This window comes from Molothrus aeneus, chromosome 5, assembly GCF_037042795.1.
Source record: "Molothrus aeneus isolate 106 chromosome 5, BPBGC_Maene_1.0, whole genome shotgun sequence".
Taxonomy (NCBI): domain Eukaryota; kingdom Metazoa; phylum Chordata; class Aves; order Passeriformes; family Icteridae; genus Molothrus; species Molothrus aeneus.
The window spans coordinates 31,055,641-31,177,536 of record NC_089650.1 but is presented as its reverse complement, the minus strand read 5'-3'; the positions used below and the strand labels follow the sequence as shown (position 1 = coordinate 31,177,536).

General features: G+C 37.7%; 1 protein-coding gene across 1 annotated transcript; it reads right to left on the bottom strand.

Moving 5' to 3' along the window:
* Positions 1-3,326: 3,326 nt before the first annotated feature.
* PPP1R12A (protein phosphatase 1 regulatory subunit 12A) lies at positions 3,327-116,485 on the bottom strand. The gene is made up of 25 exons (XM_066549786.1): positions 116,193-116,485; positions 72,220-72,350; positions 53,750-53,868; positions 47,445-47,604; positions 45,491-45,635; positions 43,223-43,297; positions 42,700-42,788; positions 42,415-42,572; positions 38,212-38,333; positions 35,479-35,694; positions 34,598-34,692; positions 33,481-33,603; positions 31,938-32,099; positions 31,319-31,495; positions 27,610-27,700; positions 26,008-26,205; positions 25,663-25,831; positions 23,557-23,675; positions 22,834-22,899; positions 19,693-19,709; positions 18,414-18,555; positions 17,652-17,756; positions 16,738-16,785; positions 12,264-12,314; positions 3,327-5,752 (listed from the first exon to the last, which is right to left on the bottom strand). Exons 1-25 carry the CDS (start codon positions 116,427-116,429, stop codon positions 5,666-5,668), a joined length of 3,102 nt encoding a protein of 1,033 aa, XP_066405883.1. The 5' UTR covers positions 116,430-116,485; the 3' UTR covers positions 3,327-5,665.
* Positions 116,486-121,896: the final 5,411 nt, after the last annotated feature.

Sequence of the window (121,896 nt, the reverse complement as noted above, 5' to 3'; positions counted from 1 at the left end):
TGACAAGATGTGTATATTGTGTAGTTTTGTGTAAATGTGTATTTTGTACCAGCTGATGTAAAAACTCACTTTTTTGTCAGACTTGGGGTATAGGCCCAAGTAACCACATAGAGCAGAAGCTTCATTTTAGCTGCAATGTAGCAATTCCCTCAGAGCAGGTCTATCTTTTGTGGAATTAGAGACATCATTAAAATGCGTATCTAAGCAGCCACAAACAAGGGCAAGGACTGTTTTCTGTCTGGGGAGAGATGAAGGCAGGGGGAGGTGCAGCAGCCAGCCCTGCTGGGGTCCCACCCCAGGCAGTGCAGCAGGCACTGCTTTGCTCAAAGAGCAATTCAGCCCAGTGAGTCTCTGCTCCAAGGACTCTGTAGAGCAATGGGGGAGCACAGGAAGATGGTACCAAATAAATAAATAGCTTCTTTCCCACCACCCACCATACTTGATTGTGTTTTTTTTCTTTCTTCTCCAGCAAATAAAGCAAAGGGAAAAGACCACACCAGAAGATGAATCGCACTGTCTTGGCTAACTATTCCTGCTAAGCTTGAATAGGTTTGCAAAACAGACGTGTAGAACCCAAGCAAGAAGGGCGAAATAATTAGAGTTGGAATGTGGGGCTTTTGTCCCTGCTGTAATTGTCCCTGGGCCAGATGAGAAACATTAGACATCCAACAGGTGATGTTTTCAGATGAAAGAACTGAACAGTTCCTCCTTTCTCTAAAGGCTACATACTTTTCCTATCTAATCAGTGATACAAAATGGGGAGGTGCTGACACAAGCAGGAATAGCCGATTACCTCATCACTATGGCAGCAGGTCTCCCTTTAAAGTGAGCAATTAATTGTGAGTTTGGGAGGTTTTGTTTTGCTTTTTAATTCTGTCTTCGGTGCAGGAACCTGCAGTCACCTGTCACGTAAGTTCTAGTCTTATTTTATATCTACATTGAGGCTGAGCAAAATATTATTTGCTACTAGTCTCTAACCAGCTCCACTGCTGCTCCTGCAATCAAAACAAATGTAAAGTAAGTAACTCCAGTTGCCAGCATTTTTTCACTCATGTGGCTTTGATTTAAGAACTTAAGGAAGCTGAATCACCACAGCTAAATGTAACAGTGTGTACATAACCATGAATAGCAAGAGCTTCTTCTGAAAAACTTAAGAGCATTTCTTCTGTTCCCTAGCAGACAGACTGGCTATCCCTATGTGGGAAAAAACTGTAATTTCACAGAGGTGACCAGTAGAACTGCAACAGAACTGTTCAAAAGAACCTTTAAAGCAAGTGGGAAAGCAACCCCCTACAGTGCACTGACATGTTCTTCTGTCTCTTTCAACATACCCTCCCCCAAAAACTGCATAATGGCTGTGGAGTTTGTTTTGTTGGGTTTTTAAAATGTGTATTGTATAGTGAATTTGTGTTATGCTTTGCTTTAACAGTCCTCTGGATTGTAACTGCCAATAAATTTCATCTATAAAACATTATTAATCCCCCAGTTGCACAATTAAAGCGCAGTCATTAACTACTGGCCACACTGTACCATGTCAAGTTAGAGAAACTGAAGCTACTAAAAGGTGAAGAGTGACTTCAAGTGTAACTAAAAATGAGTTGCTTACACTTCCCATGCTGCACAGGCTTGAGGCCTCAACTGCCAAGAGCCCTTGCCCACTCTTCTTTCTAGGGAGGCCCAGCCTGGAGCTTCACAGGATCCACAGCTGCACCACATTTCAGCATGGCAGATTTGGCCGCCTCCATTTACACTTCTGTCACAAGATCACAAGCAACAGGGCAGAGACAAAAGAGTGCATGTTCCTTTCTTGAGGAGCTGGTGTGCTACTGAGATGAGTAATACCTCAAGATGATCATAAAAGAACAGTAAAGTCCCAGCTGCGGGAAGTCAAGACACTTCCAGGATCACCACATCAAGTCAATGTAATGATGATTTCATACTCAATTTAGAAATGAATTAATATCTCCTTTGAACAGTATTATGAGCCAGCAGTGAGCCATAACTCATACTGTTGGCTGCACTGGACATTTCTCTGTTCAGGAGTTTGGATGAGATGGGGCCTGGCCTTGAACTCTTGACTTGGGGCCAATTTTGTTCTGATGTCACCACGCAAACCATTCATTTTCTGACATGGTCCTGCCATTCCTAGTCTGACATCATGGCATACTTTTTCCTCATTCCCTGCCCTTTTTTGGTGTAATTTCCTTTCTACCATAATATTTTGGCATTATATCATCACTCTTGACTATAAACCTCATGGTTATGCCAGCTAACAGGGCTAGAAGCCTTCTCAGATGGAGTCCATTCGTGTCTGATAGAGGTGAAATAATTAAAATTTCTCTCTCAGCACAAATCTCCTAAGGCAGGTATCTTCAGAAACCCAAAAGCATGTCTTTTTCCTTGTCTAAAACATACATAAGTAACTACTCTTCCTAAAATAGAAATGAGAGGACCCTTGTATAGCAACCCAATTGCTCTTATGGCAGCAGATGAACAGTGGCTAGGAATACTGGACAGGTAAGTTTATCACCAGTTCAATGTTCATGTGCGCACAATCCAAGTTTAGCTAGGACAGTATTTCTAAATGAGTGAATCCTGAGATTCACATTTTGTACTTGGTGCTGAGTAAACAAATGCATTGACCTACATGCTGTGAATTGTAACTGTGCTTTTGGGGATCTGGCCAGGAAACAGCAGTAAAACAGTATGAAGTAGGAATTAGGAAGGCTCAGAGGAAATTGTTGACAAGGGAGACAAGGTGGAAAAGAAATGAAATTCCAGCTCCTGAGTTTTTTCTTCTAGATAACTGCTATTGTTTGGAGCCATAAAGGTCAGGCAGTCCTTATGCAGCCATGCTTCCTGCACTCTCCTCCCACTTAAGTGTCCTGCACTCAATTCCTCCTCCTCAGGTTATGGCTCCCTCCACAGCCGGAGCTGGTTCTGGGCAGGTCCTTTGCCTCTTCACTCTCCACACCAGCTACTTCCATGCCTCTGTGTTTGACATTAATTCTGGACACAGAGATCCCTCTCCATACTGTGACAAGTCCCCTGAAAATCTAAGTTGCTGGTCTGAATTACCATTTAAGGCATTAGTCATTTAAGGAAGCTTGTCAGGGTCACCAGCCAGCAATAATATGCTTCTTACATGCAAACAGTCTCCTAAATAAAAAAATAGTCTTCCATGACCCATTTTTCTTTCTGTTGTAGCTGGATTTTCTGGGGATATAATGGATCTTGAACACAATCAGGAACAATAAGACAATGACACAAGTTTAGCAATTGCTTTGTGAGATTAGGGTTACATCACATAAAAAATGGTTCTCAGATTCTGCACACAGACAGGTTTATGTAAAATATATAAACATTTGTCCAAGTTGTTACAGATTGCATAAATATGGCATTTTTACTGTTGCATTTACAGATGTGCATGTACAATGATGTGCAAATAATCACAATCTGATTACAATCTTTGAAAGGTACTTGAACCTTGCATCCAAGTAACGCAATGAATGAAAAATGCCCACCAAAGAATTTAAATAGCAAACTTATAACATGGTTTAAATTCATAACAAATTTCAATGTCTTATCAGTAAAACTTTCACACATTTAAAATATTTTGTATTCAGTTTATTTGTATATGTCAAAATACATTTTTTTTCCAAAATAGTGGGTTTTGCAACTAGTTTCATGCAGATACAAGGTCTGCTCAGTACTACCAATAAAATCAATATAGCACAGTAGCCATTCATTTTTTAGATATAAAGAATAAATAACCTAAATATAAAACACTAAAATATTAGAAACACGTATTTAATCATCCACAGGCACCCAAACTTTACCAAATATAATCCAGAATATGCCTAACTGTCTTGTAACAGAACTCAATATGTTGCAGCCATTCAATTCTTTATGTTAGCATAAGACAATGGAAGTCCCTATGGTTCAGACCCACCTCTCATACAGATCAATTACAATAAGATATCTCAAACTATCTGTGTACCTTTAAAATCAAAAATCCTGAGCTTGGTAGTAAGAGCATAACCTTACATCTTCAAAAAACCAATCAACAGAGAGAGGACATCATGTCTTCCTTACCAAAACATATCCCACCCCTGTAAAGCTAACCCTCCCTCCCCCCCAAGTAGGCAGTAGGACACAACCTTTTTAAATGAAGGGGTACAAATTCACATTTAATATAGTATACAATATAATCCATAATACAATAGCTACTACAAGCTTTACAATGTACAATTTGTTTTAATGGCTGATCTGTTCAGTGGTTTTAGGCAATAAACTATGTGCCAATAGGATGTCATATTTTGAATGGTTTAGTGAAAATATAAAAGCTGTTCCCAACAAAAACGATCTTCACTTAAGTACTTTTTTGTTTTTAAAGGCCACTGAAATGTATAAAATGGTCTGACACGGTGTTATCAAATTGGATGCCTTCTCACATGGCAACAACAGTGCATATAAACATTATTGTGAGTGTAATGGGTTATGCTTTTCAAATGATTTAGTACATTACTTTGGCTAGCACAACAGTTTTGGACAGCACTCAGATAAATACAGGTATGTGAAATGTAGTGAAGCAGTTATATTTATGCATTTTTTTATTATGGTGAACACTATCAAATGAAAAAAAATGGGACAAAAAGATAATAAAGTTTTTATATAGTTTAGACCTTTTGTAAAGATAGGGCTCCATACAATGTACAATGTCTAAATTCTTTATACCATAAAAATTAACGAACTTTGTTAAACACACTATTCTGGATAGCCTAATTTGCATTAACAGACATTTGCAATAGGGAAATATATTCAAGCATGCCACGTGGTGGTCTGAAAAATCAAACCAGTACACATTTATATATACAGCATCACTCAGTACCTGCTCAAATGAATGTGACGATTACAGGATCTAACGTCTTTCACTACAAACTTCTTTTTTTTTCTTTTTTTTTTTAAAGTGACCAATAAAGGCAGAAAACAGGACTCTTAAAATATTTCTAGTTTCAACTGACTTTTAAAGCATTTTGTATAGGAAGTAAATGCATATTGCACAAACAGTGAAAGCAAATGTTCCACCAAACATCTCTGTTCCAGGTGGTTGGACAATACAATTCTAGTTAGCTACACAAATTATGTAATTTAAAAGGGTGTGTGGTCTCTGCAAATGGTAAAGCTGTGAAAACACTGTACAAGAAAATCTGGTACACAAAAAATTAGAAGGGAAAAAAAAATCCAAACTTAAATCTTAAAGAAAAACTGAGTATAGGAAAAAAATGGGAATTGTGGCACAACAAAAATGTTATTGAGTAACTGTCATCTGTGAGAGCTGAAAGCTTTTGTTGATGTAAAGTGTTTATGTACAACTAAGGCTTACTGGTTAAATATCTGAGGCGTATCTGGCCTTGAATACTTTCCTTATTATGCTGTGGCTGTAAACAAGATTTCTCAGTCATTTCATCTTCTCAGCAGCTGCATTTTAACAGAAACAATGATCTTGATACAAAAAAACACACAGGTAAGAGGGTGTTTGGCAGGATATCTGAAAATGACAGTCTCCGAAGGATCTTCCCACACTTCCAGTGACTGCCATACCATGGTCCACTGGAGTTATTAGTGATGTGCAATACCGTTACTTGCTGCTGTAGTAAACCTTTTATTTGGAAAGTTTGCTTATAACTCTGATCAAGGCCCCATTTTCATCTTTTAGCCTCTGGTTGTCTGCCTTCAGGTCTGGTAGCATCTACGAAAAATGAAACAGGGTGGTTATTTGCTGTTACACCCCAAGTAAAAGCAGCAAGACTAGACAAGGACTGTGAGTAAAAGTCTTTATTCAGCTTAATTATCTTGGCAGTTCTCACACTTCATATCAGCAGTTCAGAAAAATATCCCCTTTTAGCATGATACATTTAAGGGTTAGAGATTAGAAGTTTTCATTTGCTTGGACTAAATGCACTAAAACTCAGTGGTGCAGATGACCAGCCTCTGACAAAAGCATTTATAGTAGCATGAGGAAAGTAATGAAATACTTCAAATTCCAGGGGGGAGGAAGGGGGGCAGAGGGAAATTAACTACCAACAATTTAAAGAGGCTTGTCTATACTGCACTTGCAGAGTTTCAAAAAAACATGCTGTGGCTAAGCATCTCTACCACTGTGCCCTTGGATGATTTCATCCTGATCAGATACAGGGTGATTCAGCTTGTTAGCTCATAGCATTAATCCTCCAACCACTTCCAAAGTCATGTTGAAGCACACATCCTGTAATTTGAGATCATGTCCCTGAATAGCATAGTTCACACAAGATCAGATCACTGAAACAGATCACAGCAACACCAGGCTACACACTCAGGCAGACAGGTTAGGGATCGGCAAGTTATGGCTGCCAAAGGAGATAGGTGACACACAAGCACAAAAGCTGCAAGGCAGAAGCCAAATGAGGTGAGAGTTGGACAGGATCAGATAGGAAAGGAGGACAAGTCAGGGCACAGAAGTTGGTACTGGGAGAATTCAGCTTCCAGAGAAACCAGAAATTATCTCAGTAGTTCTCTGTACCTACATTCACACACTGATAACAAACGACCTATCACACTCACAGCTATTTACCCCTATGGATTCTAGCAGGGGTTTCACACAGGAGGTAACACCTATTCCTGCACAGTGGCTACTCAGTAACCTCAAGTGCTAGTGTATGCAGGAAGTTCAGCTACTAACCTACCTAACACCTTTTACCCTCTTCTTCATTATTTTTTTGGCACTATTTATTTTCATTTTATTTAAGCAAAATTATACTTTCAATCCCATTATATTCAGAACATTATAATGGAATAGAAAGAACTAGGACGTTTAAAAATGCAGGGTCTGTTAACTGTGCACTAGAGGTTTCATTTCTACATCTCCTGTCCACACTCTCTTCACTGAACTGCAGACTCTTTCAAAGTGAATCTACTGAGCTTGCAGATCTCCCTGTAGTTTATTTCCCTGCAAATACCAAAGTATGTGAAAGGAAGTTGACAGGAGATCATAAGAAGAAAAAAGGTGGTTTCTACAATTAGAGTAGTCAAAAATCATTCAGGTATCCTTGATTCCAACTCTGTTTTATGGATGAGCCGAGGGAAAGCCACCGAAGTTGAGCTCTATAGAGTCACAGGGAAGCTTTCATTATAGCCAAATGAGAGCTGTGCTCTGAACAAAAAGAGCTGTAAAATGCTGATTACTTTCAAAAACTATGTAAATATGTTTGAAATTGGGCAACATGAGTGATCATTTTGCAATTGTCAAGCATTATTGTTAAAGTCTAAGCTGTAAAAAATAACTACTGTTGTCCAAGATAGGGGTCTTATCAGACAACACGCATGTGTCTGCACACAATGGAACAGCCATTTGTTCAGGCAAACCAACCAAAAGCTTTTCTTCCTCCTTTCCATTCTGCCACAGATTTCATACCAAAGAAACCACAACAACCCTCATCTAGCCATGCACAGGGAATCAAGGGAGTCTGGTTTTGTACTGGTTAAATAGGTACCTTGAGTAGCATTGTGTGTGCATTCCAATGAAACCTCAAAGTAAACCCAGGAATGTCACAGTCCTCTTTCAACTTACTGAGCAGAGAGGGAGGTGCAGCCCAGAATGGTTAATTACATAGAGACAGACCCACAGAGAGGTAGATTTTCTGGTGAACTACTTTTAACAAAATCCACTGTTCAAAATTAGAGCTTTAACATAATCCAGTACCATTATATATCTGCAAATCTCTGTAGGTAGATTTTAATCCTGATTCAATTAATAGGTAGAATAGGTCTTAAGGAAATACTCTCTTTTGTTGTGAGTCTACTAGAGCATAGGGGAAGACTTGTAGGAGACAAAAGGGTTATATGACAAGATAAAATGGTATTGAGTTGCACTAGGAGATGTTTGTATTGCATAGTAGGAAAAATTTCTTCACCAAGATGGCTGTCAAGCAAAACTGCTCAGGGAAGTGGTGGAGTCACTTCCCTGACAGTATTTAAAAGATGTGTAGATGTGGCACATCACTATCCCTGACAGTATTTAAAAGATGTGTAGATGTGGCACGCAGGGCATGGTTTAGAGGTCGTTGGACTGGGGTACTGGTTGGACTTGATGATTTTGGAGGTCTTTTCCAATCTAAATAATTCTACAGTTCTGTCAATAGCAGGAGATTCATCAGGAAGGATAAGAACATGTAACCTAAAACACTTACACTTCTCATCTGTACTAATCCCCACATACTTTAAACAAATCTCTTGGAGCAGTGCATTTCTATGGGTACTCAAACTTGTCGTGAGGTGACACCATACACCTTTAATGTCAAGAGGGAGGAAAAAAGGCCTTTGTAGCAAATTCAATAAAATTACAGTAACACACTGCACTTTGAATTCCAATTTGCTTCTCACTAAAATAGCAAAGTATCTTCCTGTGATAAGATTCAATTAAAAATGCATTGTTTTTCTGTCTGTATCATGACTAGCTAGTAACTTTGCAGTATTATAATTTAGCAAATCATGATTCAATAATCATCTGACATATGTGGAGCCATCTCAGATCTGTAAAGTAATAATCAAGTCTGTGTGTGCTAGAGGATTTACCAGTTTGTACATACAAAACAACTTGGTTAATAACGGTTACAAAAAGCTCATGAACTGCTTAAGTACCTGCTCAGATTACTCAGGCACACTGCTATTGTTAACCTACCACCATACTGTCAAGGCTCCTGATGAGTGTCCACTGCTTCTCTTTTGCTGGTCAGGCTACTCAAGCTCCACAACCACCTGCCATTGAAAACTCCTGCTATGGAGAGGAATACTGAATGGTGTTCTGTGGTTAACACCCCAAATGCCTTACCATGGTTAAAGGAATGCCAGTGCTAGCAAAGAAAAAGACAGTATGGATGTGTAGATGTGGACAGCAGTCATTAGATTAGCTTAGCTGTGTTGAAAAACCACATTGTTTGCTGAGGCTGGTGTAAGATGGACAGCCCTAAAGGGACTGCTCTGCCTCCTCATGCAGCAGTGTGCTCCTGCTGCTTTCTGCACAGTTAATTTAGTGATCCAACAATACTGGGGTGAGATGGATCGAGTACTATTATGAACAAAGGGATTTGTTTTCAGCCAGGTCAGCGAGCTGACTTCACTTCCTCAGCAAGGGTTAACACAAGGGAGCATTGTGGAGTACAGGGCCTGGATGAGGAACACCACATCCTAATGTTAGTCCAATTCCAGAAGGACACCAAGCAAAAGGATAAACCTCTTCATTTCAGGCCTCTTAGTGGGGAAAACCCGAGATCAGATTCTGAGCAGAATGCACACTCATCGCGTTCTTTCCAAGTGGGAAGAGGGGTAGATGAAAGGAAGCAGTTTAGCAGGAGTCACTGTACAGAAGGCTGGTTTGTTTTTTTCAACTACACATCTTAAAAGCTCACTGTAAACTCCAGCCTAGACACTTGTTATATTTAAGAGGAAAAAAGGCTTATAGATTTGGTGTAGAATGAAACCCCATTTTATCTTTATGTAAGTTTTGAACCTTCCATGGGTTTCTGTAACATCCCTGAAATAACACTAAGAACAACAGACTAGCATTGTTTTCCAAGATGAAACTCAAAGCAGTTCATACTCTTATCAGAAGGGATCTGAACCAATCTGACACACTAGGCAGAGTTTGTTTTGTATCTGTGATTTTACAGTTCATGCACTGTAGGACTCTCATCCACACTGGGATGCCTATATGTATAGCAATATAAATCAATGATCTTAACTCTGTGCTAGAACAGCATGTTTTAAATTGTTTATGTAAAAATAAGGATTGGCAAGACCCAAATGGGAAGTTAAAGTGAAAACAGTAATCACCTTGAAATTCCAATACATTTCTGAAAAAACAATACTTTGGTCCCCTCTGAAACACTGAAATACAGAAATGTAAGAAAAATAGTTGCTAATGCAGCCATTCAGGAATGCGCAGTATTGAAACCGGTTCTCAAACACTCTTTTTTTGTTAAGATGAAACTTTTACCAACTCTATGCACTTAAACCAAACTGCAGAAAGAAAGCTCAAATCTGAATTTCAATTTGTTAGAAACTAGAGGCAAATCTGTTTGAGCATTTACACAAACATCAAAACAAGAGACTGACTTTAGTGTATCCTCATGCAAACCCAAATCCTTTCAGTTGTTGCCAAGATTTTAACATGTCAAAGGTCTCCTAGATCCTTGCCAATTTATTTTCAAGGACAAGCTTCAGTGCTAGCAGGGGCAATACCACACCAGTCCATCTGCAATACCTCCAGCTTGTACACTGGGCACCATGCTTTAGCTGTAGCCACACCTCCAGAACCGAGCAACACTGAGTCAGTCTCTGACACACAAGTGTTAATAGTAAAATTCTGCCCAAGCACAAACTGAATGTCAACACCTGCCTGGCTAAACAAAGGAGAAGGAAGAAATTACAAGTCCACAGAGCGCAGTTGCCTACAGGACCCTGACAACTTGGCAAGCACACGGGTCAAGGCCCTATTCTCAGTCACCAGTCGCTCATTTATGTGTTTCAAAGATTGAATCTGCTTTATTTGTTGCAGCTTCTGCAGGAATCAAAGAAATAGGAGTGAAAATGAGAAAAAAAATCCACATGTATATTAGATGAGCAGAACTGAAAGAAAACTTAGAAGAAACAGTCCTGTTTAAAGTAAATAAGCTGCTGTGAAAGGAAAGCATCAAAGAAGTGGCACATTCTTGAAAAGCAATCTAAGTACCAGTAGTGATTAGTCACAGCTTTCCAAAACAGTTCAGGATGCATTAACAATGAGAGCTATTCCTGGAATTCTTCACTTAACATCCTAATTGCACAAACTGAATCTCCTATTCAAAACCCTGTACATAATGACATAATGACGTTTAACAGATACTTTTAAACAACTATGCAACTATGGAAAGAATATTTAATCTTTAATTAAAAACTTTCACTTCTTGCTTATTGAAAGCGAACTTTTGGAAAAAGCAATATATCCGTATTCTCTATTTTTATCAGAAGCCCTGCTTTCCCTAGAAGCTCACATCCTGTCTTCTATTCTTAGGCAGACCATTATTTTCCTCTATCATAGTTTGTTTTTTCTGTATTACACTTCTGAAGACCCTTCAAGGAATCACAGACCTTGTATCCTGCCTTACAGCAAACTATCTTGGTCTGAATCCAAGGGAGCCAGAGGCATCACAGTTGCTGTTCTGCCTGTCAGCTTCAATTACTTCAACAGAACTTGGTGCATGTATTTTAATGAAAAGTATTTGGAAGTTTATGCCATTTCCAAGCACCAGAGGGAGCTCAAAAATGAGCTTAAAAGGAAACTTTTTATTAAGCAGTACAAATTTGACAAATATCAAATGTCAAAATAATGGTATTTTCACATTCCACTTAAATTCTATGAATTTTGTAGGCCATATCCAATGTTTATACGAAAGGACATAATAGAAAATAAGCCCACCCAAATTCTCACCCTTCTTAATGATATCAAAGGGTTTAACATTGATAAAGACTGGCTAAAAAACGCAAACAAACAGAAATGTAATTTATTTTAAAAAGAATATTGCTTCTGAGATTCACTTTATACATAGGTGAAAAAAGCAGAAATCAATATGGTAAGTGTCATTTGTCAACAGCTCAAATCTGTCTACTGCATTTTGTTAAGTAAAACCTGATTCACACTACACAAACAGTTTTTCTATCAACATTGTAAGATGCCATCTAATTAATAAAGAGCATGAGATAAAGACTGAAACAACATTTAATGCTTAAATATCTATACAAGTATATGCTACCACTATTTAATAATCATGGATTTTAATAATAGTAACTATAAATAAAACCAAGGAGTATCACATCAAAATTGTAGACTGCTATTCCATCTTGATTAGCTTAAGATATGTTTCACTCTAACTACCTCTGAATGTTTCTTGTTAGCCATATTATAGAATCCTAGAACTCAGCACCTTCTTCACAATCGTACCCCTACAGCTGCTTATGCCAGCACCACAGCTTTGCTACAAGCTATGTGACAGGAGTGACTCTGACATGCAGCTGTAACTTAGTTATCTTCTAGTGAAATTACAGAAACCAGTAATACTGGTAATTTATTATAATAGTAGTAGTAACAACAACAACAACAGTAATAATAATAAAAAATACCAGTAAGACTACATGTGTTACTGACATAGTAATACACTTTGTAACTAATAGTGTACCAATTTACTTACTTTCAGTTCCTCTTCCATTTCAGATATCCTTCTTTCTAGCGCTCTTCTTTCCTAAATCAGAAGATGTGCGTTAATGCTGAACAATGCAATGTTTTAAAAATTACAGCTTGTAAATACCGTGGTAACAGTGAAATACTTCAAGTTTCAAAGATCATACAACCAAAAGCATAGTGTGGACAGAAAACTTGTGACGGCAGTGATACATAGAAATTTGGTCAATATGGAATTTTAACATCCAAAGAGGAAGAGATAGAGAAATTCATATCAAGTCCTACAAAAATACCCCTTCCTTTTCACTAATTTAGAAAGGTTTTAAGTATACAACTTGTTTGGATTTATTTTTCATGAGCTAGGCTTTTGTAAGACCTTAATATCCAAGAAATGCAGAAAATTATCAGAAACAAGCAAGAATATTAAAAGATACAAGCACAAAAGCATAAGCTTTCACAGGCAAACAAAGGTAGCTGAAACATCTGTCTCAGCTCAGTGGGATCTGTCCACACTTCAAACTGCAACAGTTGATACAACTGACACTATAGGACTTAGCTCAGTACCAAAGAAATCTAGTTACATGAGATCAGCTGCTTCTTGAGAAAATGTTTCTTGAATATTTTCTGCATTTCTCGTATAGTTTAATTTTCCTTTTATTTCCCTTTTTACCTGAGAAGCAGGAGAAATTATCCTTTGTATATGAACTTGATTGCACTGACTATATAACAAGCCAGCTTATGGAAAGTTAGCTTAGGGTTTTCTATACTACACTGCAGTCTGCAGTGCAGATACATTTTTATTTTGTTTAAACCTATTTTTCAACACATCTAACAGATGAGCAGCTAATGCAATAGACTCTGGGATTTATAGCTTGATTGCTTGCTTTCCTGTGTCAGACGATGCAGTGACTCTTTTAAAAGCAGCTGCAGTTATCAGTAATCTACAATCATTTTTTTTCCAGAGGGTGAGAGGCAAAAGCAACAGATTATTGCGAAGTGGACATATGCATCTGCATACAATGGTGTTATGCAAACAGCAAGCAGCATTGACTGAGTGTGTAAAACTTTGGTTAGATCATACCGCCCAGTAGATACTGACTCTTGCCGGACACCTTTCAGATATAAATCATTTGAATTTAGTTTAATCACAGTGCAGTTATACCCCAACATTTTCCCATTATAGCAAACAACTTTAATTTTTATCAAAGTAATAAATATATTACTGCAGTTGTTACTATTAATGTACTTAACTCCTTCAAAATAAGACTTTTTTTATAATGACTGTAATGAGCACAAGTACCAGTGAGTTAACGGGATGCAATTAACTAACAAAAATCCCACACTGTCTTACAATACTTAGAATTTAATCTGTTACCTACCAGTTTTACAAAATAACATATATGATGTGTTCCTATATTAAGCAATATTCAACAATTTTTTCTATTACGAAGACATGAACAATCAAACAAATTTCAAAATTTCAGGTGTCTAGAAATTCTTTTCAAGCATTTGCTTAACTAGCATGTTGAACTTGTCTATTAGCAATAAAAGTCTATTCAGTAAAATCTTTAACTGACTTTTTATATTTCACATTATACAAAAGAAACAAATAGACTGGTATAGGAATAACAGTGTTTGTAGAACTGTTTTGTTCCTATTATTTGAAGCTATGCTCCTCTTTTTCTTGAACTGCTTACTCTTTTAGGAACTGGTTTGAGGGATGCCAATGAAATAATGCACTGCAGTGTCACTGAGAAGATTTGCCAGTATTATTTGATTATTTCCTGCACTCAAAGAAAGCATTTGAAATCTATGAGGACTAAAATTTTATTATATACTTCCTCAACTCTGTAAGGTCTGTCAAGGAACATTTGTAACTCACAAGAAAAAAATCAGACATACACAGACACACACATATGAAAAATTGACCCCTCCAGCACTATACAATTTTTAAGAAGTAAAACCAGATGTATATGCCTACATATAATTGTATAATCAATAATACAAAGAAATACACCTCTCCACAATTCAAATTTCCAGCTGAAGAATTCTAAATTTGGGAAAGAAATTGTTTAAAGGTACCTATATTTTTCTGATTTCTCATCCAGACTGAAACCTCTAAATTTAAATTTTGGTTCTAAGTCTTATTACCATGTCATACAGATTTCTGCAAAGGGCTGTTAGCATATTTGGCAGAGTGACAGGTTGTTAAAGAAACACTCATTTTTGCTCATATATTGCTAGGACCTTGCACATGTGCTCTCATCTCTACCCCCATCCCCATGGAAATAGCCCTTTCTGGTAAACAGTTTTCAAATGAACAATATTCACAATGTATCACCAAGTCACATCATGGAAACCCACTTCTGAAGGGTGAATTTAAATAAAATTAAAAGTCAGTATTTTCTGAATTTTACTACTGTGCAAATCTAGGCTTAATCTATATTCTAATTTTCTTCACTGAAAAGGTAGGTTTCAGCTGGAAAATATCACAGTCCAAAGATGCCTTCAGCTCTTTCTCTGTTGGCCTTTTTTTTCTTACAATTTTTCCTCACTCCTTTACTTTTTCCCTCTCCTCTTCTCTATGTAATTTATATGAAAGTCTTTAGGTTTGTATTTTATTTTAGTGAAGTCATATACTTGGAGAAGTATACTTAGAAAAGCTCTACAATCTCTCTTAATTTTTACATTTTTATTGTTACATTACACATTAAAAAGATGTTTTAAAAATTATTTTTAAATGCTGAATTCAATAAGCTTATTTCTAGAGATCAGCTATTGATGACTAGCAGCTGAGAGTCCTGCTTCAGTCACATTCAAAGTGAAGCTTCAGATTTAAACAAAAACAACAACAACAAAAATCATAAATATATTCCTCATTTAAATTCCTATCTGAAAAGAAGTGGGTAATTATAAACACGATTCAGATGTACAAATTTTGTGTAAACCCTGTTTCAGCCATACAGCAAGCACCTAAGTTACATACATACATCACTAAGTTAATTATTTTATCCACTAGATTTAATAGTAATACATTTAGGAAAAATAACATTTCTGAAAGACATTTTGCTATTGGGCTGAATGCCTTAAAAAAAAAAGTGCAAGACTTTCTAAAAAAGCCAGTTGTCATAACACAATGGCCTGTTTTGGGAGAAAGCCAAGCAGTAATTCAACACTGAAATAACATCTATCTATGCAGCACTCTGTGCATTACCTATGAACCCACACAGTAATGGATGCAACTCCATCTATTAAATTATAAATGTCCACTTGTGTGGCCATGCTAGCAAGCAAGAAACCAGTTAACTGCTACTGAAACCTTTCTACTGATGAAATCACTGTCCACACTAGGATGCCAAAAAAATTAAAGAGAGAAATATGTGCTAAATGGCAGCAATAAAGTGCAGAGACTATTAAGATAAATATAATGAAATTTCAGGAAGTGCCTGAGAGCATTTCTACATCTCCATGTGCTTCTGTAAAGTCTGTTTATATACTGGACAGTTTTGTGTAACTAAAACTTGTTTTGTATAACTAAAACCTAAAATATTGGAAAATCAATACAAAAGGCTAGTGAATATGAAATTTACCAGGGATTAATAAATGTTTACCACATCACTTCTTATTGTCAAAGTCTAGCTTTTTTTTCCAGTTTGTCTCTAATGTGTCATTCCAGGATCAAGGGAGAAGAAAAGAACACATGTTGTTCAGAGTCATGAAGGAAGCCAAGACCACCACAAAACCAATGTAGTTTGCTTTACAGTGCCATGAAACTAAACATTTATAGGGCTGGATTTTAAGTAGCATGAAATTGCAGCCTAAAATTATCATGTGTCCAACTTCTGAAATAATTCCTGTAGTCTATCTCACATGTGAATTCACTGCATGACTTCTTTCCCATTCAGTTTAGGATTGTCTCTGACTCTGATGCCCCTCTTCCTGCACTGCTTACTCATTCTTCCACTTTCTCCCCATATCCCATTATCATATTCCTCTGGAAAAAGCTACAGTGTAAGGAAAGAGGCAGATAAAGATAATTCTATATCATTAGCAGGTTTAAGGTCCCATGTTTCTGAGGCAGAAACAGCTATCTCATTACCAACAATAATTGGTGCCTCTGGAAAGCTCTGAGGAAATTAACTTCTCTGAATCTTGGAAATGTGTTAAAAGATGAGACACAATGAATCTGCTTAACCCTCTGGAATGCCAACATTGTTTTGGATGAGATGGAACAAGTGGGAGATCCCTGGAGGGCAGCAGAGTTTATAAACTGGTTATCATGAACAGGCAAACTAAAGGCAATTTTTAAGAGTAATTCCCACCTCACATTCATTGCCACTTTGAAACCTAAAACCCCAAATCCTCTAAAAAATGCAAATTATAAGAAAGGCTTCTGTTCCTACTAAAATCTATCCAAGCCAGGGGTTGCAAAACAAGCTAAAACAAAGCTTGGAGTATTTAAAAGCTCTTTGGAAGAAACTCACCCTTTTCTCCATTTCCAAGAGTGATCTGTCAGCAAATCTTTCTTGTCTCTGAAACACAAAATTGATGAAGACATTGACATGTGCTTTGACATAACACAGAACTGATGAAAAAAACCAATTAGACATTTTAGTAGTCTGTCTGAAGTATGTAATCAAAACCATTTTAAAGTATGTTCAGGGAAGTAACACTGAAATAAAGAATAAGCTGAATTTATCACGCACTTCTTTCGTGACCATCCCTGTTATTTAATCACTACACAGCCTTTGGCTAACAGGAAAAACACAGTCTTTCTATCTAAAGGAATTACAAAACAGGCATCTTTTAAATGTTCTTCACTAACATTTGCAGGGTATCCATCAAAGACAATTAAGTACAGGTAAATTGTGATAAATGTGATCCGACAACATGAAACATTCTACAGCAAGAGTAGACAAATTTAGACAAATCTAACTCCAGTACATGTGTCTTGTAAAACTGTATGCAGCACTGTTAGCTGACAGCAGTTATTGGTAACAGGAATGCATTATTTGCTCTTCATTTCCAAAATAAAGCTATCTAACCAGCCAGGAAGAACTGCCAGGTTATGCCAGCAGTCCCACTTGTCAGTTTGAATATAAGCTTAACAGTGTAGAAAATCTTTACTCCTACCCTGCAAAAAAGCTGCATGCAGATACATGCTGGCAAGAATCACTACTACTAAAGTAGGCAGGAAGCAGTCTCACATGTTTTTTTCACAGTTGAAGACCAGAATCCTGCACTCCTTTCTGTTTAGAAAGAGAGAAATTCTCCATTCCCATCTTTGGATAAAAAACAAAGCTGATGCCTAGTGAAGAGCAGCCCATAGGCTGGGGTGCTTCTGGTTTATTATCTTTATTATGTTGGTTAAGTACATGCTTTTTTGTTTTCTACAAACCTGAGTGGTCTTCTCCAACTGTAGCTTAAGATCTGTAAGTTCCATGTTGGTGTCATGTAACTGTGCTTTCAGTTTTTCATTTTCAGCTAGAATCTGTTCATAAAGCTAAGAAAAAATATTTGTTAAAAAATCAGATAATAGTGAGATTAGCCAAAAAACTTCAGAAGCATGATTGAAGCACACGTAAAATTAAAAATACATTAACAGTCTAAGAAGTAAAATAATGATGTTTAAAATTAGCAAGCATGGTAAGGAACTGTTACTAAATATTTCTAGAAACAAACAGCTTTGTATAGGAAGCACAAAACTTACCTTACACATAATTAAGCCACCTTTTTTTCTTCAGACTCCACAGATTACCCCACCACAGTAAACTTTTCAACAAACTCCTCCTCTATTTTAAAACAAGATCTAAACATATTTTTACCTCATATGTATGTAAGCTGGCAAACACATAATAAAGCCTTTACATATACATACATCAGTTTTAATGATATCTTCTTACGATAAATACTATCATATTATTTTTTAAAATTTGACTGTATCTCGGCTCCTCTGATTTCTCCCTTGCCTTGAAAAGTACAAAAGCCAGAAGCTGTTTCATAATGTATATTTTTCCCCACTGTAGTGGTTGCCATGCTTCTCCATTCGGCTAAGTTACTTCAGGCAGCATTTCGAATGCAATGTGAGACTACTTTCACACAATTTAAGAAAAGCAGTAATGAAATCCTATTTTTGCACCAAACTTATTGAATCAGATACCTTCTTAAAATCAGGGGTATCATCTTTTTCTACTCTACTGCAGTATGGTTTTCGATCTTCAAGATAACTCTGTGACCCTGATCGCCCCTGCGCTGAATCGTAACGATCACCTGCAGACATGCTGAGCGATCCCGAATCGTATCTGTAAAAGAAAAGTTCTGGTTTTTCTTTGCCTTTGCAGCCAAACTGAGACCCCTGACTGTATCAAATGTTTTAAGTTTGCTGCTACCCAGCTGTAAACAACCAAATGCAATTAGGTATTTTGTTAGACTACCATGTCCTAATTTGATGCAAATTTCATTTTTACATTCTCCAGTACTTCAAGATTCTGGATGAAAATGTTTTCAAATTGCTCAGTCTGCGGAGTAATGCATGCAGAGAAATATTTTAAATGTAATTAAATTATTTAATGCAAGCAAATATTTACATGTCTTAAAATACTTTAACACTGGCTTAGATAGCTTAATTCTTCTTTATTTATAAAGAACATTTCTTTTTAAAAGTATATTAATTTAATATTAATGTTTTGAAAAACACTAGATGAATGGCCTAGATGAATTTTAAGTTTTGTTACAGCAACCAGGATTTCAAAACTATTTGTTGTGAATTCTAGTATTTCAACAGAAACAGCTGATGAAACAAATCTTTAGCAGTCTTTATCCTAATAACTCAATAAAACCCTGTAGTAATAAAGTTAGGAGCAATTTTATACTGTTCACTCTTCACTAATCATGTGTTAGAGCAGTTTTATTTAACAGATTTTCACCGATCAGAACATAATAAAATTCAATAATTAAAGCTAATGGTCCAAAAATAATTTTTTTTTTTTTACATTATCAATATTCCAGCATTTACTTTTTAACAAATCTTAAGGAAATACGTTTTTCAGAGACTGTATTTTTCTTGAGGTTTTGTAGAAAATTTTCAGTAGGATATTCTAAAAGAGAGGCAATAAGAACCTCTTGTCTTCTTTGTAAAAGCTGGGTCCATGCTGAAAAATCTGTAGGGCATAGTACTGTGTCCACTATGTTCTATGAAACACCCAGCCTGCCTTCAGTGCACTATAAATACAGAGTTCAACATATTCCCCTACATGGAGTATTCCACCCACACATGGCAGGACTGTAGCTTCACAATCATACTTCATGCAAAACACAAGTGTCATCACAGCCTTTGAAAGCTCAATCCAACCACTGGATTAAAGCTGAATTTGTACATAAACAACTTGAAATGACATTAAGTGTAACAATTCTAATTAATTTGTTTAAATTGCACATACCTTGAAAGGCTCTCACTCTGAGGTGGGGAGAGGTAAAAAGAGAGAAAAAGAATGGATTGGTGAATAATTTAATTAAAATATATAAAATCTGTGAACAAATACAACTAATCAGTTAAGTCAAATGTGCATGCTATCCACCAGTATGTATTATCTGAACTGTGTCAAGCTTCAATTTTGTTATGTCTGGAAAAGAAAATAAATACATGCTAGAATGCACTTGACAAAATATGATTTACAAGGACGTTAACATAACACTCTAAAAGTCAGGAGTGCCCTAAACAGTGGAGTTATTTCAGCATTTGGTGCATTCTGGGTTTGCTTCCTCGTTATCAAAGGCGTCAGAACAGTGTTCCTCAAAGTCACTGTTCCTTCCTTCTCTTCTTTCACATAGCTACAAAATAATGACTTCAGCTCTAAACAATATATTAAGATACAGGATTGCTGTTTCAACACAGTGTGACTGGAAACAAGTTACTACACCAACAACATAAGGTAGACTTAATAGACTTAATTACAGTAAATTTTGTCCCTGTGGATTCACCTGGAATGAATGAACGAATTAATGAAAGCAATATAAAAAAATAACTCTTTTTAGTTGTCAAGCAAAACTTAATTAAAAGTAATGACTTAAGAGTGAGGGAGTGTCCTCTAAGTATTACATCAGTCATACAAACCTTTTGCCCCTCTGAGTGGTCAATACAAATTCATATTTTTTTCCAATTATTATTCCAATCTTAAGTGAAGACATTTCAGTCAAGAAACTCTACTGACATATCATCACCTGGACATCCTCCAATGTTACTTTCCTAAAAGTGGTTGAAACCTTCCCCACAGGTGGTTTTCTAGGGGGGCTGATGTGGCTTGCTTGGTTTCCTTTTATAGAAGGAAACTATTTTTTCAATGTACATAGGTAAACATTCTCCACAATACACTCAATTTCCCCTTTGACACCTTGAAGTGTATTTACTGCACAGAGGATATCAAAGGTACATGCTATAGCCTAACCACTTCTAATAAAACACTATTTTCTGTCAAGACCATAAATAATGCTGAGAATTAAGAGATTTTGTAGAAAACTGGGCAACCTGTTCTGGTGTTTCACCATAAAATCATTTGTGTTGGAAAACACTTCCAAGATCACTGGGTCCAACCTTTGACTGAACACCACCATGATCATAAAGCTGTCCTGTCCGGTTGTTTCTTGAATGCTCCCAGTGATGGTGACTCCACAGCCTCTCTGGGCAGCCTGTTCCAATGCTTAACTGCCCTTTTCAGCAAGAAAATTCTTCCTCATGTCCAACCTGAACCTCCCTGGCTCAGCTTGAAGCTGTTTCCTTTTGTCCAGTTCCTGTTAGCAGGGAGAAGAGACCAACCCCCACCTGGCTACAGCCTTCTTTCAGGGAGTTGGAGAGAGGTCTCTCCTGAGCCTCCTTTTCTCCAGGCTAAACAACCCCAGCTCCCTCAGCCACTCCTCACAGGACTTGTGCTCCAGACCCTTCCCCAGCCTTGTTGCCCTTCTCTGGGCATTCTCCAGCACCTCAATGTCCTTCTTGCAGTGAAGGGCCCAGAACCAGACACAGGACTCAAGGTGTGGCCTCACCAGTGCCAAGTACAGGGACAATCCCTGCCCTGCTCCTGCTGGCCACACTATTGCTGATCCAGGCCAGGATGCCATTGGCCTTCTCGGCCACCTGGGCACAGCTGGCTCATGTTCAGCCACTGTCACCAGCATTCCCAGCTGCTTTATCCCTTGGGCAGTTCCCAGCCACTCTGTCCCCAGCCTGTAGCACTGCATGGGGTTGTTGGGAGCCAAGTGTAGGACCCAGTACTTGGCCTTATTGAACCTCATCCAGTTGGCCTTGGCCTACTGATCCAGCCTGTCCAGAGCCCTCTGCAGAGCCTTCCTGCCCTACAGCAGACCAATACTCCTGCCGAACTTATGTTACCTGCAAACTGACTGAGGGTGTCCTAGATCCCCTCAGCCAGATCATATGGAAAAGTATTGAACAGGACTGGCCCCAACACTGAACTCTGGAGAATTCCACTCATGATCAGGTGCCAGCTGGACGGAATTCCATTCACCACCACTCTCTTGCCCTAGGCATATAGCAAAAAGTGCACATGTCCAAGAACTCTATACTTCTCCACCATTCCAGCCCAACACACTCACCCTTTCAATAATATTCATGATTTTGGGACTAATTTAGCAGTATTTCACTGTAATGTTATTAATTCTATCAGAAGCACCACACAGAATGCTCTACCAAAATTAATGTCTACAGAAGAGAATATGAAGTAATTACAGACCTTAGGATAATGATAGGGGAGGGGAAGGAAACAGGACTATGTAGTTATGTTAATGTGGCACAGAAATAAAAAAGACAGCAAACCAATATGACATAGAATGAGTCTCTTAACTAAAATATTTAACAGATGTGTAATGGAAGCTTTTACAAAAAAAAGAAAGAAATATCACTTGAGTTTTATTCCCAAGTAATGAACATGATTCTGTAGTGTGCTACTCCAGTGTTTAGGTCAAAAGAAATACATTCTTCTTATAGCTCAGCTTATATAACTAATCCCTTTTAACACCTCTTCATCCCACTGCCAAATACCTTTCTGTTTTCAAGAACTTTTCCCATCAAATCAAGCCTATTATACAGATTTCCACTGCCTTTTTATCAAGACCAATAATACTTGTTTAGGATATTTAGAAAACCATTTTGTTCACTGAAGAAATTACATGCATTGCGCTCTTTAATTTTCTGTGTTTCCTTAAATTAACTTCGCATATTATTTTTTAATTATAATAATGACAGCACTGGGATTAATTTTCAAAGCTTTTAATTCGTGTGTGTAAGTAATTGGCCATAATTTATCTGACAACAACAACGTAGGTGAAATAAAAATTTTGCTGGGTAGAAACTGAATGCTTGCTCCAGTAACCTGCTGCATCATGTCCCTGACCCGTGTGTCAAAAATCAAATCTCCATTTTCTGGATGCTAATTCTACACAATCAGAATGGAAGTCAAAATGGTCACTTATGGCCACTGTTGATATGTAAATTCAAGTGTAACAAAATTTTTACAACAAAATGTATCTCTTAAAAGTTAATGAACAAATTCTCTTTCTTAAATTACCTGAGTTTCTTTCTTATTTGTTCCTTCTTCTGAATCAGATTGGTGATCCTGTTCATTTTCATCACTCTGGTGAAAGAGGTAGGAGAGGAAAAATAATTAAAACTGTTGAAAACTTAGTAAGATTTTAATGCATTCTACACTTTGAATATGAAAATATAAGAGCAGAAGAATACTCCACAGAGAATATACAGGATATATGAAGAAAATTCTCAAACAGGTACATGTTTTCAATACCAGAAGGAGATGAAACAATTTTACATTTGACACACGAAAATCTGTCTTTTACATTACATATGGATCCCATGACAAAGAAAAGGGAAAAGGAATAGTCTGAAACATCAAATATAACCTTTCTAATCTGACAGCAGTTCTTCAAGTAGTTAAATACATAATTACTTGCAATGTGCCAAATCAAGAGTCTGATTTTTACACCTTTGGTACACATGCAACAGAAAAGTTTTGTTCAATAATTTATTTCTTTTCCTTAGATTATGATTAATTCCTATTAAGTTATGGTTACTACAGTGTTCTAGAATTCTGGTTACCAGTATCAACGGAAAAAAACTTAATTTTGATTTTGCTCCTGAAAGCATCAAACCAAAACCGAAGAATATTTAAATTTTTTCTAGAACAGTGAGTTACATATTGAATTACTCTAAACAATTCTCTATTTTAAGAGTACACTATACACATTTCATTTTGTTACACGTGAAGTTTACTTACATCCTGAGTCCAATATGAAACTCCTGTAGATCGTCGTTTTTCTCTTGGTCTCCGTCTTTCCCTTATAGACTTAGGCTGTGACTTATCTTCTTCCTTTTCTTCTTCTTTTTTGCCCCCTTCTGTTAAAAACAACTTTCTCATTCACTGAATTATAACACAACCTAATTTTCTAAAATACTTCTTCTCAGTCTTTAAAATGCCCACAATAAATTCTTTTTACCTGAAAGAAATTCACTGAAGAGCTTCTTACCACACACAGGGTTTGCTGTAACATACACTCCCCAGAACACATAGCTCTAAAATACTGTAAATACTAATTTCACATCAGTCACCTAAACAAAATGTCTTAATGTAACAGTAATACAATACAACTTTCAAAACTGTCATATAATAATTGAAACATCTGTATCAGCAGATGTATAAAAGTACAAAAAAAAGAAGGTAATCCTTTATCATTCTTCCTCAAACAAGCTTTTTTTTCATACATCAAGGATGCAGTATTAAAAAACCCCAGCCTTTACAAATCCTTCTTAGATGCCTCCTTTTCACCACAGTCCCCTCCACTTTTGCTGTAAGGAAGAATAAATTGGGACCTCCTAGATTAGATTATTACTGTATTACAGATATCCTTTCTCTTTAAAACCAACACAATGGCAATTCAAAATAGATGTAACAACTCAGGATTGTGTTTGCTACCCTATGTGTTTACAAGCAACTTGTGGAAAAAAACCCGGTTAAAAAAACCTGCCCAAACCAAAGTTCTTTACTTATTATCATGCAGTTTGTTCAGCCTGATGTTCTTTATTTAAATAAAGTAATCACAGAATTAAGTCCAGATAGAAGAATCACTAATCATTAATAACTATCATCACTAGTCTTCAGAGGTAAATAAACACTTTAGAGTGAAGCAAAAATTAAATAGGAAAGAAGGGAAATATATTTATGGTGAACATACACCTTTCCAAATTTAATAAACTAGGATTTTACCTCTGGGATTTCAAATGATACTGTATTTCTCCTCCAAATGTCATAACTCGAAAAAAAATAGAACCTCTGGTAGCTAATATTTACCAAATGAAAACATTTTCCATAGAATAATCTAGCATGAGTTTCCTAGAGTAAGCATGCATTATAAAAGAATTGTAATCTAAGTTTCAGTTCATTTTAGAACAAAGGGAAGAAAAAATCAGAAAGTATATCCAGCCCCAGTAACTTCCTCAGAAATCACCATCCTAGGGAATATGGCAATACTGCTATATAGTTCATGGAGATTTCATCAGTGGATCATTTTATCTGACCCTCCGTAGAACAAAATTATCAATTTCAGTCAGTAACCCTACCGAAGTTACTGATCAATAACTTGAATTAAAATACATCTCTCAAGTCAACAGTGTCAAGTCCAAGAACAGGAGATCACACCGTTAACAGGCTCCTCATTTGACAGGCAAAGAATCAGGCACAACATCTCTCAAAATTATAGCAGGGGACTCACATTTGAAATGAAGGCAAAATCTCTGTGACATTAGAGAACATTTTGTGATCTCTATATCATGCATCTAATCCTCAGTTTAAGATGACATAAACCAGTTAAAGCATGCAGAAGTATGGTTACATCTGAACCGCAAGGGGAAACATCCCCTTTCCTTTTCCAGCTGCTCGTACAACCCTGAGAGGTCCTTAAAGAAATAAAGCATCATTTCAGTCCTGCAGCGTGGAAGGACTGAAACAAACCTCAAGTTATTTAGCAATTATTTAATCAAGTAAAATTCCTTCTTAATACCTGCAAGTATTTAGACCCTGAAATATAGCATTTTATTACAGGGACTGTGTTAAAGTAGAAATTACAGCATTATGTGGGTATTTATGGGAGTATATTTGAAATTTCTGTGACCCAACAATGGAAAAAATCACATGGCTGCGAAACACCACCAAATACAGAATTTTTTTTTCCTCTTTTAAAGTTTTGAAATTTCTTACAGAAGATTTGAGCAAGGTACATAGTCAATGGTCTTACGTATCTCACCACATTTTGAAATACCTATAGGAATGTAAATTGTCCTTTGTCAACAAAATAACAAAAATCTCCTTCATAAACAGTACTCCTACCTCTCTCACCTTCCTTTGTTCCACTCCGAGAATAGGCAGAAGTTATACCTATAAGGCTGTTTGGTCTGTTTAGCTGACTTGAACTGGATAGAGAGCTAGTGGACGTGGAGAGCGAAGAGGTGGATGATGAGGAGGTTGAAGTTGAAGTTGGTCTATAGCGATGATACGGCTATTCAACAGAAAAATGTCAAAATTAATTTACCAAGATTAATGAATACAAACAACGGAATAGGAAAACATTTAACTATATAAATTATTCTTACAGTACTATCAAAATTAAAATAATATTGTTGGAGTAAAGATTCGTATAATTTCTCTACCTAAAGAGACTCATCATGAAAATACCTCTTCAGCAGTTCGGGAATATCTTTGTCTATAGTCATCATCTTTAGTTTCAGATTCTTTCCTTTCTTCTTGTTTTTCTTTGTCTTGCTTTTCTTTCTCCTCCTTTTCTTTTTCTTCATTTTCCTGTTCTCTGGTTCGTGTGGGACGACTTCTTCCTATAGTTTTTTCAGCTTCTTGAAGATCTGTCAGTGTTACACCCTGTGAAAACAGCAGTCAGGAAACACCATTCAAATATAACATTAACATTAATGTAGATGATCACATTACATAAATATTTTAAAGAAAACATTCAACTTAAGAAAATTAAATCTATCTATTAAGAAATAAATTTTACCTACATATTCTACCTATAAGCTTTCCTCTTGAATCTTGGAACCAAACATCCCTCTGAGATGTGGCAAGTATTTGCTGTAATGCAATCTACCACAGACTCTCCAGCAAGCCAATTTTTAGCTGAACTAGTAGATACAGATGGCATAGAAGATCCTATAGAAATAATTTAAGAATCCAATAGATGCTTTTAATATGATCAAGAGCATAGTAAACATTTCTGAAAGAACCCTAAAAATATAATACTCATATTTTAAGAAAGGTTAATACTTTACAAATTAATTCCTTGCAACTGGATTTTTAGGTCAGCAACACTAAAAAGCCTCTTATTTTTAGGCTATAAACTAGTTTTGAAATAAGCTCAGAAAGCAAACAATTTTATGAAGACAGTTTTTTTCTACTATACTTTTCAGCTGATGTATTTTACTGAGACATTGCTCAAAACACTTTGTAATCTACTCTTCAAAGCCAACTTTCCATCTTATGAGTTACTGAATTGCTTTGAGTGTTGATAAAGTTTAATCCAGTAATTCCTGGTAGCTTCTTCACTGTAAGGATTCAGCAATAGTTAGCAGGGCTCTGAATTAGTACCACGAAGTAAAAATACATCCTATACAATGAAGTTTTATCAAGCAGTACAGATCTCTCATTTGGAAAGCTAACCAGAAGTACATGAGGGGTTTAAAACTGCAAAGATTTGAAAGCAACATCAGTAAGCAACGTAGCTACAGACTCAGCCTAAAAACAGGAAAGGAAAATGGCTACAGCACTTCTTTGTGCTGTTTTATCCAGGGACTATTTGCTGATAATTCTCAGTTTGCCAGCAGACAGTGGTTGGCAGTTGCTCCACTGCCCAAAGAGCATTCAAGTACCATTAGAGATACCCTATTTTGCTCCTGCCATATTGGTCCCTAGTTGCTAGTTGCTGATAGATACGGATAAAAACTGGGAAGAAATTCCAAATATATCAGTACGTAAACTCAGAGAAGTGCTGCAAGGAGATATGCAGTTAGATACTAGATTATTAGCACATAATAAAAACCTCTCTTTTAGTATGTTTCCTTCTCCAGAGAAATTAGATTAAAAGTGGTTTTTTTTATGTCATGAATCTTATTAGCTATCCATGTTGATCAGCTCAATTATATTATCTACAACTCCTGCACAGAAAAAAAAGATTAGAAATGGATGCAAATGCAGTATGCTATGCCTGTTTCTCAAGAATGATGTTATGGGTATGTTTTCAAACATGTAGAAGCTTTAGTAGTACTATACCTGTGTAGATCTTCTAGACTGTCTTGCTTGCCTGGATCTAGCTTTTCTTTGGGACTCGGACTCTTCATCCCGTACTGGAGTGAGGTATGATCTAAAGAGTTAATTACAAACAAAATTGGCACATGATAATTTCTGCACAAATTTATTAAATGGTCAACTCCCCCCCAACAATGCAGACTGAAAACCAAGGCAGTCATAAGAAAATATTTAACTATATAGGATAGATTACATTTTAGACATTTCATTCACATCATACTGATCTACTTATTCATCAAGACAGCAGCTTTAGAACTCAATTAAAATACACAGTTTTCCTACTTCATTTAGATTTCTTTTTACCATTTTCTATAAATTTAACTTCAGCTCATTTAGTGTATCACTGGTCTACTAACACAGGGGTAGAAGACCTCAGAGATTCAGCCAGTTAGACATTTATATATCAAATATGTGTATGTATTACCTTTTAACATAACTTATAAGCTTTCAGAAAAAGCCAAATGTACTGTTAATGCAGAAAATCTAATTATATCATCCATTTCACTAGAAATTAAGAATCCCTGAGAGGTGGTTACCATACTTTCACATTAATCATCCACACTTTGAGTAAGCCAAATCCCTTTGAAAAAAATGAGCTTAAAAATAAATCTTCATGAAACCCACAGAAGTCCTGCAGAATAAGCAAGTAAGTGTAATCAAAGATAAAAGGCTACTAGGGTAGATACAAGGTCTGGATTCTTTTTAAGAAATTCTCTAATCCAGATAACAAGTAAAAATCCAACAGGACATAGATTCATGCACAAATGCATAAATTTGTATGTATGTAAACCCATAATTAAAGAACCTAAAAGATTTTAATGCATTTGTTGATTTTCTATGGCAGAATACTCTGGGAAGCTGCTATAATTTCACACAGCTTTAAATCCTTAAATTGGCTAAAAATTAGAAAAAAGTGAAAAAAAAATTTGAAAAAGCGAAATCAAAAGGTTGCCAAAAGGCTGCTTATAACCTCTCTGAGGCTTCTTTAGATCAGATTCTATAATATTTTCTGATTGTGTCTCTTTATACATAATTAGTTAAGAATAGTTAAGAGTCACTGGATAAAGTTTCAATAATTTTCTAGTGATTATGCCATCAGTTATTAACACTTAAGTAACTTATGTATGGAAAGAGCAGTTTGCTCACCTAATAATATATTTAGTAGCCTTAGCACATACTAAAAAGAGTTCTGAAACAATCATAAGATTTAAAAAACTTCATTTACACAGACCTATGTATTGCAACCTATGCTCTACCCCATTAAAATACGTAAAACTTACTGCTATACTTAAAAATGTTGAAACAAATCCCATCTTATGGTGCATCTTAAAAAACTTACACTATGTAAATTTGATTTTCTTACTGGGTCTCTTGCAAGCAGCATTTTTGATTGACTTTCTATTTCCCAAAAACTCTAGGCCATTAGGCTGCTTTAGTTAACCTGACCTGAACCACCACCTACCTAGGAGGGCTTGACAGCAGAGCAGGTGTCATCTTTAGGGCTTAAAATTGCTACAAAACTGTTTTGCATAACTTTCTTTTTAGTAACTGCTGTACCTGCACCTACCTTCCAACAAATCCAAAATACTTTAAACTGCACTGAGAAAAAATGAAAAGTCTCAACTTTTCAGGTGCACATTGCAGCTACAGTCAAGAGTAGAAAGTGCTCTTCCCTAGCATCTCTTGCATGTGCCACATACAGCTACCTATGCTGTATTATTCACAATACAAAGACTTAGAGACTCAAGTTTGTAATTTCCTTCCCTGATTCTCTAAACCAATCCCAAAAATCAAATGAAGAATATAGCTTCTTCAGCTGCTCCAGAAGAATGCACCATTATGTGCTTCATCAATGAAATACTTTATATCTTCACTTTCAACTATCTTTGAAAGAAGTCTTGCAAACATACTTTCTAAATATACAATTTCAGTCGATAAACACAGATTAACTGTCTTCATTACTTAAGAAAATATATAGCATGTAATATTTAATATACATTTATTTTTTCATGTGCATAGAAACATATGTAGATACACAAATATATCTATCTGTATATATATAGATAGATATGCTTGTGCTCATATTTAGAGCACAACATTCTCAAACGCATGCAGCAATTATTCCAATTTTGATTTCTAAGATTCATGGATATACTAATATGCCATCAAGAATGCATCTGCCACAGTATATTACATAATCAGCCCAGTCAGAGAAAACCACAGCATTTCAGGCCAACTGCAGGTATCTAAAACATATGTACTATATGCACATTAGTATACACACACCGGTTAGAGCAAACGAGACAGCAAAAGCCTAATTCTAATTTTCCTTGCCTTTCTAGCTATGTAAGATAGATATAGCTATCTATCTAGATATAAGACTGAAACAGCATTTGAATTCTAGAATTTGAACTACTCTGAATTACTTTCGAGAAAACACACATTTTGTTGGTTATGCTTTTCATTTGCTGGGTTTAGTTCAAATTTCACTATGGAAAATGCAGGTTCTGACTACTGTAGCTATTGAAATTGATTGTTAGCACATGTGGACCCTTCCTGAATCATGGTGGGGAATAATAAAAACATAATCCACTTATCATAGAAGTTTTTTCATCTCAGTTTTGGGTAGGAAGGCAGACTACAGAAAACAGACTACCCTAATTAGGCCCCTATAAGGAATCTTGAAATGCTGCTGCCTTAAGTGAACCAAAAGAATACAATTTTCTCCTGTAATAAAGAACAGCTTCATTACCTCCTTGAACATATAGAGATACACATATCTGGCACTGATACAGAAAGTACATTTTGAACCTACTACAGGAGCAACACACAAATCTGAACTTGCAGCAGGAGGGTTAAAGGATAAACATTTATAAGTATCCAGAAAAAGAAGAACAAAGGAAAGCTAACACGAATTACCAATCTTTTGAAATCTTATTTTTGCTTCCATAAATAGAAGGAAACAACTCTTTATGGAAACAAATATGCACCAATCTTAAGTCATCCGTCATATAACTGTAAACAGAAAAACCCACCATATTCTTAAAATAAGATTTACATCAGCTTCTTACTCATTCTTCATACTGAATATCTCTTAAAGCATTGCATTTAAAACTGTATGACTATCTTTCAAGTAGAAGAGACCCTAAATCATGCAATGAAATAAACAGAATGTGTTGGGTTCAATACTCTCTTCTCAATAATGTCAGGCATACAAAATGACTGGAAAACCGCTATGCTGTGACTTATTAGCATACTGCCAATGGCACACTACCTCAGTCTGCAGCAATGTAATTATAGTAATTAATGAATTAATTGATAATTTAATTCTTTTTAATTCAGTGTTTTGACAGAGTTGCATTACTGGTACTTCTAAGAGGACTCATTTAATCTGTTAAAATAAATAAAATCTGAAAATACCATATACCATATGAGTAACCAAGGCCAGTCAAAAACATAGAATATCACAGTTTAAATTTCATTAATGGTCTCTATTAGTACTAAGCTCTTAGATAAACTGAGGTACCAGTTGTTTCAATGCCCAGCAAGAAAACAACATCGCTTTACACCCCATACTGTTCAAATCTGTGGTAACCAACACATTCCTTTAAATAATAAATAAAAAGTAGAACTTTTGGGTAAGAGCAATATTACTCTTAGGACCTTTACACACCTCCGTCTCTCCCTGACCTCTGATGTTGAGGACACAGTGCCAGAAGTAGCTGTAGTCATGGCTGTAGTAGTGGCTGCAGCATTTACAACTGATGGTGCAACAGGAACGGTCACTGCTGTAGGAACACTGTCCTTTTCTTTCTCAGTACTATCCTCAGCCCACAAACGATTTGAGGTACTACAGCATAACAAGCAGCAACACAAAAAAAGAGAAAAGGAAACAGCTAAACAATGAAAGCACTTTACTAAACAACTAATAACATGTAAAATGAGGGATGGATTTTTTTTTTAAGAAGCAAAGTGAGAAAGGTCTCTACTATGAAAGCTCAGCTTGAGCTATTAAATTGAATAAATTAAGAATTACCAGTTCACAATAATTGAACTTTTATTCTCCAGACCCTTCTAATATTTGATATATTTTTTTATACCAACATGGCTTTCATGTTACAGTAGAAAGCCATTCACAATTTTTGAGCCAAATTGAATAAACTCAAAACAAATTTAACAGTAAAGTGAAAAAATCCAGAGCCCCAGGATCTACTAAACAAGAACGCATGCACATACATAAGCACACAGTAGACCTGACAAAAAAAAGGAACAAAATGTCCTGGTGCCATTACCTGCTTTGTACACCTGCTGAAGTAGAACCCGTTGTACTCTTTGTAGTAGTGTTTGTGCTGGCAGGCAGCGTTTTCTGAGGACCAGCAGAAGAGGTAACTGTTGATGCAGTACTTGGAACATTAGAACTTATCAAATCATCTTGTTTTCTACCAAAGGAGCCACTGAAGGAGAGACATGTACAATGATGGCATTTATTACTGATATTTACTCATTAAAATATCACCAAGCTGTGAATGATCTATTAAACTTCTGCCCATGTATTCTGTGCCTCAGTTCAGTCTTGGAAACTTCTGGTGCAAAAGAAGACTTTTTTCCATTTTTTCCTTGGCTAGGACTTTTAATTTATGATTTTGGAGGGCAGCACAAGTGTCCCTTAGTCCCAACCATTTCTTCACCAAAGAGGATAAAGAATGGAATCTCACTCATTTATGTAAGAATGTCTTGATCAGATCTACTAAAGCATTCATATAGGGCCCCCAATGTCCCATTTTTAAACTGCTGTTTCACCCACACTGAATACCTCAGAAAATGCAGAACCTTACTGCACAGCTTGTCAGGAAAGAAAATGTCATCAATATCACTCCTCTTATAATTTGAAAGCAATTAAATATACTGCCCCATTTAAAAAAAAAAAATCTTTAATCATTCCCAGGAAGAATAACCTCCCACTCAGGTTTTTCCCTTGCTCTTCAAGCTATAAAGCAGATCCAATGGTTTACAAGAAATAAATATGCATTATGCCATATGAGACAGCCTGGTTACTGATAAAATCAATGTCAAGACTCAAAAAAATGCTAAGTATGTATCATGTACATCAGCAGCATGTACCAATATGCAGCTTCGTTATTTGACTCTTTTCCTTGATCTATTCATTTTAGCTATTTATTGCCCCACTAATTACAATGAAGAATTTGACTCACATAGCTACATTGAAACTACACAATGCAGCAAAGTTAATCATGTATTATATGTGCAGCATATGATTCCTCCTAAGAAAATTCTGCAAGTTAGGAACCAGCACACCTGAGAACTATTCTCATATTTTCATAATTTACTTTGCATTCAAGTGAATTTTATGTATTCTATGATGCTGATACTCAACATAGGTATGGATATAATTTACAATTAAGGACAGCAGTCCAATACTTCCAAGACTGTCATGCAATAACCAGAATTCAACAGAGACAGTGTTTTCCCCCTTTTCATATACCAAGCAGAATTATACCTATTGCAACATTTTAAAAAATTGTCTTTGACTACTGAACTAATCTGGAAAGCATCAAATGAACCCCAAACTGAAATAAACCACAGGAAAAAGCAAGCATCTAACTTTAATTACATAGATTAAAATCAGCCCAACCACTCCATCAGCATACAACTGCATGTTTAAAACCAGCACAACCATTGCAATACACACTTTGCAATTATTATGAACATGGCAATATGTCACCATTCAGTTCTAAATTGTCCTTACAAAATGATTCAGTGCTTGTTAACTTTTAAGCCTATTTTGATTAAAAAAAAAAAGAGAAAATCCCACACCTTTTTTGATAACTTGTGTTTAATGATGCAGGACCTTCATTCAAACTGTTTTTCTTGACATCTTCCTCCCATTTTCTCCTGGTGTAGGAACTGCCACCACGTATTGAACTAGCAGACGAATCCCTGTAAAAGAGATTTTAGTTTAGCAATCTCACATTAAAGAAGGAGGTTCTTGATGTGAGTTGAACAGGAGCTTTGAATTAAAATCCTGGAAAACACACTTAAAATAAACATAACTGAACAAGGAATAAAATTGCTTTTATGGACAATCGTTTTCAAGCCTGTGTGAAAAGATATTACGTTCATAGTAACACAATTAGAAATATAAGAAGAAAGCAACATCAAAAGAAGACTGCTAAAGAGGATTTAATCAACATTAAATCAATTATTGCTTTTTATCTGTGGTCATTGCTAGCTTTGTTTTTCTCAAAAAAAGAACAAGATGTTTTTCTGTTTGCTCCTGAGATTATCCAATGCAATAAGGGAAATCTACTTGGCTTTTTTAATAGCTGATTTGATGGCATTTTTCATTCTTTGATGTTATAAGAAGTTTAAAAGCTGGCAAGCCTTTAGAACTCATGATACTCTAAGACCAGCCTAAGTAGGCTTGCAGTAGCCATTCCTGAGGGGTCTGACATGTATCACTAGCTGACATGACTTCAGTCATAAGGAATTTCCAGTCTGTTGTTGCAGTTTATAGCAGCAAGGAATGACCTTGCAAAAAGCAACTTAGAAAAACTATCCCAAAAACTGACATGCAAAAACTGAATTTCTAATGAAAATACCAGCTCAAGATTTGAAAGTTCAGACAATAGGAAGAATAAAACATGTCTTTCACAAAATTATACATAAGGAATCAGGTGTAGGAGGCAAAATAAAACAAAACTTTGAAAAGATGTATTCTATGTTCAGATAACCTTGGCCATCATAATGTACCTCTTTTGGCATGTAAATGTATGTTAGCACTTCTGCAGTTGCAAACAAGTTGGTTTTCTGCATAATCTATACAGTCAGACAATGCTATAAATTAGCAAAGTTTTAAAATATCAAAGTTTGTCAGTCACTCTAAAATCTTATTTAAATTTCATATTAAAAAGTTATATAACTTCATAGTCACCTGTTTTCTTTTTCATCAATGTCAGAGGTACTGGCCAGCCGTCTTGGTATTGTAGGTGCAACATATGCAAGTCGAGTTCCTTTTCCGTCTTTCTCCTGAAAGACATTAATTTTTTTGTTAATTGTTACTATTATTGATTATCTTGTCTGGAAAAGCATCATTATGCCAACTCTGACCATGTTCATTGTAACCCGATTATACAAATGAGTTTAAAGCTTTAGTTAAGTATCATAAAAGACTACAACAGGAAAATGAAGCTGCTAATGTTTCCATTCTCGTAATGCTAATGACTTATTTTTTTCTGCTTTGCTGCAGTACACTTCCAACAGTGATTCCTGAAAGCAACTGGTTCAGTATTTTTATATAGCACAGTACATTACTATTCTTAATCTTTAAATCATATAAACATTTGTATTTAAAATAGAAGCACAAATTTTATTTTGTTCAGCTACCAGAACAACACTTGGTTTAGCGTATCCATGTTTAGTTACAGAACCAATTTTTGAAAATAAAAAATCACTACAAAATGAAAATTAATACAAAAGAAACTTCTTTCATTTGTAAGATTCTTTTAGCATAATTCTCCAAGGGATGCAAATGCTATCAAATCTCCCATGTCCCCAAATTGTAAAAATGACTACTAGGTTTGCAAGTCCTAAAAAGGAATAAAATGCCAGATCTATGTACCAGGTCGCCAGACATTGAAGGAGCACATCACACTTTGAGAGATACTATAAAGAAGCTCTGTAATTTAACTTTCTGGAATTTTAGTAAAGAACAGATGTGTACTACAATCTTACTTCTATAATATATCATTAACATCTAAACTAAGAAAGGTATAAGAATTCCTCAAAATGTTGTTTTATCCTGAAAATTATTACCTTTTCTTTGTTGTCCAGTGAAGAGGAAAGTCTAGGACTTGATGCAGAACGCATAACACCTGCAGAGTCCTTTTCTTTCTGCGCTTCTTTGGAAGCGGTAATCTCTGCAAGTGCACCATAACTACCAGTTTTTCTAAGACCCAACCTCCATGAAGCAGGAGATTCATCTTTCCTCTCTTCATCTTTGGGAGAAACCTTGGCTGTAGATGTTGGAAACTATAAAACACATGAAAATGAATTTACATTATTAATTTACGTTATCTATGGTAATTCACGCTCCTTGCAAAGATTCGAAAACACAAATGTTTTTAATAATCACAAGTGCTGAACTTGTACAGAAGTTGTAGTGAGAGGCAACCTATGCACTTTTCTCTTGAATTAGTCAATGGGATCAGAAATGTAAGGCTGGTCAAGGAATACCACTCTTATAAAAGTTAGCTTACAAAAACCCACACTTTGTAATACACACTGTGAACTTGAGATAAAAACTTAGAAACATGCAAATCTGGTATTAACATTTTGATTAAATATGTTATTTTGCAACCTGTACATAAACCTGTGCACACAAGAACCTCACCATAGATTTTTCACCCTTATTGGGCACAAGAACAATGCCAGTTTTGCGCAAGCCCTGCCTCCATGATGCAGGATCTACTGACTCCACGACAGGCATGATAGGAGGAATGAAATCATACTAAAGCCAATTAAGACAAGACAAAGATGAAGATTGAAAAGAAGGAAAAGAGAAACCAAAGGTCGTTTTAACAACATATAGTTTGTTCCTAGGTATATAGTAAGTAACTCTTCATTACAACACAAAAATACCAAAAAAGCAGTAAGAGACTTAAAACCATAGTAACAGATAAGAACTAAATGTAACACAGCATGTTTACCTCATTCAGAGACAGAATTACAGCTTGCACAGAAAAGAACAACAAAGCCTGTGACCTTACAAGGTCTGTGGCCTAAATCTTCACACTGTTGAGAATACTGGAAGATTCACACTAACATACCCCTCATCTTCTTACCATGTATCATTCATATCCCTGAATCACATCCCACATGCCAATAGCTAGCGTGGCTATCCTCCCAGACTTGCCTTACCTTCAGTACCTGCAGTCACAGAGCAGCAGACTGAAGGAAACCTGACTTTAGCTTAGTATACTGCATCTGCGCCTCTTGGTTTGGCCATCTGTGATGTAAAAGCAGAAGTGCACCTACAGCACATCAGATGGTGCAGACCCAAAAAGGCAGGTGCAAGAATAGGTGCAAGATTACACACAGAGTGCTGCTTTACCTTCATTGGTAAAAACAGTTTAAAGCATTTTTGTTTATCGATAGAAGCTGTAACTGCTCCTTTAGATCACATGAACCTGCTATATTACAAGATAATAATTTTGATATAAAGTCATTTATTTTATAGCTACAGAAGGCGCTGAGCTTTCCTAGTAATAGGAAGCTAACTACAGTTTATTTTTAGCCTGCACCTTTTACCTAGAAGACCAAAATATAAACCATTAATTTCTGCATAACAGAATCAGAAGTGTATTGATGATTTATAAAAGCTTATAATTTAGCTTAAAATCAAGTTTATTTCCTCTCTTATGAAAATACTCCCCCATATCATTAAATCACACACCTGTACCTGTTACATTAAAGTATACTTTGTAAGATGAATCACTATTAGATTCTATTGTGAATATGGAAGTATAACCCCAGTAAGCTCCCAGGAGCAAAATACAATTCAGAGTAGTATGTCCTAGTAGTATGTCTTTTCTCTCTACTGTGGCTGCAGTGTATCATGGTTATCACTTCTCCTGAACATGCATTTCAGATGCATTAGTACAGGGCTCCCCTTTATGATGATGTGTACAGGAGATTTGTAAGGAATGACAAATGAAGATTTACTGGCTTACTATCCAGCTTGCTCTGATATTCTAAAAGTTGGATTTCTGACTATGCTTTCTTATCTACTGTAATTTTTTTCCCCAAGATACCTATCTTCCCCTTACCAAGTAAAACTCAAGTTCATCCAAATAAACTTTTCCTGTAAAGTTACAAGCTGTAAAGGCTTCCAGCAAGCAATATGGCTTTGTTGGGTATGGCTTTGAGCTATGCATTGAATAAATCATGTGTCCCTATTATCTAGCTCTTCCATGAGGTCCTAACCATATTAAAACAGGGATGAGACCCACACAATTTTTTACTTCTTATTTCAGGTATAATTTTCAACTTCTCTGCCAAAATACTAGCTGAATACTTCAAAGGACTCCCAAAAGTCACATAGTCATGCCTGCCTCCCTTGAATTAAGTGCATCAGAAATACAGGTATTGAGAAACACAAGAACTGTAGGTTCTACAAATTCTGGAGGAGTTTGACATACAAAAGACTTTCAAAAGATGAAGTTTAGTTTCAGAAAATAGAAGAACTCCACTCACTATGCAACAGCATTTTCGTTTTCAGAATGATTTTACATTCAGCTATTTAATAGCTCTGTATTTTAGGTCCCTGTGCAGAATTAAAGTCATTCAAAATTAAAAAAAAAAAATTAACAGCATCTGGGGAAGAACATAAAAGTATTTTAAGAATCTGTGCATACTTTTCTCAATTCACTGGTTAACCAAATCTACTATTTACACTAGAATCAAAAAAGATATACTTACACAGAAAAAAAGAAAGAGAAAATCATAAGATTACAATATAATAGAAAATAAAAAGGTATTTTCTTTTACCTTCTTAACAGGTGATGTAGGTGCCCCTTGGCCGCCAGCTACTGAGGGCGCCGTCACAGCAACTGATGCTGATTGTGTGCTTGTGGTATTTGCATTATTAGCTGCCAAGGTTTTGGTCTTATCTGCAAAATATTTACAACATTTAATCATCATTCTTCATTCACAATTTCATCACCTTTACAACACCTAACTGAATTTTCATCCAAGAAATTTGACAGTTAACTTTATGACCGGCATTTTATTATTTATTCCTCAGTGTTTTCTCCCTCACTCCTAATTTACATCTCAGCTAGGTCCACCTTGTTTTCCTAAACAGTTGTGCACACAGCATGCAACAATTATTTTGTATTCATCAGGTGTTACCACTCAGAGATGCAGAGACAGAGGTATGGAACCATTCAGGTTCAAAGTGACTCAGGAGATCACCTAATTTACCCTTCTGCACAAAGCCTATGAATCAGGTTGCTAAAGGCTTTGATGAGTCACATCTTGGAAACCTCTGGACATAGAGATTTCAGTCTCCCCACACAGCCTGCATTTCAGCATCTGGCTAATGACTTTATATAAAAACTGAAACAGGAGGAGATCTGTTAGCATCTCATCTGATCTCATTAATGCATATAAGTATCCCAAAGGCAGGTGTTGAGGATGGTGCCAGACTCTTCTTGGTGCTGTCCAGTGACAGGACAAGGAGCAATAGCCATAAACTAAAATACAAGGAGTTCCACCTCAATATGAGGAAGAACATTGAGGGTAGCAGAGTACTGGAAGAGGCTGCCCAGGTAAGTTGTGGAATCTCCTTCTCTGGAGACATTCAAAACCCACCTGGATGCTTTTGTGTGTAACCTGCTCTAGGGTCACCCTGCCTTGGCAGGGAAAGTTGAACTTGATTATTTCCAGAGCTCCCTTCCTACCCTGACTATCCTTGGATTCCATGATTCTGTAACAGTTAATTAAGTACAGAAGGCAGGTGCCAATTTAAAATGAAACCCTTATGCTCTGATAATTATGCACATTTGAGTTCAAAGAAATAATTAACTGTACAGAGAAGCACATCAGGAATTCTGGTCACCAGAATGACCTGAGACAGGTACTTGCCTTCCAGAGCACCAATTTACCATTTGCTTCATTCCTTCTTTGTCCCTTGTTTTTCTTACCCACATTTCACTGTTTACCTACCCAGTCTCTTCTGCTTTCTCCAAATTCCTTCCTCTGCCCATGGTTCATGAACCTTAACCCTTCTTACACAAACTCACAGAAAATGTCATGATTGAGATACAACAACTGCTGTCACTGCTTTTGCTTGAGCTTCATAATGTTACACCTCCCTTCTGTTTCGTGTATTTGAACTGCACATTCTTCAGGCTTGGATGTTGCCTCCTATTTATAAGCACAGTAGGAAGCAACATGGGGGTTCATTCCCCACTGGTTTTGGCCCTACTAGAGACACATCTTTCCCTCTATGTGACCCACAGAGCCTGGGAGCAATTAATTTAGAAAGTATACAAGGTTTTCATGCAGTGTTCTTACAACTAACATTTAAATTCAATAAAGTACTGATATACAATTAGAAGTTGTGTAATTCACAGTATTGGTGTTACACACTTGTTTTAATTATGGACATAGTTGAACAGATGTTTTAAATGTTAGTTATGCAGTAAACAAATACAAATATAAATAGCTCACATGACCAACGGCCCTAGATGGAAAGTTCTTTTTAAACACAAGTGAAAAAAATGGGTGGTAAAATTCTAGGTTATAAAAAGCTGAACAAGGCAATGTGGACTGACAGTATGATTCGAGATGATGCATAGGCAGACCTGATAGAAATTTGTAAGTAATACATCTTTAAAATACACAGAAATGATTCCTTAAATTTTAGCTTTCAGTTTTCCAGGTTCTGTGCTGCAGTAGTATGTAACTCTGAACTTCACATAAAGTGTTAGCACCTTCTCCTAACAGTTCAGTTAGACAAAACAATCCTTTTCCAGCATGAGAACCAAGAACACCATTGCAGCTTCAGGCCCAAAAGTTATAAACGGTGAACTGAGAAGAGCAATCTGGGAGAATGGGACTTCATAACCTGAAGCTGTAATTGGACAATTAACCCCAATATGTAAATGGACCAAAAGTTTTAAAAGTCTAAAAACTTGTGATCTGTTGTCCATCTTGGGTGTAGCCTTGGCCAGGCTCTTGTATACTGCCCAAAGTGTATCCTTTGAAGGCCTTTTAATAAATAACTACTTTATTCCTTTAACGCTGTCTAGCCTCTGTTCTAGGTGGCCTCTCAAGGCATCAGAAAAAGTTATCAGGAGTGAAAGCATGGAAGGAAAAAATGGATTTTTCACAACTGTGTTCTGAAATTATTTATAGAGCAGCAAGAACACAGTTGTATGCACGACTAAGCTGTTATGGACTAATTAAAAAAAAATTAGAGTACTTCAAAAAGAGTAAGTTACAAAACCTGAACTGATGAAAATTTTATTTTTTATCTTGTTTCCCGGTTATTTGCAATAAGCTACTTTCATATTCATGTTTTCCTTCTTGGTCTTACAGACAGAAGTGTATTTATATTTAAACTATATTCTCACATAACCAATGAAACAAAAACACAGGAAAACCTTTTAATTATCCCAAAAGTTTTGAAATCACCATTTCCACAACTTCAGAATATGGAACACTGTTAAAATATTCCACAATCAGAATGCTCCTTATAATAATATTTTTCACTTGAAAAATCTTTCACTACCTTAAGCTGAATAATGGTAGAAAAAGGGGAAAGTAAAATCTTGGAACTTAAGAAATGTAGTTCTACAGGGAAAAGCTTCAAGTGTATCTTGCCAAATAAAGTATGATAAAGCCTTGTTGATATAAAAACCCCTGAAGTTTACATAAATTAATTCTTGTGTCACAGTCAGATTTTCCTGGCACGAACTACTGGCAATGAAGAGAACACAGTTACCAGAGTCATAAAGTTCAGCAGACATTACAGTCAGCTCAGTGACAGAGAAATTACTACATGTTATATATTATAAATAGTTTGAGTTTAGCAAAGCTCAATAAATAATGGATGCAAGTACACTAAGGTAAAAAAGTAATTACAAAGCCTGCCAGACACTTTTTTTTCAGCTTAATATTGAAGTGCTGGATTATTTTAAACTACCAAAAAAAAAAAAAAAAATTAAACCATAATAAAAAATTTGGTTTCACAAGTTATTTTTACTTCTATCTACATTAAATGCATTATGATAAATTGGCTAGCTCTGAAATACACTATTAGTCTTGTCTTTTCAGGTGTAGAAATTAGAATGTATTAAAATAAAAACTGATAGCTCACCAAACCCGGTTATTTTTCAAAGTTTATGTATAAAATATTAACAGGCTGTTTCGAATGACATCCTTGTCTATGAACTGTACTGCTGCATTGCAATTCTAATATTCTTTATTAGGATTAAACATACATCTTTAAACACTTATTGTCAGACACTTGTTTTCTGGTTTGAAAGGAAAATATACACATTGCTCTTTTATTAGTACTTACTGCTCTGATAATTGTTCAAGAAAAAAACAACCCACTAATTCTATTTCTCAGGAGAAAAAAACAGAGTAATGTGCAGACAATGCAAAACTTTTCAAAGAACATTCCTCTTGAAGTCATATATGAATTAACAGTCAACATTAAAATAATACATTTAAAAGTTTATCTCAGAACACACTGAAAATATATGCACTACTACTTTATGAATACCTGAGCCAGATTAAGTAGTAATTACTTCAAGATGATAAGAACAAATGAGAATGTTTGCACTTCTTCTGATCCAATCTCTGCACCAGTTCCACAAGCAAATACTGCTAAGAATTCTTCCTCTCTAATTTGACCTTCTAACTTTTTCAATGTTTCTGACATGCTACTTCAGGCTGATATTGTTTTATCTATGTAACAGCATCTATTTGTTAAGCAGCCAATCAAGAAAGCTGGCTAATAGCTTTAACCTAAGTAGCTACCAGTGAAGACATCCATTTGATACATCTGTTATGACTCAACTTTAGACATCTACAAACTTACTTTCAAATAACCGGAAACTTAGTGAAATACAGAAGAATAAGAGAGATGTAACATACTTAACTCTGTATCATGTGATATTAAACAAGTAAATGTATAAAGTAAATATTTAATGAAATGCAATGCTCCAAATAACATACCTGCCTCTGCTTCAGATTCTGAGTCATCATCTTCTTCCTCTTCACTAGAACAACTGGATTCATCCTTCTTTCCTTCTTCTTCTTCATCTGCTTTCTCTTGCTCCAGAGACTCTATACTAGATGCATTCTTTTCTTGCTCCATAATCAGCGTCTCCTTACTGAGTTTGTAAAGAGAAGTATTTACTAAGTACTGAAAAAATTTACTAAAGCCTGTCAAGTAGGACTTTGTGACAGTTTTAAAGTCATCTTTTTAAAGACTTGATAATTTTTCTTATTTTTACTTACTTTTTAAATGTTTTCTGTGTCTGATTATTATCCATGTTGGCTGTGGATTCAATTAGGGGAGATTTCTTTTCACGTTTTTCACTATGAAGCTTGAAAACAGAAAATGATGCAGTTTAATTGTTAGAATGGCATCAGTGTGACAAAATAACAAATGGAGGGGAATTTCTAAATACTACAAACACTAGAATGTGTAAAAAATTTCAAAAAGTATGAATGTTCAAAGCTCTAAAAATCTTAGAAACTGTTATTCCAAGTAAGATGCTCATTGTTGATACTTTGGATCATAAAATGCCCACTGGACAAGGCAAGTTGTAGATTGCCTTTTTTCTTCCAAGGCTTTTTTGGCCACCATAGGTGACAAGTAAAGGCATAAAAGACCTTTTGAGATGACTGTGGCATCACCTGAATTGAAACCCTGAATTTAAAACTTTACTTTTAATTTATATCCTGCCCTGAGGTGGATACTATAATCATATGTATATTAAAATGAAACATATATATATATATTATGTGCAAGGCCTACCAGATTCTGCTTCTTTTGTAACTCTTCTAAATATCCTAGAATATCTTCATCTGCCACATCAAACGCTGTCTGGCCCTGGAGAAAGGGAAGAAGTAAAACCCCGTAATTGTACAACAGACTTTAAATATATGGGACTACGATGTCTTCTCATCACATGATGATGCAGGTTAAGGAGAACGTTTAGAGAGAGAAATTGGAAAATATGAATCAAGCTCTACTGCAAACTGTTAGTCTGTCAGTACTTGAAAACAATTTTGCAATATTCCCCTTTTTTGGGTGGGGTGGGGAGAAATTAAAAAAAAACACTTATACCTGATGAGTAAACACATTTTTAAGTGATAAAAGACATGACAATAAAATTTTACTATTGTTTGAAGGAAAAAAAGAACACCATGAATGAAAAGTAGATCGATGAATATAATCTCACAGTATTACTGCCAAATAACTGTTCACAATGGCAAGTTGAATTGATGGATCCTGAGCAGTTCAGTATCCTGCCCATCTTAGACTATCACATACAGCTTGATTTTTTAAGTTTTAATGATTTAAAGGAGTTGCACTAAATTTAAGCAGTCATGCACTCACAGTTTACAGCAAAACTCTATTTTACAATTTACATTCTATTTTATAAAAGATCTGGTACAACCACTTGTTATTTCTCCCTAGGGTATGATTTCCATGGCACATATACTTGAAGGCTGGAATCTAGGCAAAGTCCTGTATTCACTGGCATAAATGCAACTGCATCAACATGCTGGGTGGATTTACTGAGATGTTGGGAGAGGATCATGACAAGATCATTGTACTTCACATGTAAAGAAGTACATATTGTACTTCTGTACAATAACCAGTAATGAAAACAGAGCAGTCATTTAAAAGTGGCCACAGCAGCTTGTAAAAATAATGAAAGGTGCTCCTGTTTGTCTGTGCTTATTTCAGTGTCTCAAAATGTTAACTAAAGGCAAACTTATTCCTACTTACACTGTGAAGACTATCTTAACTGGTTAGAAATGATGAACCTTTAAACTACTAATTCTGATCATACAGCAGAAGCACATGCACCTTTCAACAAGAATTAGCCAAAACAGCTTGAGGTCTTCTACCATGTGAACTATTATCACAAGTTTATATTTGCATTATAACTACAGTTTTTAATGGGGCCTTCTACTTTCAGGTAGCTGTTAGGTGGTAATTACACCAACTATGACCACAAAAAGTCACTTTGCAGAAAACTGTTGCAGTTGGAAGGTTACATCTTAAATCAAATCTGCAACAGCTGATAGCTGAAGTCAGGTGCCTAAACAATAATGGCTGAGTTCTCTGAGATGCTAAGCACATACAACTGAAACCAAATTCAGAGCTTTCAATCCCCATATCTCCGAAAGCAAAATGCTTACTAGCTTACTTAAAAACAGGCAAATCTTTCCTAGCTTGCAGAAACAACTCCATATGCAAAAAAAGCTGATATGTCTGTATGCCTCCTTTTTTCTTATTCTTGTCCAGTGGATTTGAATGTACTAGAGAGTGCTCTCTAGTGCATAACATCCACACTTTCACAACCTCAGTAAAAAAAATCTAACACATACATTGGAAGGAGAACAGAATCTATCTGTAAAACACACTACGAAGAGAAGAATGAGAGCTCAGCACTTACATGGCTGAATGAAAAGGTTTGGATCCTTTTGATGGCTATGTGAACTCTTGAACATATTTATGTCTACTGGGAGCAAGATCAGCAAGCCACACAGGCCATTGCATGAAAGTCAAAGAAATAGAGCTTAGGAAGCATTGAGGTTATGTCCAGGGGGTGCAGAGCTGCCTACAGCTTTCTTCCACCACACCCAAATCAGCATAATATAGTGACAACTCTTCAATATACCAACACAAACTGATTTTAAGAGTTAAAACACTAGCCAAAGGCACCATCATCATCTTCAGAGATCAAATAAAAGCCTGTAATGTAATCCATCAAGTCACTAATTTTGTACCTCTGAAATGCCAACAAACTCTTTCAATTATTAATTTCCATGTCAAAGATTGAATGGATCATTTAATACACAGCTAAGCATAAAGTTGGCCTTTAAATTAATTTAGACAATCAGAGAATTTAGTTCTGAACACAACCATGCTGTTTTGACAACACATGCATTATATAAAGCTCCACGGACAGTAAACAGCAGTTTATCATCACTTTTCTTACCCTGGCTTCTAAAGTCACTTTAGAGACCAGAACTTTGTATCTTGACAAGGATTACATAAAAATCCTACCACTTTGTTGACAGCCTCCATATCACATAGGTTTTCCACTAAAATGCGACATGCTTCTTCTTTACCCCAGTGAGCAGCAGCATGAAGTGGTGTCCAGCCATCATAATCTTTAATATTTACATCGTAGTGAGCCTGTATTAAAAGCCTGAAGAAATTAAAGAAATAGATCTTGATACTGCTGACAGGGATAAATAAATTTTCGTAAAAATTGTAAAACTGCTCTATGGTAATATATTTCTCCTTTTTTTCTCACAGATATTTTCGTTGGGCTACTGACAATTGATTAATTTTACTTCTCACAGAAACATCTGCCTTTTCATTGTTTAGCAGGTGTGTATACATATTTTAAGGAAAATTCAAGAAAAACAGCCTTTTCCATTTTCTCCTCTATTCACTTCCTCTCCAAAGACCATTGTTTCTACAGTTAGATATTCTTTGTACATGCGGTAATAGGCAAAAGGCTTTTTAAGGAAAAGAGTTGTAAAATGTAAAAAATTGTTAGATACAGTGTTCTTATTAGTAAACTATTAAAACCTCCTTCCATTCTAAAAATAGCTGTTTGAAACTTTCACTTCCTGTCATTAACTTTTTGCAAAAATCTACTGTTTACATGCTTCAACTGTTCTCTGAGAGGGAGCAGAGTTCCTCAAAGAGAGGACCTGCTGTTCTGCCTGCATTCAGGACTCACATTCATCATGCTTCTCAGGTAAGCATCAAAGTGACAAAGGACACTTAACCCATCAAGTATTTTTATGTAAAGAGCTGTCTGAACCACTGTTCATAATTGTTAGAAATCACATAAGAACAAAATTGTTTTTTCAAAAAATTCTCTCAAGTTTCTCAAGAGCCAATATACTTATAGTAATATCTCCAATGAGTCAACTTTCACACATGCTGAGCTGCAAATCTTGCAGTCTTGCATCCAATACAGAGCACACATTTTTGATAATTGCAGCAATCACAAAAATTGGCTGCACATATGTTTTGCCTCTCCTAGGAGAAATATACAGACTGGACTACAAAAAAGCACAGTAACGGAGGGTGCTAAAAAATGCCCAAACAGTTATAGATACAACTCCCTTACAGACATCTGCCACTCTAAAACAAAAATTCCTTTTTTTCAACAGAATAATTTGTCTCCATCGTGTTGAAGCATCAGGGTTTTTTGAAACAGAACTCCCATTCAAGAAATTGCTCTGCAGACCTTAAACGCATCAATACTCACAGTCAGGATGCGTGTTCATTTTCACTTATGTTACAGTTTGTAAGAACTCCTAGCACTGCTAAAGCAGTCAATTAAATTTACAATCACATTAAAGCAATGTATTACTAATTATGATTTACTACAAAAAGAGTAAAGCTTTGATGAAAAAGAAATTAAATTTGTTACAATATATAATATTACATGATATAATATGATATTACATTAATGAAAAGCAGTGAATTAGAGGACATCTGAAGCCTAAAGCTTTCCAGGGAAGATTTCAAGAGTCATTGAATTGAATTTTAAAAACATCATCAAAACACAAAGTTAAATTATCTTTTTAAGTGTAAAAACTTTTAGCCTGAATTACAAACTCTGCTTTATGTATGGAAATAAATATGGTGTCCTGAAAATATGCACCAACCAGGATGCTAACTGGCATTATAAAAAGCTCTTAAGCTTGTTTACATAGCTGCCTTTCAAAACAGGGAAGTTTTTAATCAACTTTCTTCTCTTACAATTAAGTATTTAGGTTCAACATGTATACTGTATTCATATTTTGAATGACTTAAATAGAAAGCTAACCACATCACGATTTATGAGCACTTGAAAACACCAAATCAAGCACTGAGCATAGATTGTTCTAGAGACTGGGATTTTCAAAATACACTCCCTAAATGTTAGAAGTGCCCAATTCCAAGCAGCATTACATCAAAACAATAAAATATGAAAAAGCTAAACCACACTTACTTTAAGACTTCTGTATAGCCCTTAGCAGCAGCTACATGAAGTGCTGTACCACCAGATTTTGCATGCCTGACATCATTTATATGGCCACTGTTGAGCCACTGTCTTGCATCTCTTAGCATTATTCGTTCTTCTTCTTTTCGAGCTGATTCTATATCAACCCCTAATTCAGACAGGGAGGGGGAGAGCGGAAGAGAAGACACAAAATATTTTAGTTCAAATATTTCATTTCAATTATATAACAAATTTTATGCCACATTTATATGATACAGTAAAAAGCCCCTAAACCTGAATAATGTTCATTTAGATACGTATATTTTTTGGAAGATGAATTCCAAGGCTATGGAAACATCCAACACTGTGGGACAGCTTGCATAATGCCTTTTTTAACAAAAGGAGGGGCTGGGTGGACAAAGTATTATAAATAAATAATAATAAAATCAATCTAGTAAAACTCTTCAAACTCATTCTTCTAAGAATGTCTACCATCACACTAATAACTACTGAAGCAACCTGATAAAAAAAGAGAAAAATTATATTTTAATTTTCTAAGCACCAAAAACCAAGTCTGTGTTGATGTAGCTGTACAGAGTAGAAAACAGCTGAAGTTGTTTTACAAACAGATCTCTATGGGAAGAGAAACAATCTTGCTTCTTAACAGTGATGACAAAATGGAGCTATACCTTCTATACTTTCCAAAGCATGAATCACAAACCTTTTACACAAATAGACAACAATTTGGATATTGCACTTTCATAGCTCTACTAAAAAAACACCCAAAACAGTGAAAACTTTTTACAGCATGTCTCACAAAAAAAAAAAAAAAAAAAAATTATACACTGATGGAAAGGGAGAAACACAGTCTATCATCATAATACCTACAAGTATATGCATCAGGTTAAACAAATGGAAATAAATTCCAGACCCTGAAAGGGTAATACAAACACATTATTTGCAAGCATTTTTTTAAGTACTACTTAAAAACATAGCAGGAAAGAGATCTTGAACTATGCAGGAGCATAATTCTAGCAATGATGGCTGAAAGGTGACAACTCATAAGGAAAAGCAATTTAGAAACTGTGATCATCAAGAGCACAAACTGTACATGGGTTGACCTCTATCAGAAAATCAGTGGCCCAACCCTCAACAAAATGTTTTTATGTGTATGATTTCTCTAATCTTACACACTGGTATGCAGGGATTTAAGAGATATATACTGTAAAACTTAATGCTAAAGACAATCAAAAGATAAATCTTCACTAAGTACCATACAGTAATTGAAGCAAGTTAAACAGTCAGTGTTCTGAGGACTTGACCAAACCCCTAGACTCATTCAATAAATTGCCCAGCAAAACCATTTTAATCTTGACAATTTAGGTAAAAAATTAATAGAATTACATTTTATCAGAAACAGACAAAAAACCATAATCTGGATGTTGAGTCTCCAAGATGCAGGAAGACATACAAGGCTGTTGAAGGACTCAGCAGAGGAAAAAGCTGAAAAACTTTCCAAGTATGACAAATATGAAGAGTTAAGACCAGGAACTCTGAATCTATAATACACTGATAGTCACACATTCTCATTCCTTAGGAAGCTCCTACATATTGATAGGTGAACTACTAACTTCATGGGCATGAGCATCTGCTTTCCTTTCAGAATGACACAGCAGTGACCAGCAGATCCTGGCACAATAGTCTAGAATACAGTCATTTACATGTCAGTGTTGCCTGCAAAATACTACTATATAAATAAATACTGTATATTTGACAATCTCTTAGTCACATTTATGTCCATTCCCTTTTTTGTATGCTCAAAGTCCAACTGTGAATCCTTATCAGCATGAGTAACCTTCTCCACCTGAAGAATCTGAAAAAACTCCTATCAGTGTAAAACTGTTATCTACATATCTGTTTGTTCTGAGGCACTTTGGTATAAAGGAAGAACAGAGTAAAAACTCAATCCAGACCCTGATCTTGTGAGCTTCTAAGGGGTCACATCTAAGCTTACTTTCCAGACGGCCCTAACAACCCAGATTATTATGTCAAAACAGCAATGCTTTGCAGAAAAAGTAACTAATACTCAATACAGACTTCCATTAATATCACAAACTACTGCATTTCTGAAGCCCAAACAAAACATTATGGTTACAGAGGAGTAATGGCTGTATCAATACATTATTTTACAAGACAGTTAATTTCTGGTCATATTTCAACAGAAGAAAGTACCAGAATCTTGCCAATCTAAATAAAACATTCCACATTGGTAACAGGAGTGAAAATGGGAATTAAAATTTGTGGCACAGAAAAAAAGTTGTGCTCTGAGATAAATACAATTCCCATTATTAACAACAGAAAATGGAATGTAAACAGCCATAATTATACCTTGTATGGGCTTTTCTCCTTCCTTTTGTTTTCCAGACCAGGGGAAAAGAAAATGCTCATCATCTGTTTCCAACCCTTTCTCCTGACGGCCCATAGATGGCAATGCGCTGCCTCCCAGCTCAGCCTCAGACACAGCACTCGCTCACACCACCAGTGCACTTAACCTCTCTGGCAGCCTAACAACTTATATCATTAATGATTTATTGCTAAATGCTTCCACTTTTTTCTGATCAACAAGTTTTACTCAACAGCCCAAATCAGGTTTGAAAACAGTGTGCCATTCAGTGAGCATTTAATGAAAATTCAGCATAAATTTAACTGCTGAATCATTGTTTCAGGACGACTCAGCCATATAAAGGCATGTTTTATAGATACTGCAGGGAAGACGAACCCACTTTTTACTTCATGAAGTGAATGTTTATATACAAATGTAATAGTTTGCATTTTATCCATATAAACAAATCTGAGTTCAGCAATACATCTGGGACAGTCTTTTTACATCACCTATAATTAAGAATGAGGAACATGTGTTTCTCCTTGGAACAGGAGTGACCATTCTGATAGTTACTGAATAAATAGCTACTACACTGAACCCCTGATTCACCTCACATCACCTCTCCCCACTAACTGACCTTGTGAGAATGTTTCCTATAATTCAAAATAACTGCTTAAGCAGTTAAAATAATTTTAAGAGGCCATCTGACGATCAATAGCTAAAAAAGTCACTTCAAATCATTATACGTAACCCCACTCGAGCCCTGAGGAGAGACAACATTTAAAACTGGCCAGGGCTGGCCAGGACTAAAACCATATCTCTTCCAAGTCTGCTGGTTTTCACCAGTGCAAATGAAAACTTTACTGGTAAAAGACAACTTCTACAACTCTGTGTTAAAACACTGCAGAGTAGAAACATGACAGGTCACAATGAGAAACTTAATAATATTTTTGATGAAGCTAAATGATTTTGAGAATTGCAGTGGCCCCTTATATATACATGGGACTGACCAATGCAAAAGATAGTAGTCATATGGAGGAACAACAAAAGTCCTTGATAAAGAGCTTTTATAACACACAAAATAGTTTAACCATATGGAGTGCAAACAGAACAGTTGTTCAGCACTACTCTGGAATAATTTCCATTAAACACCTGATTTTGTTATCTGTGAAGTGTTTGTAACTGGGTCAAAAAAATCTTTACACCTTACTTGAGCATGTAATTTCCCTTCTCATAAATTACAAAACTAAGGAAGGTTTTAAGCTTAAAAAATAATTAATCTAATAATTCTCTATTGAAGATTAGGGTAGAAAAATATTTTCCTAATTATCAGAGTGGTACAGCTTCAGTTACAGGATAGCTATTCCCTTAGTTCACAATTCCTGCACACTCCATCATGTCAAGTCATTCTATTTGCTCAGCAGGACACAAGAAGACACAGGCACAGAAAAGGCACCTGACCCTTGGTGCAATTTAGAGGTGTAGCATGTGGGGATCTGAATGACTAAAGTCAAACAGACACTCGATAATAATACTAAAAAATCTTTATTCTTTAATGGCCAACACTCATAACAATAGAACCTGTGTAACAAGAAGATTATTTTGTATCACTAACCATCTCCTCTCCAGTCAGATCAGACCTTGGAGCCTGAGTATTAAAATAGGATGAGGAAAACATTGAAGATCCTTCCTTTTATTAAGCCTCTAATGTCACACAGAACTGAACTGTATTGTATTCTATGATTTATTTTGTGCATTTAGTGTCTCTAGAGGCTTCCACATTTTGTCCTGTAATAAGACATGTCCTTAAAATACAGCTTGATAGCTGCTAAAAAACGGGCCTAAGTGCAAATTGATGATTAACAGAATGCTGAGTAGCTGGGTAGTCTGTTTTGACATTTCCTATAAAGACAAAAGGCCTGCAAAAGCAGCAAAAAAGGAGACATAACAAGTGACTCTTCTTGGATTTCTAGCAGGAACAAACATCAGATATCATCACTTAAATGTGAAATCACATTAAACCTGACCAATCTTTCCAAGCAATTTTTTGCCACCAAACAACTCTGCTAATCTGTACGAAGCCGAATTTACAGCATTAACACACAACACAAAAATGAAGCTACCATGAACACAGGAATAAATACATGAAGGGGTTGCAAGGCAAAAAAATGTTATGGAAAATGCCTACTTAATTTTCACACTGCATATTTTATCTACACAGAGATAGGATATTTTGTCACCCAGGCCTGCTTATTTTCAAAATAAATAGGCTGGTCTTCCATCACCCTTAACATTGAGCCAGGGCTGATCATTCCACAGATCCCACTGTTAATTTGCATTATCAAAACTGTGGCAATGTTTTATTTAATATGAAGGAGTGTATCATATGGCATTATCTCACTGCTAGAGGGATAATTATACTCAGCTACACGTAGCTGAATAGCCAAAGATGAAACTGTCACAATGCCTCACTATTAATTGCACATTAAGAGAAACAATTAGGTTCCTATTTTAGAGCTATTAACTTCTCTAGCCACAACACACAAAATTATGCACTTTTTAAGTGATGCTGATAATGACTAAATAATCCTTTTCTAATGTAATATTAATACACAAATTTATGTAATATCTATATGCAAGTTAGGATGCCATCAAAGGTGCATAATTAAAATATCATTGCTGAGACAACAGTCTCATGATTTAGTAAGATATCCACTGTAAGTTCACATCCAGATTCATACCCTTCCTAGTCCATTCTCATCCACAATCATGAAATAATTCCTTTGGTTTTATCTCTGCACATAAAAGCCCTCAGTTCTTATGTCTTCAAACACAAGTTTAGAAGGAGGGATAATGCATGCCTTCTTCCCTGCTTCCGTGAAACAAGCAAGCAAACCAGCTGCCATAAAAATGCAAGAAGAAGCAAAGTAGGTTGCCCATACTAAGTGAAATTTAGTATTTTAAAACAACCTAAATTTTTCCTTTAAAAGCTAATAGCTATGGTGTGGGAACACGTACCTTCTTCTCAGATTTATAAGGACAATACCTTACACAGTTTACAGTAAGCTTCAACTGTGAAATATGCAAACCTCACTGAGATTTTCAGTGCTGTGGCATTATGCTGATTTTACAATTGGGATGTTCAAAATAATTAAACTTGCAAAAGAACAAAAATTAGTGTTGTTGTAATTTGTAATGTTGACTATCCACATTATAAAAATGTATGTAAAATCCTATATAACAAAATATCTCTTTAAAAAAATGCACTAACATATAAAAGAGATTTTGGAGGAGTTCATTCCCCAAATAATTCCAATTTGATAAAGAGCTACTGCAGTCATTTAGTATCACACATCAGTAAAGCCAAGCATTTCAAGAACAACCTTAAAAAATCTAGGCTGAGGTGAATTCTAGAAACAACTCTCAAGCAAGACTGACAGTATTGTTAGAAAAGAGAACAACCAATTAAAATAGAGAAACGGTAATACAGACAAAAAATACACACAACTGTCTAATCTGATGTTCGTTGTGTGTTAACTGTAAAAATGGGTAATCAAATTTCTGTTAACACTACCAATTAATTGAATCAAAGCCTTTGCAAATCCACTCTACTTCTGTGTATCTCTTATCTTAGTAGGTATCTCTTATTTCCCTGCAGATCATGTCTTCCAGTTTCTTTTCACCATTTGCTTTGGGTTTTAAATGGGTTTAAGCATATAAATTAAAACTGGGCAAAGCCTGAGACAATTAGTAGTTTACTGTTAAATTATGTAAATCTGTTTTAAGAGACAGACACCTAAACACCATACGTTCTATATTGACCAACTCTCTTTAGAAAATAAATTGACTACAACAGTCACAATTTAGCCCAAGTTTTCAAAAATACATTTAGTGTCCATAAATACAACTACCCTTCTGTATTCAAAATTACCTTGTCTATTTACTTCATTCTGAAGCAGCTCTTCCATTGCCTCTTCTTCAGCAATATCTAATGGAGTGTCTCCTTCACTATTTACAGCTCCTACATGTGCTCCTTGACTAATTAAATACCTGCCAATAGACAAAGAAAAAAAGTCCGTAAATAACACAGCAAAGCTGATGGAAAAAAACCCAAAAAACCAACATAACAGCCACTAGGCTATCATATGCACACGTACAATTAATAGCAACATTTATATTGGGTGTAAATACAAACCCTTTTGACTGTCTGCAACCTACGAATACTCGCATGTCTCTTCATCCTAATACCCATTAATACAAATAGCCTTCTGGTGTTAGTTTGCCACAAAGACTCCTGACATGTTTCATACATACCTGAAGAACTGAAAGAAGAAAATGGCTAGATAATGACCAAAAGTGATGACAAGTTGAACAGCGACGGAACCACCAATTCCTGTGACCTCCTCTAATTAAACCACTTTTTCTGTAACTCAGTGGCACATACAATTTGCCAAAATGATGACTCCTGATCCCTCCGCAGATTCTTAAAGTCAATAAAAACAAAACTACATCTCCTTCTAAGTATTCATAAGGTCAGCTTTTGGTGGGGAAGGAGGAAAGGGGGAGAAAGAAAACAGTACTTTACGCATTTCAATCCCATTATGTTTTCTTATTTAATATGTTACTGTCTCAGGAGTCAAGAACCCCAAATTCTCTATTTCCAATTACATCATAGTATCAATTCCAACAATAGGTCACTAAAGTATTATATTATTTAATTGTGTTAAACCGTAAGCCTACCAAGTTATTGAAAAGCTACAGTTAATGAACAATTAAAATTGATCAATAGTGTCTTGCAGCTTCTGACCATAATATTTCCATTAACCTAAAAAATTCAATACTTTGAGCCACGACAGGTGTCAAGACAAGAAAAAGCTGCAAATCCACCTCCTGTCTTGCACAGCTTAATTCATATATTTGACATATTTGAGAAAAAAAAATTCAGGATATACCAAAGAATCAATCATCTGTCATAACAGGTGTACAAAATAAAGAGTGCTTTCCTACCTTCACTATTACAGAATGCCAAATTATGCAGGAGACAATCACAAAATTAATCCAACATTAATACAAATGCTTTGAAGTACTTTATTGCTGCCTTAACTTCTGCCAATTAATTATCATCCTAGATAGCTGGAATCTGTTATCTTTAATCAATAACTCAGAATCTAATATTCTCATACATTTGTATTTTTTAATGTATGACTTAACTAGTACTTGCTACTAAATTTCTGTAATTACGTCAAGAAGTGGTAAGAACCAGTAGATCACAAAATGAAAACGAATTCCCAGAAAGGCAACTATTATCTCCTGACATATACATCCTCAGTTGCTACCAACAACTTTGATGCTGGTAAACCATGCTGGTTTTATACTGTTCTTCTTCAAAGAGTGCTGTGCTCTAACTCTGACCTCCCTCCTTTTAAGAGATTGAACTTCTGCAGGAATGAAAAATTAATACAGAGGAACGATGTTTCTCAACAATACTAGCTGTATTAACAGTGAAACAGACTCCCAGGTCACAGATCAGGTAATTGCTATGCAGGGGGTTGCTAAACAGGCAAAAACAGCACTGGGGAAATCAACTCTCTTACAAAGTCAAAATAAAGTCAACCACTTAACAAAAATATCTTTATTTAAAAATCCAAGTGAATATTAATGTTCTTTCAATGTTTACATTCTAATATAGACAGGAAAAAAACATTTTTATGTATTTCCAGAGAATAACTCTAGCAGGAAATGAAACCACTTCTCTAAAGAAAATACATATCTCATTGAAGCAGTTGTATTTGGTCACTGGGTGAATATAGATATGACAAAAGAAGGAATGCATAAAGAAGTGAAGGGAATGAATAAAAGGCTAGTATAGCAGTTTAATGTTATTATTTTTATAGATGGACAACTTCACGATCAATTGATCCTTTAAAGCAGACTTAAAATGAAGCTGCTTACAGATCAAAATCAGATCAGCAATGCTAGGGGATTAGTAGGGTTGGAGAAGTACAGTTATCTGATTTTCCTTTTGCAGGTACTTACAGGGCTTTGGTTTTCTTGGGTCAGCAAAGCAAGCATAGGTGAACTTGCTCCCGAGTTCACAGGATTTAAAGGGATGGAAGAAACACAACAAAGATGAAAGGCAGCACACTTCTTGCCACAGAAGTGAGAACAGAACACACTTTTTCCAGCCTTCCTTCAGCCACCCCAACTAGGCTCCTCCACTGCTATCCCTCTCGAAAAATTAACATTGATCCTCTCGGGAAAATTAAATGAAAGAACATTATTTATGATAAACCAAGTAACTCAAATTCCAACTATTTTAAAGACACCTTTTAATGTGTAACTTTTTTTCACCCGATAATGAAATCTACATTTGTTCTGTTTTCCATATCATTCAGATTACCTCGTCCTGTAAAAGTGTATGATGCATTTGTTTACTTAGAGTACTGCTACTTTCAGCAAGCAATGACAGGGTTCACATGGTATATGAAGTCAACCTGCTACCTACAGAATCAATAGTTTTCTTAGGAACTTAGTGCTACCAGTGGAAAGGAAAGGAATCATTTTCCATGTGGAGATCATTTGACTCTACATTGCATACACAAAGGAAGCAGATTTGGTAAACAAGACCAGGCGAATGATGCCCTGACTTCATAGGGCATCACTGAGCAGAAGACAGTACCAGAACAATCCTAAAAATGCGAAGATTTTGCTTTTTACATAAGAAAAATGTTTCTCGAGGGAACTGTATTTCAAACTAAATGTTAATTAAAACTTATATAGTATGACTTCAAATAAAGGTGTATTTGACATTTTAGTTACCCTGGTGCCATAGACTAAAATCTTCACATGCTACCATGTATTATTGTGTATAGGTATGTATGCATATATAAAACTTCCATTTTTGGGAAAAAAACCCAAACAATGTATACAAACAACTGCTTGTATTTTACCTTTTTAAAGTAGATGATACCTTCATCTTGAAATTTCATCTTTCCTAAGCAAGTAAACATAATATAACTTAATTTCCTTGACAGATATTTAATTTATACAGATACATGTATACAGTGAAAAGGAAATTGAAGCTGCGTAATAAAAAGTCCAGACCCATGCATTTTGACACCATGTCTATAAAAAGGTGCTTTATGTAAACTTGGAAAGCAGTGAAAAAGTAAAAACATGTAAGATTTCTGCCACCACCTACTAAACGTTTTTGGTATAGCACTTGAATTTGTATCTTTTGAAATTTTGAAGTTTTGAGTTCAAAAATGGTAATGTTAAACAGACAACTACAGAAGAAAAATTCAGTGATAAACTGTATAATGTATTGGAAAGTTTTCATTCTAAATCTAATTAGATCACAAGGAAACAGTAGCTTGATTCATACCATCCTGTTTTATTGAGTTAAAACTTTCAAGTGTTAACACTGAAGCTAAAGGTATCACTTTTAGTCTCTTGGGATCTAAATATAGAGAACTGTAAGTATCCCAGGAATACTAGGAGAGATAAAAGCAGCAAAAGAAAAGAAAATAATTTGTCCTGATATTTCTATGACAAGGATTATGCAGTCTGGGTAAGACTAGAAGAAGTTTGCTTTGCAATACCATTGTTTTATGAGGGCAAATATACTTCTAACTGAATTTTTTCTTCTAGGAGTCACTGCTATATACTCAATAGCTACTGAAAACTGAAATTAACTACTTTGAAAAAAAAAAAAAGCAGCAAACATTTATTTTTCTAGAATTATTATGAAACCCATATACTCTCCTAGCCTTTAGTGAAAAATATATTTTTATATAACGAATAAAGGGCTGGAATCTTAGTATATCTGAGACAATAAAAACTAACCCTGAGATTACTGTACAAAAGCCGAACAATCCACACCAAAACCAGTCCCAGGAACTGGAAATAAAAAAAAGTTTAACTAGCAATGTGGCCTACATTCTGAATTAAAAAAAAAAAAACCCAAACCAATAAAAAACCCTTACAACTGAACATTGTGTGTCTGTACATCTGTTAACAAAATGCATATATAGACAAAAAGAGAGGAAAACCTCTCTCTGAAGACACTTTGTATACAAAGTTGAGTCATATCTCTGAATTTAGAACTCAAGAATCTGGAAGATGCTCAAACTTGGCTAACAGCATACACTGCAGATAGCATTTTCATATTATTTATCTCAGCAGCAGAAAGAGGGGCATATATTTACATTCGAACCTTGGCCCAGTTCACAGTATCTGGAAACAAGTTTGCAAAGGCATTACAGATATAATTAACTTGAAGTACTGGCTGAACCTGAAGGTCACCAGAAGGGTGGAAGGCACAGGGAAGGGCAGAGCACAAGTGGCCATTACAAACTGCTTACTGAGCTCATTGGAGACTCACTGGTGCAAACAAGTGGTCCCTTCAGACTGTTCAGAGGACTGGACAGCAGATCCTGACTCCTAAAATGTGATGAGAGGGACCTGCCTAAAACAAAGTTACATATACATCTTAAATAAACATGCTCAGTGTGTCCTTCCCGTGAAACAAGGCCTAATTGCCACTGAGGGGCCCAACTAATAGCACAACTGCCAAGAACTTTTAATTAATTAGCTAACATTTAAGATTTCAGCTAAGCCCAGCTGGTTTAAAAAAAAATCCATACATGTTGGAGTTCAAATTAATTCCATGAGTATATTAACAGAATGATAATAAGGGGCCAGAGACTGAAAAAGTATCACTGTATACATGCAGCTGTGTAAACCCTCATTTGAAGAAACAAACAAGGAAAAAAATTAAAAAGTGACAATTTTGGAATATGTATTTTAATTGGTTTTTTATAAGTGCCTTTCAGAATTGTTTCACTGTTTATTTTTTTAAAATATAAAGTATCAATGCACTTATAAAAGCACATCTTTGTAAAACATCCATATTACTGGTAGACATACATTTACAATAACTCTGGCCAAACAATTAGGCCTCCAAGAGACACCTAACAAATAAAAATATAAAATTTTAACATTACTATTTCCAGTTTTTTTAAAAGTTGAAGTACACTGAAACTGTAAAACCTGATCCTTCTCAGACCTTCTATTGCTCTAAATGTCAGGGAATATTTCTTAAAATATTTTCAAACTGTAAAATAGCTCCACTCTGATCTCCTAACAATGTTCTTATTAACTCAGACAAGGTAGAAATGCTAACTCAAGATTACTTGTCATTTCCAAATATAGTTTTGTTTTGTTCTGGCTTTATCAGTTTGGAGTTTTATTTGGTATTTAACTTTCAGCAAAAATAACACTTATAGGCCAGGTAAGAAAAGATATACATACCTGTAGGACAACACACTGAGAGATAGGATTATATCTTCTATGTGATTCTTGAATTATAACAATGTACTTTTCAAAATAAAATATTTAAGGAAGTCCTGGTATTTTTATTTTTCTTGAATGTCTTAAAATAATACAAACCTCAAGCAAATCCAGTAGCATTAGAGTAACATTATGCTAAATTCTGTTGTGGTACACAGTATAAATATGCCCTGTGTCAGTGGGCAAGCCCCATGGAAAACATACAGTTGGCTGAACAGGTATGAACAGCCAGTGTACAGCTACCCCTCAATCACTCCCTCATGCACCCTTCACAATGTTACACTCACTTTTGAACATGTAATCCAAACCCCAGATAAATGTAATGACAAAAAGCCACAGCTTCACAGTTTTGGAAACCTATGTTGTAATCCCTACAAGCATTTGGTGGAGAGTGTTAAAATGTGTGCAGCATGGGGCAGGCAACAGCAGGTCTGGCCAGGCGTGGAGGAGCCCTGCCCGCCTGGGCAGGGACCCCTCCCACAGCCCCCCCTGCTCTGCACCACCGGGGACCCTGCTCACCCCCTGGAGAGAAATCCAACAGGTAACTTTCCTCGACGCCCTTCCTCCACAGCTGAGGTACTACTGCAGTTCTCTCTTCTCAATCTATGATTTATAAAAGAACGTGAAGGTTCCAAATTCAGCATTGGAACCAAAACGACAGAAATTCCAGTGGGCCTAGAATCCTTTCTCCTGAATGATTTTAAGACCAAAAGGAGAACAAATCAAATTACTTGAAAAACAAGGTCAAACTCGCAGGGATGTCTTATTCAGGCACTCTGCAAAATGCCATCCCACACTGTCAGTCACTGGGGTGTCTCAACATTCTGCCTCTGAGCATTTAAAACTGAATAGACACTGGCACAAGAAAGACAGTCTTCTGTGATGGCATTTAAATTTAAACCAAATAATGAAAAAACTCATGCACTTCTAAGGTTATGCTGCTTTGCAAAATCCAGAAGACTTTCACTCACATCTTCCTCTTCTGAAAAAAGAGTGCTGCAGCACTTTTAAAAAAGGAATACTCCCCCCATAAGCAGTATCATCAGCTAGTAGCAATGCAAAACACAAAGTTAAATCAGACCAATTAGGGTTATTTGGCATGACTAGACAATTATTTACTCTGAAATACATGAGTGATGATTTTAAGACAGCTAATATCAACAAGAGACCTGAGCTAAATTTCTGATTTTTCTCTTGCGGAACACAAACCCCAAGAATTTCTGATAGCTAGAGATGCTTAAAAAAATAACAACAAAGAATAGGGGAGAAACAAATGGCCAAAAGATTTTAAGGAAATAGAAGGGAGACATTTATTTCCAATTTTCATCAGGATAATCCAGACTAAAGCATGTATATTTTTTTCTAAATATTTAACCAGTTTGCAAAGACAATTTTATGTCCTTCAATATGCAATAGCTCTTGCAGATAGCATCAAATCCAGCTTCTGATTCTCTCCCGTGAAGCTCTTATGAAAGGCATCTTGGACCGACCGATCTTTGCTTCAAAATTGTCAAATACTCCCAAAACTATCAAAGTAGTCAAAGAAAAAAAAATCTTCCTATGTAAACACCACTTTCTATCACTTCTAAATATTGTACCTATAGAAAAAATAGATTTATGATTAGGAAGCCAACATTCCATAACATACCAACACATCCCTGAATTTTGCACGTAGCTGGCTGTTCCCAGCCTCCACTGCTACTTGTATGCCCAAGGAAGCACACTGTAGAATCTCATCAGTCTTCCTTGTTGGTATGCAGGAGCATAAAAGAAACAGTGTAGATAACAGTATCTGGTTAGTTTTAGTCCTCTTGGGCTCCAAGAAACCTCTGAAAGAAGCCAGCTCTAGAAATATTTGTACGTAGGTGGCCAGCTAAACTTAATAGCGCAAAGATGGAAAAGGAAAAATTCCTACTTGCAGCATCTGAAAAGCAACCAAGCCTTCATATTTTGCCTTATCCATACAGAGGGAAAGACATTTGAGAGGTGGCAGAGCAAGGTTTAGGTGAAAATAAACAGCGAGCGAAGCAAGTAAAGTCAAAAACATGAAGAAAGCCATATAGGGAAACATATGGCCTATTCCAAAAAAAGAACAAACCAAAAACCAACCTACCACAAAAAAATCTGCAAATGAAGCAGCACCCAAGAAAAAACTGAAGTGGAGCCTGACATTGACAGGAGGAATAAAGGGCAAAAATTTCAGCAGGAATGAAATGAAGCAAAACAAGAAGTATTTTTAAAGTGCATATCTAATGTTATTTTCATGATGCACTGCATGAATGAGCGTTCATCTTGAAGCTTGCAGCATATTGTGCAAAAGTGAAGGCTGAGTATGAAAAATGTCTCACTGCAGCTGCAGAGGTCACGCTGTAACTCCAGCTGACAACACTATGCTTGGAATGCTTTCCCATAGCAAGTCTCCAAGCAATTGTGGTGATTTACCTAAACATCATCAAGGTGAACAACTGGTATTGAGTTACAGTGGTTGAGAAGAAGAGGTAACAGCAACATGGAGGCAGAAGAGGAGGAGGGAGAAGGAAGACCATGCTGCTTCCCACTTTCCTCAGCTAAGAAGAGGTGATCCCACCAGGAGCTCACCATCCCTCCTGCCTTATTGCGAAAAGCAGCATTGCTATATTTGGGTATGGTAGCATCAAAAATAATGATTTTACCTGTTGACTTCTATTTCAGCAGAAGTTATGAGTATGGACTTAACAGGCTTGTTTTCGTCCAACAGCCACATGATTGCATTTATATCAGAAAAATTTAAACCAAGATCAATTCATTTCCTGTGTTAAAAAAGGTCTTAGTATATACATAACTACTACATCCCAGAACTTATCTTACTTGTAATTATATTACATAACAATACAGTAAGCAGACCTCTCTGTAAAGCAACACTACTATCACAGTTGCAGTTTCTAGCATCAATCAGTAGTACTGAACTTAGTCTGACCCCCATTTAGATACCAGCAATCTGCACTTCATAGCAATTGTTTACATGTTCAGTCTGCTTTGAATTTCCTTGAAATCAATCTTCTTCCAAAAGAAAGTCCTACTCTTCATTCAAATGTCTCAATCATTCATTTGATAAGCAGTATCTTGTCTGTAATAAACGGGTTTCAAATAATTACTTTTTTATACCTTTTTCTTGTCAAATCCACTGCTTAAAGAAAACCCTCACACTTCTGTGTCTTAGTGTCTGTCTGAATTGTACCCAAATAACCCACTTTCATCAATGCACAGCAGCCCTTATGTGTCTAGAGACACCATGGCTACATCTACATGCGTTTTAGGAGAACTCAAACATCTTTTACCCTGTCTCAGTCAGGGGTAAGACTAGAAAACCACACGCAGATTATGGTCATTTGCACTGAAATGACGCAGTTTAGGATAGCCAACAAAAGACGTGGCTTTAAGACAAGATAAGTAGGTCATAAATTGTTTTAGTGTCACTAGAAAGTCTACTGTATTGTGCCAGAATAGGGTCAAACTCACAACAGATAAACCACTCAAGTAAAAGCTGAAACAAAATCAAAACTGAGATGCAGAGAAGTGGCAATCTATACCACAACCTTGTTTTCTCCTAGAACACAATCCTCAAAACCAACTTTGTTGCAAGTTAAATTATTTTTATATCAGATAACTCAATAAACACTATATTCAGTGGTCAACAGCACTAATAATTCCATAGATTCCACAGTGTACAGAGGATCTATCATTGCCTCTGTCATACACAATTTTGAACTGGTTGATGAGGCCCCTCACATGTGACAGTACGCCACACTCACCAAGCCTTTGTGCAATTCAGAACTTGGTTGCCCATGTATATAATATACCTAGAGATGTTCTCCCATGTTCTAGTCCTACCTAGAAAATAGGAACTTACTGGTGGCAATGGGCAGTTACAAGTTACAAGGGAAGGACCTCCGTGTTGTTTCTTGTGAGTGTATACAATCTCTCAGGTTTCCATATCTATCACTGTTCTGTATATGTTCTTTTCCTTATGTACCACCTTCAACTTCAGAATTCAGACATAAGGCATCTACTTTAAATTGTTCTCAGAATACCAATAAAACCAATGTTTTGTGAGAAACAAGTAAGATCTCTCCTATTTCACTTCTCAAAGCATGATGGTTTTTTAGACATCATCTCCATTTTCAAATTCTTTTTCAGCCAAATACTACGAGTGCATTGAGCATTACAGTGGGCATCAGTCACTTGACTTTCATTAGACTGAATGAATTGCTAAACTGTATTAAAAGAAAAAAAGATATTTCCCAATTAATTGTGGTCCTGAGGAAGATATCTCTGAACCTAATTTCTATTACATTTACCCTTAGAAGAACAGGAACACTTACTAAATATTAATACATTAACTAAAAATATTTAGGGTCACAAATAGAGATGCACACAGTAAGCCAATCTGAAAAAAGGCAGCTATAGAGCACACACTTTACTGTACATTCTACAGTGACCAGCTCTCCTTAACTCCCTCACCTGAACAAGCATGTATGAAGATCACTTAAGTCCTATAGTTTCCTCTAACCTATCAACCATATTTTACTGTGTATTTCTGTCAGCTGGGTTTTATCCACACATCAGATCACAGCTACACAGTAGAAAAGATTAAACTCTACCACATAATGGCATGATTTCAAAAAGGGAACTTCACCATCAACCTTAACAATCTCATTAGCATTTCATTATTCTTAGGACATTCATGCAGCAAAAACATGCTGGCAACAGGACACTACCACAGTACACCTTCATAAAAGAAAATGCCAACTGATACTACCTCACTGATCTCCCAGTCTGTCCACTATTTTATGTAACAGAATTTAGTTTTATCATTGCAGATAACTAATGCAAGTTTGGAGAAGGAGGAATTTTTATGTTGCACAGAGTATCACAATTTGACTGGGGGCGGAAAGTAGGGGACACGTTTTTTCCCCAATCTGTTTTTCCACAAAGAAGGCAACAAATGGAAATTAACAATCTTCTAAAGCCTGCAGCGACCTTTTCCCAGCTCTCAAAACAAACACTTGCAGCTTTACCAATATCAACTTGTAAGAGTCAGTCATTCTTCTAGAAGAGATGTTTTTCCTTGGCTGGGTATATATCTTCTTTCCCTGTTTTTATTTTGTCACATGACTTGTTTTATCCTTCTGAAGTCCTCTTCTCATTTTCTTGAGTAGGTTGTATGATGTTTCATCTTTGCTTCCTTTTACTTTTAATTCTACACCTCCAGTCAGCATTTCCTACTATTTAAATAAACATTTTAGATCCTGACAAAAACATCCCTTCACCTTATAGCATCTCTGTAAGATCAAACCCCATACCAGTTTGCCTCATCAGTTTGCATGTGGTTTACCTCAGACCACAAGCTTTACCTTGTTGTTCAAAAATCCAAATTTCCAATTATTCTCCAAAGATCCATATCTGAATGCATCACTAGTAATATCACTTCCTACTCAATTAAAACCATAACTTGTAACCAAGCTGAAGGAGATAGGAGCCATCCCTGACATTTTTATTACTGTGCTTTGCTTAAGTAATGTTTTGCTCTTTAGGATTAAAATGGGTTACAGTAAAAGAGTTTAGATTAAAAACTCACTAATAAGAAAGAAATAGCTTCAGATGATCAAGTTATTAAGACTTTGGGAGAAGATGGATTAAAAACAACTGCTTTGAAACATACTTTCTAGCACTAACACCCTCAGATATCGTGAAAGAACATTGAACAGTACCAAGTGGTTCAGGCTCATGAGCTGGGAGATGAACCATGGGACTCCACCACTGAACAGGCAGCTCTATTGAGCCAGGCTTCCAATCAGAAGCATAAGATATGTCTGAAAAGCAACTTAGACTTTTTTTTTTAACCTGAATATCTATGCCAAGTGCTGCTGGCAAGCCAGGTCAGCTCAGTGATCCAAAAGAGAATAAAGCCTCCAAAGCCCCTGAAGGCTATTCTTATGCATATAGTTCCCACATTGTTGTGTGATCATTAGATAACACGAGGGAAGGTGGAGGAGGAAGTGAGTATCTGCCTGTTTCTGCAATAGTCCCAAGTTAGATCACTCTAATCAGGTTGTCAAACTGCACTGAATTCTCTTGACTAGCTGTTGCCAGATGAGCACAGGTCCTGTACCACAGGCAGGAATCACTACCAGGCAGCACCCACAGCACTCCCCCCAAGGCAATTAGAGCTGTAAGAAAACCACCTATCACTGAACATCTAGATATCCAACTACAGGTTTGCAGGATTGTCTCGAAGTCCTCTGTCTATCAGACAAGGATCACTCATTTAGTCTTAATGGACTGTTACCAAAATAGGGAGATCCTGGGACAATGGTTTGCAAAGGCTTCAGCAAACAAGTTTGGCTGGGTTCACTTTCGGGTGTCTGGAGTCTGGAAGAACAGATGGGCGTCAGCAGCAAGCCTGTGGTTACACACAAGGCTGTTAAAGTCTGCTTTAAATATTAGGGGAAGGAAGGGATATATAACATAGGAAACTTTGGGCAGAAAGGAAGAGTCGGTGTTTTACAGCAACAGAGTTGGTTAAACTACTATTCTCTTCCTAAATAAGCTGAGGAGACTCTGAACTTGAGATGTTTTTCTGTTTCTGACTGTAATCATATGCTTCAGCCTTCAAAACCTCTTAAATAAAGAAGGTGTATTTTGAAACTGGGCTAAGTCTTAGGATTTGTATGGGTATCAAACTACAGGTATCAAACATGCTTCTCAAACATAAAAGCTACTGAAAAGAGTCAGTCCAAATATCCAGAGAACATCAAGCCCATCTCCAAACATAAGATCTCCACGGAGAACTAAAGCAGAGCAAATACATGCTACTTTTCATATAATACCTTTCCAACTACTGCCATGGACTTTCTCAATCAGATTCCATTTGTATGTATGCATTCTGCCTTAGTATTTTTTTAACGTATCCACCCTCCACAGATTTGTCATCCCTTGAACCCACAAGGAATTTCAGTATCTCCAGCAACATTTGTCAAACTGCTCGTAATACCTACTGCATGAAGGTATGAAAATGCTATTCTTCCTTCAGCAGACATCTCTCTCCCCCTTCAGTTTTTGGGTGTTTTTTTGCAACAAAACTGTAACTGTCACTGACTTTGTTAGTTTTGAAAAACATTTTTCTTATACTTCTTGGAAGATGCATCTTTCATTCTGGGTAAAATGAAAAAGCACTCCTATTTAAGTAGTATAACTGCATAGTAGCCTCTGAGCAGTTGCAAACAAGGTTCAAAATATGTAAACTACACACTCACAACTAGGCAACCTACAAAGCCCACAAGAAAGTAATTTTTAACACAAACTTTAATTATTGAACAAAAGAGAAGTTTCTGCTACTTCAGATTTTTCTTTATCTGGTGCAATACATAGCAGAGAAATAAAAAAGTAAGCATTTTAAAATTGTTTCTTAAATGCCACTTTTGCCCTCCCCGATTACTTATTTTGCATTCAAAAAAAGTTATTTGTTTATTTCCTGATACTGAAATAATATACGAACTTTTCAACCACAGAAGAGATCTACAGAGAAGATAATTCATTATACACAAGAAAACAACTGTATAAAGGCAAATTCAAGGGTCCTACCCATTAAATAGCATCTTAAAGAATGCACACAAAATTTCTGTTCAAGTCCTGTATTCAAGTTAGTTTCTTTTCACATAACTATAATTTTACAAAGCATTTCATGTTGACTTCCTAATTTACACTAATATATTAGTGAAAAAAAGTTCACTTGGGTAAAGCTTTCTGTATATAAAAAAAATGGAGAACAGAAAAGAGAACATACTATACAAAATCCACCTATTATGGAAATGTTGAAGAATTTTGATTTAAAACATGTTCTTATTACAATTACTTGCAAGGTGATTTACATAATCATAAACTAGATGAACAGCAATCTAAATAGACAATTCTAAAATTAAAGTATTCAAAGAATTTCTAGTAAGCTGAAACACTCTCAGTATTTACAAATGTCAGAAACAACAGAAGCAGTTGCCTTCCATACCAGAAATTTTACTTTTACAGCAGGACTCCCCCTTTGCAAGCAGCTGACACATTGTTACACACTAAACCATGTTCTTTGCTGTATTTCAATTGAAGTGGCCTTCTATAAGACAAACATTTCTAAAAGTGGAAGATGCATTTTTTTAGAATAGACAGGAAACATAGTCAAGACAAGATGGCTGTTCTGAAGGAGCAGGAAACTGAAATGGCACAGGAGATACTGCTGGGAGAAGCTGTCACAGGAGTGGTGAACCCAGTGGAGGATAACAGGGACAGGGAATACACCTGCAATGACAAACCCACTGACCAGACAGTACAGAGCAAAATAAAATCCCAACAAGTGGGAGACCATGCCACATATTCACTCAGCTCACTAGCAATTAGCATGGGACCAAGGCAAAAATATTGCTGAAGTCGTGGCTCCCTCAGATATCCAGAGGTTTTTTTCAGAGAAGCTTCCTACCACCTCCATGTTCTGTACTTCTCACAGATCTCCAGCACATGGAGTGCACTCACTGAGGAACATCTGAGTAGCAGCAGGGACTACTTAAGAGTAATGTACTCACATATATATGTGAGTACATTACAGCTCACATATATACCTTACAGCAGCCTTCTTGTACCTAAAGGGGCCTATAGGAGAGCTGAAGAGGAACTTTTAACAGGAGCATGCAGGGACAGGAAAAGGGGAAATGGCTTCAAATTGAAAGAGGGAAGGTTTTGATTAGATATTAATAAGAAACTCTTCACATCAACAGGGCAACCAAGGGATCAGGTGCACCAGCATAGGTTTAGGAAAGGCAGGTCCTACTTGACCAACCTGATCTCCCTTCTATGACCAGATGACCCATCAACTGGATGAGAAAAGCTGTGGATGTTGTCCACTGAGACTTCAGAAAAGCTTTTGACACTCTCTCTCAGCAGTCTCCTGGAGAAACTGGCTCCTCATGGCCTTGTCAGGCACATTCTTTGCTGGATAAAAAACTGTCTTGATAGACGCATCTAGAGAGTGGTGATGAACAAGTTACATCCAGCTGGGAGTTGGTGCTCCCCAGGGCTCTGCACTGGGGCCAGTCCTGTTTATTATCTTTATGGATGATATGGACAAGGGGATCTAGGACACCCTCTGTCAGTAAGTTCGGCAGGAGTGTTGGTCTGCTGTAGGGCAGGAAGGCTCTGCAGAGGGCTCTGGACAGGCTGGATCAGTAGGCCAAGGCCAACTGGATGAGGTTCAATAAGGCCAAGTACTGGGTCCTACACTTGGCTCCCAACAACCCCATGCAGTGCTACAGGCTGGGGACAGAGTGGCTGGGAACTGCCCAAGGGATAAAGCAGCTGGGAATGCTGGTGACAGTGGCTGAACATGAGCCAGCTGTGCCCAGGTGGCCGAGAAGGCCAATGGCATCCTGGCCTGGATCAGCAATAGTGTGGCCAGCAGGAGCAGGGCAGGGATTGTGTCCCTGTACTTGGCACTGGTGAGGCCACACCTTGAGTCCTGTGTCTGGTTCTGGGCCCTTCACTGCAAGAAGGACATTGAGGTGCTGGAGAATGCCCAGAGAAGGGCAACAAGGCTGGGGAAGGGTCTGGAGCACAAGTCCTGTGAGGAGTGGCTGAGGGAGCTGGGGTTGTTTAGCCTGGAGAAAAGGAGGCTCAGGAGAGACCTCTCTCCAACTCCCTGAAAGAAGGCTGTAGCCAGGTGGGGGTTGGTCTCTTCTCCCTGCTAACAGGAACTGGACAAAAGGAAACGGCTTCAAGCTGAGCCAGGGAGGTTCAGGTTGGACATGAGGAAGAATTTTCTTGCTGAAAAGGGCAGTTAAGCATTGGAACAGGCTGCCCAGAGAGGCTGTGGAGTCACCATCACTGGGAGCATTCAAGAAACAACTGGACAGGACAGCTTTATGATCATGGTGGTGTTCAGTCAAAGGTTGGACCCAGTGATCTTGGAAGTGTTTTCCAACACAAATGATTTTATGGTGAAACATCAGAACAGGTTGCCCAGAGAAGTCGTAGATGTCCCACTCCTGGAATTGTTCAAGGCCAAGCTGAACACGGCTCTGGATAACCTGGTCTAGTTGTAGACGTCCCTGCTCACTGCAGAGGGGTTGGACGAGTTGACCAATGAAAGGTCTCTGCCAACTCAAATACTCTGTAATTCTAGGATTAGAATTAAAATCTCCTAGTTCAGTTGCTTTCTTAAATATCATTTTAGATTTTGAGACATGCAAGCCTGAAATAATCTTTCGCATATTTGGATGATTTAAAAGAGTTGTGCTCTCTCAATAAGTAAATTTCAACTAAGAGGAGGGAGGGAGGCAGGAAGGCAGGCAGGCAGGCAGGCAGGAAGGAAGGCAGGAAGGAAGGAAGGCAGGAAGGAAGGCAGGCAGGAAGGCAGGAAGGAAGGAAGGAAGGAAGGCAGGAAGGAAGGCAGGAAGGAAGGCAGGAAGGCAGGAAGGAAGGCAGGAAGGAAGGCAGGAAGGAAGGCCTAAGAAAACTTAAGATGGCAGCCAATGAAGCAGAAACAAGATTGCCAAGTCCCCAGTTTGAGAAGTACTACAAAGCTGTGCAACACGTGATTCCACAGGAGGATGAGAAAGGGAAGCACAGGTCAGACTCTCCCCAGCCCTTTACTAATAAAGGTAGAAAACAACAGAACTCATTCCCCGAGTGTCTTCTCTCTTGCACAAAAATACGTGCTAAAAGTATAATACATCAGATTCAGTCACAAACATGCATGAACACACATTCTCATGTCATGCTTCCCAGGAATGCATTCTCACTAAAGGAGATGCTGAATCCAACGCATACTATGGACTAAATAAAAACAAAATTTCTAATCTCTGGTATTTTATTGAATTCACAGAATCACTGGGTTGGAAGAGACCCTAAAGATCATCAAGTCCAAACCATGCCCTAACACCTCAACTAAACCGTGGCACTGAGTGTCACATCCAATCTTTTCTTAAACACATCCAGGCATGGTGACTCCACCACCTCCCTGGGCAGACCATTCCAGAACTTTATCACCCTTTCTGTAAAAAATATCCAACCTGTATTTCCTAATATCCAACCTGTATTTCCCTTGATGTAGCTTGAGACTGTGTTCTCTCGTTCTGTCAACTGCTGCCTGGTAAAGAGACCAATCCCCACCTGACTACAGCCACCTTTCAGGAAGTTGTAGAGTGATAAGGTCACCCCTTTTCTCCAGGCTAAACAAGCCCAGTTCCCTCAGTCGTCAGGATTTGTGTTCCAAGCCCCTCACCAGCCTAATTGCCTCCTCTGGATGCGCTCAAGCGTCTCAACATCCTTCCCAAACTGAGGGGCCAGAACTGGACACCGCACTCAGTTTTGCTTCAGCTGTTGACTGTGGTTTCTAGAATTCATTTTTGTAAATTATTTGAAGATGAGATTGTGGAGAAGCAGTCTGAAGAAGATCTAAACTCTATGGGCATCATCAGCTATAAATACTGCTCCATTCACATCAGGTTCCCCTTTTCAGCTGCATATGGAAATTTGTTTCAACGGCTTATCTTCGAAACTCCATGCACCTCAGAATCACTGCTCTTCCAACATCTTAGATTCTCACATCCCAAAGGACTACAGTTCAATAATCCCATTTCTCTAAAGGCTATCTATAGAAAATATGCAGAGAGGTTCCGCTCCAGTCTGAGAGAACAAGAACCAGACAGATCTCAGATATTCAAGTCAATAGTGAAAAACTGTTCAGTGGACAAGGAACATTGCTCACTCTTTCCTAACCAAGTGCCTATGTTCGGCTGCAATGCCAAATCAAGATAATTTAACTAAACTTTTTCCTATTGTGGAATAAAGGCAGGTGTTTGACTTCCACTAAACTGTAGAAAGGCCTATATTATCTCAATTTGCAGGGAAATTCTTTAGCCAAGTATAGTATAATAGTATAGCCAAGAAGTAAATACTTCCAGTACTCATGCAAGGGGGACAACAGCATCAAACATCAGCATAGCGTAGAAAGGCAGATTACAAAGTTAATGGTCACACAGCGCCCCAGGTATACTGAGGATATACAAAGGAAGTCACTCTGTGAACACCTCAAAAAAAATTCCAGGGAAAATTATACACTAGAGTCTCCAGAATTTTTCATTTCTCTCTAGACTGCAGCAAGTAAAACTCTCAAACTCACAGAACAAACTCACAATTTTCATTCCTCACCACTGCAATTAGTACATAATTATATGATAAAATACCGCTTTCTATTTTATCCAAATTTTACATTGGATCAGATGTCACAATGAGTTTGGTAAAATTAATGAATTTTGTGTTTACCCAAAGGGTTTTAAAAAAGACTTTATTAACTGCTTAACTGCAACAACAGCGTGCTGAACAACATATGCCACACATTTTCTCAAAAAAATCGTAATTTCAGGCTTGAACAGGTAACCTATCAAAAATTTTAATTTTAGCACACCTTCAGTGGCCCTCAACAGACTTCAAAAATAACAAAACCACTCCTGGAATTCAGTAGTAAGCTTTAACTAATACTGAAACTTATTGTAGGCTTTTGCTCCACAGCCAAAAGAACTAGTCAACTGTTCTATACCACAGCTGAAAAACAAACGTTTCAAGACTGCAAATACAACTGTAAAACTTATCTCCTACACACAGACTTATCTCAGGATAATATTTCAGACTATTAATAAATGTAACTTGGAACATTGTCCCTATGCCTTCCCCCAGAAAGCCTTTCTACAGAAAAAAAAATAATATAAAGAAATAATCTGACAGTCATAAGCAGTCTTATGTTTATGTTTGTATCTATCTAATATGCAATGTAAAAAAACTAGAAATAGAAAATGCAACACACAAAGTTATAGACGTAGCACACTTCACAAATATCAAAAGCTTTCTTCCTCACTACACATCCCAGAGGCAACTAAAAACATAACTTATGAATACCATAAAGCTTCTATTGTCTGTCTAGCAATGTATGAGCAAAATACACAGATTTAAAAGTAGAGGAAAAAGTCTTACTCTGCTATATCAAGATATCCACAGGAAGCAGCTGCATGTAGAGGTATCCAGCCTTCATTATCTGGTTGATTAATATTTGCTCCATTTTCCACCAGAAATTTCACCATATCTACGTTATCATCTATACAAGCCTACAAAGAAAGAAAGAGTTAAGAAGTAAGTTCATATCAAAGCTGTTCTACAATGGACATCTTTAAGCAAAATCTTCAGGAGAAAGCGTAAGTATTTTCAGTTCTGATGAGGAAGTAGGGTTTCTTTGTTGGGGTCTGACAGCAAAACAGGAAGAATTTGAGAGATAAACAACATGTGTTCCAGATCTATAAAACTTTTTAAATAAATGAGTTTAAACAGTTTAAAAAAGCAAAAAAATATTATTTTCTCAGGTAAATGCATTCTGGTTTTATGGTAAGTCCTTTACAATCGCCACTGAACCCCTATTCTCCAGTATAAAGTGGTTCCTCAGGCCCTCCCTTCGTCCCAGACCCAGCTCAGCCACTTGAGTGGATATTAAAATTGAATAAACAGCTACACCATGAAGTAGAATTGTGACTAAGAGCAAGGGAAACACTTTGAAAACAGTGCCATAATGTAATTTTACCTGTAATGTACATGAAACTATGGAGTACAATGGGGATGCTACATAGTATTTTAACATCACCCTACCCTTTTCTACTGCAGTATATTCTATACCACCATAAATCTTCTAACAGTCTATTAATCACTCCTGTTTATAAACTTATTTGGGTATCATTTTGGCAGTTGCAAAAATCTTATCATCTGCCCACATCTGTTAATTACCAAGCAAACAGCGTTGCTCAGATGCAGAACTACTGCCATTCTGCAGACCTCCATCTTGACTGACTCCTGTTTTGCCTTTCTTCTCTGTGTTCGAGTATTTTTCTCACAGGGTGCTCAGTGAGTTTTCTTGCCAACTTCTATCCTGCTGCCCTTAAAAGGGCAGAGCAACCGAGAGAAAAGTCCCTCTACATTTCAGGGCAGCAAGAACTCCAAGCAGCTAGACCCCACAAGACTGGTATTAATTTTTCAGCTTAATAAATCAACAATGCTACATAGCCACAAGGCTGAAATGAGAACCTCTACTCTCGGGCTCCTAAATCCTACTAGGGAATTATGCCTCTAATGAAATGTAACTAAGTTATAAATTTTACTTTTCAGAATACTTCTGAAAAATCCCCCAAATTACATAATGTTTCACAATAGAAAGAAAACAACTCGGATATCACTATTTAAGTAACTGCATGCTCAAAGATTAATCCTGAAGCTTTCCTCCATTCTGCAATGCTGAGGCAACAGCCACATGAGGAGAATGTTACTGCCCAGTGTGACGAGCCAAAGAAAACCAGCCACAAATTATCCTTCTTTAACTCCATTTGCTTTAGTTAGGTACAGCTAGACTGCAACTAGACTGCAATACACCGCTTGCATTATTTGTTTTTCAGTTAAAAACAAAACCCCACTCTTAAATGAAACCTTCTCTTCCTTTTCAGGTATTCTTGAAAACTGACTTGAAAACTTTTTAGTCATATCCATCCCTAATAAAATAATTTCTTAACATACTCCAACAATAGAGACTACAAGTTTGTCAACCATATTTGTCTTCAATTTCTCCCACTTATCAGTAAGTGTACAATGATTACACACTTATAACAAGCTCTGAAAGAAGAGAATCACCTCTTTTTGTAAGACTTAAGTCTGTAACTTAGTGAAAAAGAATCCAAACACAAGACATGGTTAATCAGTTTAGGAGAAAAACAAATTCAAGAAACTCAGATGTCTACACTTAACAGAAATATCAACTATATATAGCCATATATCCAGTTTTTCTGGATATTCAATTTGTCCAACCACTGATATTCCTCATCTATAATAATATCCACCATATAATTATAAGGAAAAATAAATTTATATGAGAAACATTTTTTCAAACACAGGTATTTGAACATTAAATTTTAATATGATGCATGCTTATCTTAAAATTCAAAAAAATTCATTATCTGTGAAAAAGCTATCTTAAAACTGATTACCGCTATTAACCAAAAAACCCAAAAACCAACCAACCAACCAACAAAAAAAAAAAAAAAAAACCCAAAAAAACCCCCAAACCAAAAACCCAACCATCTGATTGTGACACAACTCAACAATCCTTGCCTATTTTTCAAATACACTTGAGAAAACCTGGCAAGACATAGTCATAAAACTGCTGTTGCTAAGTGAATCAAAAGCTTACATATGCAGCACATTAAAAGACATATGACTAAGTGGCTAAAAATATTTGACCAAATTTGGGCAGTTTATTGTGCCATACATGGCAAGAATCAGGAGAGCTCAAATACACTTTTCAGGTATTATCAGAAACATTATTCATATTATTCATAACAACCAAAAATATTTTATTAAAACCTCGCTGTTGTCTCCAAAAAGATAATACCTATTTTAAGTCTAGTACAACAAATTGCAATTGATTCTATTGCTGAAAAACATGAATCGATTGCATCCTATGTCTCCATGTCCCCTTTTTCTTCTTAACAGAACTACAGGTAGGTGTTAGGTAGATCCTATCACTCTCAGTACTTTCCATAGGAAAGGCGCTTTTTACTATCATCAGGTATCTTAAGACAGAAAGCCAAGAAACAAATGTTATAAAAGAAATTTTATCTAAATGTTTTTCCATTTCTATTGCTCTGTTCACTTCTAAAAGCAATGTTTATCAAGTGTCAGAAGTGCCTCTGTTGTTAAAGACTGACATCTCAACCACAAAAGGAAAGCTTGTCAGAGCAGCATGATAAACTTAAAGCAGTAGCCTCTGAACAGACTGCCCTTCTAGATTTCAGCCTGCAAGTTATTACAAAGGAAAAAGCAATGTACATGCAAGATGTAAATAACTACAATTCCACTGATGCTGCAGTAACTCAGAAAGATAAATTCTCACTTTTATTTCTGTCCCAGAATCTGAACACAGGACACAGACAGCTGCAGGTCTTCCTTCTGCACATATCTTACAGCCCTTCCAAGATTCATCTCAGTTCTTCGCAGTCATCTGCCCTTATCCCCAGCCCCTCCCTCCATGGCCCACAGTTCCCACCTAGAGCATCGGTTACCACTTAGTGAAACCACAGGTCATCCTGAAGCTCTTCCCAAGTGCTTGCAAAACACATCTGTAGAGCACATACACCAGCCAGCTCCTAGGGCAAGCAGAACATGGGAGCTTACACATAAGATACCCTTCATCCCATGAATTGCTTTCTCTCCCTCAACCCCAGCCTCACCAAATGGCAGAAAGGCATTTCCACATGAAGCACTCACTACCCTGCCAGACTTGACCTAGCAAACAGGCCTCAAACAGAATGACAGCTGCCAGTGCAATCATATAAACCTTGTTTCCTTTGAGAACCAATTTAGAAATTAGGCTAATCAGTCATAAAGTCAAAGCAAAGTTGAGAATACAAAGTCTGGTTACCTTTTCTGATAAGAAAAAGGAAGTACACTGAAGTCCAGGAAAGAAAACGAGTTTCCATTTGTACAACAACCTGAAACTTGGACTGCAAAGACCAGCAAAGATCAACAGCGCCTGGCTCCCACACAGACCAGTCCTAGGTAGGTCTAGCTTGTGCTGGTAACAACATTTTAACCTTTTCCCATAAATACCCAAAAGGGGACAACCAGATACCTGCTGAACATGCTAGACTATAAACTGTTTGCCATGACTTTGTATTTCAGTGCAAGTGGCAGGAGATGGAGCTGACTCTTGATACTACGCGTTAAGAACGCAGGTGATGGGGAAAAACAACTTAGTCAGTAGCCTTAAAAAGAAGCAATTTTAAAAGAAACATCAGAATGCTCGGTTCTTCAGGGAGTAAGCACCCAAAGAATTCAGCAGACAGTACTCTTCCCCAAAAGACAGGAAGAACAAGCCTGTAATTATTTTGAAAAAATCAGAAATCTTGTAGGGAAAGAGGCAATCAGTCTGTTAGACCACTGTCCCATTTACATGAAGCAGAGCCATACACCATGCACCTTACATGGGGCTACAATTTTTACTGATTTTCATTAATATTAACATCTAAAGAGGTAACGCCATCTAAATTAGGCATTCAGACATTACACTTCTTTTAGTAAGTTTTGGTAAAATTTGTCTCCATTCTCCACAGACAGATTAAAATCTACCTTTTTACTGATTAGATCAGTATTCTGATCTAGTCCATAAATTATTTTGCATCTATTATGAAAGCAAACGTTTTTTGTTTCACACCTCTGCCATCAAATTTTATTTTTTCCTTTTTTACTCTTGGTACAGAAAAGTCAAAAATATGAACACAGAAGAATATATTAAAGGGATAAAACAAGTCCAACAGCCATTCTGAATTGCCTTGTTAATACTGGAAACACAAAGAAGACCTCACACAGTGGGTCTGGAGTATAGTTTGTCCCCTCTTTCAATTTTTCCAGTGAAGTAATTCCAGTTGGTCCAACAGGACATAGCAGGACATGAACATCTGTGCTAATGCACCCGAGAATCAAATTAAAGCAGCAGAGCTAGTTAAAAGTGGTTCCTGTTCTCTTTACCTTGGGTTGCTTGTTCCTCTGCCATCACACACCACACTTCCTTACAGCTATGCTGACACATTGCACTAAACTGGACCAGAAAGGCAATTAGAATTTAAAATGAAATAAGTAAAAGAAAGAAAAATACTCTTATCTTTATCTGTTTAAAGCAGAATTATTTGCTTGGATTACATTAAAATGGATTTTGTATTCAGAGAAGCAGCATTGTTCTGAAATTTATTGTCATATCCTAATTCCACTATCAAAGAAACAAAATTTAGTTTCACTCTGAGTTTTCACCCATTATAAAGCCTGTGTTAAAACTTCTTGTTTCAAACTGACACTTTTTGAAAGACATATTTCTAAATTAGCAACTGATTCTACCACTTGTACTTTTGAATTTACAACACATTTAAACCTAGTTTCTTGTTTGTAAGTATTTAACAGAATAATAAAATATTTTGGGTTGGAAGAGACACATCTACATCCAAATGCCTGTCATGGGCAGGAACGTCAGGTTGCTGAGAGCCCCATCCAACCTGGCCTTGAACAGCCTTCCTACAGAAATCACATAACTCTCTCTGTCTATCTCACTGTCCTCCCTCCCTCCCTTACAGAGCAGTTTCAACTGAAACTGAGACAGGAACAGAGGCTGAAGAGAACTAAATTCACCAGTTGTCATGAGAAGGTGGTTAACCATGAATCCTCTGAAATAATGGCACCACAGAGCAGTTCACAGTGTGAGCTCAACAGTTACTACTCCCACCCAAGTCCTCGTGCTGACCTCCCAGTGAGCACAGCACCATGAGATAACCCCCACAGTTTGAACACTGGTCTCACTCTGCAATGATTTTTGCCCTCATGAGGAAAGGTTTTCTTAGGAGAGAGGACATTGCAGTTCACTAATCACATCTTCTGTTCATCTTCACTGACACTGGGAAAAAAAGAATAAGTTTACATATTGCAATTCTTATAGGTTTTCTTCTGTCAATAAACCACTAATGGAGAAGGTCTAAAAAGAAATTTGGTCAGAAGAACCAAACCAGGTCCAAGCAACACCTTCCACTTTTCAATAATTTACATATTTATGCTACACATTAATTAACAATGAAGTACCAACAAAGGAAGTGGCAGTAAAGTGTATGAAATGAAACATGAGCCTTATCTAACTTTCAAGTTACAGAGTCAAAGTAATCTGCGAGTTACTGCCACCAGAACAAAAGATGAATTTTTTTTGCACCTAAATTTGTTACTCGGCTATTAATTCAATGTTTTCATACCAAGTATAGCATCTTAAAGTTCTAATACTTGTAATGAGTATATCCTAAGACTCAATGAATATTCTGGAACACTTTCAGGATGAAAGGTAGTAAGAACGACCAACAAATGAGGTTATGAAGTATTAGTGATTACTACACTTATTTACCATTCAAGTAATCACTATAAAAGTAGGTATTTCACATTTGCCAAGCATTCTGTTTAATACAGTACATACAGGCTGAAGAGGCTGCTGTTGATGTCCACGTTTATGTTAAGAAACAGAAGAGTTTTGGTGTTGTAACAGAACTTCACATCTTAATCTAGTATTACAGATGACAAATGTTGCTCAATTATGAAATTAAGCATTCATTTAGCGAACCCACAAGTCACAGCCTCTATTTTTCACTGAGCTGGTACTGGATACCTTGCCTACTGAAAAAATCTAGTTTTAGGATTGAATATTTTACTTTATTAAAGCATGTTTTCTAGTAAAAATTGTATGGTCCACAATGCAAATATCCTTGCTAAACTAGTAATATTACCCTTTTGCTACACTAGTGTTACTTTGTTTAGCTTGCCTGTAAATATTGTGCCTATGATACACTTGTGTGTTATTTTTTGGTAAAAATGGCCTACTATTTAAAATCCTGGAGAACTGACCCATAAGAAATAGTTAAAATTATTATTACTTTATCTGATAATTCAAACTACCAAAGTACTTCAAGAGTATCTCATGGCTTCTGCAAGTAACAGCAAAATCTTCTCCAGAGAAATTTCTTGGGAACACTTCACTTTTAAGCGCAGAAAATGAGAATCATTTTAGACATCTGCAAAAGCAGGTAAGAAAGACACTTTCTCCTAAGGAAAAACCACTACTTGAAGATGATACAACATTTCATGTCCATTCAAGTCTCATGGGGAAGGCATGCAGAGGCTATTGAAACTGAGCACCCATTAACTATCGTTACTTAATTCAAATACCGCAGAACTGTCAAACACTGACAAAAATAGACAAATCATTCCAGAACTCAAACTTCTCTAGCTATTATTTCCACTTCATGTAAACAACTTGTCAAAGTTTAAGATATACACGAATATATCTCAACAAAAGTTCACGTAAGATTTTCTTTCAGCTCCAAGATAAAACCAGGAGCTACATGAAGTCAGTAAATGTTTAGCTCAAATATGCAGTAAGAGCACAATGTAATTTCCATCCTACAATTCTGTCATGTTTTCTTTGCTACACTGAATTACAAATTTAATTATATGCCTTTAAGCTTTGCTAGTTTGTAACTTATAGTTAAAGCTGTAGGTTTAATTATGGACACAATTAATGAAAAATTCTAAAATCTATCGCTGCTGATAGTGATATAATCTACATGTTAAAAAATTGATCTGATAGGGATTTTCCACTATTTAAATCCTAATGAATGCTTAATCATAGATCTTAATCAGGACTACAATATTTGAGTTGTTTCAGAGTTTCAAGTAAAGATAGAATTATCCTTGCCCTCTAACCTCCTGCCAAGATAAAAAAGGAGGAGAGTTGGCTGCTGCAATGTTATTTACTCTAACCGGAGATGCTGCTACCAATCCCAGTAATGGATCAAGACTCATTCTGACAGACATTATATGGACAAAACAACCCAATCTAATGCCTGCTCCTGTTCTAGCTGAAATAATCCCGACTATTCCAGGCTACCTAGCATTACATGCAAATGTGCTTCAAATAAATATTTGTTTTCATTTTTAGTTCTGTGAAAATCTATTTTCAGGAACACTTGAAATTCCCATACCAGAAGTTATCGCTTAATTAAAACCACCATACTAAATATGTAGTATTAAATTTTAATGGTATTCATCTACTGCAACACGAAGGAAAATCTCAGGACAGCCTGCCAAAAACATCTGCCTAAACCCTTCAAATAATCCTTGGAAAATGAGATGTCATGGAAAAAAAATATTTTGGGAGAGATCAAACTAAATGGCATTGAAAGACTAAGTTACTGATGCTGGTGCAGATCTATCTGCCTGAGTGGTATTTTTTTTGTCCTGGCTCAACATATTGACAAAGTTGGTGAAGAGACTGGACTCTATGAAGCAATCTTTGACTGAAGTTCACACAAATGAGGCTTTTTCTTAAACTTGTGGTATTAAGTGCCTGAGAAACAACTTCTGCTTTTTCTTCTGACTTCTTTCAATTTAAAAAGAACATTAGTACTTTTTGTGGAACTTGCTTATAAATGAACTTTCAGGTTTCTTAGGCAGCTTTTTAACCATATGCCAAGTGAAAGAACAGGAGTTTACCAGGCAAAATGGAGAAATGAAGATCTGACTGACACCATGGTATTATAGCTGGTACAATATGCAAATTCACAAGATGTCTTGAACCCTGAAGCCTTAGGCAGTAAGTATGTATAAATTACATATGACAGATCCTCATTTTAGCACATACCAAAAATCAGTGAATGTGGGAGTTGCATCCAGAACTGAATTTCAAGCTCTTTTGTTCCACAAAAGGCTTTCTCTTTTTTCTGGCCTCTGGCGAGGCAATTTCAACAGATCACAGAATCACAGAATGGGGTCAGGTGGGAAGAGACCACAGAGGGTCATCCAGCCTAAGCTCCCTGCTCAAGCAGGGTCATCCTAAGAGCACATGGCACACGATGGTGTCAAGACAGTTCTCAAGCATGTCCAGTGAGGGAGACTCCACAGCCTCTCTGGAAAATCTGTTCCAGGGCACAGTAAAGAAGTTCCTCCTCACACTCTGGTGGAACTCCCTGTGCATCAGTTTGTGCCCATTGCCTCTTGTCCTATTGCTTGGCACCACTGAGAAGAGTCTGGAAAACTCCTCTGACACACTCCCTCCAGATACTGACAGACTGTGACCAGGTCCCCTCTCAGTCATCTTTTCTCAAGACTGAACAGGCCCTGTGGTTGATGCACCATGCTCACTGGGACAAAGACAATACAACTCTCCACATCTACCTCCTGACAAGTATGGAAAAGAAACAAGGTTCAGGAGTAAACAAAACTGGCATACTGTAAAAATATAGTGCCATTATACAGTAATGCTTTCATTAAGCATTTATTGCTACAACTTTGGCAGATAGCAATTAGTTTTCATGGTCACACAATGTGTAGATACTACATCTCGGGAGAAAGCAATGTCATATATTTTTGTGCAATGACATGTATTTTTGTCCCAGTCAAATTAAAGAGTAGCCAATTGCATTTCAAATAGGGTTTTTTTTTCCATGAGTAAACATAACCTGCTTTTAGCATATGGGTGACTAATCAAGTTCTTGAGCCAAAGTAGCTTTCCAGTTTAAAATACTTAACCTCCTGATATCCCCTAATGCACTTTCTTAACCAATATAATCTAGCAAAACAAAAAAGCATCAAGAAAACTTTGTAGGGGAACCTCTTTACATAAACAAATAGGTTTTTTCATTTCTATGTTCCTTCTATTAAATTTAAACAACAAGTGCCAAGTTTTCTTTTTTTCCCCTCTGCTTCTGACTATCACCTCTATACAGTTCTGAGTTCTTCAGAGTGGAAGAGTGCACTGCCTTGGAAGAAAGCAAACCTAACCACATCTATCAGCCTTCCTCTGTGAACTCATAGGCTGTTTGTATTCTAGTCATCAGCTGACGTTTAATCTTCTGTATTAGCAGGATCTAGGGGAAGTGTTCCCTGCTTTCTAATTTTAGCTAAGTGAAGTGGCAGAACAGAGTAGAATAAAAGAAATAACATTGAATTTAAGAAAAACAATAATAACCCTTCACACCATCAAGGAGGAAAAATTTACATGCTGATAGAGCATCCCAGAGTAATCAAGGCAACTTTCTGTGCTGTGATCCTACTACACCTTATTGCTGACAATAAAAAGGGCCTTTAACAGAAAAAACTCCAAGATTACAGGTACAAAGAGGCAGTAAGACACTCATTCAATTAGCACTTGCCATGTGTGGTTTTCTCCTTAGCATTATACAGTATATTAGTAGTAAAAGCAGATATAGTAAGCTGATAGGGGTGGTATCAGTCAGGGCTCTTTTACTCCCTAAGCAGGGGAATCTATGCAAATAAATGACTAATTGGTATAACTCAATTTAACATAGAATAAAAAAGTACATGTGAAGTACGAATAATACATCATTTAGATTTATATGCATTTTACATGTAAAAAGTGAATATCATCAAATTGAATGAAAAAACTCATACACGGATGGAACCAAAAATAAAATGAGAAGCAACACTGGCATTTCAATTTGCTTAAGCATTAATCAGATAATCTTAAATATGATAAATATATTTGTTTATCAAAACTGCATTCTGTGCACAAAGCCACTTTAAAAAGGTAGGACTACATATACACATGGAAACTAATTGCTTCTCAATTTTCCATTTCTAAGGAAAGAATATCTTGCCCCTGCTACTTTCTGTTTCTGGACTGGGAAAAGAAAAGCTATTCTTTTCTCATGTAAATCCCAGAAAATTCTTCAATTTGTAATCAAACTTACAATTCATTGAATTGACTAGATAAATTGGAAATAATTTTCAGCTTTTCAAAAACGCTACTAAGTCTTGAAGATGACTTAGGTTGCAAATCAGCAGGTTCAAGATGAAGGTAAAGTATTCTGACAGGCTCACCAAAATTGAAGCAGAAAACCAGGGTTTTTCTGAAAAAAACTCAATTAAACAGAGTTTAAGTGAAATTATCCAAAAGCAAATCAGCCAAACTTGTTACAGTAAATATCAAACAGTTTCTTTTTCTCAAAACTGTATTTTTAATATAGATTTTGTCTATTCAGATGGTAATAAGGTGAGAAACCTGCAGCTTCCAGTCCCTGCAACTCTGTAGGTGTCAGACAACACCTTTGCCAGGTGTATCAGCAGTGACACCCCAATGCTCCTCAGGACAGGCCTTGCTCTGAGGCAGGGCAACACAGAAGTGTTGAGAAACCTCCAGAATAATCCTTGTAGCACAGTGTGTTTTACACATAACAGTGATGCATTTTAACTTAATTTTTCAACAAAAAAAAAAAAAAAAAAAAAAAAAAAAAAAAACTAAAAACCCCAGGAAGCAGCTCTCCAATTTTCTCCAATGGCTGTGGAACACACATATATACATAACTTCATTTTACAATCACTCATTTAATTTCTGCTTTCAGAAATACATGCAGAACAAAACCAGAAGAAACTGGGACCTGGTTTGCTTTCTGTTCTGTTGAAAGTTTGAAGGAATTACTCAGGGGAGTGCATAAGGTATAGACAATGCTAAAAAATTTGGTGTCAGGTAATTTCCATACACATTTTCATATTCCACATTGTAAGAACACACAGAGCATCATTTGGGAGAACCTGTCCAAAGCCTTTTTTCTCATTCAATCTGCACAAAAAAATGTCCTTGTGGTCTCCAAAAGTTAAGGTACTTACAACAGACAAGGGTCACCAAGACTCAAGTTCTCTGCAATTATAATTATAAGATGAATGACATCAGGATATACCTAAAGCCAAAATTCAAGTCAGACAAGTCACTTAAAGAAACCTCTGGAAGTTAAAAAAAGTGTTTTCATGGTGTCCCACTGCTAAGCAATCTTCTAAAATAATTTGTATGCGTGCTTCAGAATATTTAACAAAATTATTTGTTCAAACAAATAAAGAGATAATAATCAAGCACACCACAAGCCTCTGTCAATTTTAAAGAATAAAAAGAAATATTCAAGACCAAACTCCCTTTCTCTCAAAGGCCAGCTATGCAGCTGTTCATCTGCGTACACATAGTTTACAACTTCTAAAAAAGGCGTTTTTGCCACAGTGTAACTTAACACTGTCCTCAATAACCTCGCTACACTGTGAACTTGCTGAGCTTCCTCACTGGTTGGAGGGAAGATGTGCTCCCACGTGGGTGCTTCCTCTGCCCCAGCAGCAACCCCAGTCCCACCTCAACAGCTATCTTTTGATTCCATCCAAATTTTTCACTAGCACAAGAAAACAGCCGTGAGTACTTCCTAACAGGGACGGCCATCTAGGATTTCTCTTGAGCCACAAAATTAACAACATCCACTTTGGAACCCTCTCTCTCTCCCAAAAGAGCAGGACAGAAGTACCAGCTTTGACATCGGATTCCCTCTGGTCTATATAAACAGGAAATTCTTTGGTACAGTTGTCCCATTAGAAACTCATTATGACAGATTAACGAAACTGCAAGTAATCACAAGTTCCTAAGAAACTACTTACAACCCAATTGCACTGAAAAATGGTCAGGAAGACAACAGCCAACAAGTAAAATAATCTGAGCTTACTTAGACCCACCCACAACAGTATGTATCACTATATATACACAACACATGGCATTTTAAAAGAGCCAATTTTCAAGTCTTTTTTTTAATCCTCTGAATGGGTATCACATGGACCAGAAGCCATTTTCTAAAAGGCAATTTTATTAGGAAGCTACAGTAGTAAGGAAATAAAGCAAAATTATGGTAGGAATTAAAAATAATTTTTTAACAGATAAAACTGAGACAATCAAGATAAAATCTGAAGTAAAAATGGGTATGGATAGTATAAACTTATAGTAACAGAGCAGAGATTTGGAAAGAAAAGTTAGAAACATCAATGAAAAAACACAGCTGTCAGGGGCAGGAATACTAAAACATTTTTTAGATATGTTAAGAGTGGAAAAAAACCCCACAAACAGTATATAGGGCATAAATAAATAAATAAATAAATAAATAAATAAATATAGAAAATTGGTCAAAAATACTTCTATTTTGTGTTTTGAAAGAATCAGAAAGTTTTATCTTGCATAATGAGGCTGATATACCTTCTATTCTACTAGTAATAAGGAAGAACATTAAAACCCCATGGATCACTATTTTAACTTAGTAGATCTTGGTCACAAGTGTGCTTGGGTAGCTCCCTAGGCACTATTCAAGAATTAATGCAGCTTTAAGTTTGCCAATGTTTGTCTTCTAAACAGATTGTGAAATACATGGAAAACAGCAAAAGACTGATAACACCATAGCAGCTCCGCAAAGCAGCAACAGCAATGCCTGAATGTGTTAGCTTGTCAGCCATACTGGATAAAATAAATAAAAAATTAACTAACAAACAACCAAAAAATAATCCATGTGAAAGATTCTAAGATAACTGAGGTTCATTAGGCTTATCAGCCAGAAGGCTATACCATGTCAACACAGTTATACTGTCCCAAAAGCTTTGCTTAGCTTCACCACCAGCACCACTGCTTTTTCTGCATCATGGAGCCAGACCTGGCACAGAATGCAGCTGACTCTCACTCCTATGATCTGGGGCACTAGCAAACAGTTTTGAATCAACATGGGTCCAACGAGGCTCTTTAAGCTTGCAGCCTTGCCAGATGAAAGCTTATCCCCCCCAGAACAGCTGTTCATAGATGTTCATGAAAGCTTACCAGCAGAGACAACTTTGATGCAGAACCTGAAGAGGCTTCCTCAGGAGAGGACACCTTGAAGTATGTCTCCCCAAACCTGAGTTACAACAGATTTCTCTTCTTTTTGTCACAGTATACCCTCACCATCTGAAGTATCAGATTATCAGATTAACTCTGATGTGTGCTGTTTTGGCACACAGTGCATGAAAACCCAGCACAAACTGAGTATTTTTGAGAAGCGGTTCTCTACATTGCATCTGCAACCAGTGTTACTGTTGTTCTCTTCATGGCATTAAAAAGCAAACCAGACTCTGACACAGTCTCCAATACTTACTCTGATACAGAGGTCAAGAATTATATATGTTGACTTTTCCTCACTGTAATAGAAGCATTGTTATACTAAAAATGTTATACTTTTTGTCAGTATCTTACAAAAAAAGCAGCTTCTTTTTCTTCAAACTGCTGTGTGTGCTCCACTACCAACACCATCTCAAGCCTCGTTCTGGATTTGTTTGCATGCTCTGATGCAGGCTGTACCACCTTCACCACTGCCACCAAACACGTGAGACAGCAGATCTGCAGCATTTCACACAGCAACACTTAATGACTCTCCAAGTCACAGCTCTGGTCATGCCTATTTTGTGTGGCAGAACCTGCACTGCCTCAAGAGGTCATGCCTGCTATCCCCTAAGTGTCTACAAATTCTAGGGAAGAGTTTACAGACAGGGAAGGAGACAGCTGTATATTCCCCATCCTCTACAGAGCCTTTGATCCTCACAAATCAAGTTATCTCTGTGGGTAGAGGCAAACCTGTAAACTAGTCAATGCTGAATGTTGTAACTCTTGCTAACCTTCTGAAGAGCAATTTAATCCATGCAAGCAAGCCAGAGCAAAATACTGTACCTAGAGGAGCAACTGTCACCCACAGCACACATGCCAAAATCAGCATGGCAAAATCATGGTGTCCTCCGCACTTTTGTCACAGAACAAGGAATTCAGACTTTCATACACCTACTGCAGCAGTTCACCTCCAGCTTCTCAGTCCTGCATGCCAAATTTTGGAAGCTCAGAAATGAGTTCCAAGGAGAAAAGGCACTAAAGAAACTTGATAATGATGTATTTTTTCACTGTCTTTAGCTGCACACAGTACCACTTTTAAGAGATAATGGAAAATATACCTTTGGTAAAAGTTCTTGAATGCTGATGAAAACAGACACTTTAAGAAAGCATTTAAAGTGAGCTTTTATGATCTTCTTTTCCTGCTACACTTGATTTTAGGCAGTTACACAAAAACCATATCCCATCTGAATATTTTGCTTTAGATTCTATGACATTCAGATGATGAAAACATTTCAAAGTACTTATAAACACCATCCCTCTCCAATAATTTGCCTATGTTTCAAGATGACTTTTAAGCAATAATCTGTTCCCTGCAGGAGGTAGTGTTATAAGACCAGTAAACACTAATTCCTTTGAGCTAACATACACTAATCATAATCACTCAGGGCATGATTCTACACGAGCTCACTGTTGACAAACAGGGAGGTCCCACTCTCCCTCCTCATTCTCAACTGCACACTCCCAAAAGCATTTGTCAGACTCTCCATTAGCCAATTCACTAGCCAGCAAGGCAGAAACAACCTTTTCTTCCTCCCCACCCACTGAAACAAACAAAAAAGGGGGAGGGAAAGAAAACAGCATGGTGGGAAGAAGAGCACACCCTTTCAAGGCAGCAAAGTAGGGTATGGCCTCAATTGCACCTGCAGGAGCTGCAGCCACTTCAGAGTTTCAGTCTAAAAAGGATTCTAGAGAAAAGGACAAAAGCCTAAATTGCTAATTATGCAGTAACTCGTTTACATTGACTTCTAACTTCTGAGAGGCTGCTGACATATTTGAATTGCATCAGGACACAAATCACACTGAGTTTCTCTTAACCAGGACTGTGTCAGCTTGAAAGAAATAACAAAAGCGCAGAAGTCTGCTGTTTACCTGACCTTAGCAGTAGGCATGTCATCACAAAATCAATCACAAATGTTCTGAAGTTTGCTTCTTGTACATCAGATTACTAGTTAAAGATGTTTATTATTAAAGAGCACAAAAATGAAAGCCTGGCTGAAAAGCACATTGGCTTCAAGGTGAGCCATACAAATGCACACTGGCTTTACTGACTGCCTTTCCCCCACAAATACCTACAAACAAATGCTAAACAAGTGAAAAAAACACTCCACAAAAAATGAAATTGCTTTAACATTATGGAGAAAGCACACACACACTGCCTGAGCAGGGGGAAAGTCTAAGCACTGCAGTTTTAGTAGGTAACCACTCAGTGTCCCTGGAAGGGGAGGAGCAATAGCAAGGACAGGAGCAGGGTTTGACAGGGAAGACTTCCAAGTTTTCACATTTAAGACAAATGAACAAAAGCCTGTGTGACTTTCTCTACTATTCAATCATCCACTGTTCATGCTGTAAACTGAAAGCTCCTGCAATGCAAACTGTTTTGAAAACTGGTTCTCAATTAATTTTCACAAAAGTTCTATCCATCAGGCTAGGGGCTATACTCCAAATGCCTCCGAGTACTTGGTGAGAAACTGACTCCATGTTGTACAGAAGAGAGAAACCCACTTCCTGACATTCCAGAAGATGACCTTTGATGTCTTGAGCTTGCTCTTCCTACTCTACACACCTCGACAAAAAAACTTCTGGAGGGGAAAGCTGTTCTGCCAGCATAATTTTCACTATTAAATTAGGCAAAAAAGTGCTAGAGCTTTATGCTTCTCCTAAGGACTCTACTTCGACATTAAATATTCATTTATGCACCTATATATAAGCAATACTAAGGCTGAACAGCCAAATATTCCACGCCTAGGAAATGCTTTAATTAACACTGCCTAAGCCAAAGCAATTGGCCCAACAAACCTCTGACCTGTGTGGAGTCCTAGATGATTTCTACTTCCCTGTGGCTAAATGAATTTGTTTCATTCAATCTGTGAGATGATCAGTACTTTTGTAATGTGTGGTTATTCAAAATTATGGATTTTTCTTTACAGCTCAGTGTTCAGCCTGTACTATTTAAATCTTGTTCCAAATAGAGCTCACTCTCATGTGCTCTTACTTGCCACTTGACAACCATTTAGGTACATAAGCAGGATTCATAAAATCTCCACCCCAAAAGTTATTGCTTTAGAGATCATAAAACAAACAAAACAAACAAAAAGGTCATCATAAGCCATGTCCCCTGACCTGACCATACAATTTGAAATACCATGGAACTGAGGTTTTAGGATATCCACTACTTCATAGGGCTAAAGGAAAGTTTCCTTTGATTACACTTACAATCACAAGTGCATACAGATTTTCCTGCAGATTTCCCTCCTACCTTATCCACCATTCTCATCTTTTCCCCCTCACTGATAAAGCAAAAGTTCGATGAGCAACAGCATCTTTTATCATATGTCCTGAGCTATCCCAAGAGCAAATCCTCAATGAGGCCCCATAATCTAGGTATGATGACATAATACAGTATTAAAAGGTTAATGCATGTTAAGTCCAAGTACAGATTTCATGTTAATTACCTCATATCTAATATACCAACAAACGAGTTCCTTTATTTCAGTATTCCCAATATCAGTCTTTCTTTTCCACACTATCAATTTTCCTAACTCTCAGTTTCATCCTGACAGCCTGCCCACATCTGACAGCTTGCTCTTGCCTCCACTCTTCTGACTCACTCCTACGTCCCTACTCTATTTTTGAATCTTACAGCTTCCTCCTCTGTGCTAGTGGAGGCAAAGAGGTCACAGCACAGATAGAACCAGCCTAAGTCTAGATGAATTTTACAAGTCCACAGCACCCTGACATCTGTACAGCTTCTGTGTTCTGAATTATCATACTCAAAATTAACACACATGTATCACTGTATGGTACTGTAGGTTTTTTTAGGTCTTGGTATATTCTATTGGATATCAGCTTTTCCCTGAAGCACTCTTCTGATAAGCCTGAAAATATTTGAAAAAAGGTTTTCTTCTGAAAAATCCTATCTTACTGCAAAATGCTAGAATATTAAAACATAGATCCATCCAAGGAGATTTTGCTTCTGGCAATCTAATTCAGTATTAAAAAAATTCCATCCTCCTTTACAGCTTCATAGCTGAAAACAGTAAGAGAACAAACATTGTAGAGATCCAGAGTTCTGGTCAAAGGGATGGACTATCTCTCAGAAAAATAACTCAATAAGCAGAACTCTTTGGCCTAGAACAAAATGACACTGATGACCATGTCACAAGACTAAAAATCAGTAATAAGAGAAATCTGTTCACCATTTCTGCTAAAACAATGAGTTCAAGTCATTACATGAAGCTAGTAGAATCTGCAACCAAAAGACATGAAGAAACAAAAGCTACTTTTCTGAGAGCTGATTGGAATGCTATGTATCAGCAGAAGCAAAGATGACTTATCACTGGTCTCAGTAGACTGGCCTCTCCTTTTCACACAAATCAGACATTGGAGCTGTATGATTAACTGAAAGAATGCTAAAGGCCTCAGACCCTTATAGAGGAAAAAAACCCTCTTAACTACAATTTAAATTAATAGTGTAGCATTTTTACTGATACTTCTCAGAATGGGTAAGTGATGAAGGGCTTTGTTTTTTTCTCTTTTTCTGCAATAGAAAATACGTTATGGTTTTTCATTAGGACTACAAGTAAAGGCAATACCATTCTTGCATTCAACAAGATTCTGTGTATCTGAATACAGAGATATGACTAAGTTTAACAATCTGGCCTCTCATTCAGGAGGGGTTTTTAAAGTACAGGTATATAAATTACCACACAGAGAATTACAGTAAAGCTTCTGCGCATCCTACTACTTGAGAGTAAGTACAGGGTAGCTCACCTCACTGGTGCTACTATACCCAGATGCTCTTTCCAGAGGAACCTGAACCAGATCCCTCTGAAGCAATCCCTTAATATGCAAGCCACAAAAGGCGCCTATTTAAACTCTTAGCATACAATGGGGCAGAGCAACTGACACCATCCACCTGGACTTATGCAAATGGTTTACACTGTCCCATATGATATCCTTCCCTGTAAGCTGGAACGATCTGATGAATGGATTTGATCAATGTATCACTTGGTGGATGAAGAAATGACTGAATGGCTCCATGTAAGAGTTGTGGTCAATGCCTTGTGGTCCACATGGAGACCAGTGCCAAGTGGAATCCCTCAGCAGTTGGGGCAGATACTGCTCAACATCTTTGTCAGCAACACTGACAATGGGACCAAGCACACGCTCAGCACATTGGCTGACACGCCGCGTGATGCAATGCCATCCAGGGAACCTGGACACGCTTGAGAGACAGGCCAATGCAAACCTCAGGAAGTTCAACAAAGCAGAGTGCTGGGTCCTACATCTGGGTCACAGCAATCCCAGAAACACCCACAGGGGTGGGCAAAAAAGTGATTGAGGAGCCCACCCTGGGGAGAAGGACTTGGGGTGATGGTTGATGAAAACTCAACATGAGCCATCAGTGTGTGTTCACAGCCCAGAAAGCCAACCCTGGGCTGCACCAAAAAGAGCATGGCCAGCAGGTCAAGGAGGGGGATTCTCCCCCTCTACCCTGCTCTGGCTGTAACAGCTACTGGAATGATAACCAGTTTATAGCAAGCTTGGGTAGAGGCACAACAGCTTACAGATAGCAAAAGTGCATTATGCAATAAAGCAGTATTATCAATATGCTACTACCCTTCATTAATTTAATTAAGTTTGTCGTATAAAGTCATTGCCACAAAAGAAATTTCTTCTACTAGCTAAACAGGTTCTTGCCACATTTTCAGTTTTAATAATTAGCTACTGTGCTACTGAAGGAGGCCAAGAAAGAGGGTATTAGAGACAAAGCTAAAGACAGCTGGGCTGGTTTTTTTCCCCCTGTTTTTGGATGGCTGCCTTCATTTCACTGGAACACTACAAAGCAAGTTGACCATATAAGGCACTGGGATTCCCATGGAAAATGCTTACACAAATCTATCCATGAAGTCTATTTAGTTTATATATCACAGTTAAGATGAACATTTGCAGTACATTTTTAAGACACTTTAGAATTAAATCTTACACATATAGTATTACTTTGCCTTAACTGAGCTCATGCAAGTAGCCTTCCAAAAGAATCTACAGCTTAACATTCAACTGAATGCACTTCTTTACATAATATTAAGACCAGATCAATTTCAAAACTGCAGGGAGCATTCATAAACACAACATCCTTGATTTTGGTGCAAAGGAAAAGTACCAGAAATTCAGGGGTCTGACAGCAAATGAATCTCACCGTCAGCCACTAGCTGCAGTCTGCATTTATCAGAGGCAGCAACTTGCTGCATGGGAAGATTATTTGTAGCCTAGATTCCAACAAGAATAACTCTAACGAGCAAGTGCTTATAAGGAGATGGTAATACACAGTCTACAGAGAAAGAACAGAGAGAACTGAAGAAAGCAACATTCTTGAACAGATAGGGATGTAAAATAGAAAGGACTGCAGGGTTTCCACTTGAGAAGGGCAAGGGACTTTTCAAGACAATGGAAGGAAACATCAGTCTAGAAGATGGGGCTACAAAGAAGTAAGTATGAACCTCAGGATTAGACATATAAATACAAGAATACAAAAAGTTGAAGTCAGAAGTATGTGCCAGTATGACAACAGTGTCTTCTTAGCTCTAGGGTTTATTTTTCAGAAGGAATCAAGCACTTAAACATTGGGAAGCAACACTTCTAACACAGTATCAAAATTTCTAGAGAACTCTGTCATACTCTTTATATACTACCTCCCCTTAATATTTGCATTAATCTTTTTAGATAAGAATTTCACAATTGATCTTTATGAAAGGTCAATTTTGCCAATAAAATGCATAGTTTAGTTAATACTGGTTTTCCTCTTCATACAGATATCCAAACCTCACAGTAAAACCAGACTACCAGATCTGCTGAATTAAGTAGAACATTTTGCGCCTACTTTAGGTAGGACTAGAATGTAATTCTTCAATAGCCTATTGACTCCTAAGGACAAAAAAACGTGCTTGTAGATTAACACAATCTGAACAGAACTATTCCTTCCAGTAAATGTTAGCTGCTGCCAGACCTAGCTGCCTTTTTGCACCTCAGCAAATATACTCCATCTAACAAAGACACTAACAAAAAACAAAGCAGAAGAACTAAGCAGTGTGTAGCCAAACAAGACCCAGAACCAGTTTTATTATAGAAACTGAGTACATATGTGACCATGGTAAAAATACAAAAAAATTACCACTACCTTTGTGTAAAAGATGAAACTTTAGTCTGATCTTAAATTTGACCCTGAGGCTAAACCCATTTGAAGCCTATATGCCAGACTGTGAATCAGGAGCCATCTCTACTCAAGTTTGGAATTCATTTGGCTAACATTCCCCCGGATTAAAAACACTCCTTAAGAAGCTGTAGATTTATGTAATTTTATCCACAGAGGAGAGCTAAGACTAGTTCTCACCATCATGCCACTGGGTGGACCTAAGCAGCAATTTAATGGATGGCTCAATTCTTGTATCAGTATTTTAGAAGTTACTGCTGTCCAACTGCAAGCTCATCTACCACACTGACTTGCCAAGTCAACAAATTAAACTTCCCTACACAAGAGTCAATGGGTATGGGAATGTACAGGAGCTGTCAACAGGATATGGGAAGGCACAGGAGCTGCCTACTTGTGCTTAAGTAGGCATTTAGTCTATAATAACAACAGCACGTAGTTCACAATATCTATAAACCCCTATCTAAAGTAAATGCATTCTTAGTTCAGAAATATGTGCCATTTTATACCAAGCTACTTCAGATAACTTCAGAGTAGCTACAAATACATGTTTGCTCTGCAGGGTATCAACTTGCTAAAAGCACATTTTACAAGGTCTTAGACTCAAAAAGCCACATATGTGGGCTCTCCTTAGAAGAAACCTTTAAGGGCAGAGACTGCCTCTGTGGGATGTCTCAGCTGGGATGCTGAGGTTTGGTTTGAAAGGACTGTATTGATACATTTCTAGATTCAAATTCACTCCTTATCAGTCCTGCACTAAATATAAAGCACTGAGTAAAACTGAAGCAATAATTACAGCATTAACACTCCTGGCTTTAGGAATGGCACAGTAAATACCTACTACTACTGCTCTGCTGAGGACTTACTCATTAGATTGAATTAGGTTAGGCAAAAGACAACACGACTATAGCATGCTGCAGACATGAATATCACAAGCACTCCTCTGTAACACGCTAGGGAGCAAGAGGGAGAAGGAAACAAGAGGGCGAGTTTTTGCCTTTCCACGTTAGTCTCAGCTATAGTTTGCTTTCTTCCCATGGAAATCACTAATGTCTGAGACAGAACAAGTTGCTAAAAGGGTCGCATACTTTGCAATTAAACAACTTAAGCTGCAGTGCACAAGACGTGGGGCTCTACACAAACAGGAGTTGATGCTGCGCAGTTGCTCTGGGCCCTCTTATCCAGTCACTAGCAGTCATTACCTAAAAATTTTAGAATCAGTTCATATCTTCCCCTTTCCTCATTCCACTCCTGCTGCCCAGGAATAGTGAGAAGAGGTGGTAACTGATGATCAACAAAATTCAGCCCCACCAGTCTTCACGACCATTTAGGAAAAAAATGGAAATTCAGGTCAGGGAAAATCAAAAGTTTTAATATGTGATTTTGAAGTTTTAAGCCTAGTAAGATCACAAAGGTAAAGCATTCTTTGAAAACCTACAAACAGCTGACCTTGAACACATGTTGGGGCAGTGCTCACCCTCATTTTAGACACAAAATTGCATCTCAAGTGCAGAGGATAGTGGTGAAAGAAGATATGTGGCCAGAATGCACCACTCACTTTTTGAGTTCAAAGTGAAGAAGTTCAGATCCAGACTACCTGAATCCAAATAAAGTCACTTTCTAGTCAAGAAACTTCCAGTAACTTTGCAGCTGTTCTTTGTATCTTTGTACAATATCATTTTATTGATATACTCATCAATAAAATATGTATATATGTGCACTAAAATCAACATACATATCGAGTTTCAGAAGAAAAAGGTTTAAGATTGTTATGAGAATTAATTCCCGCAGCCTTAACGAAAACAACAGGACACCCACACATTTATGAATGGATAAGATCATTAACCAAGCTGAATAAAACTGAGCTGAGCTGTCCCACATGAAGATGGCAAGCAAAAACAATGGTGACACAAAATACACTTACACCATCTTGCTGCTCTAGGGTTTGCATCTAACCACACTATTCCAAAAGCAGAGCATATAATTATCTAACAGACCAGAAAAAGTACTTTGATAAGTACTGCTGTAAAACAGGTTTAGGTATTACCATAGATAGTTCCTTTTACTAAGCAACTCATTTAGCTAAAACAGATGCAAACCCTGTGCTTGGATATGAGTTGTTTATTGTTATAGAGAAGGGAAAATCTAGAAAGATGAGTTAAAGTTATAGCTATAGTTGTGGAGAACCTAGAAGATAGCATTTTCAACTTGAGCACTAAAAGAGGATGCTCCAAGTACACTAAGGGCTGTAGAGTTTGGCCACAAATCTGCAAGCCTTACAGATAATTCTACTGAAGTTGTGGTATTTACAGAAGCTTAAGTGTTTCCAGGAGTAGAAGCAAGATCCAATTCTTGAGTTTGTTTCTCACTACTTCTATAGTAGAGCTGTATAAAGACTTACAAAGAAATTAATTACTGTTTCTTACACAAGCATTGAAAATTGAGGTTTTCAGATTAAGGTGTCAGGCATTGATTCATAATGTTCTTAAAAGTGATCAACAGTAGTTGGTGAAAAAGTTCAAGTGTAACATGAATTGATGTTATCAAAAACAACAAAAAAGGGGCTCATGGTGGTAATTTTCCTTATGCTTTAAACTGCTGTGTTCAGGTGTCTGTGGAGCCTAACAATGAGATCAGAAAACTGTTGGACTGAAATGTGCCAGTGCCTATAAAGGTACACCAAAGCCCTTGTTCCAGAACTTTCCCATTCTTATTTGGAAAGCTAATGCTATCTAGGGAAGAAGTCTACAGCATGCTCATGTCTTAAGCCATCTGCATAATGGAGATAGCATTCATGCAAGAGCCAGCAGCAAGGACTGGATGTGGGAAGGTAAAAAAAGGAAAACTCAGAATCGTCACCTTGAAAAAAAAGAAGTGATTCTGTGTTTAATTTTCACTTCCCCCTGAGAAACCTGACAATAAAGCCAGTTTTCTGTAATTTGGAGCTCATTTGGATGTCATAAAATCAGGAGTTAATTCCTGCCATGTTATTTATACACTTATTTAGAGAGCACTGAGGTAACAAAAGAAGTATCTCTAAAATAAATGTCTACCTAATTGCAACATGCATCACAACGCAAGTTCCAAGTACTGCTTTGGTAGGTACCTATACATGTCTAACTACAGGCCTAGCAAGAATATCACACTGCAGAATATGACTATGCAGTTTAGAAAGAATATTCTATTTACTAGTTCTAGCATGGGCAAATATATAGCTAGAAGAGCTTAAATTCAACAAGAATCCAAGGAAAGAAGGACCTTACTGTTGATTTGATTAATATCATTCTTTGTATGAGACATCTATGAGCTAGCTTCATTCAACTATGAAGTAATGACTCCCTAATTACAGCAATCTTCTCTATTAATGCTTAATATTCAAAATTACCCTGTACTTAAGGTCTTGAACTGAAGATATGAGGTCTAAATGAAGGTTAAATGTGGAACTGCAATACAGTATTTGTCTTGCTCATAAGGAAATGGCTTATTTCTTTCATTTGCGAATTGATCTACATCTCAGAACTCTGGCATGCACACTAGTACCAGAGAAGCTGAACAGCTGATGGCCCTTGTGTCACCAGCAATCTCCTCATGACTCCCAAGAAGCACACAGCTATTGGCAGAATTCAAGCAAACTGACACCACCCTTATTCTTCAGGTGTCATGTATAAGTGAGCAGCATGAGTTTCCTCAGTTAAACAGTACCTTAATCTCAGATGACTGTACTGTGTTGTCTCATGGTTCTTGAGCTAAGCTAGTAGCAGACCCATCCTAGCACACCAAAGTATGAAATCTACTTGGCAAAACCAGGAAATTTTACTGGAAGTAGCACACGAACACTACGACTGAAGCACTCATGTAACTGGAAAACCAGAAGTACAGGATGATCCTAAATGTCGTTTATGAAGTGCTTAAACTTAGCTTCTGTTTTAAGAATTACTGTTTGCCTTTTAGCTAATTTCTGTTCTCAACTTGGACTGAGTCATTTTTTCCATTACTGCAAGCAAGCTACTTTGTTTTTGTTGGATGCTTTAAGTCTAAGCATGTTCAGAACACCACAACTACAGAACTATAGTTAAAGCAAGATAAAATTGGCTGAAATTAACAATTCAAATGAGCTTGAAGCAAGAGTTACAGCCCATTTATTTTCAAAAAAATCTTTCAACTACTTTAATATCAGTATACAAAATTTAACCCATTCCTTCTTTGCCCTCAAGTACATAACAACAGTTATCACCGTTTGGATTGATTTTAGAGACCCAACCTTTCGATTTTTTTACCAGTAGAGATCTAAACTTATACCATCTCATATGCAAGAAGGTAACCAATTGTGTAGTTTTAGTTTATTACTTTAGGATCTCAGCTTTCTCTAAATGAAAACTTAATAAAAATCAGAGACTGTTGAGAGATCCTCTCTGTCATGTTAGAAATAAAATGTTTGAACAGCAAGACAGCATTTCTTTTATTTAATAGCTATTACATTACATGTGTGAAGACATTATTACAAAAAAAAAATACAATTTGCAAGATCAGATAATTTCACATGACAGCATTTCTGTTTCCAAAAAATGCCAAAATGTTTACAGGTTAAAGTTACCCTAAGGAAACTGAATAATTATGTCTACACAACTAAATAAGGTAAGTTAAAAAAAACCCCAAAGCACCACAAAACAAACACCAAACAGCCCAGAAGTGTCAAGAATCCCCCCAGTACTACTATAGTGCCCCTCAATTACTGATTGATCAGTTACAGATACAAATATAGTACAATCTGTGTTTGACAGAATGGTATAATAAGTTAAAAATTTTCTTCAAAAAGAATCAAACATTAAAATGCAAGCAAGCATATTTTGTGTATTTGATGGTGCTCTTCCTCCCCAAACTTCATACACATCTTCCACTATGATGCACTGCAGAGCAGGAACGATGTCTTCAGAGGCCTACACAAAGCCTAGCACGAGTGAAGCCACTGTTTCATTAGGAATTTCTGCTGTGTCTCTATGTCAGGCCCATTATGAGAGAAAAGTCATTGAATACAGTAGTTACCACATAAATTCCTGTATTTCTGTAGCAACTAAGAGCTCTAATCAGACCAGGATCTCAAGAAAGATCTACATCCACATCTGTGGAGTAATTCAGGTTTTCTGCAAGAGATTTCTGCTTCAGTAGCCAAAAAGCTACTGGAGTGTAGAAAAAGCCAGCAGTGTCTCCAAAAAGGGGAAAAAAAAAAAAAGCCAAAACAAGAAAACCAGACAGACAAGCATTAGTTAGGACACCAGCAAAAGTCCTGATCTCCCCAAACAATACTCTTGAAGAACTATATTGGGCATCTGTGTTTCTGTATCCAATTCAAAGCAGACAATCTAAATCATACTTTCATTTAAACAAACAAACAAGCCACACCCAAAAATACCTTCTGTTGAAACTTATTTCTCATCAAGCCAGTACACTCTGGCACCTCTCAGTCACCTGTTCACATGTCATTAAAAAAAAAAAGTCAAAAGACAACATAAGGCAAACTCTAGAAATGTAAGATAACCCATGTATTAAGTAAACATTTGCTTACTTACACAGCACTAAAGTTAACAACTGCATTTTACATTTCTGCTTTGTGGAACAAAGCCCGTCCTGCAATTAAAAAACCTTGTTACTCTCTTTTTGTAACAAACCTTTTCTGCTTGGTATGCCACAACAATTCCTCTTTTCCACTCATTTCTCTGCTTCCTATGCCATGCTTTTCAGGAATTAAGACCACATTTCTGTCCAGACTAACTTTGCAGTAGGTGGAAAGATTACAACACATGCCTACCTACCTGCCAAAAAAAGTAAGCGCTGAGATCCAGGAATAGATTGAGCAAAGACATCCCTGTTCAGCAGACTCAAGCCTGTATGCTTGCATTTAGACTGGAGAGAAATTCCTTGCTTGGACTGACTAAACCAGGACCACACTACATGCTATCAAACAGCATTCTGAAACTGCTGGCTAAACGCACATAGGAAAAGATGTGTAAAGCAAAAATAATTTTATTCCTTCTGGTAACTTTGGGAACAGAAAAAAAGTAAGGCACCAGAATACAGCAAGAAACAGAAGATAGGATGCTTACTATAGTTGTCTACCAAACAATCTCTAGTTATGCACTTGCTTTCAACAGCCAAGGATTTGAGGACGTCAGAATTCCTCAGACCATAAAAATCAAAAGCCTCATAACTGAGATTAAAAAAAAAGAGTCTTTAAAGTAGAAGAAAATCCCTCATTTTTATTTCACCTAAAAGTAAGCAGACAAAGGCTAAGCAAATATCCCCCAGATACACCAGTGGCAGAAGTATCTACCCCTTCCACCAGACACTCAACAACCAGCATCTAAAGATAACTTTATATACTTTAAATACAGCCCACCTCATAACAGAAAGTAGTACCATGCTCACAGCATCTACCACTTGAGAGCTAAATCAGAAAGGCTGTAAAACTGCAATAGCAGTTTTTTGTTTTCAAGGACCAGTAGAAGTTTTGTGTGTGTGTTGTGTTTTTCTTTCTCTTTTACATCATTTTTAACAAACCACAGCTCTATTTTGTCTTTCACCTTCTTAATGATCACCCAAAATGCACTTACCACAAAAAAAAAATTCTTATTGGGAAAGATCCTTATGATTTTTCACCTTTCAATGCATTAGTTGGGTTTTTTTGCAGCCTTAGGGTATAACCACAAAAGCCTTTTTTCTTTAAAGGCAAAGCTTCAGTATGGCTACCAGGAACACAGATTAAGGAGGCTGCATAATTTTTCTTCCAGTTTATATATATATATAATTCTTCTTCCAGTAGGAAGTAGAATTATATATTATAATTCTTCTTCCAGTAGGACCCTTGGGAATGGGGTTACAGGAATGTTAGCAGAACTGTTTGTGGTTTGCCTGCATATATTGCCAGCTTTGCTTCTGCCTACAAGTCAGATTTTTGTCAAAAACTAAACTTGAAGTAGTGCTAGTTGCAAGCCTCCACAAAAACCTAAAATATGCAGCAAGCTTTCACACAGACTAAAAATTTCTACAACAGTTAAATGATGGTTTTATAGGTTTAAATAAGTAGCCCCCTGGGAACAGCACAGAACACTAGCAATTAATACAATTTCACCCAGTTTTCGTCTTCAATTTCCAAAGCTAAACTAAGGATGAAACAGTAGATCTTTCATCTAGGCAGTACATTTAATTCTGAGCCACAGATTCATGGAAGTGTCCTTGTAACCATATAATTTGTCATTTCTACATTCAGTAGGCTTTATAGCTAAGCAATTCCACACCAGCCTCTACAACTGCAGGTGATCAGCATCACTGCTGCATGAAAATGTACATATTTCTCAACCTATCCTGGTTTCCTGCCATTCAATCAGTAAAAGCTGATTCAGTGCAAATAATCACTAACTCCCTAAAACAGCAGCCATTGAAGTGAAGGTTGGGGAATAGCAAGAATTTGTTGTTTTAGGAGAGGAAGTTAGGGAAAGTAAGTATTACAAAGAAAATACTTATGTGAAAAAAGAAACAAAAAACTTTGTCTAGTAAGCAGTGCCTTCATAGAAATACTTCCCGACTTCCTGGAAAAAGATTGAAAGCAAGTGGCAAATGCAAGGCTCAACTGTCATTTGGTTTTTGAACAGAAGACCAAAGTTACGAGTTTGCTTCAGTATTTGTCTCCTGGAATTCACAGCTGCTTGGCTCCAATTTCCATCTGCAAAATGGATAATTTCCATTTTAGGAGACCAGCTTGCAGGAGGTCAGAGCAATCTGGCTATACTTGATTACACATCACAGTTGGTTACAAGCTGAAGGAGCTGCCTGTGCCAGTACATGCACAAAATAAAATCTAAGTTCATCAAAGCAAGTTTACTAGAACTTCATCAACTGAGGCAAAAGTTGCCCTGAGATTCAACTGCTAGTGGAGAATTTAATACCTATGTCTAGCAGTTTTAGCTCAAATGCTGGATGAAATTGCAAACTAAATAACCCCATATCACAGTGATGGAGAGCCAGGATTTTGGCTTCATGCATCCAAAGATTTCTCGATCTCCTAATTCAGCAGCATGTACAACTCATACATTTAGCAAATTACAATTAGCAAATACACAACATCCATTCTTCTCCTTCCCCAGAGTCCTTTGCAGGAAATCAGGGGAAAAAAAGGATCAGTGATTTATGGTGCTTAGTGGAAGTACAAGTTGTCACGACTACTGGCAAAATACAGGAAAGAATTATGGCAATACAGAAAATTCAGAATTATTTAATTGTATGTGAAACTTACAATGAAATTACAGGTCAAACCCGACACTAACACTAAAGTAGACACTTGAAAGTTAAAGCTTGTCAATTTGAACATTCTTCTAAAAGAAAAGAAAAAAAATTACTGACATTGGCTTCAATTCCCAAGCTCAAAAAGAATGCTGCAAAAGTTTATTGCATCAAGGATTCAGAGATTTAAAGCCAAAATTGTAGCTTGTTGTTCTATGGCTGAAGAGCACTGTCAATCAGCTAAGCACCTGTTCTACCCATACGGGAACTGTAGTAACTGTAAACTCTAAAAACAGTATGAAGACATGGTAATATTGCAGATTAATTGCATCACTTCTATACATCTGAAGATTTTAGAGCACACCTGCCTATTCAATCCTGAACGCAGGGGACATCACAAGAATCAACAGAAACTATGTGACATGAAGACACCTCTTAATAGCTGCAAAGAAAAGCCACTCAATGTTAAGAATTATTAGCCATAAAATATAAATTACACTTGAAGTGGGAGGGGAGAAAAGTATATCGAGTTAGACAATAGCCATCACAGCAGCCTGTTTTAAAAACAGGCTGCAACTCCAGGGGGGAGAAATGAAAAGCTGTTTAAGTGAAATAGATACGAAACTCTGAGATCTCAATACTTCTAAAGCCAAGTAGACAAACAAAGCCCTTCTTATGAGGTTGCTCTAATCTATAACCCCCTGATACTTGCCCATAAATAATACCTATTCCTGTTGCAAAAATGCAACTTTTTTTGACTACAGCTGCTTGTAACTATACCATCTTCAGCAAGAGGTTTCCAGGAAGCTTTCCTGAATACTGCAAGTCCTACAGCCTTTACCATAACCAGCTCAATCAGATCTTTTGCACTATTTCGATGAGATGCAGCACTTCCCCTTGATTCTTGCTTTTCTGGACATTGCCTGTGACAGAGACAAAGGGGTACACTTGATGGCAACTCAAAAGTCTCACATTAAACAAATCTCAGAGTACACATTCAAATCCAAGACAGCAAAGCAGCCACACCACTTACTCAATTGTAGAAACTCACCCCTTGCTGGCTAAAGGGAAGATTCTCTTATCAAGACAGACCAGTCCATTCAGCCAGTACATTACAGCCCTGCTGTATTTTTCAGTTTATACACTGTGCCCAGTGTAATTTTCAAATTAAAGGCTACCGTCATTCCCTCCATCCCCCTTGCAGAGAATGGGGTAGACACATTACCTTTCCCTACTTATTCCAGAAGACCCCATCACTCTGCTACTTATCTGCTACACCACCTCCTACACCACACTCCTGGAAAAGCTGGCAGGCAGCCCATGGCTTGGACAAGTGCACCCTTTACTGGGTTCAGAGCTGGCTGGATGGTTGGACCCAACAAGTGGTGGTGAATGGTGCAGCATCCAGCTGGTGGATGTTCCCTGGTGGCATCCCCCATAAGCAGCTTTGGGCACAGTCCTGTTCAGTATCTTTACTGATGACTGGGATGAGGGGATTGAGTCTACCATTAGGAAACTCACAGACAGCACCAAGCTGAGGGTGTGTGTTGATCTGCTGGAGGGTAGGAGGGCTCTGCAGAAGGCCCCAGACAGGCTGTATCCATGGAATGAATCCAATGATACGAGGTTCAACAAGACCAAGTGCCGTGTCCTGTACTTTGGCCACAACAATCCCATGTGGCACTGCAGGCTGGAGACAGGATGGCTGGACAGTGCCCAGGCAGAAGGGGACCTGGGGGTGCTGATTAACAGCAGCTGAACGTGAGCCAGGAGCGTGCCCAGGTGGCCGTGGCATCCTGGCCTGTATCAGGAACAGTGTGGCCAGCAGGGCCAGGGCAGCGATTGCTCCCTGGTACTCAGCACTGGTGAGGCTGCACCTTGAGTGCCGTGTCCAGGGCTGGACTCCTCAGTTTAGGAAGGGTGTTGAGATGCTGGAGCGTGTCCAGAGAAGGGCAATGAGGCTGGTGAAGAGTGTGGAACACCAGCCCAGTGAGGAGCAGCTGCAGGAGCTGGGGATGTTTAGCCTGGAGAAAAGGCTCAGGGGAGACCCAATCACTCTCTGCATCTCCCTGAATGGAGGCTGTAGCCAGGTGGGGGTTGGTCTCTTCTCCCAGACAACCAGCTACAGGACAAGAGCACACAGAGTCAAGCTGCACCAGCTGAGGTTTAGGTTGGACATGAAGAAGAAATTGCTCACAGAAAGGGTCACTGGGCATTGGAATGGGCTGCCCAGAGAGGTGGTGGAGTCAACATCTCTGGAGGTGTTTAAGGAACAACTAGATGTGGCACTTAGTGCCACGGTCTAGGTGACAAGGTGGTTTTAAGGTCGTAGGTTGGACTGGACCTCAAAGGTCTTTTCCAACCTAGTTGATTCTGTGATCATATATTAGGAAGAACTTCCCTCCACTCCTCATTCTCTGCTAAACTGGCAACAGTATTGCTTTTGGATGCATTCAGTGTTTTGGGAAAGGAGAGAATCATATTTATCCTCTAAGAAATTGACAACTTTCTACGATATTGACTACAATGACTAATAACGTCTTTCCAAACATTTGTTATCATAGAGTCAGGTTCCACCAACTGATAAAATTCAAACCACTGCACTGTCTAGAACTTGAAGTCCTACATGCAGAAAGCAAGAAGACTGCAGAACCCCCCACCACCTCACTGTGCCTAAACTGGACGTAGTGCATCTTAACCTAAGATTTTAAGAAAGATTCTTATATGCCACTTCTAAAGACAGAGCATTACTAAAACTGGACTTCACCCTGACACACCTACAGGTTGGGCAGAGAGATGACTGAGAACAGCTCTGTGGAAAAGGAACTGGGGTGAAGTTTGATGAAAAACTCAGCATGAATTGTCAGCACGAGATCACAGCCCAGAAGGCAAACCATTCCCTGGGCTGTGTCAAAAGGAGTGTGGTCAGCAGGTCAAGGGAGGAGATTCTCCCCCTCTCCTCTGCTCTTGTGAGACCCCACCTGGAGTGGTGTGTACAGTTTTGATGCTTTCAAGGTAAGGGCATGAAAGTGTTGGAGTAAGCCCAGAGGAGAACCACAAAGTTGGTAAGAGGTCTGGAGCACATCCCTGGCAGACCAGGTTGCGAGAATCAGGGCTTTTAAGCCCAGAGAAGGAAAGGCTGCATGGAGACCCTACAGCAATCTTCCAGTACCTGAGGTGGGCCTACTGGGAAGCTGGAAAAGGACTTTCTGTCAGGAACTGTAGTGATAGAAATAGGAGTAATGGATACAAATAGAAAGATAGGAAATTTAGACTAGATGTTTAAAGAATTTTTTTTACTGTGAGTGTGGTGAGACACTGGAACAGGCTGCCCAGGGAGGTTGTGGATGACCCAGCCCTGACCGTGTCCAAAGCCAGTTTTAGTAAGGCTTTGACCAACCTGATCTAGCAGGAGGTGTCACTGCCCATGGCAGGGGTTTGGCTGGGATTAGATAATCTTTAAGGTCCTTTCCAGCCCTTAATACTCTATGATTACATGAAAAATAATTGGGATTAAGGAGATAAATACCTTAACAGAGTCATAATATTCTCAGTGAATCAAGAGTCATCAGAAGTGCCAGAAGCATTTCACAATCTACACTCTGAGGCTGACAAAAGCCAAAGTATATGGAAACCTTTGATTTACATATTTGGCTTTACAGGAACAATTCCATGTATTCTGCAATTAAACAAAGTTAAAACATGCCAGAGACAGAAATTTATAGTGCACTCATGGGTCTGGGAGTATGGAGAGTCATTGTAGGTAACCTAACAAGGAGGAGGAAAAGCAGACACGTAAATACCATGTGTCTCAATGGTTGCCGATAGTACTAAAGGAACCAACCATCATCAGACCTTTCTTGGAGAAAGAAATCAAAGCAGGGCACAGACCGGATTTCTGTAAACACCAGCACCTTGTTAAGGTCTCCACAGATTAAGACTTGAATTTGAAGACTGCTTTTATAACTCTAAAAGCACCAATAACCAACCAGTGCTTCTTATTTAATAAAAGCTACAAGGCAGATGGATTTGATTGTCAAAAATCCAGGTTCTGTAATATGAGTAGACCAAAGAGACAGGAGGACATAAAAAGAGAAAGGGGGGCAATTTACCTGGATTAAAAAAATTCCTATCTCTATCACTGTTCTATCTTAGGATCAGAAGATTGTTTTTTACCCTGAGTTTCCCAATGCCCACTTTCATCTAGGTCACAGAACTTCTTAAAAAGAGAAACTTAGGCAACTGCATGGAGTAATATGGGTCTCATGAATCACAGCTGCAAAAGGTAAGTACAGAAGTGTATTGATAAACAGTGAGTGATGTCACTCCTAGTTAAAGGACACTCCTCAGCTTTACAGCTTACTATGAGCTCAACAGCAGAACAGCTGAAGCCAGATTTTAAGCCATTTTTGTTTTAAAAAGTGAGGATTCTGACCTAAAAGTTTAAAATCCAAGTAATATTTGCAGCTAAGCTGCAATGAAGCAGTCCAATCAGTTGACTTAGGCTGTTAATTGTTTAAATTCTGCATAAGCACCCTTCAAGTAATAATAGAATTCAAAGCATGTTATCAAATACATTATCAGCAGCGAAAAACGACAAGGCAAAATGAACAGGAGAAAAAAGCACCACAAAAATTCTCCCATATTTAAGTCATTTAACTTGGCAATATAAAATAAAATTAGATAATTACAGAGAAAAAATTAAAAGGGTCCAAACTCCTACAAGAAATGAAAGAACACAGTCTTTCAAATGTGGTCATGAGAGCTTGTCTTGAAAAGACAAAGTACTTGTTAAAATATGTGCAGGTAAGAAACTATTGAGATACAAAGCCCTTGGAGGATCTCCCAGAAGGGGGAAATTACATATCAGCTCTTAAAGCACACACTACAGTCATATCTCTGTGTAGTTGATGATAAATGATGTCACTGAAGAAGATATGGCTCTGATGCCAAGGTTTCTTAACAGAAAGTTACTTTTAAGTCCTATTTGGTCTTTTATTTGAATCCCCACAGTTTGCCTGCCTTCAACTTTTAGTGGTGCTTTTATTTATATATTGTGTTTTGGAAACCAAAAAAAAAAAAAAAACCCCAATACACACAAGAAGTCGTAACAAAAATCTTTAAAACAAACTTGAAGGAAAAGTATTTTTAATAGGACTACTATAATGCAAGCTTTTCTATGCCAGAGCTTTCTTGGTTTTATGTTTTCATCCAGCATACGCACCTGACACAGCAGGTGTCCTAGCCTAAAAAAGGATGCCAAACCATAACTGCAGCAACAGCTTTTGAAACCTGACATCTTAATAATCACAAGTAGCTTTCCTAGCTCTTGCAAAGTCTTTGTAATTCAAACTGAAGCTGTTATCTTCCCTTGGGAACTGCTCCATACACATCCAGAAAAACTCTTGTTTCCCTGTTCCTTGTGCCATAGAACCTACTAATGATTAGGCTCCAGAAAGTTATGACACTTTGTTCACAGGTACAGCGATTCTCACAAAATTAGGCTTCTTGCAGAAAAAATTCTAATAGTGCTCATCTCCAGCAGTCACATCTTAACAGCTACTTGAGCTTGCAAATGCTATTTAATATAATACAATTGACACGTTTTTTTACTATTACAGAGTACAGCAACCTCCTCAATTGCTGAGAAAACAACTGAGAAAGAGCTCTCCCACCCCCAGATCCCACATGGGTAAGCGATAAAACACTTTATAGAACATATAATTGACATCAAGTTGTTCCCCGTTTTCCCTAAAACTGGTAGTATGTGAATCACCAGTGCTGTATTTACCTAGAGCTACAGATAAGATTTGTTTCTACAGTAACTTCATGAGCTTTCTTAGGAGTCATATTTGATAGATCCGGCCAAAGTCCGCCTTCAATACTGAGTAAGTCTATTGGAAGTGCTAAGCACAAGAGACACTAGACCTGTTAAGTCACTGTCTGCAGAGATGCAGGAAAGCGGTTTCTCTTCCTAAGTGCACAAACACCAGATAAGCACTGTGACACACAAGCATTAGCATTCACTATCGCTATTAAACACATACAAACACAGGCACAGAGAGCCAAGCATGTGCTAGCAGGCTAGGCTGCCTGCAAGGAAGTAGACAATGAGTGACCAAAAAGCCATGTCCAGTGAGGTTCATAAACAAAAACCCACTGACAGCACAACTCACCCCCTCTGCTCTGTTATACTCAGAAACCAAGAAACTGACATGACACAAAAATTCTTCTTTCAGAGGTAAGCACTAAACTTTTATTTTCTACTGAGGAGATCAAGTGCAGGCTCCTCAAAAAAATAGGACCTAAAATAATTCAATTTGCTACAGTAGCTGAATAAAAGTGGCGGGAAATTGGGAAGTTTGGCAAGCTTTCTAGAGACATTGTTTTATATGAGTGGATAACAATGAGATTATTACTTATCAGGAGTCCACATTTGACCTGCAGACACAATGTTGGCACCCCAATTTTCAGCCTTCATTTTGGATAAAACCTAAGGTAATTCATTTTGCCCAAATTTTCAGAAGGTTAAAGCACCATGTTTAAAAACATTTCCAAATAACAGATTAGAAAAACAAGTTAAAGAGCATTGCAAGCAACAACACTTTTGTTAAAACTTGGGACAACATGCTTTGCAGCCTTAAAATAACAACTTTTCCACTTCAGTAGAAAAGTGTAGGTTTTCAGTCAAGAGCACTAAAGCAAATTTCAGGATATTTGTAAGCTGAAAGTTTCAAAGTCTGAGATGGTATTCCAGTTTCAAAAGGGGCCCACAAGGATCCCAGCTTTGACAGAGGAATGCAGCTCCTCAGTGAAAGCCTCATCCAAGCGAACTGCTTCAGAAGGCAGCACTGACCACACACATATAGTGTACACGTCTGTCAGATGTGTTCACCTTGGTTACCAGATGAAGATATTATTTTGCCCAATATAAATACCTATACCTACTTCAAGTGTGAATTTTAAGAAAAGCTAGTAAGGCAAGTTCATCCTATAAGATTGGAGATTTGTTAGAATTACTAACAAACAGGTTTCATGTTAACATTCACCTCAGTCCTTCAGTGAAAGAACAAAAAAAAGAAAACCCTAGGAAATTGAAAAAACAAGAGATATGTCTATCTATCTATATAGATATATCTATCAGATCCACAACACAAAGCTAACACTTGCAAGTAATTCTCTGATGTACAAGAAACCTCAAATACTCAAGAAGTGTATCTATATAGATGACTCCTGTTACTCTTCTAGCTTCACAGTCAGGGCAGTAAAACAAACTCCAAAACTAAATAATCACCCTAGAACTAAAACTTGTCTAATAATCACCACTGGCTGGCTAACTGATCACATCAAAGCAAGCTGTCAGTCCCAGCTCAAGACCCTGAACTACAATCATAACATGAGAAAATCAATCAAAGCATATTTCAGAACGAACTAAAAATAATTTAAAAAAAAATCAGTGAGAGACATGGCCCTTTTGAATGTTTTAGGGCTACAACCATTTCTAACAATAGCTTACAGATAATTTAGTATCAGAATCAATGGTCATGTGCTAGTTATCAATCAAGCATTTAAGCATTCAGAAACTACAGCAGTATAGGAGCTATTTATTTGCCATCTTGAAAATAAACCTACTTCTGTGTGGAGGCCCAAAATGAGGCTACATTTGATTCTCAGAGGCTTCACCCTCTTCTTAAAGCCAACTCCATACTTCTCTCTGTTTAACAGACCTTTAGAAGCCATTAGCCTAACAAATATATTGTTAATGGGGTAAGTGCTAACACCACTCAGGCATAAATGGGAAACTGTCTTGTTCAAGGACTCCATCATATTGCTCTAATTTTGGTTTCGTTAATGAGCCAGCAAAGATTCAGTTTCCAGGATAAGCACAGTGGCTGATTCAGTGCTCAATAACTGAAACACAAGAGCTGGGTACCAAGTCTTGTCAAAACAATGCATTAAAAAAAATTCAACAATGCTTCCCCCCACCAAGTACTGCGAATCATCTTTTGCCTTCTTGTATTGTCTTACAGACTTGAAATTACTGGAAAGGAAACAGCTGAGGAATGCAGCTACTCTTATGCCACGCTTTCCATTGACTGTCATTTCAGGAATGCATATAGGAAAGTAAAGGAGCTTGGAATGTCTCCACCCATCCAGCAGCATCAGAGGCTGACCAGCTTAGGGATGGCTCCACTGCCTTACAACTGCATTCCAGTTTGCATTTTACGGTTGTCAAGATCAATGAAGAAAAATATACTCTTGGGCATCGACAAAACATTTGTTGGGCAAATGCCCTCATATGCTGCATATCTCACTTGGTATGATCTATATTTATACTACAATACAGAAGTAATAAGATGTAACTTACAGATTCTTGGCTGCAAGAATCCCAGAAAGGTGTTGTACTCGTGCCACAATTTCAAAACTACCTCCACACTGCGTTCAGAGCATATTAGTTCATCTAAGCCTAACCCATCTGGACGTGTCCTTGGATAAAACATCAGTATGTGCTAAAACAGGTCATGTTCCTCAATTCCACATGCTATGAGTCCAGCCTCAGGAAACACAATTACACTGACAGAGACAACCAATTTGCTGGCTCTCAGTTTTTGAGAGGATTGCACTAAGTGTCTTACTAGCCTGAGTAATAACTTTGAGAAAGGGAGCAACTGAGAGCATGAGCAAAGGGATAAACAAGTAAAGAACTGCACAAGAGCCTGTTAAACCATCTGTTCCAACTACAACATAGCATATATTGTTAAGCCTGGAATACAGATCCCTCCAGAGGGGTAAATCTACTAGTGATTTATACTGACTGCTTCTGTCTCCTAGCCTCAGATTTAGCTAACAACTGAAATTCAGTAATTTAGTAAAACAGCATTCTTGCTACTACAATGTCAAAATCATAAAGGCCTTAAATCAAGTGTGTTCATATCCATTTTATTCATACATACAAAAGCACACCTCATCTACTCTTACAAGCTGCTTTTTGATGACCTATCATGAGAAAGTGTTCTAATAATACCAAAAATATACTAGAATACATAGAAAACCACAGACAAAGCTGTACTGTAAAAGCAGCATTAATGCTACAGTGAAATTCATATCTAGAGACCAACAGAAATTGTCCCTGAACATTAGCTTCAGTAAATACTAAACTCCTACCAGAAGAATTCATCCTTACATTGGAATGCAGAACTCTTCCTCCATGACTACCAAGTTTAAGCAACCTGTCAGTTACACTAACATGAAAACTGGCTTTAAATACTTTAAGTAATTTCTATATGCTAGAATTCACTTGGGTTATTCTGTTTGTGAACAAGAAATATCCATAGCAATGAAAATACATAGAAATCACAGGTTCAGACTTGACAGAAATAATAAACCTAAAAAGGTAAAGAGATTGTTACTCATTTCTTTCATAAAACACCAAGGAGAACACAATTTTTTGAATACAGTATTTAAATATCCACTATTACACTCACAGTATGTTATGGAAAATCACACCTTTTTCCCCCTCTTCTTGCCTCCCTTTCAACGAGTAAAAAAAAAAAATTAAAATCTTGGATGACAACATCAGTAGGAAGTTAACAAGTACTTACTGTACCATCTGAACCTAGCTACTGTAACTACAGAGAGAAAGATCTGTGGCCCACACAAGAACCAATCACAAAAGAGAATTTAAACAAATATGCCTCTGTAGTCTGATCACTGAGTGAAGTCAACATTACATTTATTCCTGGACTCATTTTCTCTGTTTATCTTGTAGCATAGATAAATAGGGGGAAAAAAAGCCACGATAAAAGAGTAATAAAACAAGCTGAACAAATTACCCCAAAATTCTCAGTGGTAGAACATCCACAATGAGCGCATTAGGAGGTTTGGTGATTAGCAGGTTGGTTCCTATCCAAACAGCAAGACTTCAACATCAGTTTTGTAACTAAGTACCAACCTTTCAGTACGAAATGAAGTCCTCCTACTCAACAGTTTCGAAAAGTTAACAAGTTTACCATATGCACCAGTATTTTCATTCTCTGAAAGAGTAATGGTAGAAGTCATAGCCAGGAGGTTACTAGGATAGCTTTGAGCTATTTCCATAACTTCCTTACCCTTGGATGTTGAGTGCTGCTGCTATGATGCAAACACTCTAGATATTTAAGACTGGCAACCTGGTCTTTGCCCTTACAGCTTGATGTGCTGCAGCCCCAGCTCAAACACGTGACCTGTGCTACCATTCATCAGAAGGAATACGGACAGTGCAGCCCTAACGCCCTCTATCAAATTCTAAGGCAAAGGGACCCAATGCTGGTAGATTTTATGTTCCTTTTGCATCACTGGCTGCAGTCTGAAAGGGTGTTGTACCAAGAACACAGCTGGTGCCAAAGGTATCCACACTCGTTACCATATCAGGTACTAAGAAAATGCCACCAGAAGCCCTGACAGAACTTTTCACATAAACAGTTGCAAAAACTCCTGCAAAGGAAGGTACTTCTTATCTAAGAAATAAATCTCATAGAACCCAAAGGAAATGACAGCAATAACTGTCCTTAATCAGAAAGAGTAAGCAAACATTCTGTGAAACACACAATCTTAATTAGTATTCAGGGATAAACACAGCACAGTCCTACAACAGTGGGACCAAATCAAAATTTCTATTTATCACAGCATACTGTCCTATCTGCAAACTAGCATGTAACTATAATGTTGGTAAAACAGTCTCACCTTCACATTCAAATGAGCACCTAAAGAACTGCGAAAAACCACAATTTGATACAGAGAGATAGCCTTTGAGGAATTTTGTTTAATTAAACTGTAGTTGTCACAGACAAAAAAGACAACATGAATCCTTCAACAGGAGCTGGGGCCTTCCAACAACATCCCCTGTGGTTACACAATGATCCCCATGCACAAACAGCCAAGACAATTTCCCTTACCTCAAAAGCAGTACCCTCCCCAGAACAGGTAAGAGCAGCACAGCAGGACATGCTCTTTCCATGCTATGTGGTGGAATCAGGCTACAGCACTCACCTTCCTCACCCAGAGAGAATGAGGCCAAAAACAAGGTTACCATCTCCTAGGTCTGAGCAGCCTCAGAGAAAAAGGGCAGTCAAAAAGCAGGATGCATAAATTGTGATACCTAACCACAGCCTAATCTCAGCCAGTGCTGAGGTGTGTGCAGGTACTCCACACTGCACATCCGATATTCCCAGGGGAGCAATGTGCACAGGAAATCCAGCCTTCCAGGAAACTGGCCACATCGTGGTCCCTCACCACTACATGCAGCCTTTCTGTAGTGCTGTCCAGAAAGGGTGGGCTCCACTTTCCTGTACAAAGTTCTATGTAACTTCTAGACAAACTACTTTCAGCCATTTAAGCAATAAATTCCAGTCAGAGCTAGTGAACTAAATTCTCTTTCATGAAAGCCAAGGAAAGCAGAAGAGAGTCCAAACTCTGAGGAATGATAGGCGTTGAGCTTTCGGGACGAGAGAACTGAATCCCACTCTGAAGACGTATGTCTGCCTAAGACGAGATCAGGTTTTATTGAAAATATTATATAGCCTCTTCTTAAGATTATTTTGGAATATGCCACTTCTACCCCCCCCCCACTCTGGAGACACAAATACTCTGCAAGGTCACAGCTCACCTTTGAGCTTCTTTCTTTTCCCAAGTTCCCCTTACATTCCATTGTTAAGGCAGATTAAAAAGCTGCACTTCAAATTAGAGCTCATCCTGCATAACAGCTGTCTGAGACGGCAACATTCAAAACTCCCACCTCCACTGGAGTAATGGCATTGACATCTGATTGTAAATTTAAAGTTCTCATTTACAAGTTTTCTGGTCTTACAGATACATACACACAATATGTATATAATGCAGATCATGCAGCACAACACAGTATCCTGCTGCAATATCCTACACTGCACATATACCTCACAGATAGGAAAACAGTACATAACAGTTTTGTCCTTTGTGCTGAAGGCCTAACCTGAGGACTCGTGCAGAGCAAGTTCTTAAAGCGAGCTTTGAACTCAAAATTCTATAGAGGAATAATAACCATAACCTACTGACAATTTTTCCTTTTCTGCAAGATACCAAAGAATTTAATTCATCTGTCCTCAGATATGATGCACTCAAGTCCACTCATTCATGCACGTGCAGATATAAAACAAAATCTGCTCACTGGCAGTGTCAAGGGCTGCAGCAAGTACCTATATATATATCCTCCCTGCTTTCCTCCTCTCAGCTACCAAGTCAAGTAATTGTTTTCCTTCCCATATGCATGAAGAGAAACAATTCTACAGGCAGCTCTCTGATGGTGATGGCACTCTACCCCACTCAGAGAAAAGCTTAGCTAATGGCTTCAGCAACAAAGCTTGATGCTCCATTAAAGACCAGATCTGAAGTTCACCAGAATTTCAGAATTAATGGTACTTCCCCCTCAGCATTTCCAACTACCTGGGCTGTGAAAAATAAAACAAAGCTGAAGTCTCTTCCTATAACTGCCACATGTAGCAGGAAAACCAAAGGCTAAATATTACATTATAACATTATATTATATGTAATATAACATATAACATTTAATTCTATCACTTTTTCAAATATATGCATTTGGTCTCAATAACTGGAAAAAATAAATTGATGGAGGACAAACAGATACAACCCAAAAAACTACAGTAATTTTACCGTCGCTGAGATAAATTTACTTCTCTGAAGAGCAGTGTCTTCTACATGGGATCTGACAGACAACACAAAACAGAAAAAACCCCAACAAACCAAAGAACCACAAAGCAACAGCACTCCACAGCAATCTTAAACACAATAATATGGACTTGAACACAATTACCATCAGTCAGTCAAAAGTGTCAGGAAGAATGACAAGTTTTTGAAGACCTTCCTTTGAGAACAGATACAGCTTTTTTCACGCTGCAGCCAAAATTGATGAAATTAATTCATGCTACAGACTGCATCATGTGTGATTTGCACCTTTTATATGGCATATTAGATGAAAATATGATTTTGTGTTAATAATGAAGTGAAACCATTCAGAGACGTTACAGGCATGGATCTGCTTTATGTTTTTTTTAAAGCAACAGGTAACCTCCACTTACTGTACCGCCTCAAGAGGATTATAACTTCACAACTGATCTTATTTACTTTCAGTATCATAAAATCAGAAAAGGTCTTTTGGTATCACTAAAGGAGGGGAGGGGGAAGGAGGAGCGTGAGCAAGAATTTTAGCAGTGATGTCAATCTTTACCTCTGTTCCCTTAGACTTTGCCCTTCCAAACTGAAAGCTGACTACAATGTACTAAAAAGGGGGAGAATATGCTCAGAATTACCCTGATGAAAGCTTTCTTGTATACAGTATCACAGACATTTTGAAAATGCCTTCTGGACATCAGAAGGCAAGAATGCCATCTCTCATTCTAACAATAGAGTTAAACTAAACGTCATCCTTCCCTACCAATGGCTGGAGTGCAGCAACTTGCAGACCCAAGGATCTAACCAGTTAAGGTATGGCTTCTCATGCAGAGCTCCCTGGAAGCATGACCCGACCATAACTTGATTAGAGGGGGATAAATACAGAAAACCTTACAGCAAAGTGACAGGCTAGCCTGCAGTCAGGTAACCGTGCTGCAGTAACACGCTGACAGGCTTAACCACAACACACACTCATTCTTCCAGTTCAGTTCACAACTGAAAGTAAACCAACACCCTATACAGGGGAGCAAGTGACAACTCAGACAAAGCAAACAGAGCAAAGAGTCATATAATTTTATATCCCATGCTCAAGAGGGGATTCTATCCAGTTCTGCAAGGCAGTTTATGAATTTCTAAAGCCTCACATCCTTGAAAAACCTATATAGGATGAAGAAAACAAATTCACCATCTCATTTTTTTTCAATGTAAGAAACCACCTCACCTAACCATTTTGGGAAGATTTCTACTTGATCAACCTACAACACATAACCATTGAGATATTTTTTTTTAAACTACTAAACAACTTCTAAACTTAAGAACAAGAAGCTAGCCTGTCAGAGATATTTTTTTGTTTTCCAGATATTCAGTGAATCCAATATTGTGTGGAAGCTTTTGGCCTTCTAGAGAAAAAAACTATTCAGGCAAACCCGCATTATCTCCGGATTGCCACAGCCTTTCCTTATTTGGCTAACGTTTTGAGATTCCAATCAGACTGCTATGAAGTTCAACATGCACAAAGCATCCATTTTGAGGAAACTTCACAGCCAGTTTCCCGTCCATTCCCCCCCCCCCGGCCCAAGTGAAAGTTACCTCCCTCGGCACCAACACCCCTCCCACATACCCACACCAGAACAAAGCAATATGGATTGGGTTTTTTATTACTTTCCAACACACGAAAAAAAAATTAAGATCCCCGCTCCCCTTGAAGTTAAGCTTTCATACTGCGGCGGGAGCCATCGGTAACGAAAACAAGCAGCCCCTTCCTGATACGCGTTTCTATATAATGAACAAAACACTGGTTTCCCCTAGAAACCGGAGAGAAATAGATGATCCGTCTCTCAACGCGGCCGCCCGCACACAGGAGCGGGCTTTAATCGGCTAAACTACTGCGGAACCGGGGATCCGAGGGAAGCAGGGAACTACTACCGGGATCCCGGGCAAGGGGCAGCGGCAGAAGCGCCCCTCGAGGGCGGCCCGCTCCTTCTCACCTGCGGTCACCCTCCCACGCCGGGGGGCACCTGCCTCCGGCCCCCTCAGCCCACACGGGGCAGGGCCCGCTCCCCCCAGCCCTCCGAGGGAAGCGCTGCCAAAAGGGTAAAACGAAAGAGGGTCAGCGGCACCTCCTTCCCGCCGCAGGAGAGGCCCATCCGCCCCTTCCGACGCCCTGCTCGCGGGGAGAGGGTGCAGCCTCCCGCCCCTGCAGCCCCGCCGGCCCGGGGCTCGGCCCGCGGCCCCCGGCCGGTCCCAGGCTGACCCTGCCGCCACCTCCCCGCCCCGACACCCCCCAGCGGAGGGAGCGCAGCCGCCTCCGGCCCCTTCCTCCTCCACCTCCTCCTCTGGGGGGGGAGGGGGGGGGGGGGGCACTCGGGCGGCCTCGCCCCCCCTCCGCCCCAGTCCGGCTAGGGGTCCCTCGATCGGCCCAGCACCGACCTGGTGGAGAGCGGTGAGCCCGTCCACATTGGCGTAGTTGATGTCGGCGCCCCGCTCTAGCAATCGCAGCACCTCCTCGGTATCTCCGCTGGAACAGGCGGCCAAGAAGACGGCGCCGTCGTCGAACTTCACCTTGGTCTTCTTGCGCTTGACCACGGGCGGCTCCAGGTCGGTCTCGGAGCCGATCCAGCGCTTCAGCTGCTCGTTCCGCTTCTGCTTGGCGTCCGCCATCTTCATACCCCGCTCGCGCCGGCCCCCTCAGCCACGGCCGCGCGGAGCGTACACACTTTATACCGCCACTATCCCACAGCGCACCGCGGCCGCGCGCGCTCACCCGCCCAGGGAGGGCGCAGGGCGGGTGGGGAGGGGAGAGGCGGGGCGGTGGTGCTCATTAGCATAATCCCGCGAGATTGCTGGGGGGCGGGCAGCGGGGCTGGGCCGGGCCAAACCGAGAGGGGAGTGGGAGCTGGGAATGGGAGTTGTGAGGGGAGAGTGGAAGTTAGGAATTGAGAGGGGGAGTTGTGAATTGTGAGGAGGGAATGGGAGTTGTGAGGAGGAGTTGGGAATTGGGAGTTGTGAGGGGGGAGTTGTGAGTTGAGAGGGGGAGTTGGGAGTTGTGAGGGGGGAGTGGGAGGTGGGAGTGCAGCCCCGCCTCCTGTCCCCTTCGCTGAAGGCGCTGGCCATTCCCACCTGCGACTTCTGTCACCTGCGGCGAGGTCGGTGTTTCCGCCTGCGCTCGCAAACGGGGCACATGCAGCCACTTGACTGGAAAAGAGGAAATAAATGGAGCAACCTGCTTGAGGGTCCTTTGTTTTGGGAGGTTAGACAGGACCACCTCAGACCAGCTTGATGTACGAAAGCACCAACTACCATTTGCTTCTACACTTCAGGAGGCCCCAGGGAAGCTGGAGGTGGACTCCTTGTAAGGAGCTGTAGTGATTGAACAAGGAGTAATGGGTACAAATTACACTAGATATTTTTGCAAAAAATTCTTTATTGTGGTGAGACACTGGAACAGGCTGCCCAGTGAGGTTGTGGATGCCCCAGCCCCGGCAGAGATCAAAGCCAGTTTGGGTAAGGCGTTGACCAACCTGGTCTAGAGGGAAGTGTCACTGCCCATGGCAGGGGATTGGGATTAGATGACTTTTAAGATCCATTCCAACGCCATAACATTCCATGATTCTGTCATTCAACATGGCAATGGACAAAGCCCTGTGCTTATTGTCCGTTTCACTTACAGTTCACTTCCATGATGTCAAAACCCAGGAGTAGCACAGCCATCCTTTCTCTTGGGAGAAAACAAATAGTTACAAACCACGCAGCATTTGAAGATACGAAGACTAAAACGTTTTTGTTCAGAGTTGCAACTTCTAGGAACCAAGCTATAACAGATAATAAAGTTTTTTCTATGCACAGCCTGGTTTTTTTAGCTAAAAGCAATATGTATTTTGCTTTAAATGGAATAATCTCTGGGGATAAAATGTGGTTTTGAACTTACAGGAAAATAAGTTTTATTTTCAACTAATTATAGGAAACAAAGTATAGTTTGAGAGGGTCATCAAACCTCATACACTTCAAATTTTGCATGATTTTTCTAATTGCAATCTCTCCTTCTTATGGTGGGCAATCGTGCAGCCAGCTCAGGCTCTTATTTCCATTTATATTGATAAAGATGTCTGACATTTCACAAGAAGTAGTAGTTGCAAGGTACCTGCAGCAACGTGCTGTTCTTAAGGTCTTTCAGAACAGATTTTCATCTGGAGATATTTGCATAATATCCATCAGACTTACTCATACAGCAGTGCATGAGATACATGCACTGACAGTTTGCAGGCGTAATGTGATTGAGAACAAAAGACAACATCTGGTTGTCAAGATGAAAGATTTGCCAGAGAAAGATTTGCAGTCGAAGTAGGTGGATGAAAGATTACCTGGCACCTAATTTATACCTTCCCGTTGGCAGCCTGTGTGACTATCCAGGGGTACATGTTAGATTCCTGGGTTTGAAAATATGGCTGACTGCAAAGCACAACTCAAAGCCGGTCTTTGCAGTGTTTATTACTCCCACGAGTGATTTAGCTGTGCTTTGGCATTGCACTGGTACCATCAGCATGGCATGGACAGCATGGCTGGGAGCTTGGCTGCGGCACCTGACTCATGTCTAAGGAGGGAATTTGTGCAGGTTCCAGCCTCCTGCTGTGGTCTTGTCCTTGTGGGCAAACTCCCCTGGGGGCAGACTCTCAATCCAGTGCCATTTCTTAAGGACTTGGAAACTATAACCTGGAAAAAGGTAATGCAAGATAAAAGCCACATTCCCCTGCCCCAAATGTCTCAGATATTTTAAAGTCACCTCCCCATCATGCTGCTGCTCTCTCAGTTGGCTGTCTGAAAATTTGACTCTTCAAGAAACCTCATATCTGAAGAATGCTTGATTTCAGCACACAACATGTAAATAGAGTGCTTTATTAGCAACAAAGTAATTCTAGGCAAATTGATAGGCACATGTTCAAAATGCACTCTCTCAGGAATTTCAATGTCATGGAGCAAGTTTCTGAGTTTTCATTAGAGTTCCAGTACCCTCTGCTTGATTTCAATTTTCCAGCTCAGCTTTTTCTTTCTGGTCATGGATCCTCTTTTAACTCCAACTTGCTCTTCTTGGCTTGTTAGTGAAATGCAGAGGTTCTACAGCTCAGTTTTGTTCTTAAATATCATGCAGTTAGTTTGGTTTTAAAAAACAGGTCTCATACTTTCCTTTTATTCTTCTTTCAGGAAAGTTTTTTCACTGATTCAGCTCCAGCTTTTCAGAGAACTTCAGCAAATATTTTTCCATGCACTGCAGCTATTTGTATGTTCCACATTCTTGACATTATTTTCCTTGTCTTTTTAATTTTTTGGATTGCACCTCATGGTTGGGAGTTATGTTTGAGGGGTTTTGCAGACACTACAGGCAAGATATTATTCATTTGTACAGTCAGCTGAAACTCACATATTCCATATATATTGAATATAAATGTCTTTTGGAGAGAGTTGTGTGCTCTGCTGGAAATTATACATAGTACTTAAATCTAGCAAAGCATATGGTCTTCCTTAAGCAAAAAGTAGAGCTGTCATTCATGTAAACTAGTTAATCTCTGCAAGAAGGGAATAATAATACTACTTCTAATAATATTTTTAATTTCTAATTTTTTCCTATCTCATATCTCCCATAAATGTTTGTAATTTCAATAGCAAAGCCATGTTGGGCCATATTCTTTACCCCATTGTTATGCCATTCTACCCCATGTCTAATGTCATTCCATTTCATTGTAAAATCAGTGTAGCTGAGAGAAGATGAGACAGTCTACAGCTTCTAATTCCATACTAATTGAGATAAACATATGTAAATACCAATAATAATTTTGGTAGAAATATGAAATTATTGTCCCATTATCTAAGCATGGAGTGTTAAATTCATTTGTGCAGAGGGTTAGAGCAAACATATATAAAAGCTGTCTTTGAAGACCATATTAAAAGCGAGTATCAAATTAATTCTGAAAGAGTCAGTACTGCAAGAGTCACAAGAGTGAATTAGATAACTGCATAAGTGTGCATTTGTGTGTTTACAATAATCACAGCATGCTAGCAAGAGATACTTAACCATGTGAGCTACATTATATGTGCAACTTAAGAACATACTAAGTTAGATCTAGTTTTATCAGGCTTTTTTGATGTATTGCTACCAGACTACCCAACACACTAGGTGTGCTGTTAAATCCCTTGTTTGCATGTATATACACAACACTAAAGGTGATTAAGTATGTAATTTTCCACATACGAATATTAGCACTGAATTCAGTAGGGCTACTTTTCTGTAGAGGTAATGATGTAAACATTTCACAGAGATAGCATCAATGTGTATACACATTTCCAGTTAATTTAACAACAGGCTTCAAGTGATCAATACAATGATTTAGCAATGAGATTATTATCAGTGTGCTTTCTGGATTTCTATCTTTTCTTCAAAGCATAACAACCATTATTCAAAGGTATTTCACACAGATTCCTAGACAACAGATGTTCTCAGATGAAGCTTTTGCACTACCCAAAATCATCATCTTTTGGGATGTAGAATTTTGTTCTGACCTCCAACTGGATAATTGCTGATTTGTCTCTCATTTTGAACAGCATTACACACAGTGTGGCTTCTAAAAATTTTGTCTTAACATTTTTCTCTCCCCATTGAAGGAAAACGAATATATCAAAGTTAATGCCATTAATTCCAGCTCTGGGAAAAAATGGTAATTTGAATGATAGTGACAAATATTGCATATATATATTGACACAAAACTTTCTAATAAATTTAAGAGATTCTTATAAAGAATCCTGGGTGCTAAAATGAGAGAAGGGATAACAAAATATAAAAGTATCTTTTCACATGAAAACACTGTGACAGACATACCTATCATAAGAATAAGGTATTTCTTTCATTGCTTTACTTGATAGTCATAGTCATTTCTGTCTTTAAATCTGGTGCATTCTCTACCCTAATTGTGTGACACACCTACACACATAACAGTGAAACCTGTGGTTCAATCCTTATCCAGAAAAAAAGAGGTAAGAGGACTATGCACAAATTGCTATCAAAATTTTCAAGTAAACTACATAAGAATCAGACTTCTTGCTCTTAGTCAGTTCTGAGTAAGATTCTTATACAGAAACCCCACATTTCAAGGTGGGTTACTTTTTGATGCTGCATAATCCTGAGTCACCAAAACCAAAACTACCATAGCAACCAGAGCATAGATTTATAAACTATGAATTGGATTTGCAGTGGTGTATTCTCCCAGCATCTTCCATGAGGTTTACACAGATTGGTGTCTCTGTATTCCTGAATGGCAATGCAAGCTAACATTTAAACTTGATTCACATAGAGATGCTTTCACATATTTTTATGTGTACCCATCTGTTAAACTAGCATTTGTTCTACGGACATTTCAACAGTACATGGATTAAGCTAAAAATAGCTGTCTTGGCTAGTAAAAAGTAACACTATGTCCTTTAGAAATAGGAAAATATACTTATTTATAAATTTGACTTTATAAAATCATTCTTACTTTCAATTAAATTTAAGTTTTGTCTAGTCATGTCATGAAAAAAAGAACTGAGCCATATGTTGTGTAACAGAAATACAGATGCTCTGTTTCTATCCAATCTATGCATAGGTATGGATACAGACACAGTGTTTGACACTGCCATGACAGCTGTCCATTTTGTCCTCTTGATATTGAGAACAATTATCTTTGATTTATTTTGCTATCTTAAAGGCCACATAATCTTATAGTAGCTTTTATGAACCTCTGTTCAACTTTCTGAAGGTGAAGTGTTTCTTTCCCAGTCATGTGTGGGGCTTGAGTCAAGGAGCATACTGCTGAAACAAACAATTCAAATACTGAGGAGGAATGGAACGACCCATCCCTCTGAAATGCATTCAAGTTGTTCCCTGTGAACTGCATTCTGAACATATCACAGCTGGGAAACATACTTCCAGGACTGCAGGAGAATGTTTTGGACAAATAGAAATGAAAGTCATCTTATTCTAGCTTCTCACTTACGATGCAAATGTACATGCACGCAAGGGTTAGTGACATCCATGGCACATTTCTGCCTTTCTGCTACCAGAAGGCATATGAATTTCCTTTTAAATATTTGTTTTGGTATATGAATG

Bases quoted from the DNA above. Each gene is read 5' to 3' on its own strand.
- PPP1R12A (XM_066549786.1), bottom strand. From the start codon at position 116,429: ATGAAGATGGCGGACGCCAAGCAGAAGCGGAACGAGCAGCTGAAGCGC. The intron at 72,351-116,192 runs GTCGGTGCTGGG...CTTTCTTTGTAG, and splicing joins GGCTCACCGCTCTCCACCAG to GCTTGTATAGATGATAACGT. The intron at 42,789-43,222 runs GTAGGCCTTGCA...TCTGTTTTCAAG, and splicing joins TACAAAAGAAGCAGAATCTG to CTTCATAGTGAAAAACGTGA.